The sequence below is a fragment of the Tachyglossus aculeatus genome, chromosome 5 (assembly GCF_015852505.1).
Source record: "Tachyglossus aculeatus isolate mTacAcu1 chromosome 5, mTacAcu1.pri, whole genome shotgun sequence".
Lineage (NCBI taxonomy): Eukaryota > Metazoa > Chordata > Mammalia > Monotremata > Tachyglossidae > Tachyglossus > Tachyglossus aculeatus.
In genome coordinates this window covers 61,005,557-61,114,772 of record NC_052070.1, presented here as the reverse complement: position 1 = coordinate 61,114,772, position 109,216 = coordinate 61,005,557, and the positions used below count along the sequence as shown (strand labels likewise).

The 109,216-nt window shown below is 49.0% G+C and overlaps 2 protein-coding genes and 1 non-coding gene across 4 annotated transcripts; 1 reads left to right on the top strand and 2 right to left on the bottom strand.

The window, feature by feature from the left end:
* Positions 1–25,852: 25,852 nt before the first annotated feature.
* Positions 25,853–66,648, top strand: LOC119928490. The gene is made up of 9 exons (XM_038746815.1): positions 25,853–25,978; positions 36,076–36,172; positions 38,300–38,453; positions 48,313–48,470; positions 51,261–51,437; positions 56,354–56,470; positions 62,026–62,112; positions 64,454–64,601; positions 64,854–66,648. Exons 1-9 carry the CDS (start codon positions 25,959–25,961, stop codon positions 64,883–64,885), a joined length of 990 nt encoding a protein of 329 aa, XP_038602743.1. The 5' UTR covers positions 25,853–25,958; the 3' UTR covers positions 64,886–66,648.
* LOC119929196 lies at positions 45,673–45,810 on the bottom strand. Its single transcript, XR_005451332.1, has one exon. It is a non-coding gene; the product is annotated as a small nucleolar RNA SNORA7 (small nucleolar RNA).
* A 500-nt stretch (positions 66,649–67,148) lies between the features above and the next one.
* On the bottom strand, positions 67,149–107,314 carry NADK (NAD kinase). Of its 2 annotated transcripts, XM_038746397.1 has the most exons (12): positions 107,217–107,314; positions 86,826–87,035; positions 83,147–83,230; positions 74,339–74,468; positions 73,743–73,851; positions 73,458–73,543; positions 72,690–72,792; positions 72,204–72,358; positions 71,594–71,693; positions 70,838–70,995; positions 70,245–70,327; positions 67,149–69,737 (listed from the first exon to the last, which is right to left on the bottom strand). In XM_038746397.1, exons 2-12 carry the CDS (start codon positions 86,987–86,989, stop codon positions 69,590–69,592), a joined length of 1,320 nt encoding a protein of 439 aa, XP_038602325.1. In that variant the 5' UTR covers positions 86,990–87,035; positions 107,217–107,314; the 3' UTR covers positions 67,149–69,589. The 2 variants fall into 2 exon arrangements, with proteins under 2 accessions (XP_038602325.1, XP_038602326.1); XM_038746398.1 differs by lacking the exons at positions 83,147–83,230; positions 86,826–87,035; positions 107,217–107,314 and adding an exon at positions 77,067–77,702.
* Positions 107,315–109,216: the final 1,902 nt, after the last annotated feature.

Genomic DNA, 109,216 nt, shown 5'->3' with positions numbered 1-109,216 from the left:
AAGCGCTTGGGAAGTACAAGTTGGCAACGTACAGAGAGGGTCCCTACCCAACAGTGGGCTCACAGTCTAGAAGGGGGAGACAGACAACAAAACAAAACATGTTAACAAAATAAAATAAATAGAATAAATATGTACAAGTAAAATAAATAGAGAAATATGCACAAACATATATACATATATCCCCATTTTACAGATGAGGGAACTGAGGCCCTGAGAAGTGAAGTGACTTGCCCAAAGTCACACAGCTGACAAGCGGTGAAGCCAGAATTACAACCCGTTCATTCATTCATTCAGTCGTATTTATTGAGCGCTTACTGTGTGCAGAGCACTGGACTAAGTGCTTGGGAAGTACAAGTTGGCAACATATAGAGACGGTCCCTACCCAACAGTGGGCCCACAGTCTAGAAGGGGGAGACAGAGAACAAAACAAAACATATTAACAAAATAAAATAAATAGAATAAATGACCTCTGACTCCCAAGCCTACTACTAATAATAATAATAACAATAATGATGGCACTGGTTAAGCACCTACTATGAGCCAAGCACTGTTCTAAGCACCAGAGGGGATACAAGGAAATCAGGATATCCCACATGGGGCTCACAGTCTTAATCCCCATTTTACAGATGAGGGAACTGAGGCCCTGAGAAGTGAAGTGACTTGCCCAAAATCACACAGCTGACAAGCGGTGAAACCAGAATTAATACCCATGACCTCTGACTGCCAAGCCTACTACTACTACTAATAATGATGATGGCATTTGTTAAGCTCTTACTATGTGCCAAGCACTGTTCTAAGCGCCGGGGGGATACAAGGTAATCAGGTTGTCCTGCACGGGGCTCACAGTCTTAATCCCCATTTTACAGATGAGGGAACTGAGGCCCAGAGAAGTGAAGTGACTTGCCCAAAGTCACACAGCAGACAAGTGGTGGAGTCGGAATTAGAACCCATGACCTCTGACTCCCAAGCCCGTGCTCTTCCCACTGAGCCATGCTGCTTCTCTAATAATAATGGTATTTGTTAAGTGCTGACTGCGTGCTGAGCACTGTACTACTACTACTACTAATGGTATTTGTTAAGCATCAACTGTGTGCTGAGCACTATACTACTATTACTACTACTAATAATGGTATTAAGCACTGACTATGTGCTGAGCACTGTACTACTACTAATAATAATAATGGTATTTGTTAAGCACTGACTATGTGCTGAGCACTATACTACTACTACTGATAATAATGGCATTTGTTAAGCATCAACTGTGTACTGAGCACTGTACTACTATTACTACTACTAATAATGGTATTTGTTAAGCACTGACTATGTGCTGAGCACTGTACTACTACTACTACTGATAATAATGGTATTTGTTAAGCATCAACTGTGTACTGAGCATTGTAGTACTATTACTACTACTAATAATGGTATTTGTTAAGCACTGACTATGTGCTGAGCACTGTACTACTACTACTACTAATAATGGTACTACTACTAATAATAATAATGGTATTTGTTAAGCACTGACTATGTGCTGAGCACTATACTACTACTACTACTGATAATAATGGCTTTTGTTAAGCATCAACTGTGTACTGAGCACTGTACTACTATTACTACTACTAATAATGGTATTTGTTATGCACTGACTATGTGCTGAGCACTGTACTACTATTACTACTACTAATGGTATTTGTTAAGCACTATGTGCTGAGCACTATACTACTACTACTACTGATAATAATGGCATTTGTTAAGTATCAACTGTGTACTGAGCACTATACTACTATTACTACTACAAATAATGGTATTTGTTAAGCACTGACTATGTGCTGAGCACTTTACTACTACTACTACTACTAATAATAATAATAATGGTATTTGTTAAGCATCAACTGTGTGCTGAGCACTGTACTACTATTACTACTACTAATAATGATATTTGTTAAGCACTGACTGTTCATTCATTCAATTCATTGTTCAATCGTATTTACTGAGTGCTTACTGGGTGCAGAGCACTGTAGTAAGCGCTTGGAAAGTACAATTCAGCAATAGATAGAGACAATCCCTACCCAACAACAGGCTCACAATCTAGAAGGGGGAGACAGACAACAAAACAAAACAAAAAAGTAGACAGGCATCAATACCATCATACTGTGTGCTGAGCACTGTACTACTACTAATAATGGTATTTGCTAAGCGTTGACTGTATGCTGAGCACTGTACTACTATTACTACTACTAATAATGGTATTTGTTAAGCGCTTCCCATGTGCCAGGCACTGTACTAAGCTCTACGGTGGATATGAGCGTTGTATCTCTATGTGTACTTGTACTTCCCAAGCGCTTAGTACAGTGCTCAATAAATACGATTGAGTGAATGAATACGAGCAAATCGGGTTGGACGTAGCTCCTGTCCCGCATAGGGCTCACGTTCTTAATTTTTATTTTACAGATGAGGTAACTGAGGCACAGACAAGTAAAGTGACTTCCCCAAGGCCACACAGCAAATAGTGGAGCTGGGATTAGAAACCGTGACCTTCTGACCTTCCAGACCTGTTCTCTAACCACTGCTCCTTCCCATCTGACCCGCAGGATGGTTCCACTTTCATGTGCTGCTGGCACTTTGAACTTATCATCATCATTAATGGTATTTATTGAGCCCTTACTATAATAATAATAAAGTTATTTGTTAAGCACTTACTATGTGCCAGGCACTGCACTAAGTAAGCACTGGGGTGGATGCAAGCAAATTGGGTTGGACACAGCCCCTGTCCCATGTGGGGCTCACAGTCTCGCTTGGGAGAATGCAATAATAATTAATAGTAATTATGGTCCTCATTAAGTGCTTATTATATGCTGCTCTAAGTGCTGGGGTAGATACAAGTTAATCAGTTCGGACTTAGTCCCTGTCCCACACTGGGCTCACACTCTTAATCCCCATTTTTTACAGATGAGGTAACTGAGGCACAGAGCAGTTAAGTGACTTGCAGAGCCCCTTCCTTCCTCTCCCCCTCGTCCCCCTCTCCATCCCCCCCATCTTACCTCCTTCCCTTCCCCACATCACCTGTATATATGTATATATGTTTGTATATATTTATTACTCTATTTATTGATTGATTTTACTTGTACATATCTATTCTATTTATTTTATTTCGTTAGTATGTTTGGTTTTGTTCTCTATCTCCCCCTTTTAGACTGTGAGCCCACTGTTGGGTAGGGACTGTCTCTATATGTTGCCAACTTGTACCTCCCAAGCGCTTAGTACAGTGCTCTGCACACAGTAAGCGCTCAATAAATACGATTGATGATGTTGGTAATCACATTCCCTGCTCACAACGAGCTTACATTCTAGAGGGGGAGACAGACATTAATATAAATAAATCATTTATAATATATCATTTATAGCTATGTACTTAAGTGCTGTGGGGCTGGGGGTGAGGGCAAATCTCAAATGCCCAAAGGGCACGGATTCATAGATCCGACAACGCAGAAGGGAGAGGGAGCCAATGATGAGGGCTTAGTCAGGGAAGACCTCTTGGAGAGGTGATCTTTATAGGATATTAAAGATAGGGAGAGTGGTGGTCTGGCATATATGGAGGGGGGAGAGAGTTCCCGGCCCTGAGGGAGGATGTGGGAAAGGGGCCCATGGCAAGATGGATGAGATTGGGGCGCAGCGAGTAAGCTGGCACTAGAGGAGCAGAGTGTGGAGACTGGACTATAATAGGAGATCAGTAAGGTAAGATGGAAGGGGGTGAGCTAATTACATGCCTTTAAAGCCAGAGGTAAGGAGTTTCTGAGGTGGATGGGCAACCGTTGGACATTTTTTCTTAAGGAAAGGGGAGACATGGACCAAAAGTTTTTCAAGAAAAATGATCCATGCAGCAGAGTGAAGTACGGACTGGAGTGGGGAGAGACAGGAAGCAGGGAGGTCAGTGAGGAGGCAGATGCAGTAGTGAAGGTAGGACAAGAGCTTGGATCAGCATGTCAGCAATTTGGACGGATGGGAAAGGGCAAATTTGAGCAATGTCGTGAAGGTAGAACTGACAGGATTTGGTGACAGATCGAATATGTAGGTTGAATGAGAGAAACGAGTCAAGGACAATGCCAAGGTTACCGGCTTAGTGAGACAGAGAAAATGTCTACAGCGATGGGAAAGACGGAGAGGACAGAGTTTGGGTGGGAAGATGAGGAGTTCTGTTTTGGACGTGTTTAGTTTGCGGTGTCAGTGAGACATCCAGGTAAAGATGTCCTGCTGACACCTTAATAATAATAATCATGGTATCTGTTAAGCGCTTACTATGTGCCAGGCACTGTACTAAGCACTGGGACAGATACAAACAAATCAGGTCCCTGTCCCATGTGGGGCTCACAGTCTCAATCCCCATTTTACAAATGAGGCAACTGAGGCACAGAGAAGTGAAGTCACTTGCCCAAGGTCACATAGCAGGTAAGTGGTATTAGAACCCATGACCTTCCCAGCTCCCCGGCCCGTGCTCCATCCACTACGCCATGCTGCTTGACGCCTTATCAAATCTAAAACTCCTCATTCATTCAATCATATTTATTGAGCGCTTACTGTGTGCAGAGCACTGTACTAAGCGCTTGGGAAGTACAAGTCTTTGCCTCTCCCTAACTTTGCCTAACTCCCTAACCTACCCACTGTGCCATGCTACTTGACACCTTAACAAATTTAAAACTCCTCATCTTAAACTTAAAATTTAAAACTTTCCTAGCTCAGTCAGTAACATCACTATCCTTCCTGTACTAGAAGTTCACAACCTTGATGTTATCCTCGGATCTTTGCTATTTTTTCATCTCCCCTTCAGCCTACTGCCAAATCCTGCCAATTCTTCTTGCACAATATCTCCCAGATCAACCTCTTCTTCTCCTCTTCTTCTACAGCCTCTTCCCACTCCAATCTATATACTGCATACTGCAGCATGGATCTTCAGTCAATCACTCAATAGGTGCACTGCACTTGGGAGAGTATAGTACAACAGAGTATGTACACACCTCTTTTCAGAAGGAACTCAGTCTAGAGGGGCAGACAGACATTAAAATACATTACAGATAAAATACGCAGGATAGAAGTGCTGTAGGGCTGAGAGTGGGGTGAATAGCAAGTACTTCAGGGACTCATCTCCAAGTGCATAGGTAATGCAGAAGGGAGAGGGAGTAGAAAAATGAGGGCTTAGTCGGGGAAGACCTATTGGAGCAGGTGTGATTTTAATAAGACTCTGAGGTTGGGGAGAGTAGTGGTCTGTTCGATATGGAGGGAGAAGGAGTTCCACGCCGGAGGCAGGACATGGGCCAAAGTTTGGTGGCGAGATAAATGAGATTGAGGTAGAGTTAGTAGGTTGGCTATAGAGAAGCCAAGTGAGCGTGCTGGGTTCTATATGTTGCCAACTTGTACTTCCCAAGTGCTTAGTACAGTGCTCTGCACACAGTAAGCGCTCAATAAATGTGATTGATTGATTGAAGATAAGAGAGGACATGTTGATTGAGTGCGTTAAAGCTGATGGTAAGGAGTTTCTGTTCGATGATGCAGCGGTGGATGGACAACCGCTGGAGGTTCTGGAGTGGGGAAACCTAGACTGAACTTTTTTTTTATAAAAATGATCTGGGCAGCAGAGTAAGGTACGGACTGGAGTGGGCATTGCTCAGCTCACCTCTCCTTTTTAAGAAAAAAATGGAATTCGTTAAGCGGTTACTACGTGACAGGCACTGTTCTAAGCGCTGGGGTAGATACAAGATAATTAGATTGAACTCTGTCCATGTCCCACCTGGGGCTCACAGTCTTAATCCTCATTTTACAGATGAGGAACTGAGGCACAAGTCACACAACAAACAAGTGGCAGAGTAGGGTTCAGACCCAGGTCCTTCCGATTCCCAGGCCTGTGCTGTTTCCACAAGCCCACACTGCCTCTCCCTGTCATCCGAAGAATGGTGGTGAAGGGTGAGGACAGCAAGGAAACTTTAAATTCACCCACCCCTTCTCAGGATCACTCCTCCAAACCTCTACTAGCTTCCTGTATCTCTACTCATCAAATAAAAATGCCTCACAAATGGTTTCAAATCCCTCCACCATCTGGACCATCCTACCTATTGGTTTCTTCACCCATTATTCTCCAACTCATTGTGTCCACCCCTCTGAGTTTAATCTAGCGATACCTCGTGCTCTACTCTCCCACCTTCAGTTACATGAACCGATAGCTAGCCTTAGCACTTGGGTCAATTTCAAAAAAGACAACACCTGCGGAGAAATTCACCGGAGTGACTGTACACTGAACAGGCCTGTGCGGAAACCCACAGCCCTGGCCACATAGTGCACTCTAAAAGCTGTCATGTTTGATGTTCGCAGCATCTGGTGCTGTTTTCACTCTTGCCTCCTTGCCCCTCTTTCCTAACAAAGCTTTTGCTCAGAAAGAGTCACTCTCTTCTCGATTGAGTACAGTGCTCTGCACACAGTAAGCGCTCAATAAATACGATTGATTGATTGATTGATTGAAGTACGTCACATTGATCAATCCTTGGCCACTGATGTGTCTCCTTAAATGTTTCCCCTGACCTCCTTTCTTTCAGTTTCCCAATTTCAGCTCTCTGAATGGAAGTTGTTTGGGTATCCTGCATCTGTTCATTCTCCTCGTATGCCCCACCTGTGTTGAGGTGAGCAGAGCTTCCGGTCTAGGCAACTGACTTAGTTGTTGTGTTGTATTCTCCCAAATGCTTACTACAGTGCTCTGCACGCAGTAAGTGCTCAATAAATATGATTGATTTCAGAACATTCATTCATTCATTCATTCAATTGTACTTATTGAACGCTTACTGTGTGCAGAGCACTGTACTAAGTGCTTGGGAAGTACAAGTTGACAACATATAGAGATGGTCCCTACCCAACAGCGGGCTCACAGGCTAGAAGGGGGAGACAGAAAACAAAACAAAACATGTGGACAGGTGTCAAGTCCTCAGAAGAAATAGAAATTAAGCTAGATGCACATCATTAACAAAATAAATAGAATAGTAAATATGTACGGAGTGATAAATCTGTACAAGCATATATACAGGTACTGTGGGGAGGGGAAGGAGGTAGGGCCGGGGGGATGGGCAGGGGGAGAGGAAGGAGTGGGCTCAGTCTGGGAAGGCCTCCTGGAGGAGGTGAGCTCTCAGCAGGGCCTTGAAGGGAGGAAGAGAGCTAGCTTGGCGGATGGGCAGAGGGAGGGCATTCCAGGCCCGGGGGAGGACGTGGGCCGGGGGTCAACGGCGGGACAGGCGAGAACGAGGCACAGTGAGGAGATTGGCGGCAGAGGAGCGGAGGGTGCGGGCTGGGCTGGAGAAGGAGAGAAGGGACGTGAGGTAAGAGGGGGCGAGGTGATGGACAGCCTTGAAGCCGAGAGTGAGGCGTTTTTGCTTGATGTGATCCTGTGTTGCCATTTGATGTTGAGTAGGGCCTAAAAGTGATGTTGTTGGAGCTGCTCAAGGAGTCAGATATGGAGGCCTTCCCTAAGTCCTCATTTCCCTCTCCCTTGTGCATCACCCTGATTTGCTCCCTTTATTCACCCCTCCCTCAGCCCCACAGCACTTATGTACATATCCATAATTTCTTAATTTATATTAATGCCTGTCTCCCTTTCTAGCTCACTGTGGGCGGAGAATATGTCTACCAACTCTGTTGTATTTTATTCTTCCAAGCGCTTAGTAGAATACTCAGCACACAGTAAGCACTCAATAAATACCATTGATTGATTTGGGTCTGTGTGTTTGGTTAGTTTAGTGTGGTCTGCAGCCCGATACCTCACTACCACCACACACCTGACCATCTCCCAAGGATGTGCTGGCCTTCTTGTTTCCATTTTCTCTTTCCTACACTCTCGTAGTGTCAGAATGCTGCCTACGTGACAGAATTCAGTGACAGAGTTTAGCTCTATGTTGCCAAAAGGAAGTGTGTTTATGTGTGTGTGTGTTTGTGTGTATGTGTTGGCTGATCAGTCACTTTGGTTTTCTTTACACTTGTCCGCTGGTAATACCTGGCTGATTTAGTGAACAGGTCTACAGTCTTTTGCATGTTTTCTTGGGTTTGGGTCCCTAGGGCACAGTGCAATTCTTTTTTTTTTATGGTACTTATGAAGTGCTTACTATAGTTCTAAGCACTGGGGTAGAAACGAGATAATCAAGTTGGACACAGTCCATGTGTATTTGTATTAATAAGCCCCATGAGGGGTGGGGACACAGTTCTTAGTACAAAGTAACACCTCTGGCTGGAGTGCCCTCCCTCCCCAAATCGGACAGAAAATTACTCTCCCCGCACTTCAAAGTCTTCCTGAAGGCACACCTCCTCCAACAGGCCTTCCCTGACTAAGCCTCTTTTTCCTCTTCTCCCACACCCTTTTGTGTTGCTCTGACTTGCTCCCTTTGTTCACTCCCCTCTCTTAGCCCCACAGCCCTTATGTCCGTATCTTTAATTTATTTATTTATATTAACGTCTGTCTTTTCCCGTCTAGACTGTAAGCTCGTTTAGGGCAGGGAATGCTTTTACTGTATTGCACTCTCCCAAGTGCCTAAGTATAGTGTTCTTCACCCAGTAAGAACTCAATAAATACGACTGAAGTACTTGAATACTTGAAGTACTTGAATACTTTCTTCTTTCATTCAGTCGTAGAATCGTAGAATGGCTAGACTGTGAGCCCACTGTTGGGTAGGGACCATCTCTATGTGTTGCCAACTTGTACTTCCCAAGCGCTTAGTACAGTGCTCTGCACACAGTAAGCGCTCAATAAATACGATTGATTGATTGATTGATTGATAGAGACGGTCCCTACCCAATAACAGGCTCACAGTCTTCTGCCATTCCCTTCTGCCTCACCCTGACTCACTCCCTTTATTCATCCCCGCTCCCATCCCCCGGCACTTTTTTTTTAAATGGCATTTATTAAGCGCTTACTATGACAAAGCACTGTTCTTTCTTCAAAGCACTTATGTATCTGTAATTTATTTATTTATATTAATGTCTGCCTCCCCCTCTAGACTGTAAGCTCGCTGTGGGCAGGGAATGTGTCTGTTATGTTGTTACACAGTACTCTCCAAAACGCTCAATACAGTGTTCTGCACGCAGGAAGCGCTCAATAAATACGACTGACAATAAAATACCGTTGTCATCATTATTACCTCTGTTCATTCCCCTCTCAGCTCCATGTCCCTTATGCGCCTCAGTGACTTCATCTGTACAATGGGGATTAAAACTGTGAGCCCCCCCGTGGGACAACCTGATCACCTTGTAACCTCCCCAGCGCTTAGAACAGTGCTTTGCACATAGGAAGCGTTCAATAAATGCCATCATCATCATTATTATTATGTCTATATCTGTAATTTATTTATTAATATTAACGTCTGTCATTAGTGCTTTGCACATAGTAAGCGCTTAACAAATGCCATTATTATTATTATTATTATTATTATTATTTCCAAGCCTCCCAATGCTTCTGAAATATTGTAACAGTGCCCTCTAGTGGGATCTATGAGAAACTTCCACACCCATCCCCTTGGATCTAGCTAGAGAAGGGGCTGCTCCAGTGGAATTTGGAGTGGATTCCAGTGGAATTCCACTGGAATTGCCAGTGGAATTCCACTGGAATTTCCCGTGGAAACTGGAAAAATCATTCCATTCCTACCCATCAGTCACTCCATCAATCAGTGGGATTTATGGAGCACTTCTTGTGTGAAGAGCACTGTGCCAAGCCCTTAGGAGGGTACAGGTCAACAGAGTTGGTAGGCATAATAATAATAATGGTGGTATTTATTAAGCGTTTACTATGTGCAAAGCACTGTTCTAAGCGCTGGGGAGGTAACATGGTGATCAGGTTGTCCCATGGGGGGGCTCACAGTCTTAATCCCCATTTTACAGATCAATCAATCAATCGTATTTATTGAGCGCTTACTGTGTGCAGAGCACTTTACTAAGCGCTTGGGAAGTACAAGTTGGCAACATAAAGAGACAGTCCCTACCCAACAGTGGGCTCACAGTCTAAAAGGGGGAGACAGAGAACAAAACCAAACATACTAACAAAATAAAATAAATAGAATAGATATGTACAAGTAAAATAAATAAATAAATAGAGTAATTAATATGTACAAACATATATACAGGTGCTGCTGGGAACCTTACTGAAGGTACATCTCCTTCAAGGTAACTGAGGCACAGAGAAGTTAAGGGACTTGCCCAAAGTCACACAGCTAAGTGGTGGAGCCGGGATCTGAACCCATGACCTCTAACTCCAAAGCCCAGGCTCTTTCCACTGAGCCACGCTGCTTCCCTGCTCCCAAGGAGGTTGAAGCGGAGGGAAGATGACAAGGAGGTTGCAGCGCAGGGAAGATGACATTAAAATAAACGACTGATTTTACATGACAGGATTTGTCTTTTCGACCTGCTTCCAGATATGCCTTCCTCTATTTTGGAGTACTTTCTCATCAGAGGAATCTCATTTTGTTCCCAAACCTCCCTGCCCAGGGAGGGTAGCGGGGCCTAATGTGAAGACCACGGGCCTGGGAGTTTTAAGAGAAGACCTGGATTCTAATCCCGGCTCCATCACTTTCCTATTGTGTAACCTGGGGCAAGTCCCTTCACTTCTTTGGGCCTCAGTTTCCTCATCTGTAAAGCGGGGTCTCAAGACCTGGTCTCTCTCCTAATTAGACGGTGAGCCCGGGACGTAGTAAGCACTTGGAAAATACCAAAGTCATTTTTTAACTATCATTATTACGATATGAATTTTCCTTACCGTGGTTCTCCACAAGAACACAGCCCCTCATGAGCCTTCTGAAAACCAGCTCCTTTCCCTGTTGAACAGGGGGCCAAAGCTGTTTTGCACCTCTATCACAGGTACGTTCACCATAAGTGTGGCTGAAGAAAATTACACGGGATTGGGGGGCAAGAGACTTGGGTTCTCATCCCAGCCCTTCCATGGACCTGCTGTGTGACTCTGGGTAAGTCACTTAACCTCACTTGAGACTTCAGGGCGCTTGAAAGGTTGGGGACACGATGTGACTTCTAACAGGTAACTCATCTGTAAAATAGGGATTAAGACCGCGAGCCCCATGTGGGACAACCTGATCACCTTGTATCCTCCCCAGCACTTAGAACAGTGCTTTGCACATAGCAAGTGCTTAACAAATGCCATTATTATTATTATTATTATTAACTTGACCCTAAGCTAACTGCCTTCCCTCCTAACATGGATTACCCTAGCCTGTAGGTAGCTACTGGGGGGAGAAGCTATTTGCAGCCCTGGTACAATAGATCAGCAAAATGCTGGCTGCCCTCTGTATGTGAAACAGAAGGAAAAAGTCCCCAAAGTCGGCTGGCTCTACCGTGATGTGACCTTTTCGGTGGCAGCTGCCGTCTGTCTGCTGTGTGACCTTAGGTGAGTCACTTCATGTCTCTGTGCCTCGGTTCCCGCATCTGTAAAATGGGGATGAAGATTGTGAGAACGGTGTGGGACAGTTTAGACTTTTAGACTGTGAGCCCACTGTTGGGTAGGGACTGTCTCTATATGTTGCCAATTTATGCTTCCCAAGCGCTTAGTACAGTGCTCTGCACATAGTAAGCGCTCAATAAATACGATTGATGATGATGACAGGGACGGGGTCCAACCTGATTAACGTATATCTACCCCACCTGGCACATGGTAAGTGTTTCATGGAAGTGTTTGGAGAAGCAGCGTGGCTCAGTGGAAAGAGCACGGACTTGGGGGTCAGAGGTCGTGGGTTCTAATCCCGGCCCTGCCGCTTATCAGCTGTATGACTTTGGGCAAGTCACTTAACTTCTCTGTGCCTCAGTGACATCATCTGGAAAATGGAGATTAAGACTGCGAGCCCCATGTGGGACAGGGACTGTCCAACCCGATGACCTTGTATTCTACCCCCGTGCTTAGAACAGGGCTTGGCACCTAGTAAGCGCTTAACAAATACCATCATCATCATCATTATTATTTCCTTATCTTTAAAACTGGAGATAAAAAAAAACCTTCCACTCCCTCTCTTCCAGACTGCGGACCCTATGTTCGATTTGATTATCTTGTATCTACCCCAGGCTGGCAACAATGCTAGGTGCAGAGCGAGCACTTAATAAATCCTAGAATGATAATAGTTTCGAATCAACACCATTATTGTTGAGTCATCATCATCATCATCAATCGTATTTATTGAGCGCTTACTATGCGCAGAGCACTGTACTAAGCGCTTGGGAAGTACAAATTGGCAACATATAGAGACAGTCCCTACCCAACAGTGGGCTCACAGTCTAAAAGGGGGAGACAGAGAACAAAACCAAACATACTAACAAAATAAAATAAATAGAATAGATGTGTACAAATAAATCAAATAAATAAATAGAGTAAAAAAAATATGTACAAACATATATACATATTTACAGGTGCTGTGGGGAAGGGAGGGAGGTAAGATGGGGGGATGGAGAGGGGGGCGAGGGGGAGAGGAAGGAAGGGGCTCAGTCTGGGAAGGCCTCCTGGAGGAGGTAGTCATGACCACCCAACCAGAAATCTTGGGTTGGCCACTGCCTCTGTCTCCTGGACATCCCAGAACCCTCTCAGGGTCTTGCCAACAATTCTGCCCAAGGCTGACAGACAACTAAGGTACTCAGTTGCCTCTCCCTGACCCCTAACATATCACCATTAGCCATGGCATTGGTTTGGCCACAGCTGGGCCGGGGCTAGCTTGGGGCAGATAAGAGTGCGAGATCACTGTACTCACTGTACCTCGATCTTATCTATCTAGAAGACGACCTCTCACCCATATTCTGCCTCTGGCCTGGAATGCCCCCCCTCATCATATCCAACAGACAATTAACTCTCCCCACTTTCAAAGCACAGCTCCTCCAAGAGGCCTTTCATTAATTAATTAATTAATTCATTCATTCATTCATTCAATCGTATTTATTGAGCACTCACTATGTGCAGAGCACTGTACTCGGCGCTTGGGAAGTACAAGTTCTCTTCATATCCGACAGACAGTTAACTCTCCCCATTTTCAAAGCACAGCTCCTCCAAGAGGCCTTTCATTCATTCATTCATTCGTTCATTCATTCATTCAATCGTATTTATTGAGCACTCACTGTGTGCAGAGCACTGTACTCAGCGCTTGGGAAGTACAGGTTGGCGACATATAGCGATGGTCCCGACCCAGCAACGGGCTCACAGTCTAGAAGGGGGAGACAGACAACAAAACAAAACATGTGGACAGGTGTCGAGTCGTCAGAATAAATAGAATTATAGAATAAATAGAATTAAAGCCCTCACTAAGCCCTCATTTGCTTTTTTCCCACTCCCTTCCGAGTCGCCCTGATTTGTTTCCTTTATTCACCACCCCGAAGCCCCGCAGGATTTATGTACGTAGTTGTAATTTCTTTATTTATGCTGTCTCCCCTTCTAGCTGTAAGCTCGTTATGGGCAGGGAATATACTGTATTCTCCTCAGTGCTCAGTACAGTGCTCTGCACACAGTAAGAACTTAATAAATACAATTGATTGATTGATTGATCTCAGGACCCCCTGGCAGAGAGGGCAGCCTTGGGATATCTGAGCGGGTGGGAGTTGGGGAAGCGGCACCCAGCCTCTCTTGGGCTATGTGTTCAGGGGGGCCAGAGAAGGGAATGTACTGAACTCTCCCAAGCACTTAGTACAGTGCTCTGCACACGGTAAGTGCTCAATAAATATGATTAAATAGAATGAATGAGTGAATACAGTGGTTCTGGTTCAAAGGGTAATCATCCCCATCACCATCATCGTTGTGGCATTTATTAAATCACATAGATTGACTGACACTTACTATGGGCCAAGCACTGTAATAAGAATAATCGCTGAGCCATTTGTTAAGCACTTACTATGTGCCAGGCACTGTACTAAGCACTGGGAGGGATACAACCTAATCAGTTTGGACACAGTCCATGTCCCACATGGGGCTCACAGTCTTAATCCCCATTTTACAGAGGAGGTAACTGAGGCACAGAGAAGTGAAGTGATTTGCCCAAGGTCACACAGGAGGCAAGAGGCAGATCCGGGATTAGAACCCAGGTCCTTCTGACTTTCAGGCCTACACTCTATCCACTAGGCCGTGTACTAAAATGTCCTAAAATGTACCAAATGCACTAAATGCTAGGTTAAATATGGGACAGTCAGGTTGGATATAGTTCTTATCTTACATGGGGCTCCCAGTCTAAAGGGGAGGGAGAACTGAGCTTTCTAAGCGCTTAGTACAGTGCTCTGCACACAGTAAGTGCTCCATAAATATGATTGAATGAATGAATTAACAGGTATTTAATTACCTGCTAAATTAAGTGGCTTTGCTCAAGGTCAGGCTGCAGTCAAGTAGTAGCAGTGCAGAAGCAGCTTGGCCTAGTGGATATCGCACAGGCCTGGGGGTCAGAGGGATCTTGGTTCTAATCCTGGTTCCGTCTCTTGTTTGCTGGGTGACCTTGGATAAGTCACTTCTCTTTGCCTCAGGTACCTCATCTGTAAAATGGGGATTAAGACTGAGAGCCCCAAGTGGGGCAGGAACTGTGTCCAATTCTACCCGGTGCTTAGTACAGTGCTTGGCACATAGTAAATCCCTTAAAAATACCATTAAAAAAGCAGAGCCAGAATTAGAACCCAGGTCTTCTGACTTCCAGTCCTGCACTCTTTCCACTAGGCCTCTCTAATTTACCTACTGGATAGGGAACAGGGGGTCCACTCTCCCCACCGCCCACCAGAGAGATTGGAATTCTCCTCCACTTCTGTCTCTCATTCAACCCACATATTCAATCCATCACTAAATCCCGTTGGTTCCACCTTCGCAGTATCGCTAAAATCCGCCGTTTTCTCTCCATCCAAACCACTTCCACATTAATACAAGCACTTACCCTTTCGTGTCTTGATTATTGTATCAGCCATCTTTCTGACCTCCCTGCCTCCTGTCTCTCCCGACTCCAGTCCATATTTCACTGTGCTGCCGGGATCGTTTTCCCACGGAAGTGTTCAGACCATGTTTCCCCACTCCTCAGGAAACTCCAGTGGCTGCCCATCCACCTCCACATCAAACAAAAACTTCTCATCATTGGCTTTAAAGCACTTAATCCCCTTGCCCCCCTCCTACCTCACCTCGCTTCTCTCCTTCTACAACCCAGTCCACAAACCTTGCTGCCCTGGTGCTAACCTTCTCACTGTACCTCCATCTCCTCTTCCTCGCCACCAACCCCCGGCCCACAACCTGCCTCTGGCCTGGAACGCCCTCCCTCCTCAAATCCAACAATCCAACAATTCAAATCCAACAATTACTCTCCCTCCCTTCAAAGCCTTATAGAAGGCACATCTCCTCCAAGAAGCCTTCCCTGACTAAGCCCTCGTTTCCTCTTCTCCCACTCCCTTCAGCGTCACCCTGATTTGTTCCCTTTGTTCATCCCTCCTCCCAGCCCCACAGCACTGAAGTCCATATCTGTAATTTATTTATTTATATTAATGTCTGCCTCTCTAGACTGTAAACTTGTTGTGGGCAGGGAATGTGTCTCCTTATTGTTTTATTGTACTCTCCTAAGCAGTTAGTACAGTGCTCTGCACACAGTAAGTGCTCTATAATATGACTGACTGAATGAAAGATGGGACTTCCACAAAATGATGCCTTTGAAGTTTTATTACATTTCTTGCCCTGAATCGCTCCACCACCACCATAATGCAGCTCAGTTGCTCCTAAATTGGCTTTGTTCAGACAAAGGGGGTGGAATCAGGGAAATGATCCAACACCAAACTCCAAGGAAGGGAATTCCAGACTACGGAGGAGTAAATATTTTCTGCCTCTTGGTGAAACTTGCTCAAAACAAAGAGAAAGAAAACAAAACCAAAAAAATCCACCCAAACTAAACCAAAAAGAAAGAGAGAGAGAGAGAGAGGGAGAGAGAGAAGGAACACCCTTTGTTTGATTGCTCCAGGAAGGTTTCCAGTCAGTATGACAGCTTGGACATTTTTACGGCTGCATTGTCTTTTTAAGGTGGCCCAGAATGGGGAACACCCTGATAATTCAGACACCTCCCCCTTGGGAGAAAAGCTGTCATTCATTCATTCATTCAATTGTATTTATTGAGCACTTACTGTGTGCAGAACACTGTAAAGCGCTTGGAAAATACAATTCAGCAATTAAGAGAGACAATCCCTGCCCACACAGGGCTTACAGTCTAGAAGGGGTAAGACAGACATAAAACAAGTAAACAGGCATCAATATAAATAAATAAAATTATAGATATGTACACATCAAAACAAGTATATAGGCATCAATATAAATAAATAGAATTATACATATCTACATAAATGCATAAGTGCTGTGTGGTAGGGAGAGGGGGGAAGAGCAAAGGGAGTGAGTTGAGGTGATGCGGACGGGAGGGGGGCTGAGGAAAAGGAGGGCTTAGTCTGGGAAGGCCTCTTGGAGGAGGTGAGCTTTCAGTAGGGCTTTGAAAGGGGGAAGAGTGATCTTATGGTGGATTTGAGGAGGGAGAGCATTCCAGGACAGAGGTAGGATGTGGGCAAGGGGTCGACGGTGGGACGGGCAAGATCAAGGCACGGTGAGAAGGTTAGGGCCAGAAAAGTGGAGTGTGTGGGCTGGGCAGTAGAAGGAGAGAAAGCTTGAGGGAAGAAGTGGCAAGGTGATAAAAAGCGTTGAAGCCAATAGTGAAGAGTTTTCATTTCATAAAGAGGTTTACAGACCGACTGCTTGACACGTGATCCTCCTCCTGACATAGAGCCCCAGAAGCCATGCGGTTTCTAGTCCAATATCTGCCTTCTGTCCTCCCAGCCCACACCCCCACTGACTTCATCTCAGGCAGGAGTGTGTAGACTCTGATTTTCAGAGAAAAGTAGGGTAGAAACACAGATAGACACTCTCTCTTCTTGCTGACATTAGATCCCGCAAGCTTCTAAGAGGACTTAGTCAGGAAAGACCTCTTTGAGGAGATGTGATTTTATTAAGGCTTTGAAGGTGAGGAGAGTGGTGGCCTGTCCAATACGGAGGTGGGGGGGGGCGTTCCTGGCCAGAGGGAGACTGAGGGAAGGGACAATAGCGAGAGAGATGTGACTGAGGTACAGCACGTAAGTTGGCGTTAGAGGAGTGAAGCACGCGGGCTGGGTTGTAATGGGAGATGAGTGAGGCACCGGCCTCCTTGCTGACCTCCCTGCCTACCATCTTTCCCCACCCTGGTCCATACTTCACTCTACTGCCCAGATCATTTCTCTATAAAATCGTTCAGTCCATGTTTCTCCACTCCACAAGAACCTCCAGTGGTTGCCCATCCACTTCCACATCAAACAGAAACTCCTTTCCACAGGCTTTAAACCACTCAGTCACCTAGGCCCCTCCTATATTACCTCGCTGCTTTCCTACTACAATCCAGCTCCTCTAACACCAACCTACTCCACTGTACCTTGACCTATCTCTATCTCGCCGCTGAACTCGCTCCCACATCCTACCTCTGGTCTGGAATTTCCTCTTCCTTCATAGATGACAGATCACCACTCTCAGCAGCATAACACAGCGCTTAGTACAGTGCTCTGCACACAGTAAGCGCACAATAAATATGATTGAATGAATGAATGAATGGATAGAGCGTGGGTCTGGGAGTGAGAAGATCATGTGTTCATTCATTCATTCAATCGCATTTATTGAGTGCTTACTGTGGGCACAGCACTGTACTAGGTGCTTGGGAAAGTACAATACAGCAATAGAGACAATCCCCGCCCACAACGAGCTCACAGTCTAGAGTGGGGGAGATAGACATCAATACACATAAACAGACATCAATATAAATAAATAAAATTACAGATATATACATAAGTGCTGTAGGGCGGAGGGGGGGAAGAGTAAAGGGAGCAAGTCAGGGTGACGTAGAAGGGAGTGGGAGATGAGGAAAAGTGGGGCTTAGTTTGGGAAGGCCTTTTGGAGGAGCTGTGCCTTTAGTAAGGCTTTGAAGAGAGGGAGAGTGATTGTCTGGTGGATTTGAGGAGGTAGGGGGTTCCAGGCCAGAGGTAGAATGTGGGCCAGGGGTCGGCGGAGACAGGTGAAATCAAGGCACCAGAGAAGTGAAGTTGTGCAGGCTGTGTTGTAGAAGGAGAGAAATGAGGTAGGAGAGGGCAAGGTGATGGACTGCTTTAAAGTCAATGGTGAGGAGTTATTACAGAGGTGGATAGGCAACCACTGGAAATTTTTGAGGAGATGGGTGATGTGCCCTGGACATTTATGTAGAAAGATAATCCAGGCAGTGGAGTGAAGTATGGACTGGGATTAGGAGAGGCAGGAGGTTGGGTGGTCAGATAGGAGGCTGATGCAGTAATCTAGACAGGATAGGATGAGTGATTGCACTAATGTGGTAGCAGTTTGGATGGAGAAGAAAGTGTGGATTTTAGGGATGTTGTGAAGGTGAGACGGACAGGATTTGGTGACGGATTGGATATGTGGGTTGAATGAGAGAGCGGAGTTAAGGATAACGCCAAGGTTATGGGCTTGTGAGACAGGAAGGATGGTGGTGCCATCTACAGTGATGGGAAAGTCTGGGAGAGGACAGAGTTTGGGTGGGAAGATAAGGAGCTCTGTTTTGGACATGTCAAGTTTGAGGTGACGGGAGAACACCCAAGTAGAAATGTCTTGAAGGCAGAAGGAGATGTGAGCCTGGAGAGAGGGAGAGAGATCAGGGGAGGAGATGTGGATTTAGGTATCATCTGCATAGAGATGGTAGTTGAGGCTGTGGGAGTGAATGAGTTTTCCAAGGGAATGAGTGTAGTTAGAGAATAGAAGGGGAGCGAGAACTGAACCTTGAGGGACCCCCACAATTAGAGGGTGGGAGGGAGAGGAGGAGCCCGCAAAGGAGCCTGACAATGAACATCCAGAGAGATAAGAGGAGAACCAGGAGAGGACAGAGTCAGTAAAGCCAAGGTTGGATAAATTACCCAAGAGAAGGGAGTGGTCCACAGTGTCAAAGGCAGCTGAGAGGTTGCGAAGGATTAGGATGGAGTAGGAGCCGTTGGATTTGGCAAGGGGATCGTTGGTGACCTTTGAGAGGGCAGTCTCTGTGGAGTGAACGGGACAGATGCCAGATTGGAGGGAGTCCAGGAGGGAACTGGAGGAGAGGAATTTCAGGCAGAGGGTGTAGACGACTCGCTCATGGAGTTTGGAGAAGAAAGATAGGAGGGAGATGGGGCAATAACTAGAAGGAGCCGTGGGGTGAAGGGAGGGGTTTTTTAGGGTGCGGGAGATGTGGGCATGTTTGAAGGCAGTGGGGAAGAAGCCATTGGAGAGTGAACTGTTGAAGATGGCTGTTAAGGAGGGAAGGGGAATTTTTATAAGGTGCAAAGGAATGGGGTCTCGTGCACATGTAGAAGGGGTGGCATTTGAGAGAAGGCAGGAGATCTCCTCTGGAGATACTGTGGGAAGTATGGGAAAGTTGAAGAGGGGGCTGGGTTCTAGTTCTGGCTCTGCCACTTTCTGCTGTGTGACCTTGGGCAAGTCACTTCACTTCTCTGTGCCTCAGTTACCTCATCTGTGAAATGGGGATTGAGACCGTGAGCCCCACGGGATTTACTTGCATCCACACCAGCACTTAGTAGAGTGCCTGGCACAGTAAGCGCTTAAGAAATACCATTATTATTATTATTTATCTAAGTACCATGGGGCTGGGGTGAGTAACAAAGTGCTTAAGGTGCAATCAATCAATCAATGGTATTTATTGAGCGCTTACTATGCACAGAGCACTCTTCCAAACGCTTGGGAAAGCACGATACGACAGAATTAGCGGACACATTTCCTGCCCATAATGAGTTTGTAGTCAAGAGCCAAATGTATAGTTGATGCAGCAGGGAAGCCTGACAGGGAAAATAAAGGGCTTAGGGAATACTTCTTGGAGACATGATTTTAGGAGGGTTTTGAAGGTGGCAAAAGTGGTGATTTGTCAGATATGAAGGGGGAAGGAGGCTGAGGCATGAGGGAGGACTAAGCCCCACTTTTCCTCATCTCTCACTCCCTTCTGTGTTGTCCTGACTTGCTCCCTTTGCTCTCCCCACCTCCCACTCCTTCATTCATTCATTCATTCAATCGTATTTATTGAGCACTTACTGTGGGCAGAGCACTGTACTAAGCGCTTGGGAAGTACAAGTTGACAACATATAGAGACGGTCCCTACCCAACAACAGGCTCACGGTCTAGAATGGGGAGACAGACAACAAAACAAATCATATTAACAAAATAAAATAAATAGAATAGTAAATATGTAGAAGTAAAATAAATAGAGTAATAAATCTGTACAAACATACATACAGGTGCTGTGGGGAGGGGAAAGAGGTAAGGTGGGGGGATGGGGAGGGGGAGAGGAAGGAGGGGGCTCAGTCTGGGAAGGCCTCCTGGAGGAGGTGAGCTCTCAGGAGGGCTTTGAAGGGAGGAAGAGAGCTGGTTTGGTGGATGTGCGGAGGGAGGGCGTTCCAGGCCAGAGGGAGGACGTGGGCCGGGGGTCGACTGTGGGAGAGGCAAGAACAAGGCACAGTGAGGAGGTTAGCGGCAGAGGAGCAGAGGGTGCAGGCTGGGCTGTAGAAGGAAAAAAGGGAGGTGAGGTAGGAGGGGGTGAGGTGATGGACAGCCTTGAAGCCGAGAGTGAGGAGTTTTTGCCTGATGCGAAGGTTGACTGGTAGCCACTGGAGATTTTTGAGGAGGGGAGTAACATGCCCAGAGTGTTTCTGCACAAAGATGATCCGGGCAGCAGCGTAAAGTATAGACTGAAGTGGAGAGAAACAGGAGGATGGGAGAATCAAAGAGGAGGCTGATGCAGTAATCCAGTTGGGATAGGATGAGAGACGGAACCAGCAAGGTAGCGGTTTGCATGGAGAGGAAAGGGCGGATCTTGGCGATGTTGTGGAGCTGAGACCGGCAGGTTTTGATGATAGATTGGATGTGAGGGGTGAACGAGAGAGCAGAGTTGAGGATGACACCAAGGTTGCGGGCTTGTGAGACAGGAAGGATGGTAGTGCCGTCTACAGTGACGGGAAATTCAGGGAGAGGGAATCGACAGTGTCTTAAAACCGACCGAAGAACAAAGAGCGTGAGCTGGAAGAGGGGTGAAGAGAAAAGATATGAAAGATGGAGAACTGGTGGGGAAGTCAATGTTATAGAGTTTCTGCTTGCTGCAGAGGGAGATGGGAAGCCGTTGGAGGTTTCTGAGGAGTGGAGAGATGTGTGCCGAATGATGCTGCGGGATGACGATCCAGTCAGCAGTGTGAAGTAGCAACTGAGGGGAGGAGAGGCTGGAGATACGGATATCAGTCACAGTAGTGCTTTCCAAACACCTCCCCTTCTACCCCACTCATTGTCATTGAACTGACACTGAGAAACACTGAGAAGCAGGGATGGCCTAGTGGAAAGAGCACAGGCCGGGGAATCAGAGGACCTGATTCTAATCCCGGCTCCACCAATTGTCTGCCATGTGACACTGGGCAAGTCACAATTTCTCCGGGCCTCAGTTACCTCTTCTGTAAAACGGGGATTAAATCCTTCTCCTTCCTACTTACACTGTGAGCTTTATGTGGGACAGGGACTGTATCCAACCCGATTATCTTGTATCTACCGCAGGGTTTAGTAGAGTGGCTGGCACATAGTAAGTGCTTAACAGGTCCTATTAAAAACAAATCAACAGTTAACTGTACGTGATTTTTATCATATCTGTCTGTTAACCCCAAACCCTGAATTCTAGGAATGCGCATATTCAGAGGTTTTTTTTAATGATATTTTTTAAGTACTTACTATGTGCCAGGCACTTTACTAAGCACTGGGGTAGATATACATTAATCAGGTTGGACACAGGCCCTCTCCCAGTGGAAAGAGCACGGGCTTAGGAGTCAGAGGTCATGGGTTCAAATCCCGGCTCTGCTGCTTGTCAGCTGTGTTACTTTGGGCAAGTCACTTAACTTCTCTGGGCCTCAGTTACCTCATCTGTAAAATGGGGATTAAGACTGTGAGCCCCAGGTGGGACAGCCTGATCGCCTTGTATCCCCCCAGCGCTTAGAACAGTGCTCCGCACATAGTAAGCGCCTAACCAATGCCATTATTATTATAGGGTTTGTAGTTTTAATCCCCATTTTACAGATGAGGTAACTGAGGCACAGAGAAGTTAAGTGGCTTGCCCAAGGTCACACAGCAAACAGTGGTACAGTCAGGATTAGAACCCAGGTCCTTCTGACTTCCAAGCCTGTGCTCTCCCCACCGAGCCACGCCGCTTTTCAAAAAATAGACCAACAAGAAGAGATTGACCGCTAGCATCGATAGTCATTCATTCAGTCACATTTATCGAGCGCTTACGGTGTTCAGAACACTGTACTAAGCACTTGGGAGAGTTCAATACAACAATAAACACCTTCTAGCTTTCCTAGCCCCTGTTTATGCCACGTTACGGTGGGGGTTTTTAGACCATGCTGACTTTCTCACACTAGAGAAACCACTTAAAATCCATCAAGCTCTTTAATTTTCCCCAAAGCTTTCACATCCCAGTCATCTCATTTCTTCCCCAAACATTCCTCCCCAAGGAGGGTGATGTGGCCTAATGGAAAGAACAAGGGATGGGAGTTTAGAAGACTTGGGTTCTAGTTCCAGCTCTACCACTGGCCAGCTTTATGACTTTGGGCAAGTCCCTTAAACTTTCTGGGCCTGTCTCCTTATCTGAAAATGGGTATAAGATCCCTGCTCTCCCCTCGCCTTAGATTGTGGGCCTTATCTGGGAGCGGGACTGTGCCTGGTCAGATCAGACAAGTGCTTGGTTTAATAAAAACCACCACCATCATCCCTGGTACCTATTGAGCTATATTAATTCAATTGTATTTACTGAGCCCTTATTGTGTGCAGAGCACTGTACTAAGCGCTTGTGAGAGCACAGTCAACTGATTTGGTAGACATGCCTCCTGTCCCACCATGAGCATACATTCAAGAGATGAGCCATTTTTAAAAAATGAAACTTCTCTAACCTTCCTCCCGTGTGACATCTTGCAAATTAGCTCAGCTTTCGTTCCTTCCTTCAATGCTGAGAAACTGCAATCTGGTTCTCAACAGTCGCTGAATGACACACATCCACTCTCTCTTTCTCTCTGGATAGAAAAGTGAATATAAAACCACATTTATCTTTCAATTAACTTCTCCTCCCCCACGGAGGCAGGCAAGTGTCAGAGGGAGGGGGTATCACGAGCTCGTTGTGGGCAGGGAATGTGTCTGTTTATTGTTCTACTGTTATACTGTAGAAGCAGCGTGGCATAATGAATAGAGCAATTAGGAGCTCGTGGCTTCTAATCCCGGCTCCGCCACTTGTCTGCTGTGTGACTTTGGGCAAGTCACTTCACCTCTCTGTGCCTCAGTTACCTCATCTGTAAAATGGGGCTTGAGACTGTGAGCCCCATGCGCTACATGGACATGACTGTGTCCAAACTGATGAGCTTGTAGAGTGCCTGGCACATAGTAAGCACTCAAACAGCCGGAAGCAGCGTGGTTTATCATCATCATCATCAATCGTATTTATTGAGCGCTTACTATGTGCAGAGCACTGTACTAAGCGCTTGGGAAGTACAAATTGGTAACAATTTGTTGAAGGGTCTAGTACCCTTCTAGACTGTGAGCCTGTTGTTGGGTAGGGACCGTCTCTATACATTGCCAACTTGTACTTCCCAAGCTCTGCACAATCAATCAATCAATCAATCAATCAATCAATCATATTTATTGAGCGCTGTGTGCAGAGCACTGTACTAAGCGCTTGGGAAGTACAAACACAGTAAGCGCTCAATAAATACGATTGAACGAATGAATGAAAAGAGCCTGGCCTTGGGAGTCAGAGATCATAGGTCATCCCAGTCCACCACTTGTCAGCTGTGTGGCTTTGGGCAAGTCGCTTAACTTCTCTGGGCCTCCCTTACCTCATCTGTAAAATGGGGACGAAGTTTGTGAGCCCCATGCGGGACAACCTGATTACCTTGTATCCGCCCAGTGCTTAGAACAGTGCTTGGCACTAACAAATACCATTATTATTATTATGAATAACAATAATAATAATAAACACGATTGAACTAATGTTATCGAAGTAGGGTGCAAAACAGGTTAACTGGTGTAAATCAGCCACAGGGTTCTTGTACCCAAGGTGGTGACGCAGAGAGGAAAAATGACTCGAAGACATGAGTTCATATAGAGCAGTAAAGAAGAAAAGTAGCTACCTGCCCTTTCACTTCCCGAGAGAGGTACGAGTGACAAGCAGCCCCGATTCCAGCCACTTCTTCCTCTTTTATTGGGTTTCAGATCCGAGCTACACAAAGGATTCCCGAGAATAGTGCCGCACATGAGGCCTTGGCATTCCTAGATCTCAAGTTAAAGTACAACCGTTTGCTTGTCATGGTTTGGTTAGTGTTAAAATCCCTGTTTACAAGATGTTATCAGGAGATAACGGTCAACACAGGATGGGGACATTCCAGAAAGAGAGGAGCCACTTTGGTTAATGTTACTTTACAAACACCGGAGTGCTTTCGGTCTGCACAAAATTGAGGGTTACTGTTGGTAGGCACAAGATGGAGTCAGTCATGCCAAGTTCGCTTGCGGACAACAACGAATGAGCATTTGTTTATGGGAAACATTGTATTTTCAGAAAAGCAGCCCTAAGGAAGTGGTGGGGAGCCACTTTGGTTAATGCTACTTTACAAACACAGGCGTGCTTTGGGTCTGCACAAAATTGAGGGTTACTGTTGGTAGGTACAAGATGGAGTCAGTCATGCCAAGTTCACTTGCGGACAACAACGAATGAGCATTTGTTTACGGGAAACATTGTATTTTCGGAATGCAGCCCTAAGGAGGTGGTGGGGAGCCACTTTGGTTAATGTTACTTTACAAACACAGGCGTGCTTTCGGTCTGCACAAAATTGAGGGTTACTGTCGGTAGGCACAAGATGGAGTCAGTCATGCCAAGTTCGCTTGCGGACAACAACGAATGAGCATTTGTTTACGGGAAACACTGTATTTTCGGAAAAGCAGCCCTAAGGAAGTGGTGGGGAGCCACTTTGGTTAATGTTACTTTACAAACACAGGCATGCTTTGGGTCTGCACAAAATTGAGGGTTACTGTTGGTAGGCACAAGATGGTGTCAGTCATGCCAAGTTCGCTTGCGGGCAAGCAGTGTGGCTCAGTGGAAAGAGCACAGGCTTTGGAGTCAGAGGTCATGGGTTCAAATCCCAGCCCTGCCAATTGACAGCTGTGTGACTTTGGGCAAGTCACTTCACTTCTCTGTGCCTCAGTTCCCTCATCTCTAAAATGGGGATGAAGACTACTTGGGACAACCTGATCACCCTGTTCCCCCCAGCGCTTAAAACAGTGCTTTGCACATAGTAAGCGCTTAACAAATACCATTATTATCATTCTCCCCCTTCTGGACTGTGAGCCCACCGTTGAGTAGGGACTGTCTCCATATGTTGCCAACTTGTGCTTCCCAAGCGCTTAGTCCAGCGCTCTGCACACAGTAAGCGCTCAATAAATGCGATTGATTGATTGATTGACAACAACGAATGAGCATCTGTTTACGGGAAACATTGTGTTTTCGGGAAAAGCAGCCCCAAGGAAGTGGTGGGGGCCAGGTTTGGGCAGGCGGCGCCCCCACCTTGACCGGCTCCAGAAAATGCAGAAGTGATGGGTCAATTGCCATTTGGGCAAGAGGATCCGTGGTGAGGGGGGCCAGGCCCCTTCGGGGAAACCACTCGGGGGGGAGGGAGGGTGAGGGGGGCCGCCACCGCTCCGGAAGTGATGTAACAGGAAAGGCAGGGCCCCCCACTCTGCCCGCGCTTCTCCCTCAGCCCCCTCCATCCCCTCAGAGTCTGGGCCATGTAGCCGCCACCGCCTCTCCCCTCCTTCGCCCGGGGAACAGGAGGTGGGGCGAGAGGAGGCCAACATGGAGCCGGAGGGGAGCAGGTCGGTCGGGGCACGGAGGAGGAGGAGGAGGAGGAGGAGGAGGAGATGGAGATGGAGATGGAGGAGGCGACGCCGTTGCTAGGCAACGGGCGGTCCTGCCGGCCGCGTAGGCCCCACTCGTACCCTCTGGACGGTCCCATCGCGACCCTCGGGCGGGGGGGGGGGGGGCGGACTGTACCAACGCCGTTGCTAGGCAACGGGCGGGCCTGCCGGCCGCCTAGGCCCCACTCGTACCCTCTGGACGGTCCCATCGCGACCCTCGGGCGGGGGGGGGGGACTGTACCAACGCCGTTGCTAGGCAACGGGCGGGCCTGCCGGCCGCGTAGGCCCCACTCGTACCCTCTGGACGGTCCCATCGCGACCCTCGGGCGGGGGGGAGGAGGGGCGAGGACTGTACCACCGGACGCCGGGGGCCTGAGGGGGAGGGAAGGCCAGGGCTGAACAATAATTAATAATAATAATAATGATGGTACTTGGTAAGCGCCTACCTTGGGCAAGTCACTTAACCAATCAATCAATCAGTCGTATTTACTGAGCGCTTACTGTGTGCAGAGCACCGGACTAAGCGCTTGGGAAGTCCAAGTTGGCAACACATAGAGACAGTCCCTACCCAACAGTGGGTAAACAGTCTAAAAAGTCACTTAACTTCTCCGAGCCTCAGTTCCCTCCTCTGTAAAATGTAGATGAAGACTGTGAAGCTCGCTCTCTTCCTCCCTTCAAGGCCCTGCTGAGAGCTCACCTCCTCCAGGAGGCCTTCCCAGACTGAGCCCCTTCTTTCCTCTCCCCCTCGCCCCCCTCTCCATCCCCCCGTCTTACCTCCTTCCCTTCCCCACAGCACCTGTATATATGTATATATGGTTGTACATATTTATTTATTACTCTATTTATTTATTTTACTTGTACATTTCTATCCTACTTATTTTATTTTGTTGGTATGTTTGGTTCTGTTCTCTCTCTCCCCCTTTTAGACTGTGAGCCCACTGTTGGGTAGGGACTGTCTCTATGTGATGCCAATTTGTACTTCCCAAGCGCTTAGTACAGTGCTCTGCACATAGTAAGCGCTCAATAAATAAGATTGATTGATTGATTGATTGAGCCCCCCCACGTGGGACAATCTGATCACCACGTATCCCCCCCCAGCGCTTAGAACAGTGCTCTGCACATAGTAAGCGCTTAACAAATGCCATCAAAAAAGTTGTATATATGTATATATATCACTTGTATATATGGGAAGAGCCCGGGCTTTGGAGTCAGAGGTCGTGGGTTCAAATCCTGGCTCTGCCACCTGTCAGCTGGGTGACTCGGGGCAAGTCACTTCACTTCTCTGTGCCTCAGTTCCCTCATCTGGAAAATGGGGATGAAAACTGTGAGCCCCATGTGGGACAGCCTGACCACCTTGTATTCCCCCCCAGCGCTTAGGACAGTGCTTTGCACATAGTAAGCGCGTAACAAATACCATTATTATTATTATTATTACTAACCCCGGCTCCACCACTTGTCAGCTGTGTGACTTTGGTCAAGTTACTTCACTTCTCTGGGCCTCAGTTACCTCAACTGTAAAATGGGGATGAAGACTGTGAGCCCCACATGGGACAACCTGATTACCTTGTATCCCCCCCCCCCAGCGCTTAGAACAGTGCTTGGCACATAGTAAGCGCTTAACAAAAGCCATCATTATTATTTTTCCCCCACCCCCTTGAACATGGATGGAGCCCAGCACTGTTCCCATTCAGGTCTGGCGAGGTTTTCCCCAGGGTCCGCTCCTGCGGGATTGGGGCGTGTGCTCCACCCTGGAGACCCCCCCAACCCCACCCCACTATGGGGTTTAGCCACCGTCAGGTCCCCAATCGATCGTCAATATTTATTGAGCATCGACTGAGGTGCAGTGACTTGCCCAGGGTCACACAGCCGCCAAGCGGCGGGATTAGAACCCATGACCTGCTGACTCTCAGGCCCGGGCCCTATCCACTCTGCTCCTTCTCGACCTCATGCTCCTGAAGAGGTCAATTTGGTCGACTTCATACTGCTATCCCCTTGGTTCCGCTACCTCTGCTTTGCCCAGTGCCTCCTGGGAGTCAGAGGTCGTGGGTTCGAATTCCGACTCCGCTGCTTGTCAGTTGTGTGACTTTGGGCAAGTCACGTAACTTCTCTGTGCCTCAGTTCCCTCATCTGTAAAATGGGGATTAAGACTGTGAACCCCATGTGGGACAGCCTGATTACCTTGTATCCCCCCAGCACTTAGAACACTCCTTGGCACATAGTAAGCGCTTAACAAATGCCATTATTATTATTAGTCCCTTACGGAGACATTCATTCATTCAGTCGTATTTATTGAGCGCTTACTGTGTGCAGAGCACTGTACTAAGCGCTTGGGAAGTACAAGTTGGCAACATATAGAGACCCAACAGCGGGCTTTCCCCTTCCAGGTCACTAGGCCCTCATTTGAGTTTTTGTTAGCAGTAATGCACTGAATTTTTTTTTTAAATGGCATTTATTAAGCGCTTACTATGTGCAAAGCACTGTTCTAAGCGCTGGGGAAGTTACAAAGTGATCAGGTTGTCCCACGGGGGGCCTCACAGTCTTAATCCCCATTTTACAGATGAGGTAACTGAGGCCCAGAGAAGTTAAGTGACTTGCCCAAAGTCACACAGCTGGTAATTGGCAGAGCTGGGATTTGAACCCATGACCTCTGACTCCAAAGCCCGGGCTCTTTCCAACTGAGCCACGCTAGACTGTAAGCATCTTGTGGGGAGAAAATGTGTCTACCCAACTCTGCTGTACTCTCCCTAGTGCTTAGTACAGTGCTCTGTCCACAATAAACGCTCAATAAATACCCCTGATTGAGCATTGTACTCTGTATATTGAGCACTGCCCCCTATCAGCTGTGGAACCTTGGGCAAGTCATTTAACTTCTCTGTGCCTCAGTTCCCTCATCTGTATAATGGGGATCAAGACTGTGAACCCCATGAGGGACATGGACTGTGTCCAACCTGATAATCCCGTATCTACCCCAGCGTTTAGAACAGTGCTTGGCACGTAGTAAGCGCTTAATAAATACCAGAATTATTATTACGAACGCTTGGGAGAGTACAGTAGGGGTAGCAGACATAATCCCTGCCCTCGAGGAATTTACAGACTGTGGTGGGGCATGGGGGCGGCACAAAATAAATCGCAGGTAGGATCAAAAAGGGAATGGAAAGATAGATATGTGGAGGTTTAAGGGCTTAAATGGTGGCAGCATGGCCTAGTGGAAAGAACACAGGCTTGGGAGTCAGAGGTTGTGGGTTCTAATCCCGGCTCTTCCACTTGTCAGCTGTGTGACTTTGGGCGAGCCACTTAACTTCTGTGTGCCTCAGTTCCCTCATCTGTGAAACGGGGATTAAGACTGTGAGCCCCATGTGGGACAATCTGATGACCTTGTATCTACCCTAGCGCTTAGAACAGTGCTTGGCACATAGTAAGCGCTTAAATACCATTATTTTTATTAGTAGTAGCAGTAGTAGGGAATGTAAGTCGATATGTACAGAAGAGCAGTGGGCAGTTGTGAGCGCCTAAATGCTTGAGGTGGTAGTTGGGAAAATATGACCCAAGGGAAAAAAAAAACCATCAGGAAAGGCCTTTTGATGCTTTTGGAAGGGCTTTGAAGATGCCCTAGCGGAAAGAGCATGGGCCCGGGAGCCAGAGAACCTGAGTTCTAATCCTGCCTCTGCCACTTGCCTGCTGGGTGACCTTGGGCAAGTCACTTCACTTCTCCGTGCCTCAGTTACCTCCTCTGCAAAGTGGGGTTTAAGACTGCGAGCCCCATGTGGGACAGGGACTGTGTCCAACTACAGCAGCGTGTAGTACAGTGCCTAGCACATAGTGAGCACTTAACAAATACTGCTAAAAAACCCCCGAAAACTGTGGTCTGGTGGCTTTGAAGGGGGATGGAATTCCAGGCATGAGGAAGAGCTGGAGGAAGGGTGGGATAAAGGATTTAGAGGCGGGAGAAATCAATCCATCATAATTTACTGACTTCTTGCTGTGCGCTTGGGAGAGTGCAGTACACCAGAATTGGATTCCCTTCCCACCAGTTTACAGTCTAGAGGGGGAAGGAGGAGATATCCATACCCTTGAATTCAATTCAATCGTATTTATTGAGCGCTTACTGTGTGCAGGGCACTGCACTAAGCGCTTGGGAAGTACAAGCTGGCAACATAGAAGCATATGATATTCACCCCACCCTCAGCTCCGCACCACTGTAATTATGTAATGTCCGTTTCCTGCTCTTTATTGGTAAGGAATGTGTTTGTCAGCTCCGTTGTATTGTTCTCTCCCGAGCACTTAGTATAGTGCCCTGCACACTGTAAGTACTTAATAAATAGTATCAATTGATTCCTTAAGCCTTTAATGGTCTTTTTAAAAATGGTGTTTGCAAGCAATTACTACGTGCCAAGCCCCGAACTAAGTGCTGGGCTAGGTACAAGATAATCAATCAATTAATCAATCAATCAATTGTATTTATTGAGTGCTTACTGTGTGCAGACCACAGTACTAAGCGCTTGGGAAGTACAAGCTGGCAACATGTAGAGACGGTCCCTACCCAACAGTGGGCTCACAGTCTGGAAGGGGGAGACAGAGAACAAAACCAAACAAATTAACAAAATAAAATAAATAGAATAGATATGTACAAGTAAAATAAATAGAGTAATAAATATGTACAAACATATATACATATATACAGGTGCTGTGGGGAAGGGAAGGAGGTAAGATGGGGGGGGACACGGTCCCTGTCATCATCATCAATCGTATTTATTGAGTGCTTACTGTGTGCAGAGCACTGTACTAAGCGCCTGTCCCACATAGGGCTCAAAGTTTTAATCCCCATTTTACAGATGAGGGAACTGAGGCCCAGAGAAGTGAAGCAACTTGCCCAAAGTCACACAGCAGGCAAGTCACGGAGACAGGATTAGAATCCAGGTCCTCTGACTCCCAAGCCAGAAAGAGAAACTCTTTCTCTTTCCACTAGATCACACTGCTTTTCATTCATTCAATTGTATTTATTGAGCACTTACTGTGAGCAGAGCACTGTACCGAGCGCTTGGTCAGGAGTTTCTGCTTGATGTGTTGAGAAATGGTTGAGCCATTGAAGGTTTTTGAGGAGAGAACAGGCAGGTGCGGAAACCTCATTTTAGAAAAATAATCCCGGCAGCGAGGTTGACGTTTGGAATGGAGAAGGGAGAGGCTCGAGGCAGGAAGACCGCAGACGAAGCTGACAGGGTACTCTAGTCAGGATAGTTTAGACACCCCTAGGAGTCGGAGGACCTAGGAGAGTGGTTGAAGGTGGTAGTTTGGGAGAGAAGGAGGAGAGGAGAAAGGGTTTTTAAAAAGTGTGAGGGGGCATCAGCAGGAGACCCGGCTCCTGAGCTCTGGGTGTGGCTTTATCCTTACTAGGTAAATGGGAGAATCCTTCAGGGCTGGATTTTCCATGCTGGCAAAACTCCCTGCTAGTTTATCTAATGGGCCTCTCCCCTGGCTGAACCTCAGGGTGGCTGTTGCATGCTGAAATGAAAGTCTCATTATTTTTTTATGGTATTTGTTAACCTCTTACTGTGTGCCAAGCACCATACTAAACACTGGAGTGGATTCAAAATGATCAGGTCGGGCGCAGATGCCAGTTCCACTTGGAGCTGACGTTCACAGTGGGCAAGCAGATATCAACTCCCCATTTTGAAGCAACGTTTGCGTGAATTACGGGTGAGTTGCGAGAATAACTAGGATTTGAGCTCGACTGAAGCGTAAAAGCTGTCGAGACAGCGGACCTGGCCTGGCTGTTTGGAGAGCTCTAGAAGAGCTAATATCGATAACAACAGTAATAGTGGTATTTCTTAAGTGCTTACTATCAGCGTGGCTCCGTGGAAAAGAGCACGGGCTTTGGAGTCAGAAGTCATGGGTTCAAACCTTGGCTCTGCCAATTAGCTGTGTGATTTTGGGCAAACCACTTCACTTCTCTGTGCCTCAGTTACCTCATCTGTAAAATGGGGATCAAGACTGTGAGCCCCCCGTAGGACAACCTGATCACCTTGTAACCCCCCCCCAGCGCTTAGAACAGTGCTTTGCACATAGTAAGCGCTTAATAAATGCCGTCATCACTACCAGTCAAGCTCTGTACTAAGCGCTGGGTTGATCCAAGGTAATGAGATCCCACATGAGGCTCACAGTCTAAGTAGGAAAGGAGAACAGGTATGTAGGACAACCTGATCACCTTGTAACCCCCCCAGCGCTTAGAACAGTGCTTTGCACATAGTAAGCGCTTAATAAATGCCATCATCACTGTCAGTCAAGCTCTGTACTAAGCGCTGGGTTGATCCAAGGTAATGAGATCCCACCTGAAGCTCACAGTCTAAGTAGGAAAGGAGAACAGGTATTGAATCTCTATTTTGCAGATAAGGGAACTGAAGTACAGGGAAGTAAAATCATCATCATCATCATCAATCGTATTTATTGAGCGCTTACTATGTGCAGAGCACTGTACTAAGCGCTTGGGAAGTACAAATTGGCAACATATAGAGACAGTCCCTACCCAACAGTGGGCTCACAGTCTAAAAGGGGGAGACAGAAAACAAAACCAAACATACTAACAAAATAAAATAAATAGGATAGATATGTACAAGTAAAATAAATAAATAAATAGAGTAATAAATAGAATAGATATGTAAAGTAATAAGTATATACAAACATATATACAGGTGCTGTGGGGAAGGGAAGGAGGTAAGATGGGGGGATGGAGAGGGGGAGAGGAAGGAAGGGGCTCAGTCTGGGAAGGCCTCCTGGAGGAGGTGAAATATGTACAAATAAAATAAATAGAGTAATAAATCCGTACAAACATCTATACAGATGCTGTGGGGAGGGGGGGCCCAAGGTCACACAAGAGGTACATGGCAGAGCTGGGATTAGAACCCAGGCCGTCTGACTCCCAGGGCCAGGGTTTTTTCCACTAGGCCACAATCCTTCTCATCGAGACCATTTCTCCTATCCCTCCCTCCCAGGGATCCAAACCCTCTGAGGAAGAAAGAGAAGAAGTGTCATTTGTTCCATTCTGAGTGCCGTTGCTTTTTACAAACCCCAAGTTACAAAACAGTTGGGTCAGGAAGTTAGGCTTTCGCTTCCTCTTGGAAGTGAATGAAATGCAGTTGTCAAATGGTGGCCTTGCCCAAATGCAGGGGACAGAAATCCTGGGTTTTCACAACTGCGGTCATCTGTTGGCTTGTACACAATATCAGCCGGGAGCCCAGGCTTGAAGCCTCAGGGCAGGATAGAAGGTCTGAAATGTTCCCAAGTGCCTAGTCGAGCACTCTGCACACAGTAGATGTTCAGAACACCTTTCTGGGCACAAGTGTTGCCTAGTACAGAGCTCTGTTCACAGTATTTGGTCCATACGGTACTCTTTGCCCCCTAGGCACTCAGAAGAGAGCTCTGAATACCCACTACGCCAAACAATCATCATCATCATCATCATCAATCATATTTATTGAGCGCTTACTATGTGCAGAGCACTGTACTAAGCGCTTGGGAAGTACAAATTGGCAACATATAGAGACAGTCCCTACCCAACAGTGGGCTCACAGTCTAAAAGGGGGAGACAGAGAACTAAACCAAACATACTAACAAAATAAAATAAATAGAATAGATATGTACAAATAAAATCAATCAATCAATAAATAAATAGAGTAAAAAAATATGTACAAACATATATACATATATACAGGTGCTGTGGGGAAGGGAAGGAGGTAAGATGGGGGGGATGGAGAGGGGGACGAGGGGGAGAGGAAGGAAGGGGCTCAGTCTGGGAAGGCCTCCTGGAGGAGGTGAGCTCTCAGCAGGGCCTTGAAGGGAGGAAGAGAGCTAGCTTGGCGGATGGGCAGAGGGAGGGCATTCCAGGCCAGGGGGAGGACGTGGGCCGGGGGTCGACGGCGGGACAGGCGAGAACGAGGCATGGTGAGGAGGTGAGTGGTGGAGGAACGGAGGGTGCGGACTGGGCAGTAGAAGGAGAGAAGGGAGGTGAGGTAGGAGGAGGCGAGGTGATGGACAGCCTTGAAGCCCAGGGTGAGGAGTTTCTGCCTGATGCGCAGATTGATTGGTAGCCACTGGAGATTTTTGAGGAGGGGAGTAACATGCCCAGAGCGTTTCTGGACAAAGATAATCCGGGCAGCAGCATGAAGTATGGATTGAAGTGGAGAGAGACACGAGGATGGGAGATCGGTTTGTTGCAGGAGCCCAGTACAGTACTAAATATTGAACACCCTCCCTCTTCATATCCAACAGACGATCACTCTCCTCACCTTCGAAGCTTTATTAAAGGCACAGCTCCTCCCCTACTCGGCCCTCATTTCCTCTTCTCCAACTAGGCCCACAGCTCCTCTTCTCCCACTCCCTTCTGCATCACTTAGCACAGTGCTCCGCACACAGTAAGCTCTCAATCAATCAATCAATCATATTTATTCATTCAGTTCATTCATTCAATTGTATTTATTGAGCACTTACTGTGTGCAGAGCACTGTAATAAGTGCTTGGGAAGTACAATTTGGCAGTATATAGAGACGGTCCCTACCCAACAATGATGGCATTTGTTATAATAATCATAGTAATAGTAAAAATACAATAATATGATCATAACAATATGGTAATAATAATAATCCAGCACACAAGTAATAAGAACAATAACAATGATGGCATTTGTTATAATAATAATCATAATAGTAAAAATACAATAATATGATCATATCAATATGGTAATAATAATCAGCACACAAGTAATCATCATCATCATCAATCGTATTTATTGAGCGCTTACTGTGTGCAGAGCACTGGACTAAGCGCTTGGGAAGTACAAGTTGGCAACATATAGAGAGAGTCCCTACCCAACAGTGGGCTCACAGTCTAGAAGGGGGAGACAGAGAACAAAACCAAACATATTAACAAAATAAAATAAATAGATATGTACAAGTAAAATAAATAGAGTAATAAATATGTACAAACATATATACGTATATACAGGTGCTGTGGGGAAGGGAAGGAGGTAATACGATTGATTATTGATTGGTAATAAATACGATTGAATGAATGAATGAACAAATCACCCTTGCAGTTGAACTTGCACCCTTTATTCACCCCTCCCTCAGCCCCACAACACTTTTGTCCGTATCCATAATTTACATATATTTATGTCCGTTTCCCCCTGCTCTAGACTGTAAGCTTGTTGCGGTCAGGGTAGTGTCTACCAACTCTGTTATATTGTAATAATAACGATGGTATTTGTTAAGCGCTTACTATGTGCAAAGCACTGTTCTAAGCACTGGGGCTCACAGTCTTAATCCCCACTTTACAGATGGGTAACTGAGGCCCAGAGAATTTAAGTGACTTGCCCAAAGTCACACCACTGACAAGTGGTGGAGCCGGGATTAGAACCCGTGATCTCAGACTCCCAAGCCCAGGCTCTTGCTACGCTGCTTCTCTATTGTACTCTCCCAAGCACTTAATACACTACTCTACACACAGTGAGGGCTTGATATATATGATTAGTTGATTGGTGATCGTGGTGAATAATAGTAATAATGATGGCATTTATTAAGTGCTTACTATGTGCAACGCACTGTTCTAAGCGCTGGGGAAGTTACCAGGTGATCAGGTTGTCCCACCTGGGGCTCACAGTCTTAATCCCCATTTTACAGATGAGGGAACTGAGGCACAGAGAAGTTAAGTCACTCGCCCAAAGTCACACAGCTGCCAAGTGGCGGAGCCGGGATTTGAACCCACGACCTCTGACTCCAAACCCCGGGCTCTTTCCACTGAGCCACGCTGCTTCTCTAAGCGAAGGAAGAGAGGGTGTCTGAGGTGAAAGAACTAGACTGTGAGCCCACTGTTGGGTAGGGACCGTCTCTATATGTTGCCAACTTGTACTTCCAAGTGCTTAGTCCAGTGCTGTGCACGCAGTAAGCGCTCAATAAATACGATTGATTGACTAGGGTGGGGTTGGAAAATGTGTCCAAAATGCCCGCTCATCTTGCGCTGTCTGGGGTTGTTCCCATTTGGGTTTCATTGCGACGTCTTTCTTTCAGTGATCTGTCGTACTCCCCGCCTGGCGAAATGGCAGAGGCTCCGTTGCCCAACCTCACCCCAAGGCATCAGGATCTGATCCCCACTCCGTGCGGCCCTGTGAGTACCCCGCCCCACCGTGCTCTTGGGGCACAACCTCTGGGGGGCGCTACTAGTGCTGTGGGGGCATTGGCGGTGGGGCCCACTTGTTCTGGGGGCACTGGTAGTGGAGCACTCATCCATAAGGTTCTGGTACTGGTGGAACTGGTCCTGAGAGCTTTAGTACCGGAGGCACTGGCCTTGAGAGCTCTAGTACTGGGAATACTGGTCCTGAGAGCTCTTGTACTGGGAGCACTGGCCTGGGAGCTTTAGTACTGGGGACACTGGTCCTCAGAGCTCTTGTACTGGGAGCACTGGCCCGAGAGCTTTAGTACTGGGGACACTGGTCCGGAGAGCTCTGGTACTGGGGGCACCAGTTCCAAGAGCTGTAGTACTGAGAACACTGGTCCCGAGAGCTCTAGTACTGGGAACGCTGGTCCCGAGAGCTTTAGTACTGGGGGCACACACTGGTCCTGAGAACTCTAGTACTGGGAGCACTGGCCCCTAGAGATCTAGTACTGGGGGCACTGGTCCTGAGAGCTCTAGTAGTGGGGGAATTGGTCCTGAAAGCTCTTGTACTGGGAGCACTGGCCCGAGAGCTTTAGTACTGGGGACACTGGTCCGGAGAGCTCTGGTACTGGGGGCACCAGTTCCAAGAGCTGTAGTACTGAGAACACTGGTCCCGAGAGCTCTAGTACTGGGAACGCTGGTCCCGAGAGCTTTAGTACTGGGGGCACACACTGGTCCTGAGAACTCTAGTACTGGGAGCACTGGCCCCTAGAGATCTAGTACTGGGGGCACTGGTCCTGAGAGCTCTAGTACTGGGGGAATTGGTCCTGAGAGCTCTTGTACTGGGAGCACTGGCCTGAGAGCTTTAGTACTGGGGACACTGGTCCGGAGAGCTCTGGTACTGGGGGCACCAGTTCCAAGAGCTGTAGTGCCGAGAACACTGGTCCCGAGAGCTCTAGTACTGGGAACACTGGTCCCAAGAGCTTTAGTATTGGGGGCACACACTGGTCCTGAGTACTCTAGTACTGGGAGCACTGGCCCCTAGAGATCTAGTACTGGGGGCACTGGTCCTGAGAGCTCTAGTAGTGGGGGAATTGGCACTGGATTTGGGGGCACTGCAGACAACAGATGTGTGCACCATGTGCCTGGGACTGTAGGTTTCTCATTGGCCTTTTCTCTCTCTCTCACACACACACACACACACACACACACACACACACACACACTCTCTCTCTCTCTCTCTCTCTCTCTCTCTCTCTCTCTCTCGCCCTCTCCCTCTCTCACGACCATCAGTGGTGCCACCTATGAGTGTACCCGACACCAAGATCAGGGGACCAGGAGATTCCTCGTTCTGATCTCCCAGTCTGGGGAGGGTTTTTTTTCTGGATGGTGAAGACCAAGTGGAGAATGAGTGAGGGGAGAGAGGGAGCTTGGCCGATGGAAGTAGAGGGTCCTGGGAATTAGAGGGGCCAAGAGCTGGCCTGTGCCCCACTTTGAGGCTGCTGTTCAGAGACACCCTGGACTTTCAGTGTGGCCTGGTGGAAAGAGCACGGACCTGGGAATCAGAAGTCGTGGGCTCTAATCCCGGCTTTGCCGTATGCCTGCTGTGTGACCTTGGGCAAGTCACTTAACTTCTCTGTGCCTCAGTTACCTCATCTGTAAAATGAGGCTCAAGATTGTGAGCCCCATGAGGGACATGGACTGTGTCAATCAATCAATCAATCAATCGTATTTACTGAGCGCTTACTGTGTGCAGAGCACTGGACTAAGAGCTCGGGAAGTACAGGTTGGCAACATATAGAGACAGTCCCTACCCAACAGTGGGCTCACAGTCTAAAAGGGGGAGACAGAGAACAAAACCAAACATACTAATAAAATAAATAGAATAGATATGTACAAGTAAAATAAATAAATAAATAGAGTAATAAGTATGTACAAGCATATATACATATATACAGGTGCTGTGGGGAAGGGAAGGAGGTAAGATGGGGGGGATGGAGAGGGGGACGAGGGGGTCCCTACCTGATTACCTTGTGTCTACCCCAGTGCTTAGAACACTGCTTGGCACATAGTAAGGCGTTACACAAATACCACAGTTATTATTATTAATATTGACATTTCCTCTGTGGTTGGGTCCAGATAAAGCGATGGTCAGAATTGTCCTCGCTGGTCAAAATCTACTTCTGCATCACCCTCGTGTCGCTGCTGAGCGTCATGGGACTGACCCTGAAGAGCCTCGCACAGGAGTCTGATGAAAACTTCACTGTCTCCCTCATCCAGCTGATTGGCGTTGGTAAGTGGGGACCAGCCAGAGGCCCCTCGGGGGCTGAGCCCAGGGACCCAAGAAGGGAGGGCTCAGGCTCCTCCTTTCTGCCTGGGGGTGAGGGGCCCGGGCTTGCTGAGATAATAACAATAATAATAATAATGATGGCATTTGGTAAGCACTTACTATGTGCTAATCACTACTCTAAGCGCTGGGGTGGATACAAGGTGATCAGGTTGTCCCACGTGAGGCTCACAGTCTTCATCCCCATTTACACATGAGGTAACTGGGGCACAGAGAAGTGAAGTGACTTGCCCAAAGTCACACAGCTGACAATTGGCAGAGTCAGGATTTGAACCCTTGACCTCTGACTACCAAGCCCGGTCTCTTTCCACCGAGCCCCACTGCTTCTCTCTGGGCCCACTGCAGGCAGAGGAGGTTCCAGGTGCTGGTATCTGCTTCAGTGCTCTGCACATAGTAAGCGCTCAGTAAATACGATTGATGATGATGATGACGGTTGGGGGATCAGATGAGTTTAGGAAGCAAAATGAAAACAAGCCTAACTGGGCCTGAGGATGCATTTGCAGGGTTGAGAGAGACAGAGACAGAGAGAGAGCATCTCTCTCTCTCTTTCTCCCTCTCTGCCGTTGCTGCCAGGCATGGCCCAAGGGCCAGTTCAGTCAGAGAGAGAGGGGACCCATGGGGATCTAATGGTTAACTGTGACCTAATAATAACAGTAATAATAATAATAATAATAATAATGATAGTATTTGTTAAGTGCTTATTACGTATCAAGCAGTTGGGTAGATACAAGCTAATCAGGTTGGACACAGTCCCTGTCCCACATGGGGCACAGAATCTTAATCTCCATTTTACAGATGAGGTAACAGAGGCCCAGAGAAGTGAAGTGACTTGCCCAAGGTCACACAACAGACAAGTGGTGGACCCAGGATTAGAACTCAGGTCCTTCTGACTCCCAGGCTCTCTCTACTAAGTCATGCACAGCATCCTAGATGGCGGTGGGACTGGTCACTGTAGTGTCCACAGCAAGGGTGCCACAGTCCTTCCCCCCATCCTGCCCTAATCCCTGTCTGCCCCACTCCACCATATTTTTTTTCAACTTTTTAAAAATTTTATGGTATTAGTATTTTTTATGGTATTTGTTAAGCACTTACTATGTGCAAAGCACAGTTCTAAGCGCTGGGTGACCAGGTTGTCCCACGTGGGGCTCACAGTCTTAATCCCCATTTTACAGATGAGGGAACTGAGGCCCAGAGAAGTGAAGTGACTTGCCCAAAGTCACACAGCTGACAATTGGCGGAGCCGGGATTCGATGGGTCAAACAATGTTCCGACCATTGAAGTAGATACAATAATAACAATAATAATAATAATGGCATTTATTAAGCGCTTACTATGTGCAAAGCACTGTTCTAAGCGCTGAGAACAGTGCTTAGAAGTTAATTAGAAGAATACAAGTTAATTATGTTGGACACAGACCCTTTCCCACATACGACTCACAGTCTAAGTAGGAGAACGGAGATGCAGAGAAGTTAAATGACTTACCCAGGGTCATAGAGCAAGCAATTGGCAGAGCCAGGGTTAGAATCCAGGTTCTTTGACTGCTAGGCTTGTGCTCGTTCCACTAGGCCACAAATTCACCTTAATGAAATGATAGACAATACAATCCCGTTTTCTTGAGGAATGCAAATAAAAACTTGATCTTTCTGTGGCATGAAAGAAGTCGAACAAAATGCCCAGTACAATTTAAAAATCCGTCAGAGAGTAGTTTGCCAAAGTTTTGCGTTTCTAGTTCATTGGGAGCAGGGAACGTTCTACCAACTGTTATATCGTACTCTTTCAAGCACTTAGTATAGTGCTCTGCCCACAGTAAGCACTCAATAAATGCGATTGATTGCCAAAGTTTTGTGTTTCTAGTTCATTGTGAGCAGGGAACGTTCTACCAACTGTTATATCGCATTCTTCCAAGCACTTAGTATAGTGCTCTGCCTGCAGTAGGCACTCAATAAATGCGATTGATTAATTGCCAAAGTTTTGTGTTTCTAGTTCATTGTGAGCAGGGAACGTTCCACCAACTGTTATATCGTACTCTTCCAAGCACTTAGTATAGTGCTCTGCCTGAAGTAAGCACTCAATAAATGCGATTGATTAATTGCCAAAGTTTTGTGTTTCTAGTTCATTGTGAGCAGGGAACGTTCCACCAACTGTTATATCATACTCTTCCAAGCACTTAGTATAGTGCTCTGCCCGCAGTAAGCACTCAATAAATGCGATGGATTAATTGCCACAGTTTTGTGTTTCTAGTTCATTGTGAGCAGGGAACGTTCTACCAACTGTTATATCGTACTCTTCCAAGCACTTCGTATAGTGCTCTGCCCACAGTAAGCACTCAATAAATGCGATTGATTGATTGCCAAAGTTTTGTGTTTCTAGTTCATTGTGAGCAGGGAACGTTCCACCAACTGTTATATCATACTCTTCCAAGCACTTAGTATAGTGCTCTGCCCACAGTAAGCACTCAATAAATGCGATTGATTGATTGCATTCATTCATTCAGTCGTATTTATTGAGCGCTTACTGTGGGCAGAGCACCGTACTAAGTGCTTGGGAAGTACAAGTTGGCAACATCTAGAGACGGTCCCTACCCAACAGCGGGCTCACAGTCTAGAAGGGGGAGACAGACAACAAAACAAAACATATTAACAGAATAAATAGGTACAAGTAAAATAAATAGAGTAATAAATATGTACAAAGCTAGGGAAAAGGTGGGGAGGGGCAGCGTTTGGCCCCTCGACCAGTTCCCAGGACTCAGGGAGACCGTCAAATTCTAACCCTGACCTCTGGCAGCAGCTGCTGAGGCTCTGGCTGTAAGACAGTCCCCGTGGGGTCCTGAAGGAGCAACGGCCTCCAAGGGCAAGACTGCTGGCTTGGGGTCCTGCCGGGAGTCTCCTTTAAGCCCCGCGGGCGCTGAGAGGAGAGAAGGGGCCGTGATCCCAGGGACACCCGCCACCGCTGTTCCCAGCAATGCAGTAGCCCACGGAAGGTGGAAATGACCACAGTCTCCTCTCAGCTTCCCCTTGGGCAGTTGCCCTGCTTGTCCCACTTTTGACCTGCCCCTGGCCCACCCAAGAGCTGCCCAGGAGGGTAAGGGCCATGGCAGTAGGCCCCCCCCCTTTACAGAGATCAAGGGGATCTTGATCATCATCATCATCATCATCAATCGTATTTATTGAGCGCTTACTGTGTGCAGAGCACTGTACTAAGCGCTTGGGAAGTACAAGTTGGCAACATATAGAGACAGTCCCTACCCAACAGTGGGCTCACAGTCTAAAAGGGAGAGACAGAGAACAAAACCAAACGTACTAACAAAATAAAATAAATAGATATATACAAGTAAAATAAAATAAATAGAGTAATAAATATGTACAAGCATATATACATATATACAGGTGCTGTGGGGAAGGGAAGGAGGTAAGATGGGGGGATGGAGAGGGGGACGAGGGGGAGAGGAAGGAAGGGGCTCAGTCTGGGAAGGCCTCCTGGAGGAGGTGAGCTCTCAGTAGGGCCTTGAAGGGAGGAAGAGAGCTAGCTTGGCGGATGGGCAGAGGAAGGGCATTCCAGGCTCGGGGGATGACGTGGGCCGGGGGTCGATGGCGGGACAGGCGAGAACGAGGTACGGTGAGGAGATTAGCGGCGGAGGAGCGGAGGGTGCGGGCTGGGCTGGAGAAGGAGAGAAGGGAGGTGAGGTAGGAGGGGGCGAGGGGATGGACAGCCTTGAAGCTCAGGGTGAGGAGTGCACCGTGGCCTAATGGATGGAGTACAGGCCCGGGAGTCAGAAAGACCTGGGTCCTAATCCTGGCTTCGCCACTTGTCTTCTGGGTGACCTTGGGCAAGTCACTTCACTTCTCTGTGCCTCAGTTGCCTCCTCCTTAAAATGGGAATTAAGACTGTGAGGCCTGTGTGGGACAGGGACTGTGTCCAACCTGATTATCTTGTATCTACCCCAGTTCTTAGTACAGTGACTGTACAGTGCTTAACAAGCATCACAATTATTATTATTATTATTACTGTTAGTCTCTCCCCCCGGACCCCGCCCCGATCCCACAGGGCCCAGGGTCCGTGCATGCTGGGACACCTCCATGGCCTCTGCCTTCTGAACTGCAGAGACCACTGAGGCTGCTGATGGACTGGATTCCCAAAAGGACAGTTTCCTTTTAAGGGCCCCTTGCAAGGATTGTTGCTATTTGCCTGGCTAGCTCTTGCTTTTCACCATGCTTTAGAACAGTGCTTGGCACATAGTAAGCGCTTTCCAGCGCTTAGAACAGTGCTTGGCACATAGCAAATGCTTAATAAATGCTATTATTATTATTATTATTATTATTATTTTATTATTATTCCAACTCTCCAGGGAAGCTCTGCTCTAGGTGCTGAGCTGTGCCTCTCTGAACTTCCCGGCCCACTTAATAATAGCAATAGGAAAAATAATAATTGCGGTATTCGTTAAGCACTTACTATTTGCCAGGCACTCTACTAAGCTCTGGCGTACATACAAATCAAATCGGGTTGGACACAGTCCCTTTCCCACATGGGGCTCCAAGTCCCAGTTACAGATGAGGGAACTGAGGTCCAGAGAAGTGAAGTGACTTGCCCAAAGTCACACAACAGACAAGTGGAGGTGCTGGGATTAGAACCCAGCTCCTTCTGAGTCCCAGAAACCCGTGCTTTATCCACTGGGCCACGCTGCTTCCTCACCCTTCCTCTTCGAACTGCCTAGCGGCCCAGCTCTCCCATCCACCTCTCTGTCCCATAACAATAATAATAATGGCATTTATTAAGCGCTTACTATGTGCAAAGCACTGTTCTAAGCGCTGGGGAGGGGTTACAAGGTGATCAGGTTGTCCCACGGGGGGCTCACAGTCTTAATCCCCATTTTACAGATGAGGGAACTGAGGCCCAGAGAAGCGAAGTGGCTTGCCCAAAGTCACACAGCTGGCAATTTGCAGAGCTGGGATTTGAACCCATGACCTCTGACTCCAAAGCCCGGGCTCTTTCCACTGAGCCACGCTGCTTCTCATAATAATGCTGCTTCCCATAATAATGATGGTATTTGTTAAGAGCTTACTATGTTCCATGCACCGTACTAAATCCTGGGGTGGATACAAGCAAATCGAGTTGATCACAGTCCCTGTCCCATGTGGGGCTTATATTCTCAATCCCCATTTTACAGATGAGGGAATTGAGGCCCAGGGAAGTAAAGTTACTTTCCCAAGGCCACACAGCAGACAAGGGACGGAGCTGGGATTAGAAGCAGCATGGCTCAATGGAAAGAGCACAGGCTTTGGAGTCAGAGGTCACGGGTTCAAGTCCCGGCTCCTCCAATTGTCAGCTGTGTGACTTTGGGCAAGTCACTTAACTTCTCTGGGCCTGTTACCTCATCTGTAAAATGGGGATGAAGACTGTGAGCCCCCCATGGGACAACCTGATCACCTTGTAACCTCCCCAGTGCTTAGAACAGTGCTTTGCACATAGTAAGTGCTTAATAAATGCTATAATAATAATAATAATAATAATAATTATTATTATTATTATTATTATTATTACCATTACCCCAGCACTTAGAACAGTACTTGGCACATAGTAAGCATTTAACCAATACCATGATTATTATTATTATGACTTTCTGACTCCCAGTCTCATGCTCTATCCACTATGCTATGCTGCTTCTCATGTCCCGTGTCCTGCAATGAACCCTACTTCCAAGCTTCCAACCCTCACTGGAGGGAGTCCTGTCCCGCCATTCCCGAATGAGGCTGGCTTGCCGGGGACCATGATGAAAAAGTTTGATTCGGCAGGTGTGGGCATTGACTGTTGCCCCAGATCTCAGCCACAGAGAAGGTGTAGACACCACCACTTCTTTGCTCTGGGGACTCTGTCCCATTGGCAAACTCTAATAGTAATAATAATAATAATTGCGGTATTGTTAAGCACTTACTATGTGCTAGACACTGTTCTGAGCACTGGGATAGATTCAGGTTAATCGGCTTGGACAGAGTTCCTATCCCACATAGGGCTCACAGTCTTAATCCTCATTTTACAGATGAGGTAACTGAGGGACAGAGAAATGAAATCAATCAATCAATCAATCATATTTATTGAGCACTTACTATGTGCAGAGCACTGTACTAAGCGCTTGGGAAGTACAAATTGGCAACATATATCATCATCAATGATGATGATGATGAGATAAATCATCATCAATCGTATTTATTGAGCGCTTACTGTGTGCAGAGCACTGTACTAAGCGCTTAATGACTTGCCCAAGGTCACAGAGCGAGCCAGTGGCAGAGTCAGAATTAGAACCCAGGTCCTTCTGACTCCCAGGCCCGAGGTTTATCCGCGAGGTCACGCTGCTACTTACCACTCTCCCGAAGGACAGTTGGCCTTCTCGACTTGGTTTTTTTTACTTCTTTGTCCACCAGATCATCGCTGGACAGGGGGCTGCCCGAGGGGAGAGGCAGCCTTCGGTCGAGGGTTGCTTTGGAAATCACTGGGGCTTCCTGGGTGCAGGCTGGGCCATAGCTACCTGCAGGTCTAGCGTATCCCCCGGAGACAGGTCTGCCTACCTCTCCTCAGCCCCGGGCGGGTCCCAGAGTCTCCTGGCTGCACGCTTGGGAGAAGAGTGACTCTCAAATGATGCTGAAGTATTTCAAATCTATAGCACAACCACCTTGAGCTGCTGCTCCTGGAACTCAGTTTGCCAGCTGTGCCACTGTCTGGTCTAAAGCATTGCAACTTGTTGAACTTGGAGCCTGGGGGAAAAAAAAAAATCACAGTTTGTCCAGAGGCCCTAAGCCCCTAAATTTTCAGGGTCCTGCCCAGCCCATCCTTGTCCTGCCCTACCCTGCCCGGTCCTACCTCGCTTGACTTAGTCCTGCCCCGAGCTGCTCTGCTCTTCCCAGCCCAGCCCGGCCTGACCCGGCCCTGGAAGGCTCTGCCTCCAGGAAAATTGGCTTTTCTTATGCTGTTGAGTTGCCTCTGACTCATAGCGACGCCGTGGACACATCTCTCCCAGGACTCCCCACCTCCACTCATTCTGTTCGTGTATCCGCAGAGTTTTCTCGATAAAAATATGCAAGTGGTCTACCATTGCTTTCTTCCGTCCAGTTAACTTGAGCCTCCACCCTCGACTCTCTCCCATGTCGCTGCTGCCCGGCATGGGGGAGTTTTGACCTGTAGCAGCTTGCCTTCTACTCGCTAGCCACTGCCCAAGCTAAGAATGGAATGGGTATGCCTCTGCTTGACTCTCCCTTCTACAGCCGAAACTGGTAGAGTACTGCAAACTCTCCAGGTACGGTCCTGAGAGGGATCGTGAAAATCGCCGGAGGAAAAAGCCAAGACTTGGTGTCCCGCAGGGTCTTCCCGTTGCCCCTCAACTTGCCTCCCGGCTTCCTGGGTTGGTCCTGGAAGAAGAAACGGGTTTGGGGTGTGTAGGGCCTGCCCTGAGCTTGATGATTCCCAGATGCTCCTGCCACCCTGCTCACCTCCAGGCCAGGGAACTGGGACGGGAGGGGCTGAGGCCGCCAACCTTCTGGTTAGAGTCGTTTTGACTTATGGCACTGGCCGAGAGGCAAGGGGAGAAGATGCTGGAAAGAGGCCATCAGGCTGGGCTCCTCTGAGCCTTTGGGGCTCGCAAACATTTACCCAGTCAGCACCGCTGCTTGAGGTATGGTCCGCAGCCCCACATTTCACACACCACCAACGGATGACTCACTGGCAAAGCAGTCAGCCCGAGCCCCTGCTATACCCACCGGTCCGGCCCCGCATCTTCCCACTGGGGACCACTGGGCTCGTTTGCATGGGCCCAGGGGTGAGGGTGCAAGGGGATGGGCCGGGGCGCTGCCCTGGATGGCTGGCTTGGTTTCTGCGGCCCTTTCCCTCTGCAGAACTCAGGCCTCGGAGGGCTGAGGCAGCCCCCCCAGCAGAAGGCGAATGGGCGACAGTGGGAACTGAAACCGGGGTGGTGGAAGGGATCGGTGTCCAGACCTCAGCCCCAAACTCTCCCCTCTCCAGCAGACTGGCAGCTTCACTTGCCCGGGACCACCCCCTCCACTTGCCCATGGGCTTCTAGGAAATGTGAGCTAGTTGTGGGCCTGTAGCAGAGACCAGTTCCCTGCCTTTTTAGCGGAGTCGTGGTTAGCCCCACCTCTCCCAACTTGGGAATCAATCAATCAATCAATCAATCGTATTTATTGAGCGCTTACTGTGTGCCGAGCACTGTACTAAGCGCTTGGGAAGTACAAGTTGCCAACAAGTTGGAAACACCATGCCCCCTGACTCTTGCCCTGACCCTGGCCCCTCCAGCTCCAAACCTGGCTGTTCAGCTCAGAATCCTACCCCCTTGTTGCCCCCTAAATCAATAAATCACATTTATTGAGTGTTGGAGAAGAAGCATGGCATAGTGGATAGAGCATGGGCCTAGGAGTCCAAAAGTCTTGAGTTCTAGTCCTGTTTCCGCCCCTTGTCTGCTGTGTGACCTTGAGCAAGTCACTTCACTTCTCTGGGCCTCAGTTACCTCATCTATAAAATGGCGATTGAGACTGTGAGCCCCAGATGGGACAGGGACTGTGTCCAACCCGATTTGCTTCTATCCATCCAGTGCTTTGTACAGTCCCTGGCACATAGTAAGCGCTCAACAAATATCACAATTATTATTATTACTTACTATGTGCAGAGCACTGTACTAAGCACTTGGAAGAGTACAATACAATGGAATTTGCAGACACATTCCCCGCCCAAAATGATCTTTCAGTCTAGAGGAACTCCTCTAAGCAAAAAGGGCTTGATTCCTCTCACCCTGCTTCCTGGCAACACAGGCACACACACCCTCACACCCTCACACCCTGACTACTCCTCCCCAAGCCCGAAAGATAACCTCTTCCCCAGCAGACCCTACAAGCTGTCATTGTGGGAGACTTCCCTAATGCTCAAGCCCAGTTCCTCTGGCCAGTAAATGGAACTGGATAGTAATAATAATACTAATAATTAATTATTATTATGGCACTCCTTAAGTCTCCCCTCAGGGTCTCACCTGGAAAGCTCCCAGTTCTCTACCAGTCTCAGTGTCTCCCCCTTTTAGACTGTGAGCCCACTGTTGGGCAGGGACTGTCTCTATATGTTGCCAATTTGTACTTCCCAAGCGCTTAGTACAGTGCTCTGCACACAGTAAGCGCTCAATAAATACGATTGATGATGATGATGAGAGGTAGAGTCAGGCAGAGGCCTACCCATTTCATTCTTAGCTTGGGCAGTGGCTAGTGAGTGGAAGGCAATCTGCTACAAGTTCAAACTCACCTGTGCTGGGCAGCAGCGGCACGGGGGAGAATCGAGGGCGAAGACTCAAGTTTACCACGCGGAAGGAGGCGATGGTAAACCACTCGCGTATTTTTATCCAGAAAACACTACTGGAAAACAATTGCAGATGGAAGTGGGGCATTCTGGGAGAGATGAGTCCATGGCGCCGCTATGGGTCGGAGACGACTCGACGGCATGAGATAAGACAAGACTTGTTAAGTGCTTACTTTGTGCCAAGCACTGTTGTAAGCACTGGGGTAGGTACACGTTAATCAGGTTGGACACAGTCCCTGTCCCACGTGGGGCTCTCACTCTTATCCCCGTTTTACAGATGAGGTGACTGAGGCCCAGAAAAGTTAAAGTGACTTGTCCAAGGTCACGCAGCAGACACGTGGCAGTGCCGGGATCTTCCTGATTCCCAGGCCCCTGCTGAATCCATTAAGCCATGGGCCGGGGGATCGAGGTGGGGTTTGGGTCGGGGGTGGCCTGGGGGCTGAATGGGTTTTCTTTGGACCAGTGTTCTGCATTTACTACGTGATCAGAGGCGTCCTGCAGGAGAACCGGCAGGAGCTCATGGCGTTCGTGCTGTCCGTGCTGCTGGTCATGCTGCGCTCCCTCGTCAACATCCTCGTGCTCTCATCCAAGGAGCAGCCCCTGGAGAAACCCACCATCCTGGTCAGCAAACCCCTTCCCCCTTCCCCCTGTCCTCCGACCCGGGCTCCTGCCTCTGGCTCCCTCCTTCCCTCCCGGGTTCCTCCCTCTCTCTTCCCACTCCCAGGAGGCCAGCCGGAGACACCCAGGAGCCAGTTTGGGTTGGGCTGGGGTTTAAGAGGAAACCCCACGCCCATCCCACCCCCTGGCAGGATAGGGCTGCAGAGACCACCCCAGGGCCGAGCACAGTACTTAACACTCAGTCAACACTAAATATGTTCCATAACTAAGCCAAATGGCAGCTACCTTCTCTCCCAGTAGCCGTCCACCACAGCCCGGCACTCTTAATTAGGGTACTTATTAATTATGTCAGTAAACCTTTACTGGGGTCGCTACACCCTGGGGTCCATAGAAAACAATCTGATCGGACACAATCCCCGACCTAGAAGGGGTTTACAGTCTTAAGGGTGAAAGCAGATATCTCCTTCCCCCGAACCTCTAGTCCCCCCAGGAGAAGCAGGGTGGCCTAGTGGACAGAGCTCGGGCCTGGGAGCCCTCCCCATCCCCCCGCCTTACCTCCGTCCCCTCCCCACAGCACCTGTATATATGTCTGTACGGATTTATTACTCTATTTTACTTGTACATATTTATTCTATTTGGTTAATATGTTTTGTTTTGTTGTCTGTCTCCCCCTTCTAGACTGTGAGCCCGCTGTTGAGTAGGGACCGTCTCTATATGTTGCCAACTTGTACTTCCCAAGCGCTTAGTACAGTGCTCTGCACATAGTAAGCGCTCAATAAATACGATCGATGATGATGATGATTACTCTATTTTATTTGTACAATAAGTATTCTATTTATTTTATTTGGTTAATATGTTTTGCTTTGTTGTCTGTCTCCCCCTTCCAGACTTTGAGCCCGCTGTTGAGTAGGGACCGTCTCTATATGTTGCCAACCTGTACTTCCCAAGCACTTAGTACAGTGCTCTGCACATAATAAGCGCTCAATAAATACGATTGATGATGATTACTCTATTTTATTTGTACATATTTATTCTATTTATTTTATTTGGTTAATATGTTTTGCTTTGTTGTCTGTCTCCCCCTTCTAGACTGTGAGCCCGCTGTTGAGTAGGGACCGTCTCTATATGTTGCCAACCTGTACTTCCCAAGCGCTTAGTGCAGTGCTCTGCACACAGTAAGCGCTCAATAAATACGATTGAATGAATGAATGACAGATGAGAAAACTGAGGCCTAGGGAGGTTGGGACTTGCCCAAAGTCCAACAATAGGCCAGGGGCAGAACTGGGACTAGTCTCCTGACTCCTAGGCTTGTGCCCAGTGTCCAGTGGATGACGCAGCTTCAACCTCTTGATCTCCGTTTCCCTGCTGTTGGGGCAGCCTAGGATCGAGGAGGGAGGCAAGGAAGACTGGGCTGGGTTCTCCTGGAGGTCTGAAAGTAGGGGTGCTCAGAGGACAGAGATTTTGCCAATCGTGACCCCCAGCCCCTACCCTGACCCTAGGGCTTTTCCCCCTGAACCCCGTGACCAGCTGGGTCAGCTCAGTCAACAGGGGACCTGTCCTTGCAGAACAAGATTGCGCTCATCCCCATCTCCTAATGTTGGACCTGTCCCTTTACGCTCCTCCTACTCCAGAGCACAGGATCAGGGAGGTCTTATTAGAGCACACATTCTGAGCAACGACAGTAGCAGCGATAGTAGTTGCTGCATCTGTCTGGGTGTCAGCCAAGGTTCCGGTTTAGCTGGGGGGTGGTCTGCAGTCACCTTAAGGTGGTGATAGGTCGGGCGGAGGGGAGGGTGTTGTGATTGGGGTGGAGGGGAACCCTTGCTGACGCTGGCGTAGACGCTGTGGTCGTGGGTGTAAATCCCGGCTCTGCCAACTGTCCGCTGTGTGACCTTGGGCAAGTCACTTAACTTCTCTGGGCCTCAGTTACCTCATCTGTAAAATGGGGATTAAGACTGTGAGCCCCCCGTGGGACAACCTGATCACCTTGTATCTACCCCAGCGCTTAGAACAGTGCTTTGCACATAGTAAGTGCAAAAAGTAAGTCCAGACTGAGCCCCTTCCTTCCTCTCCCCCTCGTCCCCCTGTCCATCCCCCCCTTCTTACCTCCTTCCCTTCCCCACAGCACCTGTATATATGTATATATGTTTGTACACATTTATTACTCTATTTTACTTGTACATATCTATTCTATTTATTTTATTTTGTTAGTATGTTTGGTTTTGTTCTCTGTCTCCCCCTTTTAGACTGTGAGCCCACTGTTGGGTAGGGACTGTCTCTATATGTTGCCAATTTGTACTTCCGAAGCGCTTAGTACAGTGCTCTGCACATAGTAAGCGCTCAATAAATACGATTGATGATGATGATAAGTGCTTAATAAATGCCATTATTACTACTAGAAAAACTGGAGCCAGGAGTCCCTTGTTCCAGGCTACCGTCTTGGTTCTCTCCCAGCCCGGGCCACTCCCTCTCCTGCCCCTGGGTCAGTGGTTTCCATCCGTCAGCAAGGGGACCGGGTTGGGAGCGAGAGCTGCCTGCCTCGTTTGTGTTTAGCCTTGGCAATCCAGAGGGCCAAGTGAGGGTCCAGTGCCAAGTTGACCCTAGCCCCCCACCTTCTCCTAGCCCCCCATCGCTCCCACAGGTGGGCTCCCGGACAGACCTGAGTCACTTGCCCCGTGCCGTCGGCAGCCTCGGATCCCATGGCGGCGCGGTCGGCAGCGGGTTGGGGGAGGCCGACGGATCAGCCCGCCATCCCCGCTGATGGAGGCGGCACCGTCTTCTCTCGCCAAGCAGGCCCGGTTCGTGGTGATCCTGCTGGTCGGCAGCTTCGACGCCATCTGCGCGGCCGTCCTCATCTGGAGCCCCAGCCTGATGGCCTTCCGTGTGGGTGGGGCCCTGGAGAGCCTCCAGGCCCAATACGTCATGCTCAACCTCTGCTTCTCCATGCTCACCTTTGACCTCCAGGCTCAGGTACAAAATCTTGCTACGGTGGCTCTGGTCAACAAGCCGCCTTGTCCGTCGGGGTGCCCGGTGTCTGGGGCGCAGCAGTTATTGGGGGAAAGGAGAGGTGCACGGGGAGAGGAGCGGAAGGCAGGGAGGATTAATCACCTTCCGCCAGGGTTCCCAGCTGGGCGAATCACGGTCATTTCCATCTCCAACCCTGATAATGGTGACGACAACAATAATAGCAATAATAACGGTGATAATTACAATAATGATCAAAATACCGGTAACGATAATAATAACTTGAACACTCAGAGCGCCTTCGTTGCCAGCCCCACGTTTTTCCCTCATAACATCCCAGCGGGGTGGGGTGAAGCAAGGATTATTCTCCCCGTTTTTCAGATGGGCCAACGGGGACCCAAAGAGGCGAAGCGACTTGCTCGAGGTCACAGAGCAGAACGGGAGCAGAGCAGAAGCCGGGTGTCTCGTGGCTTTTATACCCATGCTGTTGGCAATAGGTCATACAAGGTCACTTATCAGCAGAGAGGCTAGCCGGTGGCCTGACTCGGGGAAATAAACCCAAGTTAAGATTCTGCCCGGGCTGGAGGATGTGGTGGCCCAGGGAGGAGAGGGTAGCGGATCCAGTGAGGTGAATTAAGAGGGAGGAGAGGGTGCATCTACTGAATAAGAGAAGCAGCTTGGCCTAGCGGATAGAACATGGGCCTGAGAATCTACCGGCTCCACCACTTGTCTGCCGTGTGACCTTGCGCAAGTCATTTCCCTTCTCTGTGCTTCAGTTACCTCATCTGTAAAATGGGGAGTAAAACTGTGAGCCCCGCGCGGGACAGGGACCGCGTCCAACCTGACAACCTTGTATCGAAACCTGCGCTCGGTCCAGTGCCTGGCACATATTAAGCGTTGAACAAATTACCATCAAAAAAAGTACTCCTGATGGGAAAATCGTTTCTGACTAGAAGTCCAGACCTCTGGGGACCAGGATCTGCATGTTGGGTATGGATGTGGCTGGAGAAAGAAGGGTTCAGGAGAATGGAGAATGGAAGAGGGGGCTTTCCCACCTGACCCCAAGTCCCCTTGCTGACAGTCGATACAGCCTGGGGTTGGGAGTCAGGGGACCTGGGTTGTGATCCCACTCTACCATATATTTGCTCTGTAACCTAGGGCAAGTCGCTTTGCTTCTGTGGGCCTCAGTTTCCTTATCTGTAAAATGGGGATAAAATGCCTGTTCCTCCTGTGAGCCCAGGTGGGGCAGGGACTCTGTCCAACCTGAATATCCTGTATCTACCCCAGCATTTGGCACATAGTAAGCCCTTAACAAACACTCTAATAGTAATAATTGTGTTTGTTTATTATTATTATTATTATTATTATTATTATTATGCCTGTGGCATGGCCCGTTCTGACCCTGGTGCCGCCTTCCCCGCCGGCCCCGAGATGGGTATCGCCGCCCTGCCTTAACGTGTGTCTTCCAGCCAAGCCCAATGGGAGCCAGAGATGTAACCCGAAGGGGTTACGTCCCCGAAAGCCAATAGGATTGAAGCCGATCGCTCTTCCCAGGCTTGCTCCATGACCCCTCTGCCGGTTCCCTCCCTCCTCCTCAGAGAGGGCCTATGGTCAGAGAAGCAGTGTGGCTCAGTAGGAAAGAGCCCGGGCTATGGAGTCAGAGGTCATGGATTCAAATCCCGGCTCCGCCAATTGTCAGCTGGGTGACTTTGGGCAATTCACTTCGCTTCTCTGTGCCTCAGTTACCTCATCTGTAAAATGGGGATTGTGACTGTGAGCCCCATGAGGGACAACCTGATAATCTTGTAGCCTCCCTAGCGCTTAGAACAGTGCTTTGTACATAGTAAGCGCTTAATAAATGCCATCATTATTATTATTATTATTATTATTACGGGGCAGGCTGGAGTTTGGGAAGGGACATTCAGTCCTGTTGGCACAACCGCAACCTGCCCAAAACAGTGCTTTGTACGTAGTAAGCACTTAATAAATGCCATTATTATTATTATTATTATTATTATTATTATTAGGCGGGCTGGAGTTTGGGAAGGGACATTCAGTCCTGTTGGCACAATCCCAACCTGCCCAAAACAGTGCTTTGTACATAGTAAGCGCTTAATAAATGCCATTACTATTATTATTATTATTATTATTATTATTAGGCAGGCTGGAGTTTGGGAAGGGACATTCAGTCCTGTTGGCACAACCCCAACCTGCCCAAAACAGTGCTTTGTACATAGTAAGCGCTTAATAAATGCCATTATTACTATTATTATTATTATTATTATTATTAGGAAGGCTGGAGTGTGGGAAGGGACATTCAGTCCTGTTGGCACAACCCCAACCTGCCCAAAGCACCCTCCACTGACAAGGCTGCCTACCTGCCCAGGCCTGCCTGACTTCCTTCCTTCCTTCCTTCCTTCACTGGCTCCAACTCAGCCAGTTCTCACTGGACATTTGAAAAGCAGCTTGTCCCAGAGACAGGCATGTTTCTTAATCCCTGGGTGAGGCCACTGAGCTCCTTCGGGGGTCGAAGGTTGACACGTTGCCTCATCCGCTCTGGCTCCTGCCAGCTGGCCCTCAGCCTTCTGGAGGCTTCACTCCCGACCCCGGGGGTCGGCTGTGGTCCACTGGCCAATCCCAGTGTCTCCTGCTGGCTCCAAGAGCCCGCTTTCCCCATCAAGCCCAGCTTTGGCTCAACTCCAGTCCAACCCAGCTTGGGTGCACGTTCCTGCCAGGGGAAAATTAAAGACATGGGAACTCTGGGGGAGCGGGCGAGAGTATAGCAACTCCTGTCCTCCAGAAACCTGCTGGTTTGGGGGACTGGTTCTGTCTCTGTCCTGTTTCATGCTCCCATGGGCTTTATTAACAATAATAATTATTATGATGATGATATCAGGTGTTTACTCTGTGCCAAGCACCCTTCTAAGTGCTGGGGTTGATCCAAGTGAATCAGATTGGACACAGTCCCTTTCCCACATTGGGCTCATTCTCTTAATCCCCATTTTTTTACAGATGAGATAACAGGAACAGGGAAGTTAAGTGACCTGCCCAAGACATGCAGAGGAGCCAGGGTTAGAACTCAGGTCTTTTTGACTCCCAGAACTGTGCTCTATCCACTAACCAATCAATCAATCGTATTTATTGAGCGCTTACTGTGTGCAGAGCACTGTACTAAGCGCTTGGGAAGTACAAGCCACTAAGCCACTCTACTTGGAGCATCGGATCCAGCTGCCCCTCCTGGGACTCCTTCCCAACATCACTCACTGTCAGGGAGTGGAATTAACGAGGCGACGAGGGTCCTGGCCCTGCCCATCTAGAGAGACACAGTCCAGAGCAGAGGAATTTGCACTCCTTGGATCAATGGCCAAACTACACCTCCTTGGGCCAGCGCTGTAGCCCGGCCCACAAAACCCCTCAGTAGGCAGCAATGGGCTGAGGGGACCACTTAGCTCTGATGGGAACTGGGGCTGTGGGGCCCGGCGGTACAGTGGTCTGAGCCAGACCTTGGCCACCCTCGCCTAGGGGATCATCATCATCATCATCATCATCAATCGTATTTATTGAGCGCTTACTATGTGCAGAGCACTCTACTAAGCGCTTGGGAAGTACAAATTGGCAACATATAGAGACAGTCCCTACCCAACAGTGGGCTCACAGTCTAAAAGGGGGAGACAGAGAACAAAACCAAACATACTAACAAAATGAAATAAATAGAATAGATATGTACAAGTAAAATAAATAGAGTAATAAATATGTACAAACATATATACATATATACAGGTGCTGTGGGGAAGGGAAGGAGGTAAGATGGGGGGGATGGAGAGGGGGACGAGGGGGAGAGGAAGGAAGGGGCTCAGTCTGGGGAGGCCTCCTGGAGGAGGTGAGCTCTCAGTAGGGCCTTGAAGGGAGGAAGAGAGCTAGCTTGGCGGATGGGCAGAGGGAGGGCATTCCAGGCCCGGGGGATGACGTGGGCCGGGGGTCGATGGCGGGACGGGCGGGAACGAGGTACGGTGAGGAGATTAGCGGCGGAGGAGCAGAGGGTGCGGGCTGGGCTGGAGAAGGAGAGAAGGGAGGTGAGGTAGGAGGGGGCGAGGTGATGGACAGCCTTGAGGCCCAGGGTGAGGAGTTTCTGCCTGATGCGCAGATTGATTGGTAGCCACTGGAGATTTTTGAGGAGATCCGATCAGACCAAGAGCATCCACGCAGCGGAAGACCCCAGATTGGGTCTCCCTACCCCATTAGCTCTGCCCAACCTGCCTGCCCCCTCAGCCATCTCCCTGATTATCACCCAGATTATCACCTCCCTCCAAGATGGGGGGGTCAGAATGGCACCCAATGTACACCTAGCACCACAGCAGAGACATGAGACCCCTCAGGGGTTGGGCTCTGCCTCCTGGCTCCCTTACAGTTTCTCCCACCGACTACACCAGACCCCTTTTTGGGACCTTCTGGGGAATGTCCGAATGACTCTTTCCTTCCTTCCTTCATTTATTTATTCATTCAATTGTATTTATTGAGTGCTTACTGTGTGCAGAGCACTGTCCTGAGCAGTTGGGAGAGTACGAATAACAATAAACTGATACATTCCCCGCCCTCAGGGAGCTTCAGTCTTTTGGCAGGGGGGCTTTTGGGTCTGGCACTCAGCTGTGGGGAGGAGTTGTGAACCACGGGGGTCCCAGCCCGACTTCCACAGTCCCGAGAGAGCAGGACCCCGGCTCTGGTCGGCAGTGTTGGGTGGGAGATGGGTGGCCGTTCCCGACTGCTTTGGGGGCAGAGGGCTGCTGGGGTGGAAGGAGGGAAGGGGCAGGAGGAGGGAGCGGGACCAGGCCCCTGACAACCTCATCAGGGCAGAACCTGGGTCCGTGGTCCAGCGCGAAGCCTGGCTTCTTGCCCGCATAGTGACTGACCTCTCCCCTTTCCAGCTGTGCCTCTGTGTGCTGCTCCTGACCTCCAGCCTGTACGTCTCCTTGCAGAACAGCATCATCCTGACCCTCGGCGTGCTCTGGGCCGGCCTGAAGGTGGCCGTGGGCATCGTCGCAGTGAGTCCGAGGGCTGATGAGGTGGAAGGGGAGCTGGGAGAGCTTGGAACCGGTGGTCACCTGTCCCGGGGCCCTCAAGGAAGGAAGCCCTGCCTTGAGGTGGTATCCAGGCGGGTGGGGTTGGCCGGAGTCTGCTGCATGCCCAAGGGGGTTTCTGGGTGCTGGCACCCTGGCCATTTTCCTCTCTGACTGCCCTGAGCCCATTTCCAGAGTTTGAAAAGGTCAAAAAGGAGTCCCAAGGAGGAGGTCAGCTGGATAGGCAGAGAGGGATGAAACCGGTGGAGCCCTCAGGGTGACTGGGATGGGGAACAAGGGGTGGGTGAGTGGTCTGTGCAAAGATGGGAGGTCTTTCCAGAGGCTCAGGTGTTCTCAGACCTGGTCAGAAACCAGGGGTCCAGCCCAGACAGCTGTTGGGGAACAATAACTTTCCTAGAATCTAATGGTGCTAGAAGCATCACCCCCATAGCTGGGAACCCAAAAGCATGACGCCCAGCACTGGAAACCTAGTTCTCCCAAGTGATCTGGGATCAAAGCCCTCAGCCCCATATTTACCAGTGACCCGGGGGCTGGGAAGGGTCCAGACTGCGTGGCTAATCTCTCCATCTTGGGGGCTAGCAGTGTGGTCAGGGAATGGGTCTGTTTATTGTTATACTGTACTCTTCCAAGCACTTAGTACGGTGCTCCGAACACAGTAAGTGCTCCATAAATACGAATGAATGATGGAGCCAGTCAAATGTCCACACCAGTCTCCAGGGCATGGCACCTTAGGGCAGATATCCCCAGGTCTTCATCATCCATCCTGGGCTGGCAGGACCCGGGCTATGGGGCAGAGGGAACTGGAGGCTGGCCAGGAGAGGAGCAACTAGGGGCAGCCTTGAAGTCCCAGAAAACCCCAAGAACCTCCTCAGGAGCCAGGCCGAAGGTGACTAGGGCATCCGCCTTCATGTGCTGCTGTCTCCGGGCACCAAAAGCAGGTCAGAAGATGGGGTGAAGGGTGCTGGATGGGGCCCCTCCGGGGCTGGGCAGCTAGAGGTAGGGGGCCATGCTTACCGGAAAATGGCCACCCCTCAGGGACTCGTGGACTTTTCCTGATCCTCCTCTTGGGCTGAGCTGGCCCTGGGTGAGGGAGGAAACGGGCGAGGCCAGGTTGCTGCTGTTAGGAGCAAGGGAACCGTGGGGTGCAGCCCAGAGGCAGCGGATGGGCGGGGGAAACCGCCCTGTCAGGTTGGTCAGGTGCGCCCGCCTACTGAATTGCTCTGGGCTTTGCCCAACCCCATCCCAATGTTGCCAACTTGTACTTCCCAAGCACTTAGTACAGTGCTCTACACACAGTAAGCGCTCAATAAATACGATTGATGATGATGATCCCAACCAGGCTGCTGAGGGCCTCTTCGGCTCCAACCCAGGAGGAGCCAAGGAGCCAAGACCACTCTGCGGGCTCTGGGCACCTAAATCTAGAGCCTTGCCAGCCTGGGATAGGGAGGCTCAAAGACCCTACACCCCATTGAACGAGAAAATGAGCTGGGGCCTGAAGAAGGTGACTTGTCCAAGGACCTATGGTCAGGGGCAGGGATGGGACTTGAACACAGGACCCCAGCCTCGGGCTCTTTCTAGACTCTCTGCTGTCTTCCTGATTCTCCCCAAGGGGACACCAGAGAGGATAAGGAACTTGCCCAGAATCACCCAGCAGAGTCAGAGCAGAACTGGGGGATAGAAAGAAGAAATACCACCATGGGGGATTAGTTATGGAGGGTGTGTGTCTGGAGAAGCAGCAAGGAGATGAGCTGATTTGTATTTCCCAAGCGCTTAGTACAGTGCTCTGCACACACTAAGCGCTCAATAAATACGATTGATTGAATGAATGAATGATTGATTGAATACCAGCATTAGAGAGTGAGCTCCCTGGGGACAGGGTGTGGGTCTCATGCATCTGTTATACTTACAGCGTGTGCACCCAATGAGCATTCAGTAAATACCATCACAACTACAACTATTACAACCACTACTGCTGTAACTTTGGTCTAGTGAGAAGCAGCTTGCCTAGTGGATAGAGCATGGGCCTGGGAATCAGAAGGACCTGGGTTCTAAACCTGGCTCTGCCCCTTCATTAATTCAGTCGTATTGAGCGCTTACTGTGCGCAGAGCACTGTGCTAAGCGCTTGGGAAGTAGAAGTTGGCAACATATAGAGACGGTCCCTACCCAACAACAGGCCACTTGTCTGCCGAATCTCCTTGGGTAAGTCACTTCACCTTTCTGGGCCTCAGTTACCTCATCTGTAAAATGGGAATTAAGGCTGTGAGCCCGATGCGGGACAGGGCCCGGGTCCCTTGTATCCCCCAGTGCTTAAGACAGTGCCTGCCACACAATAAGCACCTAACAAATACCATAATTATTATTCATTATTATTATTATTGTTATTATTACTGCTACCACCACCAGAGGAACCTTGGGGCCCACCAATTCATCCTGGCCGAGACAAGGGGCCTCTCCTTCCCCTTTGAGAGTTCATTCATTCATTCAATCAGGAGCTTCCAGTCTAATAGGGGAAGACAAATGTGGAACCCAAAATGTTTTCATAAACATATATCCCGGGTGTGGGAAGAGGTCAAAACGGCAAGGGGCTTTGGGTCTGCCAGAGCAGGGATATGCCGGCCTCGCCTCTTCCTGTTAACAAACTGGAAGAGAAACACAAGGAACCTGGAAAACTGTAATTACCCTCGCACCTCGGGCTGCCCTGCCCCAGTCTCCTCAGGAGCATGGAGAGTTCCCTCGATACTATCGCACTTTCTGTAATTATAACCCTCTTCAACACACTTTCCACCTCTAAAACAGTCCCTTTCTCTGATATGATCTCCACAAGGCCCCTGAGGGGAGGGGAGGGGAGAAGTCGAGAGGTACCTTCCCATTTTGCAGGTGGGAAAACTGAGGCCTTGAGAGGACCAGGTATCTGCCCAAGGTCACCTAGGGAGTCGGAGAGAGGTCAAAGCCAGGGTGAGCACCATAGGCCTCCTGACGCCAAGGTCAGATTCTGTGTCCACCTTTTGTAGTCCCCATTCTTGGCTTGGCAAGTGTTTCCCAAGGCTGAGGCAGAAGCCTCCCGCCGGGAACGATGAGGCCGCAGGACCGAGAATCTACACATCATCATCATCATCAATCGAATTTATTGAGCACTTACTGTGTGCAGAGCACGGTATTAAGCGCTTGGGAAGTACAAGTTGGCAACATATAGAGACGGTCCCTACCCAATAGTGGGCTCACAGTCTAAAAGGGGGAGACAGAGAACAGAGGAATCGGTTCCAGGGCCAGCAGTTTGTGCAGTGCCAGTCAGTCAATCATATTGGTGGGGTGCTTACTGTGTGCAGAGCATTGTACCAACTGCTTGGGGGAGTACAGTGGAATAATAATAATAATTATGGTATTTGGTAAGCGCTTAATATGTTCCAGGCACCGTACTAAGCACTGGAGTGGATACAAGCAGATGGGGTTGGACACAGTCCCTGTCCCATCCAGGGCCCACAGCCTCAATCCCCATTTTAGAGATGAGGTAACGGAGGCACAGAGAAGTGGAGTGACTTGCCCAAGGTCACACAGCAGACAAGTGGTGGAGCTGGGATTAGAACCCATGACCTTCTGACTCCCAGTCCCATGCTCTGTCCACTATACCATGCTGCTTATATATATTGCTATATGTAATAATAATAATAATAATAATAATGGTGGCATTTATTAAGCGCTTACTATGTGCAAAGCACTGTTCTAAGCACTGGGGAGGTTTCAAGGTGATCAGATTGCCCCAAGGGGGGCTCACAATCTTCATCCCCATTTTACAGATGAGGTAACTGAGGCACAGAGAAGTGGAGTGACTTGCCCAAGGTCACACAGCAGACAATTGGTGGAGCTGGGATTAGAACCCATGACCTTCTGACTCCCAGTCCCATGCTCTATCCACTATACCTTGCTGCATATATATATATTGCTGTATGTAATAATAATAATAATAATAATGGCATTTATTAAGCGCTTACTATGTGCAAAGCACTGTTCTAAGCGCTGGGGAGGTTACAAGGTGATCAGATTGTCCCAAGGGGGGCTCACAGTCTTCATCCCCATTTTACAGATGAGGTAACTGAGGCACAGAGAAGTGAAGTGACTTGCCCAAAGTCACACAGCTGACAACTGGAGGAGCTAGGATTTGAACCCATGACCTCTGACTCCAAAGCCCGGGCTCTTTTCCACTGAGCAACAATATAACGGGCACCTTCCCTACCCACAGCGAGCTTGCACTCTCTCATCCTTGCCAGCCGTGTTCCCACAGGGGCACGGTACGCAGTGAGCCCGTAGGCAGGCAGGAATGGAACATATTAAGAAGTGCTTTTATCCATGTCAGCTGCAGGCTGAAGTGGGATTAGAACCCAGGTCTCCTGATTCCCAGAGCCGGACTCTCTCCATTCATTCATTCATTCATTCAGTCGTATTTATTGAGCGCTTACTGTGTGCAGAGCACCGTACTAAGCGCTTGGGAAGTACAAGTTGGCAACATATAGAGACGGTCCCTACCCAACAATCTCCCAAGTGAGGACCTGGAGCCCAGGGATGGGGGCTGGTGGCCTGTAGAAGAGTCTCCTGAGGAAATGAGCTGGACGACCCCCAACCAGAGGCCCGACCCTCTGCTCATAATGAAACGGGATGCACCTGCAGACAGAAAAGATTCAGGAAAAGAAATGACAGTGAGGAACTTAATTACCAAGTTTGGACTGAGGTGACTGTGAGCCCACTGTTGGGTAGGGACCGTCTCTATGTGTTGCCAATTTGTACTTCCCAAGCGCTTAGTACAGTGCTCTGCACATAGTAAGCGCTCAATAAGTACAATTGATTGATTGATTGATTGGTTGCTCATAATGAAACGGGATGCACCTGCAGACAGAAAAGATTCAGGAAAAGAAATGACAGTGAGGAACTTAATTACCAAGTTTGGACTGAGGTGACTGTGAGCCCACTGTTGGGTGGGGACCGTCTCTATGTGTTGCCAACTTGTACTTCCCAAGCACTTAGTACAGTGCTCTGCACAGTAAGCGCTCAATAAATACGATTGATTGATTGACCAGCACTGAAGGGCTGCTTCTGGACTGTGAGCCTGCTGTTGGGTAGGGACCGTCTCTGTATGTTGCCAACTTGTACTTCCCAAGCGCTTAGTACAGTGCTCCGCACACAGTAAGCGCTCAATAAATACGATTGAATGGATGAATGAATGACTACGAGAGCAGGCCGAGACCCCGAATCCAGTGGTCTGGGCGGGACTCTCAGCCCACCTGTGACGGTAGCATGGCTGGGTGCCCGTTTTAATACCAGACGATCCGACATCATGTCCCTGCGGGAACACAGCTGACCGGGACAAGGAGGGTGGGAGAGGTGCCGCCCAAACCACCACGACAGTCGTGGATTCCTTTGCCGCTCGGCACTGAGGTCGGTCCTCCTCAGTCCTCCCCCTGCGTGGGGTGGGTGGGAGGCTCCGTCAGCAGCTGACCCATTCACCACCTCCTGCTGTCCTACGCAGATTTTAAAAGAGCTCAAGTTTCTGGTGTGGATCTTCGTGCTGCAGAACCTACCAGAAGTGGCTTACCTCTGCTACCTCCTCTACACGGTAACTCCCCGGGGCCTCAGGGTGAGGGGCGGAAGGAGGAGGGCGGAAGAAGGGGAGGGCAGTGGAGCGGGACAACGCGGCCACCTCCTCCCTCCCCTTGGGGCAGACCCAGGGTCCAGACCCTGAAGCCTCTGTTCCCACTGTAAAACCCCAGTACACAGCCCCGGCACCGTGGGATTGTCCGTCCCCCCCTCGCATTCCCCCATCACCACGGAACAGTACCCAGCTTTGGCACCCCGGGCTTATACGCACGCACCCTCACCATCAATGGCATTGAACGCTTATTATGTTCAGAGCACTGTACTAAGTGTTTGGGCACAGAGTTGGTAGACACGTTCCCTGCCCACAACCAGCTTACAGTCTAGATAATAATGACGGTATTTGTTAAGCGCTTACTAGGTGCAAAGCACTGAGGGGATACAAGGTGATCAGGTGGGACAGTCTACAGTCCTGGCATCACGGGATTGCACCCACCACCTGGCACCCGTGCCATGGGGGACAATACACAACCTCCAGCCCTGACCACTGCTCCACCATTCAGTTACCTCAGTTCGCTCCCCTCCCCGAAGCCAGACCCACCTTAGCTCCCGTGGGCCCTGGTGGGTGAGGGCGAGGAGCAGCCTGAGCCTGGCAGTGACTCCATCTCTACCCTTAATGGCCAGGCCCGGGCACCGCCTATTCCCCACCAGCCGTCAGGCAGATCTCTCTCCGAACTGGTCCCAGAACCCAAACCTCGAGAAATAATCCCAGCAACTGGGCCGGGCTGCCCTCTCCACCCACTGGACTTTTCGGAGAGGCACTGGACAATGGGATCGGAGACCCTTCCTGTGGGTCTCTGCGGGGACCCGGGCACGGGGTGGGGGACTGAAGCCCCCCAGTTTGGGGAGCCGGGGCTCAGGAGTGGATGAAACTTGGTGTTCAGGTTTCCGGACAAACACCATCCCTCCGGTGTCAGCAAATATTTGCTGAAGCTGTGGGGCCAGGGAACCCGCAAGGTCCGGCCTCGCTTAGCCCCTAGAGACCTTGCTGAGCCCAGAGGGCAAACGCGCCCACTGGGGAGCCGGTCTCGCTTTCCGGTGCCCAGAGATGTTGAGCCCGCTGCCAGAAGGAGGAACGAAAACCAGCTACGCCTTCAAGGTCCATTTGTGTCATAACTGGGCACCGTGGCAGGGGGAGGGAGCTATATCGTGGCTCAGTGGAAAGAGCCCGGGCTTTGGAGTCAGAGGTCGTGGGTTCAAATGCCGCCTCTGCCGCTTGTCAGCTGGGTGACTCTGGGCAAGTCACTTCACTTCTCTGGGCCTCAGTTCCCTCATCTGTGGGAACTAGACTGTGAGCCCACTGTTGGGTAGGGACTGTATATGTTGCCAACTTGTACTTCCCAAGCGCTTAGTACAGTGCTCTGCACAGAGTAAGCGCCAAATAAATACAATTGATTGATTGATTGATCTGTAAAATGGGGATGAAGACTGTGAGCCCCCCGTGGGATGACCTGATCACCTTGTAACCTCCCCAGCGCTTGGAACAGTGCTTGGCATATAGTAAGCGCTTAATAAATGCCATCATCAGCGCTTAGAACAGTGCTTTGCACATAGTAAGCGCTTAACAAATACCATTATTATAATTATTATTATTATTATTACCAAGTCCAGCTTCCTGCCCTGCGACTGCCAGCCTTAACCCCACACCACCCCAGCCTCTCGGGGCTATCAGGCACCTACTCACAGGGCACTATAATGGGCATCTGTTATCTGCAAACGCCCACTGTATGTACCGTACCAGGCATCCACAGTATGCAGAGCACTGTACTAGAGGTGCCCACGTTGTGCAGAGCACTGTACCAAACATCCACTGTGCGCAGGGCATTGTACTAGGTGCCCACTGTAAATGGAGAACCGTACCACTTAGTGAGCAGAACATTACTATCCCAGACACCTACCGTGAGCCGTGCAGTGTACTTCCTGCTGGGGAGCATTCAATAAAAGCAGAAGATACAGTTCCTGTCCTCGAAGAGTTTACCCTGCAGTTGTAAAGATGGTGAACCTAAATGATAAGAATTAGCTAAGTAACCAATAAACCCACAAGTGAGGACTGAGGCAGCTGAGCATGGTCAGAGTCAGGGAGATAGCGGTCAGCGGTCGGAAGCTTGGGGAGAGTGGCTTTTTAGGGGATGAGGGGCCTGTTTGAGGGGCCACTTGGGTCCAGGAAGAGCCTGGCCTTGGCGGTGCGGGGGAGCGGGTTTGCCCCAGCCTAGGCCAGCTGTGTGTCCGGAGTGGGGGGGGGGGGGGGGCACCCACTAAAGCCAACATCAGCACCTTCCGTGTCCACCCTTTCCCTGGCCCAGGTCTCCAAGGAGTGGGGCCACGACAGCACCTACTTGGGGGAGGCGGCCGCCGTCGTGGGCTCCTGCATCTCCGTGGCCATCAAGTCGGCTCTGCTCTGGGCCCTGTTCCACGTTTACCACAGCTTCGGGCAAGGCCTGCGAGAGAGAAGTGAGTGTGTGTGCGTGCCGGGAGGACGGGCGGGGGGTCCCCAGGGTGGAGCTCAGAGGCGGGGAGGGTTCAGAGCAGCCCAGGACCCTCCCTCCAGGCCCAGGCAGGATCCCAGGGCAGGCCGGGTCAGTGCAGGGAGCCAAGGCCAGGCACTCTCCCCACGCCCAACAACAGCCCTTCAAATCTCCACCGGTCTGGACCCCTTCCCTCACCGCCCCCCGGCTGCTCTGAATGCGGTCCTCTCTCCTGCAGTGTTTTCTTCGTATGGAAGGATCGACGCCTAAGGATCCCAGGCTTGGTCCGGCCCGGAGCCAGCGAGACCTCCAGCATCCAGGACCTTGGGGACCAGAGGTGGCCAGCGGCCCTTGCCCAGAGGGGGTAACATGTCAGGCCAACGCTCGCCACTGGCCACTTTCCACACTCGTGCCAACCTCCCTACCTTGTCTTACCTGGTCCGGTCTGGAAATCCAGCTCCGTTTGTTCCTCAAGTCCGGAGCAGCTGGGGCCGAACCTGCAGCCCCTGCCGGCCCCCTCCTCCCGCCCCGGGAGGGTGTGGGCTTGCACTTGTGTTCGTGTGCATTTGGCCACGGGTGTGGTGTGCTAGCGTGTACACCTGTGTGCCTACATGTATATGTGTGTGTGTGTGTTTATTACCACCCTCTCCCTCAAGGCCAGCGGCAGCCCCCTGCACCCTTCTCCGACCCCCTCCCCGCGTAGGAGAGGGAAGCCGATGGCTTGTTCACTCCAGCTCAGAGTTCCCGAGGAAGCAAGCACCCCGTGCCACCCGCAGCGCGGGATATGGCGGTTGAGGGATAGCCGGAGAGAGGCTGCTCCTAGGCACAAAACTCTCTGCCGAAGCTCCGGCAGCCCTTCCCCCCAGCGGGCCTGGGGCCGCCTGGCACCCCCTGGCAGAGGGGGCAGGAGGGCAGCATAGCATCACAGGGCTCAGGGTGCTGCCGCCATCACGACGGGGACCGTCAGGGGACGGAGCCGTGGTGGCCCGGGCCTGCCAAGAGTCAGCCCCCAGCCGTGCCTTCGGGCAGGAGCCCAGGCCCCTGAAAAGTGGCCGGCGGAGTCTTCCCGGTTCAGCCAGCCTCTTCCCTCCCTCACCCACTTTGACTCAGGGCAAGGGGCTGCAGGGGTAGCCCCCTCCCTCCGCCCAGGTCACATGCCGCCAGCCGCACCCCGTAGACCCCAGGCCGGCAGCCTGGGTCCCTGCTGGTTTGGGTCCCTGCCAGAGCTACCACAGCAAGCCATCGGCCCTCTGCATAAAGCACCCACCCTGGGGAGGCCTAAAAGTGGGATGGGTTTCCAAACCCACCTCAAACGGCCTTTTCCCAAACCTTAGTACCAGCTCTAAACTGGTTCCCCCTCACCCCTGTGCCTGCCCCATGGGGGTAAAGTGCCGTCTGGCCCGGTCCTGCCCCTTCCACCCTGGGCGGAAAGCACTGGTCTTCTTGACCGTGTCCTTGCTTCCGTCTTTGCCCATCTCTCCCGCCCTCTTCTTCCCCAAGTGTTCCAGGAAGAACAAGGAGGTGTGGGGAGGGGCCAGAAGCCTTCAGGTGCAGCCCCTCACCCTGCCTGCTCATACCCCCATTCACATTTCCTCCGGCTCCCACAGTGCCACCAAACTCCCTGGGACACCAGCCACCTCGCCCCACCTAACCTCGGGGACATGGATGCCAGCCATGAGGGGCTTCATACCAACCACGGGTGCCAACATGGGGATAACCCTTCAAGGAGGCCGGCTTCAAAGGTTCGCTTTCTCGGCTGCCGTTTCCGGGCTTTTCTGAGGCTCACAGGAGGGGTGGCCTGTGGTGGGGCAGTATGTTATTAAGCTCCTGGGGAAGCAGGCGAGGAGAGGGAAGAGGGCTCACCCAGGGGATATACCAGCTTGCCAGCTGCCAAGTACAGATCTAGGTGGCCTTCCTACAAGACGGTGGAAGCGTACGCTGGTGGAGTCCTGATTGCAAGCCCCTTTGAGGGCAGGGATCGTGACTACAGACTTTTTATTGTATTGTACTCTCCCAAGAGTTCAGTACAGTGCTTTGCACATGGCGCTCAATAAATATCCTGGTTTGGTTGATTGTCCCAGGTTTCTTGCTCCCTAAACGGGTCCCTCTGTTTAGCACCCTGCATCCAATACAACACGGGTCAGCAACGGTCATGTGCTCCACTGGTATCACTCACAACAGCTGGGACAACTTGCACTGAGTTGACCCACGGCCCTGGAACCATTTCCTAAGCCATATTGGGCCTGCTTTGGGACCCTGGTCAGGCTAGGTGAAATCCTGGGACCAAACCTCACCAAGGCCTAAGGAAAAAGCTAACACATTTCCCACTTCTCTATCCCTTTTCTCTGCTCCATGGACCTTTCTCCTTCTGGGGCTAAACGCGTGAAATGCCTTATTATCAGCTGTCTCCTCCTACGAGGAGACACCCAACGCTGCCCCTCTCCCTGCGCTCCCAAAGAGGGGACGGTCCAAGCCCTCCCCTGACCTGGAACTGGACCCAGAGATGCGGCCACACGACCCAGCTTTTTATAAAACAGTTTATTGAAAGGCTCTGAAAATAGTCTCATCTTTTCTCTTTATGCTTTCAACAATATTTAACAAATTTCCAAAGTATTGACAATATGAAACGTTAGGAATTCTTTCTGGAAGTTCAAAATGAGGCTTTTAGACTTGGTTAAGTCCCGAGAAGTTGGCTCCGGAGCCTGTTTTCTTGTTTAATCGTCTTTCTGGAAGTTTCCACAACTATTTTTCTCCTCAAGCACGGTCACAAGTCTCTTGCTAGTCATGTGCGTGTGGGCAGAGCTGGTTGAAACTCTAAATCGGAGCGGCGGGTGAGCGGGCAGGGCAGGACCCTGCATGTGTCTTGAAAGGAACTACGAGCTTGTTGTCAGGAGAGGTAACGTGTGATTTTAACAGATTAGGACGCCGGAAAGCCATATAAAATAAATATCAGTTCACGCACCGCCCCCCCCGCCCCCAAGCTAGATAACTTTCAGAATCAGGGATGCTCCCCGATCCTGGGGGGACAAAGACTTTCGGGGGCAGGGTCACCCCAAAGACAAAGACGACCCTCCCTTAGGGAGCCGAGCGGCTGCCTGCCTCGGGTCAGCCGGCCGATTCAACTGGCAAAGACCTTGAATTCCTTGAAGATGAACACACGTGTGACGTGGACTTGAGGTTACAATTTATAAACATGCTCGTTTGAAAATTACCAGCTTGCTCTAACTTGGAAAGGCCGATTCCCGTTACAAATACCGGCTTCCCCCTGGGTTAGGGATCAGTAGGCGAGCACCTCCCCGCCAGGATCACCTGGTGCTCAGTGTTGGCTTTCAGGCCCGGCCCGGCGACGCTCGGATTAACGGAGGGGAGGCTGAACTCAAAGGCCTTCCTGGACCCCACTCCGCCTTACTGCCTTTTGACTGTCAAAGAGGCAACGTTTCAAGGCAAGAACGAGAAAGACCCAGCTCCTCCAGGACAATAACTCTGACTTAGGATCCCGAAGCAGCTTCCGACGAGGCCCAGGGTTTGTGCAAATGCGCCTGCAGGGTCTCCTGCCCCTCTTCTCCCACTCAGACCCAGAGAAGTCCGAACTCCAGCTCACCAGCACTTCCATCCCGTGGAGCCTCGAGCCTCTAGGAGCCCAGGCCTGGACTCCCAGCTGGGTCTCTGATGGAAAAAGAGTCCCCTCACTTAAGCTGGGAGCCAATGCTGTGGGTTGCCCAAGGGCCGTCTGAGCCCTGCAAGGGATGCTGGAGGGCTGCCTGCTCAGGGCTTCACACTCTTGTTACTAAAAACAAAAAAAATCTCCGAGTGAAACTTCTCAGGACAGGAAGTCGCCTGTCACCCTACCCTGCGGCCTGTACCCTAACCTGCAGCCGCCCCCAGCCCCAACCCCTGCTGGCTCAGGCATCGGCCCCGGACAGAAGACGAATGTAAACAGCAGGCTGGGTCAGACTACAGTACCGACTCCGTTTCCGCCTAACCTCTGTAAACCCGCCGACGGCAAAACATACCAGGAAACTGATGTTAGAGATGTCGAGAGAATCATTTCTGAGTCCTCTCGCGGTTTAAATAGCTCCAGGTGGGCTGGAGGCAGCACTGCGGGGCCTGGAATGTGCCCCTTGTCCAACCGTGTCCCGCTGAGACCGGACGAGACCCTTCGGTCGGTCGGCCGGGCCTGAGCGGCCACCGGTTCGGCCCCCGTGTCTGGCCAGGGGATTGACGGGGAAGCTGGAGCAGGCTGAGCCCACATCCCACTAAAGGGAACCCCACCATGCCCCAGGCTCGATGCAGGCATCCCTTCAACCTCGGCAAGGTGTAAGCACCCTCTCCTGCCCGAGGTCTGGAAGAGGGAAACCAGCTCAGAGTGGGAAAGGCCCAGTCGTATCTGCTGAAGGCCACATCTGTGGGGAGGGGGCCGGGGGGAGTTGAACCATCAGAGAACAAGGTTCGTCTGGGACGCTCAAAAGCAGAGTTGGGCTTCCCTCTCAGCTCCGGCCAGGAAACAGACCAACGGATGTGATGGGAAACCTCCCCTTGCTACAGGATAACAGTGCCCAGTGGGCTTCTGGAGATCGTGTGTCCAGGGTCCCGAATCTGAAGTGCCACTTTGGGGGCAGGGGCTGCGATCGAGCGTGTGGGCGGAGAGAGATTCATTTGTGGCCGTTGCTTGGAAAGACCAACCCAGTTCTAAGCCGGCTTCTCTGTCAACACAAAACACCAAACGCGATGGATTGGGTTCATGGACAGAGGGACAGATCCCGCACTCCCACTCCACTGCCGGCAAACAGAAAACCGGGCGGCATCGGCTCACCAGCGGATCGGATATAGACAGGTATTTACAAACCCACGGACGCACACGTTGGTCTCGTCTGTCAGCGCGGGGGTGGAAGGAGGAGGGAGGGAGAGAGCCTGATGGGATCCACCCCTTGGCCTCCGTCGGGCTCATCAGGCCGCCCCACCGGGCACCGGCGCTCAGAATTCCTCCTCTTCCACAGTAAAGTGATTCTGTTTCTTCCGCACGTTCCAGTGCAAGCACTCGGCTAGGCTTTCGAACCAGTCGCTCACCGGGTCGCGGAAACAGATGGAGGGGAGGGGGTAGCAGGAGGTGGTGATGCTGATACTGAAACGGGAGGAGAGGTGGCATCATGCGAGAGGCCTCACCCACCCTTAACCTACTGTGGGTTCCAACCAACCCCAGGATCGACCTCCAACCCCCGCGCGGATCACACCCGCCTCTGGACGGAGGGCTGGGCAAGCCCGGGGTCCTCAGAGCGAGGCTGGGAAGCAGCGGGGACAGGGATGGGAAGCAGGAAGCATGAGAACCCGGCAGCGAGCTGGAGTCCCGCATCACCCAAAGCCACGGGGGACTTCTCCTGGGCGAGCTCCTGCTCGGGCCTCTGGAGGCCTCGCAGGCTCCAGCTGTGGCGGGGGAAACTCCAGACCCAGGGCAGGCCGGGCTCCTCTGGAGGGGAAAGGGTGGGATGCTCCCACTTTTTCCAAAGCCCCACACAGAGTCTTCTCAGTAAGTCTGAGAAAAGGCCTTCTTCCCTCTGAAAACAGCTGTTGGAGTGGGTCGCCGAACTCGGGTCCCGCTGGGGCCCGACTCTTTCTCAGAGCCACGCCTCACCTGTCTCCGTAGCTGATTTCCTGCCGCCTCCGCCCATCAAACGAAACCCACGCGGTGTTCCTGGCCTCGGGGGACAGCATGATCTGAAAATTGGCCGAGTGGGAAGTGGGACAGAGTGTGTCACGGGGGGTCACAGCTAGCAGTCTTTAGCGGCCCTCACTGGGTTAATTGTTCCCAGATCGCTGCTCATCTCCCTGGGCTCCCTTCCTCTCCCCTCTTAGTTGGCATTCTTTTCCTCCCCCAACCAACACCCCTGCCCCACCCCGCCTCCACCCATTCCTGTTCCTTCCACTGCAGGACACTCTCTTCCACACCCAGGCCAACCCCAATCCTGGATTCTCCCGACTCTGGAGCCGGCTGCTGGATGCGGAAAACTGGCCTGACCTTTCCCGGGGCTGCCAGACACCACCGGGAGAGCCCCAGGCACAAGAGGGCTTGGCTGTTTGGAACGGCCCGGGCCCGGAGGCATCCCGTGAAGTGGGCCGCAAAGAGGGGCCACACCTTGCCACTCGCCACTTGGTAGAAAACAGCCCCGCTCAGGCAGTTTGTCCTCCGCCCGCTTCGAAGGGGAAGAGAAAAGCATTTGAATTAACCTTGAGCTCCACTCCGGCGGGGACCACGATGGGACGAAAGGACAGGGAGTGTGGGCAGATGGGGGTGATCATAATCGCAGGAACGTTGGGATGGATCATGGAGGCGCCTGCGGCAGCGGCGTAAGCCGTGCTCCCGGTGGGCGTGGAGACGATGACCCCTGGAGAGAGAACAGCCGCACTTCAGAGTGGCTCAGTGGAAAGAGCCCGGGCTTTGGAGTCACAGGTCATGGGTTCAAATCCCGGCTCCGCCACTTGTCAGCTATGTGACTTTGGGCAAGTCACTTCACTTCTCTGTGCCTCAGTTCCCTCATTTGTAAAATGGGGATGAAGACTGTGAGCCCCACGTGGGACAACCTGATCACCTTGTAAACTCCCCAGCGCTTAGAACAGTGCTTTGCACATAGTAAGTGCTTAATAAATGCCATTATTATTATTATTATTCAAAACCCAGCAAGCCTGCTGATTCCCAGTCCACCTGCTGGCTTGGACTCCTGGAAACGGGAAGGGCTTTTCAGGTCCGATGAAAAACACTCCTGGACTCCGGGTGGGCAAAGCTGCCTTGTGAACGCTTCAGACCCAGGCGGGTGGGTCCGACTGAATCCAGTTTCAGGAACTCTGATCGCCCCCGCAAATCCCCAGCCTCCCTGGGGCCCACGCTGGGACAGCTCGTCCGTTAGCTCAGACAGTTGGTGTCCCGGAGCCCGACCCCTCGTCCCCACGAAGAGATTCTCAAGCCGACGGGCGAATGTTACCTACCATCTCCTTGCACCGTGGTGATCAGGTGTCCGTCCAGATAAACGTCCACATTAGAAAGGTACGATGAAGGACCGCGATCAATCACCACTTCGTTGAGGACCTAGAGACGAATATCAGATGCTGTAAATAAGACCCCACAGAGAGGCCTGGACCCCATTAGAGTGAAAGCCCCTGGGGTCAGGGAACACGTCCGATGCTTTGGATGTACTCTCCCCAGTATTCAGTCCAGTGCGTTGCCCTCAGCTGGCTTTCAGTAAATACCATTACTACCACCACTGCCCAACGGCTCGAACTACACGTTATTTCTAGGGCTTTCAGGCGTTCCGGACAGGATTCCCACATGCCAGAGGGCCGGACTGAAAAGCTGCTCGACTTTAGAAAGGGAAGACCAGGAAGTGTCCAGACGAGGGCCGGTCGGTAACAGCTGTTTTAGCCTGGGAGCTGAGCCTCGTCGGCCAAAACTGGAACCACTGAAGGCCCTGCCAATGTCATCGGGTCAGCAGGGTACGTCAGTAATGGCTTGGAGAAGGTTTTCTGATGGGTGTTTCACGTCACCCCCACCCGAGGCGAAGCACAGCCCGGCTCAGGGCTGGAGAACGGCGAGGCTGACCTGATACTGCATCACCTGCTTGCCCGGTTCCCTGTCCGGGGCCGTGGCCACCACTCCGTTCTCGTCGATGCCGTTCTGGAGTCCGGGCTTCTTTTCTCGGAGTTCCTTCACCACTTTCACCTTCAGCCTGCTGCGCAGGACGATGGCTGCATTGCCTGAGGAAATGAGGCCGGAGGTGGTGGGGGCGGAGGGGGCAGAGGGCAGGGACCCCACTGGATTCCACTGTTATTACTGTTATTCTGCCCCACCACGGTGCCCAGCCCAGTGCTAGCCTGGAGTCAGTCGGGCACCAGCGTGGGTGCTGTTTCTTTTCCTTCTAACTGGGGGTCTGGGCAACGTTTTGAAACCTTCCGTGGGGAGCTCTGGCCTCCCCAGCGCTCTTACTACCTCCGCCGGAAAGGTGGCCCCAACAAAAGGGTGAAACGCTTCAAGGCCAAAGGTGGGTGGCTCCTGGCAACTGAGCCAGTTGTCTTCCCCTCAACTCACCTTCTATAACCTGAGTGACTTGGGACTGGAAGTTCTCGAAGTTAAACGGGGTCAGGAATCCAAGAGAGCCGAGGTGAAACGCCATGACCGGTGGCACGCTGCCCTGTTGAACCAAGTGGGTGAAATGGGGGCCGTCTGGGATGGACAGGCCCCTTAGGGCCCCCCAGTCTGCTTGAGATTTCAGTCCCAAACTCAATTTGTGCAGCCCATGGAGAGAGCAGGCCAGGTCTCTCCGAGTGCTGCCCCTGCCTTTGGCAATCGCCCCTCGCTTCTGACCCTCGGTCTCTCGGGGCAGATGAGAATAAACCCCCATCCGGGAGGAAAGTGAGGTCGGACTTCACACCGGGGCCCCTGACGGAGATCGAACACAGAACTGCTCTCCCTAGGGGCTGGCCTGGGTTTCCTGGCGATGCAAATGTTTGTCATTCTCCTCTCTCTCTCCAGGACTGTCTCTTTCCCTCCTCCCCCGCCCGTTTGTTTAGGCTACAAGTCAACTGGTGGAATCAGCAATCACTTTCTGGCCTTGAACTGGGCCTGGAGTGACGCTGGTTCTGAAAAGACCTTGTGGAGAGTTGTTCTCCCTGTTCTCTTAACGGTTTTCACAAAAGCGAGTCGCATCTGAGCCCCCCACCCACCTGCCTTCCACATGAAGGCGGGAACCCCCGGGGGGGCTCCCTTCCCACCCCCACATCCGGCCTCGCACCAGGGATCGGAAGGCGAACGTGCCCCCCAACCTCGCCCGGGGCCATTCTCTCTCTGTGGACTTACTTGGAAGAGAGAAGAAGCATAGAGCAAGGTCCCGTCCCCTCCCAGGCAGATGATGAAATCTATTTGATTGGAGATGTCGTCATAATCTAAGGAAAACAAACACCGATCCTTCAGTGGGCTGTCGATCGACACGGCGGACATTTCCGTGGAGAGGGACCCCCCGGGGTCGGAAGAGACGGAACGGCCAGGAGCCCGGGGTCGGCTCGCAACCTGGACATTTCTGACGGCCGGCAGGGCCCAGACAGAACACGGCCGATGGGCTCTGGCCCGCCGGCGGCACTTTACCTTCTCTGAATGTGCAAAATTTCTTCTTCGCTGGTCCGAAGTTTTCATCGTTCACGATGGCTGGGTCTTCTAACACTTTCTTCTCTACATAAACAATCATGTTGTTCTCCTAAAACCAACACAAGGCCACATCAACAAGTATTTATTAAAACATCAACAGCAAAAATCGCCTCACCTAGGCAGACCCGGGCTCATTACACCCACCACCAGCTTAAGAACACTACAAGTGGGAGGGTAGAGAGATCGAACGTCCCCTCTGACAAGGAGGAAGACAATCTGGTTGACATCCGCTATTTGCAGCCTTCGGAGCAATGGTTAGGGTCCTGATCCTTGAGCCAAGGGGAGACGGTGTTGGTGACGGTCAATTCAAGGGGCCACAAAGTTGCGCTGCTAATTCTTTGTCCAGTCCGTCAAGCTCATATGACTGTTCTGAAAGGATGCCGCTGTCGTCCCTCTCGTAAACCAGATGCCTCTCCCGTGAGCCCGAGTGCCCAGCGCATGCAGCATCTCCTTCCGAGATGGGGACCGCTGCCTCCGTGGCCCCAGGAGGACCAGAACGAGGCCCCACCCAACCCCTCCCCGGCCGGTGGACTCACCTCCATGAGGTACACGCACAGCTCTTTGAAAGGTTGCAGTAGGCTGGCGTCTCGGATCTTTTTGATCACGAGGACGCTCTTTGGAGACTTGTTCCATGTCAACCGCTGGCTTGCTGGGTCCTGAATGTGCCTGTGGGAGAGGAGAGAGGAAACGGGCCCCGGTGGGGAGGTGAGGCCGAGGCCATCGACTTCCGGGCTGCGTGATGGGCTTGCCAGAGCAAGCAACCAGAATGGAAGAAAAGAAAAAAGTCCAGAGCCAGATACGGAGTGTGACTGGCCCTTGAAAAGCTGTTGTCCAAAAAATCCAGGAGGTGGACTCCTGGATTTTGTTCTCCTCAGGTTTCAGAAAAGGGACCCCAACCATAGCGTCCGGGCTAGTGTGGCTACAGGCCCTGGACTCCCTGACTCCCGACATTTCATTTATTCAATCATATTTATTGAGTGCTTACTGTGTGCAGAGCACTGTATTAAGTGCTTGGAAAGTTCAATACAACAATAAAGAGAGACAACCCTTGCCCACAACAGGCTCACATTCCACCCTCCCTGGAGTGCCCAACACCATTCCCCTCCTCTGCCTCCGGCCACCTGGTCGCTTCTTGCCCTTCCCAGATCTCGACTCCAGATCCAGGACTTCCAGGAATCTGCCTAATCAGCCCGGATCCGGCCATCCTTGACACCCAGTCGGTCTTTACTTCGGTGGATCTGTGCTGATGGTATTTTTTCTAGGAAGCCAGGTCACCCCTGTGGGTTCTTGGAGCAAGGGTTGGTCTGTCACATCCTTAGACCCCACAGCAGCTCTCCTCTTGAGGGCAGGCACCAGTCCACCTAAGCTCTATAAGGAAACCTTACACCTCGACTAGCCACCCAATGGGTGGTCAAATGCTAGATGATGAGCTAACTAGTCAGTTTCAAGTTCCTAATCAATTTGAAAACCAGCAAATAAGCTTTGCCACCTCTCCCTGCCTTACCCTGCCCCACCCTGTAAAGGAAGTTCAAATGAGTGGACAAATGACCACAAACTCGGCAGTGAGAAAGTGGCAGGGTAAGGGAGGGGTGAAGTTCATACAAAAACTGGATAACTGCACCCTAAATAATTTAGAGCTGGCTGTCTGGACCTCCAATAAACCACAGCACGAGAAAGCACACCTGTTAGAGGGAAAGAGAGGCCATTAAGTCCCATTTCTAGTCCTGGATCGCCTGTTCCTGTCTGCAGCAACTCGCCAGGAAAACAGGTAGGATTTGCTGAGAGGCAGGGAAAGCAACACGTTTTAATTCCACTGCCCTGACTGTTCCACCAGCAAACTATCAATCAGTCAATCGTATTTCAGTGCTTACTGTGTGCAGAGCACTGTGCTGAATGCTTACTATAAATCCAGCATATCTGGAGGCCTTGGACTACACCTTTATGATGCTTCCCACAGATTTCAAGGGCCTTCAAAATTGTCAGATCTAAATCAGACCCATCACAAGATGCTAATCTCTGCAGGGCACATCTCAATTTGCCTGTGGGTCTGCAAAAGAATAATAATTGTAGGATTCGTTAAGTGCTCACTATGTGTCAAGCACTGTTCTAAGCGCTGAGGTTGATATGAGGTAATCATGACGGACACAGTTTCTGCCCTACATGGGGCTCACACTCTAAGCGGAAGGGAGAACGGGGACTAAATCCCTATCTTACAACTGAGGAAACTGAGGCCCAGAGAAGTGAAGCGATTTGTCCAAGATTACACAGCAGGCAATTGGCAGAGCTGGGATTAGAACCCAAGGTCCTCTAACTCCAAGGCCGTGCTCCTTCCACTAGGCCACACTGCTCTTATGAAATGTGGATTCATTACCTATTTTCTCTCCTACTTAGACCGTGAACCCCAAGTGGAACAGGGCTCTGACTGATGACCTTGTATCCACCCCAGCACTTAGTCCAGTGCCTCAGTTTCCTCAACTGTTCTCCCTCCTACTCAGACTGTAAGCCCGATATGGGACCTGATTACCTTTTATCTACCCCAGCGCACAGTATAGCGCTCGACACATTGTAAGCACTTAACGAATACCACAGTTTTGATTATTATCATTATAACAGTGCTTGGCTCATAGTAAGCGCTCAACAAATACCCCCAAGATTATTATTAGCTCAGAGAGAAGTCTTTCCTGCCCAACTGCTCTGGAGGAGGGAGGCATCTTAGTTGGAACTGGCCCAGAATGAAACATGCGTGTCGTTCCTGGCAAGCAAAATAAATAAATAAATAAATAATAATGATAATAGCATTTGTTAAGCACTTACTATGTGCCAAGCACTGTTCTAAGCACTAGGGGAGGTACAAGGTAATCAGGTGGTCCCATGTGGGGCTCACATTCTTAATCCCCATTTTAAAGATGAGGTAACTAAGGCACAGAGAAGTCACACAGCTGACAAATGCCGGAGCTGGGATTAGAACCCATGACCTCTGATGCCCAAACCCGTGCTCTTTCCACTGAGCCACACTGCTTCTCTACCAGGCAGTGCTGTACCTGCCCGAGGAAGCAGCAGCAGGACACGGGTAGCAGCCCCAGGCCTGGCCTCAGATCACTGGAGACAAGATTCCAGCTTCGCTCCTGCCCAACTCCACCGAAGATTTTCTTCCCCAAACAGGCATCCCCAAGGGCATGGCTCCTGCCAGCCCAATTTTGGGTTGAAGGGGTTGAGCGCGTCCCCCCGTCCACACCCTCCCCCCCACAGCTTTACGGTACTCACCATTTCCAGGTGCTTCTGCTAAAGGAGAAGTCACTTTTAACATGCTCTAAGATCTTCATGGCCCCTCTCAAAATCACTCAAATACAATTCCAGGAACAGCCTTGAAATATTTACTCAACAGCTACCTATCTCCAAAGCACTGCGATCACTGTACGGCAGTAGGCAAAAGTTAAAAACAAACCCTCCCATTAGCCGCTGAGCCAAAATTCGCTGTAATTTTCTAAGATTTGGTTACACAACTAAGCCAGGGGAGCCAACTGAAATTAAAACACGTAAAACCACGGGCTTAATTCTATTGCACATAATCCAGTCCTTTCTCTTAGTGCCCCATGACAAAAAGTTTTTTTCAAGACAGTCTGAGTCTTGCAAGAAAAATCTCAGACCGTCTGCCCTCTGGTAAACTGTCTACTCTGGATTAGCCTCTCCTCCTTGTTCTTTTGAAGGGAAGGTGATTGATCTCAGAAAGAAAACGCTGAGCTGAGGCCAGCCCTCCCGTCCTGAAAATCCTGCCATCTCATTCCCAAGCCCCCGACCCTCTCCCCGTGAGAAAGAGGGGGAGAGATGGAGAGAGCTGACAATCTCGGGGCTCTCCTCGCTGCACCAGACGCTGCCCGGGCACGCTGTCAGCCTCCTCCGCCTCCTCTGCCACCGCTGTCCTTCTGCCCCACTCCCCGGGGATGGCTAGACGGCTGGCTGCCCGCCGGCCCGGCCCAGTGGGAGGAGTCATCAGGTGGAGCAAGGTCTGGTAATAAACACAATGCTCGGCCACCCCGGCGCGTAGCGGCTCTTGCCCCCTCCCCGCCCTCCCTCGGGATCTCCCGGGCTCGGCCCGGCTTGCTTTTCAAACTCGTTAACCCAAGCAAGCTTCCCACTCCGCCGAAAACTGTCAAGTCACAGCATCACATTTTAACCGCAGCAGGGGAAAGGGAAGGCCGGACGGATGGACACACACACACCCGAACGAGCCGACTCTGCCCGCTGAGAAACTCAACCCGCCTCTTCTTCGTCGGCCCACTGGACTGTGAGCTCGTCGTGGCAGGGACTATGCCTGTTTATCGTTACATTGTATTCTCCCAGGCTCTTAGTACAGTGCTCTGCACACAATAAGCATTAATAAATATGATTGAATGAATGAATAAAAGTGCCTCGCCAGGAAAAAACAAAAATCACATTGGCGTGCCGGATAAGCGAAACTTTTTCCTGATGGCAGCCCGACGGGGAATTCTCAACCGGAAGCAAATCAAGTGAGGAGGCAGCCCCGGCACTCAAACCTCTACAGGGCCCCGACCCAAGACCTCATCAGCCACTCAACTCCACTTCCTGCTCCCATATAACATGCACTAAATCCCTATTTTACAACTGAGGAAACTGAGGCCCAGAGAAGTTAAGCGATTTGCCCAAGATTACACAGCAGGCAATTGGCAGAGCTGGGATTAGAACCCAAGGTCCTCTAACTCCAAGGCCGTGCTCTTTCCACTAGGCCACACTGCTCTTATGAAATGTGGATTCATTACCTATTTTCTCACAGCCAGAAGTACTACAAGTCTGCCTTCTGAACACAAACGCCCAAGGGACCGGGGAAGAGGGGAAAAAGCGGATATACCGAGAAGCCAACATCTGCCCTGACCAGAATGCTGTTCACCGAGCACCCAAAAGGGCAGGCGGGCCGAGCAGTTTTAGCCGATTCCGTGACTGGCATGTGAAGAACTTTTCATCTGAGGTTTTTAAAAGAGGAGCCCATTTTCAACAGGGCCACCCCAGAACAAAGCACAAGCTGGCGAGTCTATCTCTGAATTCCCTCCTACTTAGAAAGTGAGCCTCATGCGGGATCTGATCATCTTGTATCTATCCCAACGCTTAGGACACATAGCGCATTACAAATACCACAATTAGTCGTATTATTCTAACTATGAATTTCTTCCCCATCTACTCCTCACTGCCAGTCCCAGGATATTATATGCCAGGGTTTACATTCCATTGCTTCTCTCTACCTGTACTGATTTTATTATCTGTCCCTCCTGCCAGACTGTAAGCACCCTGGGGGCAGAGATCGTGTCTAATAGCTCTAGAACGGTGCTCTGCACAGAGTAAGCACTCAAATATTCTTGACTGACTCACCTGATGCTTATGTGGGCAGATGCACCCAGGGCTTACGTTAAGAGTCGCAACTCATAGGTTATGGGTCAGAGGTTACAAAGAGCAAATGGCCACAGTGATCGGATACCAAAATTATTTCCTCTACACAAGCCACAGAAACAAGACTTCATTAGCAAATGGAGATAGTAAAATCATTTTCTGGGTACAAAAAGCAGCGTGGCCTAGTGCTAATCCTGGCTCTGCCACTTGTCTGCTTGTGTGACCTTGGGCAACTCCCTTCCCTTCTCTGGGCCTCAGTTACCTCATCAGTAAAATGGGGACTAAGACTGCAAGCCCCAAGTGGGACAGGGACTGTGTCCAAGATGATTACCTTGTATCTATTCCAGAGCTTAGTACAGTGCCTGGCGCACAGTAAGCGCATAACAAATATCACGAAAAATATATCAGTATATTACGTAGAATATAGTAACCCTAAGTTGTTACATTGGGAATTTTCCAATCTCCATCTTCAGAACTTGCTACTTTAAATACTGTTCACTCTTCTTCAGAGACAAAGGCCCCAATAACTTAGTTCTTTGCTCAAGGACCTGGGGCTTGGGGGGGAGAATAATGACCATGATGATGATAATAATGAAGGAGTTCTGGAGAAAGCCATGGGTGAAGCGATAAACCCCTTTGGCTTCTTTCCCAGTCACTCAGTTTTGGCTTGGGAAGACGCTTATCAGGTTGTAAAGCAGCAGAGGAACTGGAACAAGCTGCACAGAGGACAAGGATACTAAAGGGAAAATAAGCCAGACATAAGTTTTAAAGGAATTTTTTTTTAAATCCCCTCTAATGACCGGCTGCTGCATTTGCCTCAGATTCCTTGAAAATCATGCCAGATTTTAGAACAAGATACGTGCCTTTCAAAACCTCTGATTCCTTTCCAAGACCATCTTTGCCAGTGTCTATGTTGATAGGGTGGAACTAGATGCCTTGCTATAAGGATTTTGCAGACCTGTGTCTTCATCTCCATCTTCAACTAGCAAGTGTACAGGGAGGAATATAAGTGCTATCACAGGGATAAAAGCAAAATCATTTAACTTATGCTTACAAGCCATCAAAACACACTCAAACCTAGGTGCCCCTCCTCAAGAAGCCAATTCACGTGCCTTGAAACAACTCTGGACAAAACAAATGATTAAGAGGATAAAAAGCCTCTAAATGAGAGGAGTGACGAGCCAAAGGACAGTCAAACGTTAATCACGGGGCTACCAATGGTGTCACTGCAAGACTGTTCATGGATTTCCAATATTTTTTTAAGGTATTTGTTAAGCACTCACTATGTGTCAGGCATTGTACTAACTGCTGGGATAGATACAAGCTAATCAGGTTAGACATGGTCCATACCCCACATGGGGCTCACAGTCTTCATTCCCATTTTACAAATGAGGAAACTGAGGCACAGAGAAGTGAAGTGACTTGACCGGCACACAGCAGTCACAATGAAAAAAGTGGAACCAGTACAAAAGTATTACACCTTCTTCTAGTTCCCTCAAGTTCACGAGTGGTAAACACAAGGAAATTCCTTCTGTTGTTCTTTTCTCAGTAATCTGATCGTCTTGCCCCCAAATGAGGAAGCATCTCCCGCCTTCTCGGAAAATTACCAAACCAAGACTGGTTTTGCAATGGCACTTTACGAGGCAAGCCCACTGTGGGCAGGGATTGTTTCCTTTGTTGCTAAATTGTACTTTCCAAGCACTCAGTACAGTGCTCTGCACACAGTAGCGCTCAATAAATACGACAATGAATAAATGAATGAATGAGGCAAGAAAAATGGACTTGCTGGCTCATTTTCAGTATGTCTTGGAGGCTTAATGTGACTGAGGACAAGGTTCCTGTTGCCCTGGGCATGCTTCTGGACGTAACTAATAATAGTAATGATAATTATGGCATTTGTTAAGTGCTTACTATGTGCCACACACTGTACTAAGCACTGGGGTAGATACAAGGTTGTCAGGTTGGGCACAGTCCCTGTCCCACGTGGGGCTCAGCCTCAATCCCCATTTTACAGATGAGGTAACTGAAGCACAGATAAGTCAAGTGACGAACCCCAGGTCACACAGAGGACAAGGGGCAGAGCCAGGATTAGAACCCATGACTTTCATACTTGCAGGCCCCTGGCTTTATCCACTATGCCACACTGCTCCCCACACAAACTTTCCCTGGGATGATGATTAGGGTCCCACTGAATTCCCAGTCAGCCTTCCTTCCACTTGGTGACTATCTCTCCTCCTAGACTGTAAGCTCGCTGTGGGTAGGCAATGTCTCTACCAACTCCGTGGTAATGAATTCTCCCAGGTGCTTAGTACAACATGGGAAGCAGTGTGGCTCAGTGGAGAGAGCCCGGGCCCGGGAACCAGAGGACCTGGGTTCTAAGCCCGGCCCCGTCACTTGTCTGCTGGGTGACAGCGGGCAAGTCACTTCACTTCTCTGGGCCTCAGTTCCCTCATCTGTAAAATGGGGATGAAGACTTTGAGCCCTATGTGGGACTGTGGCCCTTTGTGTCCAACTCGGTTAATTTGTACCTATCCCAGCGCTTAGTGCAGTGCCTGGCATGTAGTAAGCACTTAACAAATACCACAGTTATTATTACTACTATTATTACAGGGCTTTGCTCACAGTAAGTGCTTAATAAATACCATCAATTAATTAACTGAATGATTAGCTTGACATCTGGTGGGTCCCGGCACTGGCTCCCCACAGAATCCATCCACTTTGGCTTTGTTCCATCCCAAATCAATCAATCAATCAATCGTATTTATTGAGCGCTTACTGTGTGCAGAGCACTGTACTAAGCGCTTGGGAAGTACAAGTTGGCAACATATAGAGACAGTCCCTACCCAAAGTATGAAAGTGATCCCAGACCGGACTCAGACCGCACTCAACAAGAAGCAGCGTGGTGCAGTGGAAAGAGCCCGGGCTTTGGAGTCAGAGGTCATGGGTTCAAATCCCGGCTCGGCCAATTGTCAGCTGTGTGACTCGGGGCACGTCACTTAACTTCTCTGTGCCTCAGTTACCTCAGCTGTAAAAATGGGGATTAAGACTGTGAGCCCCCTGTGGGACAACCTTGTAACCTTCCCAGCGCTTAGAACAGGGCTTTGCACATAGTAAGCGCTTTATAAATGCCAACATAAAAAAAAAATGGAGTTTCTTTGGAAGCCAAGTCACGCGGTGTGGTAGAACTCAAAGACCTGCTTGGACCACTGGGAGCTGTAAAATAGCGGCCTGGCAGGCGACGCCCTTCCACGATGGTATCACACTTCATTGGAGGAACATCACCATTGCTCTCCTTGCTTCCTCAATTTCTCTCCCTTCTCAGCTGTTGTTTCCACCAACCCTCCCAAAGCCCCCAGCTACTAGTCTTCCTCCCTGTATCCCCCCCATCTCCTCGTGGGAAGGGAAAGTGAGGGGTCCCTTGGCTTGAGGCCTTGGGAGGCAGCGTGGCCTAATGGAAAGGGCAAGGTCCTAGGAGTCAGAGGATGTGGGTTCTAATCCTGGCTCGGCAACACGTCTGCTGTGCAAGACATTTCACTTCTCCGGGCCTCAGTTACCTCATCTGTAAAATGGAGATAAGAGGGTAAGCCCCAGGCGGGACCTTGTATCTACCCCTGTACTTAGAACAGTGCTTGGCACATAGTAAGTGCTTAACAAATACCATGCAATGGACTCCCATGAGCTTTTACATTATTATACTCTTATATATTATATATATATAAATATATAAATATAAATAATAAAAATAAATAATAAATAATAAATAAAATAAAATAAATAAATAAATAATAAATATATATTATTTGCACTCTTCCAAGAGCTAAGCACAGTGTTTCGCACAGACTAAACGCTCAATAAATACTACTGCTATTCACTGCATATAGTGAACGAACCATGACCATTCTTTATGGACATCCCGTTCCCCCCTTCCCCACCAAACCACTTACATGATACTTTTGGGGTTCTGCAGCATGCAGGCCTTCGGTCCGAATGTGGTCACTGGGCTTGGCCCATGCAGGGAGCGGGTCCTCCTTTAGTGGAGAGAAAACAACAACAACAACATTCAGTCTGTTGATTTCAGGGAAACTAATAAGAAAATTCGCAGCAGTTAGTTTTAGAGAGAAGGCCGCTTGAAAAATAAAGGATGTGAACAGGAAGGGCATTGTTTTCCAGGGACTAAACTGAAATGCTCGAAGCTGTGACTTCACACAAAATGTAATTTTCAGCAGGCACGGGCAGTAGCCTCGTACTTAGGGGCCTCACACTGTCCCATTGGGTGCTGCAATGTCCCCTAAAGGATGCTTTCAGCTGGAGATAAATTATAGAAACACAAACGGAGAAGCAGCGAGCCCTAATGGTTAGAGCACAGGCCTGGCAGTCAGTTGGACCCGGGTTCTGATCCCAGCTCCGCCACTTGCCTGCTGTGTGACCTTGATCAAGTCACTTCACTTCTCTGGGCCTCAGTTACCTCTACTGTAAAATGGGGATTACGTCTGTGAGCCCCATGAGGGACAGGGACTGCGTCCAACCTGATTGAGAAGCAGCGTGGCTCAGTGGAAAGAGCACGGGTTTGGGAGTCAGAGGACATGAATTCTAATCCCGGCTCCGCCACTTTACTGTGTGGCCTGGGGCAAGCCACTTAACTTCTCTGTGCCTCAGCGACCTCATCTGTAAAATGGGGATTAAGACTGTGAGCCCCACGTGGGACAACCTGATGACCTTGTATCTACCCCAGTGCTCAGAACAGTGCTTGGCACATAGTAAGCACTTAACAAATACCATTATTATTATTATTATTATTATTATTAATAACTTCTATCTAACTCAATGCTTCACACAGTGCCTGACACACAGTAAGTGCTTAACAAATACCATTAAAAAAGGGGAACCAGCTGGAAGTACAACTGGATTTCCTGAAGGAAACTCACTCAAATGCTCTGGGATATGCCGAACCCACCAAATTGTTCTTTTTATTATTATTATTATTATATTTATTAGGCACTTCCTATGTGTCAAGTACTGTTCCAAGCACTGGAGTAGATACAAATTAACCAGGTTGGACACAGTCCCTGACCTATATGGGTCCTACGGTCTAAGTAAGAGGGAGAACAGACATGAAATCCCCACTTGGTAAAGAAAAAAGGGAAGTGACTTGCCCAAGGTCACACAGCAGATTGGCAGATCCAGGACTAGAACCCAGGTCCTCTGACTCCCAAGCTCAAGCTATTTTTGCTAGACAATGCTGCTTATGTTGTTCTATTCTCAGTATTCTAAGAACTATAGATTTTTTTTTTCATGGCATTTATTAAGCGCTATGTGCCAGACACTGTACTAAGCACTGGAGTAGATATAAATTAATCACACATGGGGTTCAGTTTTAATCCCCATTTTACAGATGAGGTGACTGAGGCAGGCCCAGGAGTGACTTGCCCGAAGTCACACAGCAGACAAGTGGCAGAGCTGGGAGTAGAGCTATGAACTAGCTCCCTTCCGGCGTATTTGTGAATGCTAATAATGAAATGCAGATTTCAGCCACGTCTGCTGTGTGATCTTGGGAAAGTCACTTAACTCCTCTGAGCCTCAGTTACCTCATCTGTAAATGGGGATTAAGACTGCGAGCCCCACGTGGGACAATCTGATCACCTTGTAGCCTCCCCAGCACTTAAAACAGTGCTTTGCACATAGTAAGCGCTTAACAAATACCATTATTATTATTATTATTTGCACATAGTAAGTGCAACAAATGCCATCATCATCATCATCATCATCATCAGATAGCACCCATCACAGCCCCAGACTGCTTTCCTGGTTAATTGCTATTTGAAAGACAAGCTTGGTATGGGCAGGGAATGCGTCTGCTAATTCTGTTGCATTGTACTCTCCCACGCACTTAACACAGTGCTCTGCACAGAGTAAGCGCTCAGTAAATACCAATGACTGATTGATTCATCCAATCGTATTTACTGAGCGCTTACTGTGTACAAAGCACTGTACTAAGTGCTTGGGAAAGTACAATAAACCAACAGACTCTTTCCTGCCCACAAAGAGCTCACAGTCTAGCCAGGGAGGGAGATATTAATATAATAAATAAATTTCAGATCTATACAGACATATAGATATGTGCTGTGGGGATGGGAGGGAGGATGAATGAAGGAGCAAGTAAGAGCAGCACAGAAGAGCTTGGGAGAAGAGGAAGGCTTACTCGGGGAAGGCTTCTTTGGGGAGATGTCCCTTCAATAAGACTTTGAAGTGGGGGGAGAGCAATTATCTGTCTGTTATGAGGATTGATTGAAAGAAACCCCGCAAACCCCTGCTAACAAGTGGCGGGAAGTTTCCAAAACCCTCCGAGCAGCAAGGAACCGTCTCTGGACCCAAGGAATCACGGAAGCCAATTTCCCACTGATCCCGGCTGTGAGGCAAAGCTGCCGCTCCCATCCCCACAGCTGTCTGGGGTGGATTTCCAGCATTACTGCCTCCAACTCCCCAGTGAGGCTTGAACAGGGGCAAAGAACAGTCCAGACAGGTCTGACCCACCCATCTCTCCCAAATCCGCCTGTCCCTCCAAAGCCCCATCCTGCTTGCCCCCTCTCCTCCTCCTCCCCGCTACTCCCAGCCCTACCCCTTTTTATCCCCATGCAGGCGGGCCTGCTACTGTAACTGATGACTCGGAGAGAAGCAAAGCTGCAAACAAGCAGAGTGGAACCCCACCCAGCAACTGGACCACAAAACCAAGGGCTGAAAAGCAGAAACGGGACACAGGCCAGATTTCCCCCGCGTCCCTCGGTGAGTCTGCTCTTGATGGTTTAAACTTTCAGACAGCCCCCACCCACAGAAAGGCTCCTCTTCAGTTTGAGAGCGTCGCCGACCTCCTCATCTTCACTTTTGTTTCTGGCAATGTTTCGGTGGCCCATTCTGAAGCCAGTTCTCGGCTACAGAGCGAGACTGATGGCTTTCTAAAGTCGTGGAAATCGGCCTCTTCAAAAATGCCCTCAGAACTACTTAGCCTTACGTGCCCTCGGCCTCTTTCATAAGAAGGCTGCGAGCTCGTTGTGGGCAGGGAACGTACTTACCAACTCTGCTATATTGTATTTTCCCAAGCCTTAGTGTAGTGCACTGCACCTGTAATTCTGGGGCCGGCTAACTGATCAAGTACCTGATATCCGACCCCCGACGACCGCTTTTCCGCTTCCCTACAGTTCTCCCTTCGCCCCCATCCTGAGCTTGGTCGCCAACCTCAGTGTCTCCATTCCCTTCCGACATCCAACCCTCCTCTTGGCAGCTCCAAACGAGCCAATGCACTGTGGGGGGCAGGGGCAGAGGGCAACGGGCAGACAAGGAACCCAGGACCCAAAACAAAGACCATTTGTTACCAGGTTTCCCAAAACTCCCAACAGGAACCAGGCCCATCGGCTGCCCCCCCATTTTAGAAGTTCCACCCTGAAAGAGATCACGTTAGACTCCGTCTACGGATTTCGGGGGGATTTAGGAAACGTTTGACTTTGGGATTCTTGTGACGTACACTTGTGCTTCCGACGGCGAGCCTGGAAGAGTTTTTAATAAATCAAATGGAACAATCAAGAAAAGGCAAGAGAGTCGCTCCTCTCTGGAAAGGTGCTCGCATCCTACCTGAATTCCTTCGTGCTTCCTAAGGCCGGTGAGGCAGACAGGCTGCGAGACTTAGCTCGACCGCGGATAGGGTTCCAGTCCTCACCTCCATGACACACGGAGCAGTGGTAAGAAGCCGATTCCGCGCTTGGGTCCTTACTCATCCTGACTTTCCCTTGTTCCATCTCCACGGGAAACGAGGGAGCACAAGAGTCCGGAAAACACTATCGCCTTTAAAAATAAAGAGACTGGTATAAATTAAAAGGCCCGGGAGACGTGCTTCAAAGTTCAAATTCGAATTTCTGATTCAGCCGAGCACCTTCAAACCCACAAACTATTTCGGTTCAAGCTTTCTAGTGGTCCAAGAATTCCCCCATTTGGCATTCATTCGTTCATTCTTCAAGCGTATTTATTGAGTGCTTAACTCCGTGCAAAGCACTGTACTAAGTGCTTAGTAGGGTAGAGACTGAGCCCCCTTTTTCCTCTCCTCCTCCCCATTCCCCCCATCCTACCTCCTTCCCCTCCCCTCAGCGCCTGTATATATATTTGTACAGATTTATTACTCTATTTATTTTACTTGTACATATTTACTATTTATTTTGTTAACAATGTGCATATAGCTTTAATTCTATTTGTTCTGACGATTTTGACACCAGTCTACATGTTTTGTTTTGTTGTCTGTCTCCCCCTTCTAGACTGTGAGCCCATTGTTGGGTAGGGACCGTCTCTATATGTTGCTGACTTGTACTTCCCAAGTGCTTAGTACAGTGCTCTGCACACAGTAAGCACTCAATAAATACAACTGAATGAATGAACAGAAAGGTTTCTGAACTCATACAGTGACCGGCTCAGATGCTTCTTACCAAGTTCCTGAATAACCTTCCTCCCTTCATCCAACGCCCACGACTTATCTGAAAACTGGTATTTGGGCCTCTCTGATAAAATCCACCGATGCTATGTACCCACTTAAGAGTTTGGGGGAGTAAGCATGGTAGCAAGATCCATGTTTCCTGCCCTCAAGGACCTTGCAATCTACACCTTCCCTATGCCCAGTCTTTCTTCCCACCATTTAAACAGAACAGGGAACAAAATTAAAGGAAGGAAGTTATAAGTGTGGATTTCTGCGGGGCCTGTTGCTTCGACTTTGCACCAGACTAACCTCCCAGGCCTGAGGGAGAAGTGGACGGAGGGGCCATGGACAGCAAGAGGGCCCCCCAAAGTGGCCACTGTAACTAGTCCTTTCCTTTTTCTGCCTATTTTGGGCTGGTTCCGCATTTGTGCGCCAGCGGGTCTTCCACTGGTCCCGGGGGGAAAGTGTTGCACATATAGCGGCATGAAGGATTTTCAGGACAGGAGACCTGTAAGCCCATTATGTGCAGGGAACACGTCTGCTAATTCCGTTGTATCGTACTCTCCCAAGCACTTAGTACAGTTCTACACACATAGTCAGCGCTCAGTAAATACCACTGGTTGATTGATGGGAGACACAAGTAGTATTAGTGAAATTATGTAGGGCTCCCACTGTGCGCAATGCACCCTACCCAACACTTGAGAAGTACAAAACAAGGCAGGGCCGTGTACCACGGACACAAGGAGTTATAGTCTAACAAGATAGGCAAGAAAATATTTACAAACGATCCAAATGAATGAATGAAGTCACAACTGAATAAACATGGAAAAATAAGTGCCAAAGAAGGCTATAAATAAGTAGATACATGCTAGAGATGGCTGATGGGCTTATGATTTGGGGTGCTGGGAATTAATCTAGGAAGACTTGTTGGAAGAGGTGGGATTGCAAGAGGGCTTTGAATATGGGGAGGGGCGTGGGACTGTCGGATTCGGGGAGGGGGTTCCAATGGGGATGGGGGAACGGCATGAATGCGGCGATGGAGGAAAGTGAGGTAATTAGGTTAGCTGGAGAGCAATAAAGAAAACAGGTTGGGGAAGTAGAGAACAGATATTTAAGTTACCCCATCTTACCTCCTTCCCTTCCCCACAGCACCTGTATATATGTACATGTTTGTACATATTTGTTACTCTATTTATTTATTTATTTATTTTACTTGTACATATCTATTCTATTTATTTTATTTTGTTAGTACGTTTGGTTTTGTTCTCTGTCTCCCCCTTTTAGACTGTGACCCCACTGTTGGGTAGGGACTGTCTCTATATGTTGCCAACTTGTACTTCCCAAGTGCTTAGTACAGTGCTCTGCACACAGTAAGCGCTCAATAAATACGATTGATGATGATGAAGTTGAGGAAGCAGGGACAAGTCGGTGGAGAGTCTTGAAGCTGCTTGTGAAGCCATCTTGATGCTTAATAGTTATGGTATTTGTTAAACGCTTAGTATGGGCAAAGCACTGTTCAAAGCACTAGGATATCTATCCTAGTGAATATCCTAAATAAATTATTTATTTATTTTACTTGTACATATCTATTCTATTTATTTTATTTTGTTAGTATTTTGTTAGTGAATATGCTACAGAATTTGGGTTTGTATCTACAAGCCATTCAGGTTGGACACAGTCCCTGTCCCACATGGGGCTCACAGTTTAAGTAGAGGGAGTTGATTTAATCCCCATTTTACAGATGATGAAACTGACGTACAGAGAAGTTAAGGGACTTACCCAAGGTCACACAGCCGACAAGTGGCAGGGCCAGGATTAGAACCCAGGTCCTCCGACTCCCAGGCCTGGGCTCTTTCCACTAGGTCACGCTGCAAGTTCCTGAACCACCTCCCCGATCCAATGCCCACGACGCATATTTGTAAACTGGTATTTGCGTTCTTGACGTTAAAAATCAATCAATACTATTTACTGATCATCTACTCCGTTCTGTTCGATGCTGGGGGAGATGGGAAACCAGTGGAGGGTTCCAGCAGAGAAGCAGCGTGGCTCAGTGGGAAGAGCATGGGCTTTGGAGTCAGAGGTCATGGGTTCAAATCCCGGGTCGGCCAGTTTTCAGCTGTGTGACTTTGGGCAAGTCACTTAACTTCTCTTTTCCTCAGTTATCTCATCTGTAAAATGGGGATGAAGACTGTGGGCCCCCCGTGGGACAACCTGATCACCTTGAAACCTCCCCAGTGCTTAGAACAGTGCTTTGCACATAGTAAGTGCTTAATAAATGCCATTATTATTATTTAGAGGATAGAAGAGGTGTCGATCAAATGAAGGTTCAGGAAGATGAGCTGGGCAGCAGCTCGTAGTAAAAGACTGGAGGGGGGAGAGGCTGGCTGTCGGAAAACCAGTTAGGAAGACTAATGCCAGGGTCTAGCCATGGAAGACCAGAGCTTGTACCAGGATAGTAACAATCTAGGGGGAAGAGAAGGGATGGGATCTGGGATGTGTTGTGTAGGAAGAACCACCAGGATTTGGCAGCAAATTGAACGGGAGAGGTGACAGAGGATGAAAAGTCAGGGATGACACCAGAAAAGCAGTGTGGCCTCGTGGCTACGGCACTGCCCTGGGAGTCATAAGGACCTGGGTTCTAGTCCCAGCTCCGCCACTTGTCAGCTGTGTGACCTCGGGCAAGTCACTTCACTTCTCCATGCTTCAGTCAACTCCTCTGTAAAATGGGGATTAAGACTATGAGCCTCATGTGGGACAGGGGCTCTGTCTAAACTGATTAAGTTGTAACTACCCCAGTGCTTAGAATAGTGCGTGGCACATAGTAAGTGCTTAATAAATACCATTTAAAAAAAAAATAAGATAGTGGGCTTCTGGTTCAGAGAGGATGGTGGTGTTGACAACTGAGTTGGGAAAGTTAGCAGGAGGGCTGGGTTAAAGGTCAGGGTTCCCATTGTCATTCCCCTGGGTTGAGTGAGGTCTGTGGAAGGGTCAGGTGTTGCTACCGTGATTATCAGCAGGACAGAAATGGGCCAAAGGACCAATGAGATATGTGCTTAAGGCCTGTGCTGAACAGGAACTGTCTCGGGGGTTAAACTCTTCCTTCCAAACGTTGCAGAAAACCAACATCAAATAATAAAGTCTTGATCAGATTTATATTTTTTTTTGCCAAGAGGAAAAAGGAAACAAAGACTATAGATGACTAAGTCTGAGAAATATTTTGTGTATGCAATCTAGTAAGATCTCCTGCCACGCAGTCTAAGAGCTTATCTAATTATTATATTTCATGGGTGAGTCTAACATTCCCATTTCCTTCTCCCAACCAGTTCCATACTGCACGGAGTCTAGGCGGCAGCAGTTTAGCCGATACAATTCTCTGCTCACATCCACACTGTCACAAACCAAGACCCAAGTTAATCACGAGGACACTTTCAGGGGTCATTTGCTCACCCCTTACCCAATCCAAAGCAGTGCAGGCTAATCTAGGCATCACATTATCACTGCCTCTCAAGGTTTCCCTGGAAGGCTAAACCTCAATCGCCCTAAATCTTCCCTCCTCCTAAGACTTAACCATTCACTAACACGAACGCGGTAATATTCTCCCCCTCGTCCCCCTCTCCATCCCTCCCATCTTACCTCCTTCCCTTCCCCACAGCACCTGTATATATGTATATATGTTTGTACATATTTTTTACTCTATTTATTTATTTATTTTATTTGTACATATCTATTCTATTTATTTTATTATGTTAGTATGTTTGGTTTTGTTCTCTGTCTCCCCCTTTTAGACTGTGAGCCCACTGTTGGGTAGGGACTGTCTCTATATGTTGCCAATTTGTACTTCCCAAGCGCTTAGTACAGTGCTCTGCACATAGTAAGCGCTCAATAAATACGATTGATGATGATGATGATTCATTAAGCTGCACAGGAACATCTGAATGTTGTACTTAGGATTTCCTGCCCTAGTTTGGGTGACAGTGTCCTCTCTTAGGACATGGTCTATACGGCCATCCAGGATAGGGCTGACGCCCCCAACCAAGCCTCCTTTGCTGCTCAGAATTTTATAACTGTATTTACGTATCTGGTGTTTAACATATTTCAGGTAAATTGGCTCTCCAGATTTCTGGAACAAAACTTAATATAGGGATCTTGGGCTTCCTTTAGCCATTAAGGACATAACAAAAAAAAAAGCAATAAAAAAAACACCACAAACTGTCAATGTGTCCCACCGAGATACAAACCACTAACTGGAAATGAATTCTGTTTGCAGATGAACACTCAGCTTCAAAAATAGCATCTGCAGATGCGGAACGCTGGCATTTCTTCTGAGTCAGGGAGAAATCTAATCACAGTTGTCTTCATTACCGGTTCTTTCAATATCCCCAAATACAAAGCTGATAAAATCCAATTGAGGCCCCAGAAATCCATTTAGTGAACCAGGATGTCGAGACCCGAAGCTGAACCGAGCTCTTGGTTTGTCCTTATCAACTCCCAGACCTGTGCTCCTATGTCCTGCCTCTGGCCTGGAATGCCCTCCCTCCTCATATCTAACAGATAATAACTCTCCCCTCCTTCAAAACCTTATTGAAGACACATCTCCTCCAAGAGACCTTCCCTGACTACGCCCTCCTTTCCTCTTCTCCCACTTCCTTCTGCGCCACCCTGACTTGCTCCCTTAATTTATCCCCCTTCCCAGCCCCATAGCCCTTACCCGTCATTTCTTTATTTATATTAATGTCTGTCTCCTCCTCTAGACTGTAAGCTCATTGTGGGCAGGGAATGTGTTTACTGTTGTACTGTACACTTCCAAGCCCTTAATACAGTGCTCTGCACATGGTAAGTGCTCAATAAATGTGACTGACTGACTGATTGCTCTTTCCACTGGGCCACCCTTCTCCTCAGAGGGAGGTGTTGGAAGCACCTCCGTACGAATAACGGTCAGTCGGCTTTTCAGTCAAGACCACTCTAAGGAGTGAACTTGACCAGTGAGCACCTCCTCCCACACACACAAAGGTAAAAAATATCACCAGAAAACAACAGAGGTGTTGATTTTGTGTCCCCCACTGGTGTTTTCTGGCCTTCCTTCACCCTTGTCCCTATAGCTTGGGGCTACATGGACAAAGACAAGTAGCCTCTTCCGGCACCAACCCTGTTATTAGCCTCTCATAAATATGTTTGCTATGCTGCCGTACAGGCTCAGAGTTCTCTCCCTTACCTCTAACTTAGCAGACCTGCCTCAGGTCTTCAGTCTCTGCTGGCCTCATCCAATACCAACACACCAAATACCCATTAGTCCCCCAAATACTCAGTGCGGCACTCGGCTAATACGAGCCCTCAAAACTATGAAGTCCGACGGATCACTCCAGGGACCGGCAGTAATGGACTGTGTCGGCTTCTGCCGCCCTTCCCTAATTAAGTCTTCTGGAGAAATCCATTATCTCATCAATTTAGATAAGGTGCTATTCCTGGCATCTCGAAGGCTCACTCACTCTTGAGGGAATGAAACCTCTCAGAAGTCGAGAGCCCATGTATTCCTTTTGTCCAACTCTGACCCACTCATCCAAGAAGCTAAACCATGGTGTGAGCTCACTCAAAAGGCTACTCTGCCACCACCGGAGGAAAGTAGCCTGAACTTGGAGAGTTCTCCGCTCGTCATCAATCGTATTTATTGAGCGCTTACTGTATGCAGAGCACTGTACTAAGCGCTCGCTTGACTCCCATGGCTTCAACTACCCTCCCTATGCCGATGATTCTCCAGTCGACATCTCCGACCCTGATCTTTCTCCTTCTTTGCAATCTCATATTTCCACCTGCCTTAGGACATCTCTACTTGGATGTCCCACTGATACCTCAAATTTAACATGTCCAAAAACAGAAGTCCTCATCTTTCCACCCAAACCCTGTCCTCCCTGTGACCTTCTCATCACTGTAGACAACGCCACCATCCTCCCAGTCTCACAGACCTGTAACTTTGGCATTATCCTTGGCTTGTCCCTCTCATTAACCCACATATTTCATCTGTCATCAAATGCTATCAGTTCTACCCTCACATTGCTAAAATCAGCCCTTCCCTCTCCACCCAACTGCTACCTCACTGATCTACAAACTTACGCTATCCCACCTTGACTGCAGCATCAGCCTCCTTGCTGTCCTCATTCATTCATTCAGTCGTATTTATTGAGCGCTTACTGTGTGCAGAGCACTGTACTAAGCACTTGGGAAGTACAAGTCAGCAAAATATAGAGACAGTCCCTACCCAACAATGGGCTCACAGTCTAGAAGGGGGAGACAGACAACAAAACAAAACATGTAGACATGTGTCAAAATCGTCAGAATAAATACAATTATAGCTATATGCACATCATTAACAAAATAAATAGAATAGTAAATATGTACTCCCTGCTTCTTGTCTCCAACCAATACTTAACTCTGCTGCCCGGATCATTTTTCTAAACAAACGTTTAGTCCACATTTCCCCATGCTGCAAGAAACTCCACTGATTACCCATCCACTTCTCCATCAAGCAGAAACCACTGGCTTTAAACCACTCAATCACCTCTCCCTCTCCTATTTTACCTCACTGATTTCCTACTATAACCCAGCATGTTCACACCACTCCTCTAACATCATTTACTCACTGTACCTTAATCTCCTCTATCTCCCCGCCGATCCCTTGCCCACGTCCTCTCTCTGGCCTGGAAGTCCCTCTCCCTTCATATCCCACAGATGATCACACTCCCCAACTTCAAAGCCTTATTAAAATCCCATCTCCTTCAAGAGGCGTTCCCCAACTAAGCCTCATTTCCCATACTCCCTCTCCTTTCTGTGTCACTCTTGCACTTGGATTTGAACCCTTTATTTACCTGACCCTCAGCCCCCCGGCACTTATTCACATATCCAATATTTCATGTCTGCCTCCCCCTCTAGACTGTGAGCTCCTTGTGGGCAGGGAATGTGTCCACAACTGCAATATTGTACTCTCCCAAGCGCTTAGTACAGTACTCTGCACACCGAAAGCCCTGATTGACTTGACTGAACTTTCCCACAGTATCCCAGCACCTCTCTGCCCACGGCTCCCTACTTTTTGGGGATCTTACCAGGACACTCTGACTGCCTCCTGGTTTTGCGCTGCTTTCTCCTGAAAGGCACATGAGTCATCGCAATGTTAAATACTTTGAATCTTCATCATTTGGCCCTGTTTTGTATGCCCTCCCAAGGCGGTTTTTCGATGCCTCTTATGGTAAGAGGATTCTGACCGATGAATTCTCTAGAGAGGCAGGCGGCAAAGTCAAGCCAGGTCATCCAAATGACTAGTGAAACTGACTTCTCAAAAGTTGGAGAAGGGTGTTGAACCAGGTAGGGCGGAAGCTCTCCGGCTTATATTACAGGTGTGAAAAAAAACACATATTTTGTTCTGGTCTCAGCAACTGCCCTGCCTGAACATTCATTCATTCATTCAATCGTATTTATTGAGCGCTTACTGTGTGTACAGCACTGTACTAAGCGCTTGGAAAGTACAAGTTGGCAACATATAGAGATGGTCCCTACCCAACAATGGGCTCACAGTCTAGATGGGGGAGACAGACAATAAAACAAAACATGTGGATAGGTGTCAAGTCGTCAGAATAGAATAAAAGCTAAATGCACATCATTAACAAAATAAATAGAATAGTAAATATGTACAAGTAAAATAAATAGAGTAATAAATCTGTACAAACACATTTAAGGGTGCTGTGGGGAGGGGAAGGAGGTAGGGCGGGGGGGATGGGGAGGAGGAGAGGAAAAAGGGGGCTCAGTCTGGGAAGCCCTCCTGGAGGAGGTGAGCTCTCAGGCTTTGAAGGGAGGAAGAGAGCTAGCTTGGCGGATGTGTGGAGGGAGGGCATTCCAGGCCAGGGGGAGGATCATCATCATCAATCGTATTTATTGAGCGCTTACTGTGTGCAGAGCACTGTACTAAGCGCTTGGGAAGTACAAGTTGGCAACATATAGAGACAGTCCCTACCCAACAGTGGGCTCACAGTCTAAAAGAGGATGTGGGCCGGGGGTCGACGGCGGGACAGGCGAGAACCTGGTACAGTGAGGAGGTTAGCAGCAGAGGAGTGGAGAGTGCAGGCTGGGCTGTAGAAGGAGTGAAGGGAGAGAAGGAGAGAAGGGTCCCAGAAACCTGGGACCCTGGATTCATTCATTCAATCATATTTATTGAGTGTTTACTGTGTGTGCAGCACTGTACTAAGCACTTGGGAGAGTACCATACAATAAACAGACACATTCCCTGCCCATAATGAGCTTAGACCTCAGAGAACACGTACCCAAACCATGTACCAAAAGATGATGTCGGGCCTCTGTCACCTAGCTCTCCTGATGTGTTCCAATCCCTAGTTTAGTACATCGCTGCTTCGGGAATCCTGTACCTTTCCTGGAGCAGGCTTCTGACATGGAATATGGAGGAAATAGGTACCCCCCCACCCCACTCTCCCCATGTATTGCTTAGAGGTGAAATAACAGCACAATACTGCATAATGCCAAAACCTCTGCACTCACTACGGCCTGGAAAAAAACCATGAAATACGTATTATTATTATTACAGGGTGGAAATGCCATTGTTAAAATGGTATAAATATGGTTACTCTTTCACTAGCTGGATGAGCGCTAAGCTTCCCCAAAATGTTCCAACCCACAGACAAAACCACAACTCTCGATTTTCCTGCAGAGCGCTAACATGATTCACTGTCCACAGAGTCTCATGATCATCCTCTGACTTGGTTACCGCATCTCCAGATTTAGATGTACAGGAGGGTAAAAATCTTAGCCTTTTTCACGCCGTGGGCCATTGAGGCGGTATCGGCCCACTTGCCTATTAAAAAGTGAGACACGCTTGTCTACTTGGGTTCTTGGGCCAGTTCAAACAAGAGCGCTGCAGTTTTCTACTTCACTCACAGGTTGTTGTTAATGCTGCTTAGAAAGGCCAAACAAAGTACCACATCATTTGTACTTTTCCGTTTGGTAAAACAGTGTGTATTTATTTAAAAACCATTCCTTTTTCCCCGTCCAAAATGAACAAATTCATGTTCTGGTGCAGCCGTTAGGAAATAAAAATCTACTCTGGTCATTTTGATCCTTACTGAATATGTACATTCTTTCACTTTTTTATACCTAAAATTTAATTTAGGTAACAGCAAATTTAATTAAATGATGACATTAGGCAAATGAAAATGTGCACATAATTTAAGCAGATTACAGGTCTTCGTTCCAATTACCTCTAAATCCGAGTCTTGTTCTTTGGAAAGAAGTATTAAAAGTGTTAGAAATGGGTAGGGTTTTATAAAGACATTCTGCTGATTGCCTTCACAGGTATCCCTAACCTATGACCCAGAAGCTCTCTTAGTCTCTGCTTTAATCTGAGATCCGCCACTTGTCTGCTGGGTGACCTTGATCAAATCACTTAACTTCTCTGTGCCTCAATTACCTCATCTGTAAAACGGGGTTTCCCTGATTACCTTGCATCTACCCCAGTGCTTGGCATATAGTAAGCGCTTAATACCCCAATTTTTTTTTAACAAGTACCATAACAAAAACAAAAATCACTTCATAAGACTTCAACATTGTGTTGAAATAATGGTTCATATAAGGGGACTAAACTGCATTTAATCCCAAAGTTATTTTTAATCTAATTTAATTACATAATAGCGGATCTCTAACTTCCTCTTAAACCGATTCAGATTCATGACAGCATTGATTTTTTTTTTAACTATTGCGAAAAACAGCATCCGCAAATGCAGTCTTCAAAAACAACTCTAGGCTGTTAGCAGCTGCATGTTACATGATCAAGCCTCACTGGAACATTTTAGTTCCCAGGAATGCAGGAAGCATTCCTGGAGCCCTCCACCCACCTTCTCAACCATCTTAGCCACTTCTCATGCTTTGAGAAGCACTGTATTTTGATATCTGAGAAGAATAAGGGGGTGAAAAGTCAGTGACTGATTTATTGGTGGTGACAATTAACTGTTTAAACCTAACTCTGCCCATTTCCAAACATTATCAAGGGTGATTTGGGTCAGGTACCTGTTGCAAACGGTGCATCACTAAGAGACACGGCGGAAGAGATGGAGTTCTGGCAGCGTGACTTGGGTACCAGTAAACTGCTACAAAAGACCAGTGCCCTCTCCACACTTCTGTCCATTTTTCCCTCCATGTATCCAAGACTGTACTTCACACTTCCAATACCTCTCTTTCTCTGCTCTTAAAAATTACAAGTGCAATCACAGGAGAGGGTTGAAATCTTGGGAGTCCCGAGCAGACTTTGGCTGTAGCCCAACAAGGGGAGCGGAAGCCCAGGTAGAACTGGTCTCACTTCCAGGTGGAGGCCAAGCCACGTACGGAAGGCCCAGGCAGCCCACCCAGATAACCCCCTCAAGCAAAATTTGCTTCCCGGGAGACCCTGCTCCCTTGGCTGGATGTCACACGAGAGGGCTGCAACAATCCTATGGTCAGACCCTGTCCATTCAAGATGCTATGAAACACCAGACTCGTTTCAGAGTTGCTCCGGCTAGGTAAGAAGGGAAAGTGGGGAGGGCTAGGCGAGTTAGTTGAGGCCTTTGAGTTTGTAGCAAATTGCTAATAGGGACCCCAAACCTGCCCAAGTTGCCATCTGTGTTTAGTTCAAGCAGCTTGGGCACATGCCTGCTGAGAGCAACTATATATTTATCTTCTCTGGCACAAAGGAGGGTTTCTGGGCATCCTGTGCGTTTCTCATCCTATCCCGACTGGATTACTGCATCAGCCTCCTCTCCGATCTCCCATCCTCCTGTCTCGCCCCACTTCAATCCATACTTCACGCCGCTGCCCGGATCATCTTTGTGCAGAAATGCTCTGAGCATGTTACTCCCCTCCTCGAAAATCTCCAGTGGCTACCAATCAACCTACGCATCAGGCAAAAACTCCTCACCCTCGGCTTCAAGGCTCTCCATCATCTCGCCCCCTCCTACCTCACCTCCCTTCTACAGCCCACCCCACACCCTCTGCTCCTCTGCCGCTAATCTCCTCACTGTTCCTTGTTCTCGCCTGTCCCGCAGTCGTCCTCCCCCCAGCCTGGAATGCCCTCCCTCTGCCCATCCGCCAAGCTAGCTCTCTTCCTCCATTCAAAGCCCTACTGAGAGCTCACCTCCTCCAGGAGGCCTTCCCACACTAAGCCCCCTCCTTCCTCTCCCCGCAGCACCTGTATATATGTGTATATGTTTGTACATATTTATTGCTCTATTTATTCATTTATTTTACCTGTACATATTTATTCTATTTACTTTATTTTGTTAATATGTTTTGTTTTGTTGTCTGTCTTCCCCTTCTAGACTGTGAGCCCGCTGTTGGGTAGGGACTGCCTCTATATGTTGCCAACTTGTACTTCCCAAGCACTTAGTACAGTGCTCTGCACACAGAAAGCGCTCAATAGATACAATTGAATGAATGGGTAAAAACTGCCTGGAGACAAAGAGAGACTCTGGGGGAAAAGAAAGCCTGGAGAGATTTATGGGAGGCATTTTTAGGAGGAGGGTGAATCTTTGAAAGGGTCTGATCCTGAAAAAGAAACTAAAATCAGCTTTGTCGCTATGGCTAGGACAAGAACTGCTGCCAAGAAGGCAAAGGAATCCAGCAGTATTTCAAATGTCTAGATAACAAAACCAGACCGGCAACATGAAGGTCCATCAGAGAGTAGATTTCCAGGGACTGGGCAATCCTCCCTAACCTCTTTCCATGAACTGGTTGAAGGTGTTGCTGGATTTGAAAGGAAAGTGTTTCAGACCAACAACAAACAAAAAGATATTTCCAAGCTGTTCTTGAGAACTGGAACCAACCGGAAGTATAATTCTCTGGGGGAAAAGAAGCAAGCCTCAGAATACTGTCTTTGCCACGGAAGGAAAATCACCACTGGGATGTTATACTAGCACTAGAGTACAGCTTTTCCCTCTAATTTAAAAATATAAGTGAAATGTGCCTATTCAAAGCTGTATAGTCTTCTGCATAGATAAGATTTGGGTGGCCAGTCCAGCACTGTAATTACTAACTTCGAAGTTCCAGGGGCACTGAGTAATTTGCCATCAAAGGAGCCATTGTAGCAAGTTAAAAATACAGCACTGTTTGCGATCCCGGGTCTGAAATGATTAGTATCTAAATTGTGTGTATGTGTGTTAGTGCAAAGACAGAAAGGGTAAGAGAGCTGATTAATTTTCAGGACTGAATTTTGCATTTATCATTAGTATGTTGAACATTTCTTTCATTTTTACCTATAATAATTGTGTCTCTTCAGGCTCCGTGCAAAGCACTCAAACCTAGCCTTAAATTCTTAAATACTTAACTGCGCACAGACAAAACTTAAAAATCTAGCAAAAGCTTCAAAACGTCCAGTTTCCTAAAGCGTTTCCCAAAGATGAAATGCTTTGTCCTACTTATTCTCTCCTACTTCTACCCAAGTCATAGTGCTGAGACCATACGTGAACCATATGCAGCCATATTTGGGATTCACCCAAACTCCCATGAAAATGGTTTTGTTCTCTGTCTCCCCCTTTTAGACTGTGAGCCCACTGTTGGGTAGGGACTGTCTCTATATGTTGCCAACTTGTACTTCCCAAGCGCTTAGTACAGTGCTCTGCACACAGTAAGCGCTCAATAAATACGATTGATGATGATGATGATGATAACCCCGAAGAAAAGGTCATTTTTTTTTTTTTACCAGCTCCTTCTAAACTCATCTAACTGTACCTCAATCTGGATTTCCTCATTTCCATCCCTCCACTCACACTGTTCCCCTAAGCCTGGAACTCCCTCCCGCAAGCCTTTCTTCCTCCCTTCAAAGCCCGAGAGCTCACCTCCTCCAGGAGGCCTTCCCAGGCTGAGCCCCCCTTTTCCTCTCCTCCTCCCCATCCCCCCGCCCTACCTCCTTCCCCTCCACACAGTACCCTGTTTGTACAGATTTATTACTCTATTTTACTTGTACATATTTACTATTCTATTAATTTTGTTAATGATGTGCATTTAGCTTTAATTCTATTTGTTCTGACGACTCGACACCTGTCCACATGTTTTATTTTGTTGTCTGTCTCCCCCTTCTAGACCGTGAGCCCGTTGTTGGGTAGGGACCGCCTCTATATGTTGCCAACTTGTACTTCCCAAGTGCTTAGTACAGTGCTCTGCACACAGTAAGCACTCAATAAATACAATTGATTGAATGAATGAAGTATCACAGATCCACATCTCTTCCCAGAGTCAGAGGCCTCCCAAAATCCCACCTCTTCCAGCAAGCCTTCCCAGACGGATTTCCAACTCTCTGAGTCATTTCATCCCAACTGCTGCACCTAGTACTTACAGATTTATTTGTATTCATCGTGTAGCCTGGTGCAACGAGCTGGGACCTGGGATTCAGAGGCACGGGTTCTAATCCAGGCCCTACCACCTGTCATGTTGGGCAAGTCACTTAACTTCTTTGTGCCTCAGTTCCCTCATCTGTAGAATGGCGATTCAATTCCTGTTCTCCCTCCTACTTGACCGTGGGCCCCATGTGGGACCTGTCTACCCCCGAGCTTAGTACAGTGTTCGTCACACGGTAAATTCTCGACAAATACCACAATTATAGCACTTGGCTTTGGCGGGTGCTCAATAAATGTCATCACTACTACTAAACGAAAGAAGAGGCAGAGATTAGTCAAACCCAATACACGACATTTGAATCCGGGACAAAAGTTCCTAAAAAATTAAACTTTTCTCATAGGATTCAAAACAGGGGGAGGGTTTTCACCCAGCTTTTCGCATAGGATTCAAAACAGGGAGAAGGTTTTCACCCAGTGAAACTAAACTATTGCATAACTTCTGCTGGGAACCTTTTTCCACCTCAGGGAAGTGGGAAAAACAGCAGTTCAAAGAAGGCCCACTCCGGCATCCTTCAAAGAGCCGGCTTTGTCACCTGCCATAATAAACTCTCCTCCAGTTACATCCTATGCAAATAAGAAATGAATGCAAAGGCTGTAACTGGATCGGCAACAGGGCAGGGTATGGCCTCCCTTGTCAAATGTCTAATCTACTCAGCTCCATGGGGAGAGGGTGCGGTTGGGCGGGCATGCATTTTTCCTGGAGGGCTCCTCCCCAAATCGTTTAGCCATAAAAGACGCTTTACAACCCCAATACACTGAGATAATAATAATGACGGCATTTATTAAGCGCTTACTATGTGCAAATTGCTGTTCTAAGCGCTGGGGAGGTTACAAGGTGATCGGATTGTCCCACGTGGGGCTCACAGTCTTAATCCCCATTTTCCAGATGAGGTATCTGAGGCCCAGAGAAGTGAAGTGACTTGCCCAAAGTCACACAGCTGACAGTTGGCTGAGCCTGGATTTGAACCCATGACCTCTGACTCCAGAGCCCGGGCTCTTTCCACTGAGCCAGTTGCATTCCAAGAGGGGCGAATCCCCCCAATGCTTGGCACATAGTAAACGCTTAAAAACTACCATCACAGTTATTATTATTATTATTAATAAAAGCTATATGGTGTAATGGTTAGATTACAGGCCTGGGAATCAGAAGGCCATGGGTCATAATCAGCGTGGCTTAGTGGTAAGACCCGGCTTGGGAGTCAGAGGATGTGGGTTCTAATCTGTCTGCTGTGTGACCTTGGGAAAGCCACTTAACTTCTCTGGGCCTCAGTTACCTCATCTGTAAAATAGGGATGAAAACTGTGCGCCCCACGTGGGACAACCTGATTACCTTGTATCCACCCCAGTGCTCAGAACAGTGATTGGCACATAGTAAGCCCTTAACAAATACCGTAATTATTATTATTATTAATCCCGTCTCTGCCACTCGTCTGCTGTGTGACTTTGGGCAGGTCACTTCACTGGGCCTCAGTTACCTTATCTGAAAAATGCAGATCGAGACTGCGGGCCCCACGGGGAACTGTGTCCAACCTGATTTCCTGGTATCCATCCCAGCGCTTAGTACAGTGCCTGGCACATAATAGGCGCTCAACAAATTCCATCATTATTACTGCTGCCTAAAATCATGTGATATGGAGTTATTGTTCCCGACTAGAGCCCTCCCACGGGAATTAAGGTCCCCAAAGGGCTTACTCGTTGATCCTATGAGCCCCCCAAATCCTTCTTAAACCCTCCAGTTACCTGGGGCGGGGGTATTAAGTGCTTATTATGTGCCAGCCACTGTACTAAGCACTGGGGTGGACACAAGCACAAGGAGTCCCTGTTCCATATGGGGCTCAGAGATTCGTTCCCCATTTTACAAATGAAGGGACTTGCCCAAGATAACAAAGCAGACAAGTGGTGGAGCCAGGATTAGAGGCTTCCTGAAAGAGGTGGTGTTTTAGACCCTCCTGCCCAGACTTGTACATATTTATTCTATTTTATTTTGTTAATATGTTTTGTTTTGTTGTCTGTCTCCCCCCTCTAGACTGTGAACCCACTGTTGGGTAGGGACCGTCTCTATATGTTGCCAACTTGGACTTCCCAAGCGCTTAGTACAGTGCTCTGCACACAGTAAGCGCTCAATAAATACGATCGAATGAATAAAACTGTTAACAAGGGACACTTGAGGACGGCCAGAAAAAGGACTTTGCCCCCCACCCCGAAATGAGCCTGGTCCTGAGGTGAAGGGAAGGGGGCAAAGTGTAGCCAGGGGGTAGGAGAGGAGAAGCCCCACCCCAGGCGCCGGGTCAATCATTAAACCGTATTTATTGAGCACTTACTATTCATTCATTCATTCAATTAGATTTATTGGGCGCTTACTGTGTGCAGAGCACTGTACTAAGCGCTTGGGAAGTACAAGTTGGCAACATATAGAGAAGGTACAGGTCACTGTGCTTGAGAGGGTATACTAGACTGTGAGCTTGCTGTGGTGGGTTGGGAACGTGTCTGTTGCACTGTACTTTCCCAAACGCTTAGTACAGTGCTATGCACGCAGTAAGCGCTCGATGTTGCCAACTTGTATTTCCCAAGCATGGTCAGCACACAGTAAGCGCTCAATGCATACGATTGATTGATTGATTGAGAAGCGGCATGGCATAGTAGAGCACGGGGCTGGGAGTCAGAAGGTCTTGGGTTCTAATCCCGCTCCGCCACTTGTCTGCTGGGTGACCTTGGGCGAGTCACTTCACTTCTCTGGGCCTCAGTTCCCTCATATGTAAAATGGGGACTGAGACTGGGAGCCCCTCGTGGGGCCCACGTCCAACCTGATTTTCATTCATTCAATCGTATTTATTGAGCGCTTACTGTGTGCAGAGCACTGTACTAAGCGCTTGAGAAGTACAAGTTGGCAACATATAGAGACGGTCCCTAACCAACAGCGGGCTCACAGTCTAGAAGGGGGAGACAGACAACAAAACAAAACATATCAACAAAATAAAATAAATAGAATATGTACAAATAAAATAAATAAATTTGCTTGTATCCACCCCAGCATTTAGTAGAGTGCCTGGCACACAGTAAGCGCTTAACAAATACCACAATTACCCAGCGCTTAGTACAGTGCCTGGCGCACAGTAAGCGCTTAACAAATACCACAACTACCCAGTGCTTAGTACAGTGCCTGGCACACAGTAAGCGCTTAACAAATACCACAATTACCCAGCGCTTAGTACAGTGCCTGGCATCTAGCAAGCGCTTAACAAATACCCTATTAGTGTTACAGAATTAGCTGACACGTTTCCTGCCCATAACGACCTTACAGTCTAGAGGGGCTGTAGGCTTGGCACACAGTAAGCGCTCAATAAATACGACCAAATGAGGAGGAGGCAGACATTACTAGGATTGACTACCCGTACCCAAATTGCTGCTTCTAGTTCCAACTCCAGTAATAATAATAATGGCATTTATTAAGTGCTTACTATGTGCAAAGCACTGTCCTAAGCGCTGGAATCTGCCCCTAAGCCTTTGCATTTAAAGACAGCACTCCCTACTCAGGAACAGTGCTTGGCACATAGTAAGCGCTCAACGTATACCATAATGGGAAGCAGCGTGGCTCAGTGGAAAGAGCACGGGCTTTGGAGTCAGAGGTCGTGGGTTCAAATTCCGGCTCCACCACTTGTCAGCTGTGTGACTTTGGGCAAGTCACTTCACTTCTCTGGGCCTCAATTCCCTCATCTGTAAAATGGGGATGAAGACTGGGAGCCCCACCTGGGACAACCTGATTACCTTGTATCTACTTCTAGATACAGATCTAGATCTAGTAGATCTAGTCTACTTCTAGCCTGTGAGCCCACTGTTGGGTAGGGACTGTCTCTATATGTTGCCAACTTGTACTTCCCAAGCGCTTAGTACAGTGCTCTGCACACAGTAAGCTCTCAATAAATACGATTGATTGATTGATTGTATTTACCCCAGTGCTTAGAACAGTGCTTTGCACATAGTAAGTGCTTAACAAATACCATCATTATTATTATTAAGGGGAATCTGGTACAAACAAATGGGCACAAATGCATTAGCTCTGCAAATAGATATTAAACTATTAGTCAATCATATTTATTGAGCGTTCTCTATGTGCTAAGCACTGTACTAAGCACATGGGGGAGTACAATATCAATCAATCAACCGTATTTATTGAGTGCTTACTGTGTGCAGAGCACTGTACTAAGTGCTTGGGAAGTACAAGTTGGCAACATATAGAGACAGTCCCTACCCAACAGTGGGCTCACAGTCTAAAAGGGGGAAATATAACTATATATATATATATATATATATATATATATATATAATTGTTATAACAATTTAATTGTTATAACAATATAACAATAAACAGACAGGTTCCCTGCCCACAACGAGCTTGCAGTGTAGGGTAACAGAGAAACAGCCTCCGTAAGGGCTTCAAGCTGATTACCTTGTATTCATTCATTCATTCAGTCATATTTATTGAGCGCTTACTGTGTGCAGCGCACTGTGCTAGGCGCTTGGGAAGTACAAGTTGGCAACATACAGAGACGGTCCCTACCCAACAGTGGGCTCACAAATGATAGTAAATGACTATAAAAAGAGAGTGAGCCGGGCCAGGGTGAAAGAGGGCCCAGGTGGGGTCACTCACCGTTGTCTGTCACCGGCCGGCCGCCAGCCTCCGTAAGGGCTTCAAGCTGATTACCTTGTATTCATTCTTTCAGTCGTATTTATTGAGCGCTTACTGTGTGCAGCACACTGTACTAAGCACTTGGGAAGTACAAGTTGGCAACAGAGACGGTCCCTACCCAACAGTGGGCTCACAAATGGTAGTCCTCCCCCGGGCCTGGAATGCCCTCCCTCTGCCCATCCGCCGAGCTAGCTCTCTTGCTCCCTTCAAGGCCCTACTGAGAGCTCACCTCCTCCAGGAGGCCTTCCCAGACTGAGCCCCTTCCTTCCTCTCCCCCTCGCCCCCTCTCCATACCCCTTATCTTACCTCCTTCCCTTCCCCACAGCACCTGTATATATGTCTGTACATATTTATTACTCTATTTATTTTACTTGTACATATCTATTCTATTTATTTTATTTTGTTAGAATGCTTGGTTTTGTTCTCTGTCTCCCCCTTTTAGACTGAGCCCGCTGTTGGGTATATGTTCGTACATATTTATTACTCTACTTATTAATTTTACTTGTACATATCTATCCTATTTATTTTGTTAGTATCTTAGGTTTTGTTCTCTGTCTCTCCCTTTTACACTGTGAGCCCGCTGTTGGGTAGGGACCGTCTCTAGATGTTGCCAACTGGTACTTCCCAAGTGCTTAGTGCAGTGCTCTGCACACAGTAAGCACTCAATAAATACGATTGATTGATTGATTTTGTTCTCTGTCTCCCCCTTTTAGACTGTGAGCCCGCTGTTGGGTAGGGACTGTCTCTAGATGTTGCCAACTTGTCCTTCCCAAGCGCTTAGTACAGTGCTCTGCACACAGTAAGCGCTCGATAAATACGACTGATTGAGTGATTTTGTTCTCTGTCTCCCCCTTTTAGACTGTGAGCCCGCTGTTGGGTAGGGACTGTCTCTAGATGTTGCCAATTTGTACTTCCCAAGCGCTTAGTACAGTGCTCTGCACACAGTAAGAGCTCGATAAATACGATTGATTGATTGATTTTGTTCTCTGTCTCCCCCTTTTAGACTGTGAGCCCGCTGTTGGGTAGGGACCGTCTCTAGATATTGCCAACTTGTACTTCCCAAGCGCTTAATACAGTGCTCTGCACACAGTAAGCGCTCAATAAATACGACTGATTGATTTTGTTCTCTGTCTCCCCCTTTTAGACTGTGAGCCCGCTGTTGGGTAGGGACTGTCTCTATATGCTGCCAATTTGTACTTCCCAAGCGCTTAGTCCAGTGCTCTGCACACAGTAAGCGCTCGATAAATACGATTGATTGACTGATTCTGTTCTCTGCCTCCCCCTTTTAGACTGTGAGCCCACTGTTGCCAACTGGTACTTCCCAAGCGCTCAGTCCAGTGCTCTGCACACAGTAAGCGCTCAATAAATACGATTGATTGATTGATTGATCGCTAGTAAATGACTGTAAAATGAGAGTGGGCCGGGCCAGGGTGAAAGAGGGCCCAGGTGGGGTCACTCACCGTCGCCTGTCACCGGCCTGCAGGCCTCCTGAGGGCCTTTCCATTGCCTCCGGGCCCATGGCTCCTCCCGACAGCCAACGCGGCCGCCGGCTGCCCCATGGCCACACCGGACAGCAGCAGGAGCAGCAGCAGCAGCAGGACCAGCACGGCACCAGCGCGCATGCGCGCGGCCCCGGCGCCCCGCTCTGCGCAGGCGCGCCGCGAGAGGGAGAGGCGGGAGGAGAGGCGGGAGGGAGGAAGAGCCCGGCCCCGCCCCCCTCGGGGAGCGCGTGAGGCCGCGCGCCCTGAGGCCCTGCGACGCGCTCCCTGACTCTCATTCATTCATTCATTCATTCATTCATTCATTCATTCATTCATTCATTCATTCATTCTATCCTATTTATTTTATTTTGTTAGCATGTTTGGTTTTGTTCTCTGTCTCCCCCTTTTAGACTGTGAGCCCACTGTTGGGTAGGGACTGTCTCTATACGTTGCCAACTTGTACTTCCCAAGCGCTTAGTACAGTGCTCTGCACATAGTAAGCGCTCAATAAATACGATTGATTGATTGATTCATTCAATCGTATTTCTTGAGCGCTGACTGTGCGCAGAGCACTGGACTTAAGCGCTTGGGAAGCACCAGTTGGCAACAGACAGAGGTGGTCCCTACCCAACAGCGGGCTCACAGGCTAGAAGGGGGAGACAGAGAACAGAATAAAATAAGTCAATCAATCAATCAATCAATCGTATTTATTGAGCGCTTACTATGTGCAGAGCACTGTACTAAGCGCTTGGGAAGTACAAATTGGCAACACATAGAGACAGTCCCTACCCAACAGTGGGCTCACAGTCTAAAAGGGGGAGACGGAGAACAGAACCAAACATACCAACAAAATAAAATAAATAGAAGAGATATGTACAAGTAAAATAAATAGAGTAATAAATATGTACAAACATATATACATATATGCAGGTGCTGTGGGGAAGGGAAGGAGGTAAGATGGGGGATGGAGAGGGGGACGAGGGGGAGAGGAAGGAAGGGGCTCAGTGTGGGAAGGCCTCCTGGAGGAGGTGAGCTCTCAGTAGGGCCTTGAAGGGAGGAAGAGAGCTAATATTATTATATTATTATATAATAATAATAATGGTATTTATTAAGCGCTTACTATGTGCAAAGCACTGTACTAAGCGCTGGGGAGGTTACAAGGTGATCAGGTTGTCCCATGGGGGGGCTCACAGTCTTAATCCCCATTTTTACAGATGAGGTAACTGAGGCCCAGGGAAGTGAAGCGACTTGCCCGAAGTCACACAGCTGACAATTGGAGGAGCTAGGATTTGAACCCATGACCTCTGACTCCAAAGCCCAGGCTCTTTCCACTGAGCCACGCTGCTTCTCTAAATATGTACACATAAAATGAATGACTAGAGGAATAAATCGTCATCATCATCAATCGTATTTATTGAGCGCTTACTGGGTGCAGAGCGCTGTACCAAGCACTTGGGAAGTACAAGTTGGCAACATCTAGAGACAGTCCCTACCCAACAGTGGGCTCACAGTCTAAAAGGGGGAGACAGAGAACAAAACCAAACATACCAACAAAATAAAATAAATAGAAGAGATATGTACAAGTAAAATAAATAAATAGAGTAATAAATATGTACAAACATATATACATATATACAGGTGCTGTGGGGAAGGGAAGGAAGTAAGATGGGGGAATGGAGAGGGGGACGAGGGGGAGAGGAAGGAAGGGGCTCAGTGTGGGAAGGCCTCCTGGAGGAGGTGAGCTCTCAGTAGGGCCTTGAACGGAGGAAGAGAGCTAATATTATTATATTATTATATAATAATAATAATGGTATTTATTAAGCGCTTACTATGTGCAAAGCACTGTACTAAGCGCTGGGGAGGTTACAAGGTGATCAGGTTGTCCCACGGGGGGGGCTCACAGTCTTAATCCCCATTTTACAGATGAGGTAACTGAGGCCCAGAGAAGTGAAGTGACTTGCCCAAAGTCACACAGCTGA

Coding starts and splice junctions, on each gene's coding strand:
- NADK (XM_038746397.1), bottom strand. CDS start 86,989: ATGGAACAAGGGAAAGTCAGGATGAGTAAGGACCCAAGCGCGGAATCG. Junction 73,544..73,742: donor ATTTTGCACATTCAGAGAAG/GTAAAGTGCCGC, acceptor TGTTTTCCTTAG/ATTATGACGACATCTCCAAT. Junction 70,996..71,593: donor CACCACGGTGCAAGGAGATG/GTAGGTAACATT, acceptor TTCTCTCTCCAG/GGGTCATCGTCTCCACGCCC.
- LOC119928490 (XM_038746815.1), top strand. CDS start 25,959: ATGGAGCCGGAGGGGAGCAG. Junction 25,979..36,075: donor ATGGAGCCGGAGGGGAGCAG/GTCGGTCGGGGC, acceptor TCTTTCTTTCAG/TGATCTGTCGTACTCCCCGC. Junction 38,454..48,312: donor CATCCAGCTGATTGGCGTTG/GTAAGTGGGGAC, acceptor TCTTTGGACCAG/TGTTCTGCATTTACTACGTG.